The sequence below is a fragment of the Microtus oregoni genome, unplaced genomic scaffold (genome assembly GCF_018167655.1).
Source record: "Microtus oregoni isolate MIOR12 unplaced genomic scaffold, Mior012 000026F_ref0000081, whole genome shotgun sequence".
In the NCBI taxonomy this organism is placed as follows: domain Eukaryota; kingdom Metazoa; phylum Chordata; class Mammalia; order Rodentia; family Cricetidae; genus Microtus; species Microtus oregoni.
In genome coordinates, this window is record NW_024543085.1 from 24,731,739 (window position 1) to 24,857,086 (window position 125,348).

A 125,348-nucleotide genomic window follows, 5' to 3' on the forward strand; every position below is an offset into this window, starting at 1 on the left:
AAGGTGCCCATCCTGAGTGTCCCTATCCAGAGCGGCTGACAAGCGGCCTCTGGAAATGGGAAGAGAATGAGTGGGGAGCACCCTTGGGAGCATTTTTTTAATTTTTTAAAATGATATTTTATGTACACTGGTGTTTTGACTGCATGTGTGTCTATATGAGGGTATCAGACCCTCTGGAACTGGAGTTACAGACAATTGTGAGCTGCCATGTGGGTGCTGGGAATTGAACCTGGGTCCTCTGAGAGAGAAGCCAGTGCTCTTAACCACTGAGCCATCTCTCCAGCCCACTTTGGGAGCACTCTAAACAGCTATGATGGAACATGACAGAAGCAACTCCACCCTGCTTTGAGTCCCGGGTGTGCCTGCTCCTGTGTCATTGAGCCGGACCTCCAGGCTGCCTCTTAGATTTGACTTCTTTTAGATTAGAACAGGAGAGAATGATACTCTTCTGAATGAGGTGATGGACACCGAGTTAGCCGCTTAGCATGGAAATGGATAAGGCCACAGTCTCCCAAAGCCTGCCCTTAGTGACACACTTCCTCCAGCAAGGGTCTACACCCTGAAAGTTCCGTACCCCCCCCCCCGCTATCATCAGCTGTGAACCAAATGTTCAAATACATGACCTATGGGGGCCATTTCTTATTCAAACCACCGCCGCAGCAAACTAGAATATGGGGGCTAGAAAGATGACTCAGTGGTTAAGAGCATTGACTGCTCTTAAGAGGACCCAGGTTTGGTTCCCAGCATCCCCATGTGGCTTACAAGTAACTCCAGTTCCAAGGAGATCCATCACCTTCTTTTGGCCTCCACAGGCACCAGACATGCACACAGTGCTCATACATACACATAGATTGGGAAAGAAAAAAAAATGCCGGGCGGTGGTGGTGCACACCTTTAATCCCAGCACTTGGGAGGCAGAGGCAGGCGGATCTCTGAATTCACGGCCAGCCTGGTCGACAGAGTGTGTTCTGGGAAGACTGCAGTAGGTAGCCATTAATGCAGTCATCTGGTCAAAGGGCTAAGAGTAATTGACTATTGAGTGCTCAGCCATAAATGAAGCATCTATATCAATTCCGTGTGTGTGTGTGTGTGTGTGTGTGTGTGTGTGTGTGTGTTAAGCCAGGGCTGGAGAGATGGCTCAGTGTATAAGAGTACATACTGCTCTTCCAGAGGACCCAAGTTCAGTTCCAGCATCCACATAGAGTGGTTCACAACTGCTTTAACTCCATCTTCAGGAGATCCGGTTGTGTGTGCATGTGCACACAGACACATACACAAAGAATCCTAAATACAAATTAAAATAATAAAAAAATGCATTAAACAAAAAAACAAAACCCAAAGCCACAGCCACGCCTGACCATGGTATTTGTTGCAGTCCCTTGACTCCTACTTAAGTCAAAAGCATTAGGAGGAGACAAGACAGCCATGTTGGAAAGAATGACATTCCCATCTGCACAAGCAGGTTACCTCACATAGATGCTCATGTAGTGGTACATTATTTGTGTTTTAATAAATAACACTTGCCTGAAGATCTGAGGGCAAAGCAGCCATACTAGTCAACCATACAGGCCAAGGAGTTGTGGCACACACCTTTAATCCCAGGACTCGGGAGATAGAGGCAGACAGATCTCAGTGAGTTCAAGGCCACCTTGGGCTACGCGAGATTGATCTGTCTAAAAGAGAAACAGAGCTCACACAAAGGTGGGATCTTGGGATCCCGCACCTTTAATCCCAGCACTAAGGAGGTGAAGACAGGAGTGGTATGCCTGGGCAGAGAGAGGACTATAGAGAAGAGACAGGAACTCAGTGGAGCGTGGAGTCTGAGGAGTCGTGGAGACACGTTCTTGCCTTTTCGATCTGAAGATTTGGTAGAAGTAAAAGGTCTCTCTAGTGGTTGACTGCTTTGCCTTTCTGATCTTCAGCTTGAACCCCAATATCCATCTCTAGGTTTGTTCATGCTACATGCTCGCCCACAGGTAAGATCCTGCAGAGATTACTAGGAAAATCCATCTGAGGGTCCAGAATCTACCTGTGCAGGACCTGAGGACAGAGCCAGAGGTCACCTGGCAATTGCTCAGCCAGCATCCTGCAAGTCAGCCTCTGCTGTCTGCATATGGTTTCTGACTGCTATGGATTTCAAACAGCCTTGGCTCTCTTACTCCTAATGTAAGGTTAGGTAGTAGGCACCTCTTTGTCCTCTCTGATGTCCAGATACCTGCGAAGACAGTGCCCTCCCATGTCAGAGAGGTGGGGAGGAACCCAGACCCAGTTAAAATTGATGATCCAGTGAGGCTTAAGCCAGAAAAGTGTCACTGTTATAGACGCGACATACGCATTTACATAATTCGAAGTTCAAGAGAGTCTATGTAAGCATTGGCGTAAACCAATGCAAACCAACTATTTTTGTGATTATGAAAGATAAGAGTGCATCTCTGGGAGACATTGGTGAGATAAAATAAACAATGTCCTCAACACCAGACACAGAAATCTACCACTGGATCACTGACTCCCAAGATGAACTCACAACACGTAAGCCGGAAGCAATGGATGAGGCGGAATTCCAGAAGTCCATGGGACTCCTCTGGTCCAGGGAATGTCTTGTATCTGGAGCCTTGGGATTTATTTCTCCTGATCCTAATCCTTTTTCTTCTCTGCTTAGTATTTATAAAATTCAAATATTACCAAGAGAATATATGGTAGCATTTCATTCTACCCAGGCTCCAACTACTTGGTCACTCCTTCCAAGGACAACTAGGGTTAGCTTGTGCCTCAGGACACACGCGGAGGTCAGAGGACAACCTACGGGGGCTCCTTCCACCATCTGGGTCATCCGCCTTGGCAGCAGTCACCCTTACCCACTGGGCCATCTGCTGTGCTTCTCATGCAGAGGTGACAACGTTGACAGTGAACTTGACATGTTTTGTGACAATTCTGCTGAGTACTGACCCACAAAGCTCTCCAGATACATGAAATCCGGAAGGCCTGGCATGCTCTGGCAGACATGGGGGAGTCCCCAGTGATCTGCCAGACTGAAAGCCGTCCTTGCGCTTGGGAGAGAGTGAGGAAGCTCCAGAGGTTCAGCAGGGGTCTCTCTAGAAAATTCTACCTGTGTCTCCTTTGATGTAAAAGCACATGAGTAATGGTGGACCTGGATTCCTACAGCATGGATTCAGGGCACTGCCATTTGAGTCTGGCACTAAACTGTAGGCACATCCTGATGGATTCCATCAGGGAACTCCCTCCCTGCCCCCCTGCCCTCCATACCATGCAGGAAGCAACAGAAAGCATGAGGGATGGTTCGTGATGCCCAGACCGCAGAGATGAGAAACCTGGCATTCAGGACACAGAGTTGTGCTCCAGAGAGGCCACACAGAGAACAATCCTGTCCCAAATTTAGAACCTCCCCCACCCCAGAGCCCTGGCCAGGACCTAAGTGGAGTCTCAGCTCTGAAACATCTTCAGTGACCCCTGACACGCCCATCAGGGAGCGTGTGCGCTGAAGGCTTGGAATGACAGGCTGAGCCGACTTCTATTTATAAGTCAGCTGACAGCATAGGAACGGCGACAGGAAAAGCTTCTCTCGTTGGCGAAGAGATGAGTGCGCCCCACCCCCCATGGCGGGCCAACAGAGCAGTCATAGGGTACAGACACTCCTGAGTGGCAATAATAAAACTTTACAGCTCAGGGGCAAAGGAACGCTGGTCAGCCCATGCTTCAGAAGGGTCACTTCACAGGGCCCCCCTGCACATCTGTTTCCACTCGTGATTTCGTGTGTGTGTGCACATTCCTGAGACTTTCATTGGCTCATTTATTCCTCCCACAGCCTCTGTTGAGTGGCAACTACAGGCACAGTATGGAGAATTTGGTGAGGTCTGTCCTGTCACGGGCATAAGCAGAACAGGCCTACAGATCTGCTGAGAGCCACTGGTTCAAAGCCCAGGCACAGGGTTAAACTCGAAGACCCCTAAAACAAGTCTCTGCCCACTGGGAGCGCCCCACTCACAAGAAGCCCCTGCCAAAAGCAAGAAAGGACTCCATATGTGTTAGATGGGGAATAGGCCCAGCACAGACCACTGTGTCTGCTACACGGGTCTACTACACGGTCCTAGCACCTGAGCCATGACTTTGGCTCTCACCTCTTTGGGGAGTCTTCCCACCTGCCGGACCCCAACCTGCACCACCCATAGGCTGTGTGCGACTCACCCTTGTGTGAATGGAAACTCTTAAAAATGGACGATGCCTATGTTAAAGGTCCTGTGGGATTGGTCGACTGACTAGAATTTCATAATTGTGTGAGTTGCCAAAGCAGCTCGGTTGGAAGAACATTGGGCTGAAGAATTTAATAATGGTGGAGAGTTGGAATGTTGCCGATCTGGAGCTACATTATCTTGGCTATCTTTACCCGTATTAATAGCCATTCACTGCCCATCCCTGTGTCTGACTGAGAATCCGTGTGATTATCACATGAAACACTTCAGAATGACTTAACAGACCATCATCCTAAAAGAATATCATCAGACAGCAGCTGCAACCACAGCAGAGATTTCCCCCGCTTTGCTCTGATCCACCTACCTGGCATTCCCATCTGATCATTTGGAAGGGTCTCTAACTTACCATACTCTCGTGATGTAACTTTAAAACTTCTTGAACCTCCCACCGCTCTGGAAAATGGTATTTGAGGCAACCTGATTCTATGTCCTTGGGCCATGTCGCTCATATTTGCCTCTATCCTCCTCATTTTAGAGATGGGATCTCACTACGCAGCCTCAGATGGCCTGAAACTTGCTATGTAGTCCAGATGGGCATCAGCCTTCTGAGCCTTGGGTTAGAGGCTGTGCCGCTGCCTGGCCTCAGAAACTACCTCCGAACTCTCTGAGATGGGAGCTGTTTTGGAGTTGACACTTAGCAGCTTCCCTGGACCACGGAGCAGAGCTGGCTGGTGTGGGGAGGGCCGTGTAGGTGTGTGAGGATGGATCCCCGTCTCCAATCTTCCAGTCTGGGAAGCTGTGCATCCTGCATTGAAAGCCGCTTCAGACGCAAATGGCTACAGAAACTGGAAGCTAGGCAAGAGGAAGCGGTTCAACAACTGGAGACACTTAGTGAATGCAGGCGAGTGTCCTTAGCTAGCAGCAGGGAACATGGACCTCACCAGGCTGTCCCAAAGTCAACAGGTTGGTAAAGCACAGAGTACGTGCTTGGCCTAGCCGGCAGCAGCAGTAAGTGGCTACTCTTCTGGTGGGTCCTTCTGTAAGACTTTAAGACAATCTTGAAGCCATTTTTGACAATTCTGAATCCTCTCAGCCTCTGTGCCATAGTGCTTCCCCTCCTCCCCTGGGAACCAAGGACCTAACAGCTACACTCGCACGTACTCAGTTCCTGAACAATTACCCATATACGTATGCTTTGGTTCGGTCCCCTGGGAAACGGGGTCAAAATGACCTCTTACCTCATCTGATCTGGCAACAGCTCTCCAGTCAATTATTGGTAATAGCCCTTTCGAATAAGCCAATCAGAATAGTCAAAGAACAACCTCCCTTGCTTCTGTGGCCCCTTTAAAAGTTGACTGTACTAGCTATTCGAGGTCCCTCGGCTTCCCGAATGCTGGGGGACCCTGTCATGACAGAATTAATAAATTCCTCGTGCTTTTGCATCGGCTGTGGTGTGTGAGATGGTCTCTGGGGGCGACTCCTTCTCGGTTTTTGGACGCTAGGGTCCAACACTTCCCGTCTTGGGGTACCGCTATAGACGCTTGTGCTGCAGAGCTCTTTACACGCCCCTCACCTTGTCCTCACCTTGTAAGGTAGGCAGGGCAGGTGTCGGCGTTCCCAGCAGATGGAAGAAGACTAGGTAAGTCAGCCAATGTGGCCTAGGCAAGAGTGAGTGGGGTCCCGCTTCTGGGTTATCACCCAGGAGTTTAGCGATGTGGAGAAACTTTTTTTGACCAGGAGCTAAGAAAGAAAAACAGCTCTTAACTGACTGCAAGAACAGTCCTAGGGCTACCCAGAGGAGAGATACCTGCTGGGGCCTGGCCTTCTTTGCCTGCCAGGGCCTGGCCTTCTTCCACCTACGCATTCGGAAGAACGAGGTCTGTATGAAGCCCCAGGCAGGGGAGTGGCTGTGTGACTGAGGAAAGGGCCCAGGAGCAAGGCCTGCTGGAGCCTTGCCTGCCTGGGCTGGGAGCCAGCCTGAGAAGAGGAGCAGAGAAACTGCTGCTAGGAACCACAACTACTGCTACTAATGATGGTGATGTGGCAGAGAGGACACATCTGGCCAGGGATAACTACCAGTGGCTCGTTGGTCTAGGGGTATGATTCTCGCTTAGGGTGCGAGAGGTCCCGGGTTCAAATCCCGGACGAGCCCTGTTTATTCTTTTCTGTTCCCCCTTGGCCAGTTGCCACGTCCATGGCCTGCTCATGCCAGAGGTATGACTGAAGGATCTTGATGTGGTGGCAGCTGTCAGTCACTTCAGAGTCTTGGTCTGTATATACACCTTGTTATTCCAAGTGGTCAAACTGGACAAGCGTGGCTGTGGTTACCAGGCTTCCACTGGGAGACCTGGGTGAGAGGAGTCATCTACAGAGCACTAGGGCCTAACTGGAAACCTGGTTCTTAACCCTTGCAGTGTCTAGAAATGCCTCATGATCACACTGGAGCAAGGACGAGCTCTACAGCAATGTTTCAGTAAAGCAGGCATATGGGGGGATTTTACTAAAAGAAAGAAAGAGAGAGAGAGAGAGACAGAGACAGAGAGAAGAGGATGGAGAGGGTGAGCATGAGAGAGAAACCTATTGAAAAAAAAAAAACCACAGTGACACAGCAGGATTTGTGTAGGCTTTCCCAGTTTCTTCTACTTTTCCTGACCAAGAAGTACAAACTACATAGAAAACTCAGTCAGCTGTGTAACAGTCAGACTCAACCATGCCCAGGCACTGAGGGCTGCTCAAAACACTGCCACTCAGGGTGGGACTCACCTGGCCCTACACCTTGCAGGGAAGCTATTGGCAGTTGGTGGCTGCCAGGGAAGGAAAAATCAGTTTTGTTCTGGCATGGAGCCCCTCCCATGCTCTATGGGGTGGGGGCACACCCATGGACACACCAGCAACACTAATTCAACTCAGGGAGTTAAAAAATAGATAAAGAGGCCCGGCGGTGGTGGCGCACGCCTTTAATCCCAGCACTCGGGAGGCAGAGGCAGGCGGATCTCTGGGAGTTCGAGGCCAGCCTGGTCTACAAGAGCTAGTTCCGGGACAGGCACCAAAGCTACAGAGAAACCCTGTCTCGAAAAACCAATATAAGGGGCATGTTGGGGCAGAGGCTGTGGGGACAGGGAGGAGGTGTGGGGAGTAGATAGCATCAGGATACACTGACTACATGTATGAAATTGTCAAAAATAAATTTAAAACAAAGGAAAAGTTGTAATCAAAACACACCCTATCTACAGCTGTTCCTTAAGGCCTTCCATAAACTCTGTGCCCCAACCCTTTCTTGTGGATACACCAGGGAGAATTCCTCACCTCGTGTCTGTCCTGAAGGGGATCAGCAGCCTACTGTGCATGTGTTCCCCAGTCAATGCTTCGGACTCATACCCAGCCATGTAGAGCTGCTTCCTGTATGATCCCTTACTGGTCCATCTTCTATATGTTCAGTAAGAGTGCCCCAGTTGGGGCTGGAGAGATGGCTCAGTGGTTAAAAGCACTGACTGCTTCTTTCAGAGGACCCAGGTTCAATTCCCAGCACCCACATGGCAGCTCACAACTGTCTGTAACTCCAGTTCCAGGGGATCTGACACCTTCGTACCAATGCACATAAAATAAAGTTAAATAAATAATATATGTTTTAAAAAAAGTGGCTTGTCACCATCTTTGAAAATATTCCATGTTCCCCCTGGGGGTGGGGGGAACAGAAGAACATAGCTAACAAGAGCTGGGATAACACATGAAAACTTCTACACAGTAAGTACACTACAATCAAGACAAGAAAGCCAACTGTAATGAAAATAACAACGACTATAACGAGAGCGTTGGGGGAATAAAATAAATAAAACATTAAGAAATAAAAAACAGGGGCTGGAGAGATGAGATGATTCAGTGCTCAGAGGACCTGGGTTTGATTCCCAGCACCCACATGGCAGCTCACGGCTGTCTGTAACCCCAGTTCCAGGGGATCAAACACATAAAATAAATCTTAAGAAGGGCTGAGGATGTTGGATGCTTGCTTGCCTAGTGGTGTACATCTGGAATCTCAGCATCAGGAAGTGGAGACAAAAGAACCAAGCGTTCAAGGTCATGGAAGCTGGGGACAATGATGCACCACACAGATTAGACTCAGAGAACTAGTGAGCTAGAAGATAGAGCTAGTCAAAATCATTCAGAATTGCTGGGCGGTGGTGGCAGAGGCAGCGGAATCTCTGTGAGTGAGCTACAGAACAGTAAGGAGTACACAGAGAAACCTTGTCATAAGAAGCAGAAACAAACAACAACAAATCATTCAGAAATGTGAGCAAGCAGAAAAATATTATGACAAACTATGAAAGAATAGACGCAAGGGAGAGAATGATCCACAGGCTAAGAGGCTGTAGTATTTTAAAAAACTGAGAATTTCCCAGACTCAAAACCCAGACATAAATCCTCAGGCTGAAGAATCCTGAGCTCACTAGGGTGGTAAAATTATAAAGACAAAGAGAAAGGGAGATCTTCAAAAACGGTTAGAAAGGAAAAGTACCTAGCCGCTGTTGGTAGCTGTGTGTGTGTATGTGTGTGTGTGTGTGTGGTATGTGTGTAGTATATGTGCATATGTGTGTGGGATGGGGTGGGATGGGGTGTGTGGTATATGTGTATGGTATATGTATGTGTATAGTGTGTGTAGTGTGTGTATGGTATGGGGTGTGGGGGGCTGTGGTGTGTGGTATATGTGTGTGCATGGTGTGTGTGTGTATGTGTGTGGCGTGTGTGTATAGTGTGCTTATCTGTGTGGTGTGTGTATGTGTGTGTGTACATGTGTGTATGTGTGCGTGGTATGGGGGATGGGGGGTGGTGTATGTGCCATGAAAACCAGATGTAAGTTGTTGTCAGGTGTATTCTATTCCTCTGCATCTTATTTTTTAAGACAGGGTCTTTCCCTGAACCTGGAGCTTGTCATTTTGGCTAAACTGCTGGGCAGCAGGCCCCTAGGAGCCACATGGCTTCACCTCCCAGTGCTAGAGTTATGAGTGCATGCTGCCATGCCTGGATTTTGGAGTGGATCCAAACTCAGGTCTCATGCTTAAACAGTATTTTACCCAAAGAGTCATCTCTGAAGTTTAAGGTCAATCTGAACCACCTAGCAAGTTCCCAGCCAGTGTGGACTACAGAGTGAGACCTTGTTTCAAAACAAAACAAACAACAAAACAAAACAAAAAGTCCAAGAAAGAAAAATCCGTGTCCACCTAACTTCCATTGAGGGGTATAAAATCCAGGCGTTTCAAGAAAAAGACTGAGAATAATCGCCAAGCAATGACTTTCACTGACATGCTGTAAATACATTTCATAAAAAGGAAACAGAAGCACACAAGAAAGAGTGGAATGCAAGCAGAAGTGGTGAACAGAGGAATTTATAAATATATCAGCAAGGCTGGAGATCCATTAGTGGCTCGGTCGGCCAAGATGTAAAGGGAAAAGATTATAGGATCTAGCTGCAGGAAGCCCGGGTTCTATCCGCATTAACTGGGTGTGGTGGTGCACACCTGTAACCCCAGCCCTGGGGAGATGGAGATGGAGGATCAGAAGTTCAAGATCATTCTTAGGGCTCCAGCCCTAACATAAGACAAAAAAGAAACCAGAGGGTGACGATGACAGACTACAGAATGGGATGGTGGAGATGAGGCTTAGTGGGCTTAGAAACAGGTGGAAACCCAAAACACCAGACTGAAATTCTGGGACCAGGAAAGGAGAGCGTTGGTATGCGCTCAGGAAAGGAGAGCCTTGGTATGCACTCAGCCACTTCCGTTGGCCAGAAAAGCATGGTGACTTCAGACTTAGAGACCGAAGAACATGGCTGGGTGTGGTGGCGGCGGACATGCTACTTTTAACTTGGGAGGCAGAGGCAGACAGGTGTCTGTAAGTTTGAGGCTAGTTTGTTCTACATAGTGGGCTCTAAGCTAGCCCACAATGAGACCATCTCAGAAACAAAAACAAAACAAAATAATAATAATAATAATAATAATAATAATAATAAAAGGGGAGAGCGAGGGGGGGGGCTGGAGAGATGGCTCAGTGGTTTAAGAGCACTGGCTGCTCTTCCAGAGGTCCTGAGTTCAATTCCCAGCACCCACATGGTGGCTCACAACCATCTGTAATAAGATCTGGCACCCTTTTCTGCCTGCAGGCATAGCATATATGCAGACAGAACACTGTATACATAATAAATATTTAAAAAAAATAACAAAAGGGGAGAGCAGGGAACGAAGGAAGGGAAAGAACTGTAGAAAAATGTACCTGGAGACTAGCACGAATGACTTCGACACCAGCTGCGGCTGGGAAATAAAGATAAATACATCCACAAACTGTGGCCTTTAAATTGGCCCAAGGACTTTACAGAGTAATTTGGCAACAATTAGTAAAATTTTGAGACACCCATTCCATGACCCAGAAATTCCCTTCTAGGTGTCTGCCCTTGGGACGTAGTGACACGTGCCAGGAAGGCATATATAGAATTGCCAGTTGCAGCATTTGTTTTATTATGAAAAACTGGAAGCAGCCCAGACGCCCACTAGAGGACGGCCAGAGCTCTGTGGAGATGCTATGAGCACCTACAATTTTCAGGTTTGCACATGAAAGTGGATAATGTAATATTATTTAGACAGGTGTCCAAACCACACAAATTAAAATTATGTAATTTTTGCGAATATATGTGTACAACATTCTTTCTTTCGTTTTTCCGAGACAGGGTTTCTCTGTGTAACAGCCCTGGCAGTCCTGGAACTTGCTCTGTAGACCAGGCTGGCCTCACATTCACAGAGACCGCCTGCCTCTGCCTCCCAGGTGCTAGGATTAAAGGTGTGCGCCACCATACCTGGCTAAAGTACAACTTTCAAACCAAGGATGGTCAGGGTTGGGTTTTTCCAGGTCCCAGGCTTCTAATTCAGATAAGTGCTGACACAGATCTACAAAGTAGCAAGGAAACTTTATTTAAAACCAAAGCAAACAGTATGGACCAGAAAGAAATTCATGGGGTCAGTGGTCCACAGGGTGAGAGACTGTTCAGGGACCCCAACAATGACTTGAGGCTTCCCTTTATGGGGTTCAGCAATGGAGTTTTTACTAAAGTGCAGAATCACAGTAGCTCTCTGTTTTGATTAATATACATATATAATATATGTTTTGATCATATACGCATTTTTCATATATCCCTTTCCATAATGCATCTGGCTTTAATTATAGATGCACCCAATTATACATAGGTGTAAGATGACAAATACGGCATTATCCCTAAAAGTTTACTCAAGGACACAGCTTTCCCTTCCTGTGGGCACACACCCCAAACCCAGTGTAGGTAAGACTGCCTTCTGTTCTTTCTACTCAGATGCATCGGGAATATATCTGTCTTTTATTATTGTTGTTGTTGTTGTAAGACTAGCCTTTAACAGCTGAGACATCTCTCCAGCCCCATTGGGAATACATTTGAATAAAAAACTTGATAGTTGTTAGGGATGGAGAAACTTGAACTATTGTTTAAAGAGTGGTGTGTGTGTGCCCTGATGGGGTCCATGGCAGCTGGGGGCATTGCTAGGAGAGGGCTGTGTATGCATAGCACATGCAGGTGAAGATCTAGGTTGCTAAGCACTTTACAGCAGGGAGGGAGTGTGCATAACTAAACCCAGACAGGATCCCGAGATGCTACACCAGTCCCTGTGCTTACTTACCTCAGAATCAAATCTGGCAAGATATTAATTGTCCTGGAGATACGGCTTAGGGAATAAGAACGCTGGCTGTTCTTCCAAAAGACCTGGGTTCAATTCCCAGAGCCGACATGGCAGCTCACAACCATCTAGAACGCCACTCCCAGCAGTTCAGCGCCCTCTTCAGGCCTCCTTGGTCACTTCACACATGTGGTGCACAGATATAAATGCAGACAAAATGTTCACACACATTCAAATAAGTAAATTTTAAAGATATAGTTTAAAAAATAAAATTACTTCTGGGAGAAATAAAGTCAGTTTTCTTTAATGATGGGACCCCCTGGTAGGCCAACCACACTCCAGGGCAGGCCCTGCTCCCAAGGGTAAGAAGACAATAAAAAATGGATTTGATTAAAAAAATAAAAGAAGATAACTCAAAGCTGAGGGGATAGGTAGTGAGAGGTGAGGGTGGAGAGTGTGGACATGGGATGAGTGGCGGATGGTGAATAGAATCAAAATACACTGAACGAAATTTTCAAAGAATTAACTAAAATATAAAATTTTCAAAGAATTAACCAAAATATAAAGTTTGTAAAATTTAAAAGTGGCTAGGGATGTAGCTGGCAGTGGGGCACTTGCCTACCCTGCCCAAGCTCCAAGCTTCAGTCCCCAGAATCCCATGATAAGGAAAGTGATACGAGCAGTCCGCTGTGCACATGCTTGTTACATTAATCTTTGAACTTTACTTTTCTGCACGCTGCAAATGCTCATTCTAAAAATGTCTAATGGTTGCTCTGAGCATTTGGAAACAAGGGTAACGGGGGATAAATGGCAGCATCAGTCCTCAGAGCGGATGATCTCCTGGGATGGGTTTGGTGGTGAGGTTGAGTCCTAAACCCTGGGATTATGAGGTTTAATCCAGATAATCCCTCTAAGATAATCACCTGGCTACCTGGCCTTTCAGAAACACACCCCAGAACGACAGCCCCCCTCCCCAGACCTGCTAAGGTCTCTCCTTCTGACCCCTAACTTCACCTCATCTCAACTTCATATTGGTCCCAATAGTGTTTGCCTCCTACTAACAGACTGGTTCAGGTGCCCCTGAGTGTTGCCCCAGATCAACAGTGAGCGATGACCTGCACCCCAGGAACCAGGGAGAGATTAGTCCTAATGCTCAGGATTTAGGCTTCCCTGAGGAGATCTTGGACTCCTGGACGGCACAACTGACAACTTCTTTCTTTCCACTGGCCTACTGCCAACCACTACTATGTCCTGCTGCTGAGACAGAACCAAGAGGTGCACAGGGCAGAGTCACCACGTTTCCAGAATGCGTCTCCTTTAGGTCCCCCATGGCAGCCACTCTCCATCATCTCTAGCAATGACCTTGCCGCCCAAGTCTGGGGGGACGACCTGCAGGACAATAGGCTTGCCCACGGGTTCTTCTCCATGGCCGGATTACTATGGCAGTGGAGCTGGCGTGGGAACCTGTCCCCTGGGGAGATGGTGAAAACGAAACACCCTTCATTCCTCCATCACCAGACTGGGGTGGTTGGGACTCACTACTGACTTTTGGGCATTATTGTTAATAGGGAACATGAGTGTAAATTCTGTAATGAGTGATGAGGGCATTATTAATGTAGTTGGAAGAGTCATGTTTACTCCTTTGTTCCTGGGGCCAGGTTCTTTGCTGGAAGCTGAAGATACGAAAATGACTAAGGATGCTTCCCAACCTTGACGGCAGGAAATACTGCGATGCTGTCAGGAGGGGAGAGCAGAGCAGAGGTGTCTAACAAGGAAGGGCTGGGGTGTCCAGAGACTCTCAGCCTGGGACTGAAATTACTGATAAGCAGGGGATGTGCAGGCAGAGAAGCGCTTCGTTCCTGTGGAACAAGGAGGGCCTGGCCTCCTGGGGAGGTCAACACAGCCAGCCCACGTCCAAACTCTAGGAATGAGACTACAAGAGAAAGGACGGTTGCAGTGTAACCAGCTTAGAAATCACCCCACAAGTAGGACTCGGGAAGCCCGTTTCTGTGTACCCACTTCTGACCTGAACGAGACCATCTGACATGTCAGATCTGCCTCAAGATCAGTATCACCTCTTGAATGAATAGTTGAAAAATTGAAATAAGCCCCGTGGTTTCCCACACCTTCTGACAGAGGAAATATCAGCAGTGCCCACACGGAACAGGCCATAGGGGGCGTGACTAAAGGACAGGCGACAGGACAGGTCTTGGTGCACTGAGGCAACACGGGTGGACTACGGAGGGCTCCTTCTAAGTCGGTCCTTGGCTCTGGCTTGGGAAAATCGGGAAAAGCAGCGTTCATTGCCTTGCAGTTGGCACATTCAGGTCTCAACTTCCCTACCCTCCAGTCCTGCAGCAGCTCTGGGGCACGTGAGGCCACCGGGAGGGGTCGGGCTCAGTGAACTGCGGCTATGGGGACGCTGGCCCTACGTGGAGATCAAGGAAGTGCGCGCGTGTCTGCGCATTTGCAGAAAACAGCCCATTCTTGTTTATTCGGCCTCAATCACCAGGCAAGACCAGGCCCTGAAACCCAGCGCTGAGCAGTCCCTACGAGCGGCTGACCCAAGGTGGGTTCTGTCGCCAGAACCAACCCATCTTGTCACTCCTTGGGAGCATCCTTAAGTCCAGGTAGCTCACGTTCGCTGTGCAGGCGCAGCAGACCGGGAGCTGCCTCGAGTGAGCCTTGGGCACTTTGTTGACAGGCGCTGAGCCTCTTGTGCTGGTCCCTACTCGGTCCGGAGCTGGGGACGGACAGGGAGGGTTTCCGGGCGGCAGCAGGCTGGCACCCGCGTCAGGTGGCCAGGCCAGGCCCCGCCCCCTCGGCCCGCCCTCTCTCCTCCCTGCGCACCGGGCTCCCGGTCCCCGGCCCCGCGGCTGCGGCTTCTGCTCGGGAGGCGGCGGCGGCGGGAGCGGCCATGGAGGCAGGCGGCGGGGCCGGCGCGGGAGCCGCGGGCTGGAGCTGCCCCAGCGCAGGTCAGAGCCGCCCCTCCCTCAGCTCCCCACGCTCCTTCCCCCTCGCCTCTCCTTCCTCCTGACCCCCAGGTGCTCCGGGTACTGCTGAGTCGGCCCCCTCCACCCTGGCCTCCACCGGAGACCTCTCTCCATCTTTGGATCTGGGGCGTCCCCTCCCTAGCGGTCACTCCCCAAGCTCTCCCCACCTCATCTCTCCAGCCCGACAGTGCTTCCAGATCGTGAGGGGCGGCAGGAGCGGGGAGGGGGGCTTTAGCGCCTGCACCCTTACAATTCATAAAAGCTCTTGACCACGGTGAGGGTGGGATGGGCGAGGTCTAGTGAGGGAGGGAAGGGGAGAGGAGAGGCCTGGTTGGAGCCCCTTTCCTTCTGGTCCGGCCGCCCCTCCCTCCTCTGCCTTGCGCCACCGCATCCTCCCAAAGCCTTCTTTCTTAGTTCCCATCCTACCCCTCTTCTCCTTGTGCCCCAAGCTAAACACTCACCCTCTTTCTGTCTGGGCGAAGGAGAGGAGCCGGCAACATCCTGGAGCAGAGGTGCTGAGATTGGGCAGCGCCGGGCTGGGGTCCTCTCCTTAGGCGGAGCGTGAGAGGTGGCGGAGGGAGTAGATTCGCAGAGCCGGGCAGAGTGAGTCAGGTTTCTCCAGTGGGATTACAAATTCCGGGGTTCTCAGACAAGAACACACGTCCCTTTCTTTCCCCTTAGTCCCCAGCCTCTCTCGAATCCTACAGTGCCTACTTTCTCCCTGCTCACAGGACCCACAGTAACCACTTTAGGCGCTTATGAGGTATCTGAGGGTTGTGAGAGGAAGAAAGGCCAACGCTGGGGGTCCCTGGAACGCCGTGGGATGCAAGCTATGGAGGGTGAGTTTCCTGGGGAGGGGGGAAGAAAAGGCTTTCCATCACCCTATTCCCCAATCCCTTTCCATCCTCCTTCGGTCCCTGACCCCGGAGCTCTGAGCCAGGACATGGCCCTTCCCTCACTTCATCTCAGGCCCCTCCTTCCTGGTGGCAGAGCTCCAGGCCTCCCCCGGGCTCAGGCATTGATGGAAGTTTGAGCACATCCCTTTGGGCTCCAGTCACCCAGCTAACCAGGTTGTGTGTCCTGGGGGAGCTGCCAGACAGAAAGAGGTCCTGCTGAACCGAGCCTGGAAGCAGCTTTTCAGCAGGGGGCTTGTTCTCGCTGCCTGCTGACCTGGATCCCGAGCTGTCTCTCCTTTTTAAAAGCCAGGACATGGACGTGTGAACTGTCTGGTGCCACCACCGTCAACTTTGAAAGGAGCCTTGCAGCTTTAGTAAGAGGGTGCTTAGGAGAGAGCTAGGTGAAGCCAACTTCCAATACCACACCCATGGGACAGGGCAGGTAGGACCAACACATTACCCAGGATTTCCTGGGAAGTGTCCCCAGGCCCTTCTACAGTTCAATACAGGCCTCGCCTAGAGGCTTGATGGCACAAGGGGTCGCAGATGAACCCCATGCTGTTCATATTAGAAAAGGGAAACCAGAGATTCAGAATTTAGAAACAAGGCAGTCTCCACCAAGACAAGATTGCTGTTTATGAGAACTGCATTGCAGTAAAAGGACTGCTCACCAACCTGAAAATGGCACCAGTACCAATTCACGGTTTGTTTTGTTTTGTTTTGTTTGTTTTTGAGGCAGGATTTCTATGTGTAGTAACCCTACCTGTCCTGGGACTGGCTCAGTAGACCAGGCTGGTCTTGAACTCACAGAGTTCAAGCCTGCCTCTGCCTCCCAAGTGCTGGGCCCACTCCTGGCTCCAATTCAGTGACTGTTTTTTTTTTCTTTTGCTTTTGCTTTTTTGTTTTTGTTTTGTTTTGTTTTGTTTTTTTTGAGACAGGGTTTCTCTGTGGTTTTTTTTTTTTTTTTGGAGCCTGTCCTGGAACTAGCTCTTGTAGACCAGGTTGGTCTCGAACTCAGAGATCCGCCTGCCTCTGCCTCCCGAGTGCTGGGATTAAAGGCGTGCGCCACCACCGCCCGGCGCTTGTTTGTTTTTAAAAATAATTTAAAAATAATTTATTTTTACTTGCATTGGTGTTTTTCCTGCACATATCTCTGTGTGAGGGTGTTGGGTGCCCTGGAACTGGAGTTACAGATGGTTATGAGCTGCCATGCTGGGAATTGAACCCAGGTCCTCTGGAAGAGCAGTCAGTGCTCTTAACCACTGAGCCATTTCTCCAGCCCCTCCAACTCTGTTTTTAAAATATGTTAACAGTACTGGAGAGATGGCTTAGCAGTTATCCAGTGTTTGATTCCCAGCACCCACACGGCAGCTCATAACCATCCTATAAGTCAGCTCCAGGGGATCCAATACTCTCTTCTTTCCCCAAGGGTACCGCATGCACATGATGGACAGACATACAAGCAGGAAAACACACAGAGGCATTAGACAGACCGACCGACAGACAGACAGACAAATACATAAAATAGAGGTGTAACATGGCAGCTTTTATGCATTAATTCAGCTTCAGACCTTGAAAGCCAACTTGGGTCAGCAGGAAAGAGGTGGACCTTATGGTACCCATTAGGAAAAAAAATAAATGTAGAAAATTTCAAAACAGTATTTGATAATATGCATTTGGAAGGATTCCCACATTTACCCAGAAGACAACTCAAGAGTCTTTTCCTTCCAATATCTTCCTTCTTTACCTACAGGCCAAACCAGTGCTTTCCTATTATGAAAAGGCTAATATTTTGCAAACCACCCCGATATGGGTTGTTTTTCTTTGTGTCCCAGCCTTGTCCCATTTGGCCTAAATATGCAGCTGGTGTCTGAATGTCTAGATCCTTCCTTCACTCCTGTCCCCGCTACCCAGTGATCAGAGTAGAAAGAAGTGCCAGGTGTCCTCATGCAGGCTCCTTGTCGATCAGCCAGCGTGAGGGTGCCGTAAGGGCGGTAGGCATTCAATATTAGGAGCTTGGAAGCAGGAGAGGCTACTTCCAAACTGGACCCACCAGAGCCTCACCATGAGTTAAGTCCTGCTCGGGGGAACCTTGGAGGACACCAGGTGGCACTATTCTACTGTTCAGGTCCTGGGGTGGTGACATGATGCAGGACTATTGAGGGGAATGGGCACAGACTCACTGGTGAGACTGACCGTTGTCTCTCCTAGGGGAGGTGTTACTTCCAGCTCTGTATGAGGAGGAAGAGGAGGAAGAGGAGGAAGAAGAAGAGGAGGAGCTCGAAGAAGATCAAGTGAAGAAAGGAGGGAGTTTGGGGTCCCTGTCTGTGAGCAAGCACCGGGGCCTGAGCCTCACAGAGACTGAGCTGGAGGAGCTAAGGGCTCAGGTGCTCCAGCTGGTGGCAGAGCTGGAGGAGACCCGTGAGCTTGCTGGGCAGCATGAGGATGACTCCCTGGAGCTTCAGGGTGAGCACCTGTGATGGGCAGGAGGGCTGGGCCCAAAGGCTCTGTGTGTCCCCAGTTCCAAACCAGATGTCGCTCTCACTTCAGGGCTCCTGGAGGATGAGCGGCTCGCCAGTGCTCAGCAGGCGGAAGTATTCACCAAGCAGATCCAGCAGCTTCAAGGTAATGCCCCCCAAGGCTCGACAGCTACTGGCCACCCTGATCACAAGGTCACTGCCCTCCAAGGCTAGACAGACACTGGCCACCCTGATCACAAGGTCACTGCCCCCCAAGGCTAGACAGCCACTGGCCACCCTGATCACAAGGTCACTGCCCCCCAAGGCTAGACAGTCACTGGCCACCCTGATCACAAGGTCACTGCCCCCCAAGGCTAGACAGCCACTGGCCACCCTGATCACAAGGTCACTGCCCCCCAAGGCTAGACAGTCACTGGCCACCCTGATCACAAGGTCACTGCCCCCCAAGGCTAGACAGCCACTGGCAACCCTGATCACAAGGTCACTGTCCCCCAAGGCTAGACAGCCACTGGCCACCCTGATCACAAGGTCACTGCCCCCCACAACTAGGCAGACACCGACCACCCTAACCACACAAACCTCACTAGTACCTTTACCTCTCTCTTCTCTATTCTTTCTTTTCTCACCACTTTGTTCTCTTCTTGCCTTAATTTCCTGTCTTTGCATTTCTACATGGTGGTCCTGACCTCCTCTCTTTTCTCTTTTCTCTGCCTCCCTTTTCTCTTCCCAGCCTCCTCTTCCACCTCCCACATCCCTGTTCACCCATCTAGGGCTGGGGTGGATGACCAAGATTGAGTTCTAGGCTATATTTCTTTTTCTGGTTCCTCCAAGGGAGTCATGGGGAAAGCAGAGAGCCAATGGTGTATGATTGGGGGACACACCATGTGTCTTTGAAGGAAACAGATAAGAACCTGAGTTTGCGGCCCCCCAAATCCTATCTTCCAAAGCCTGTGTCCCTTTGTCTCAGAAAGCAGGAAGGCAGGCGTCCCACATTTCGCTGCACTACCAAATAAAGAGGGAGCTTTTGTTACTTCTCTGGGCTTCCGGAGGGTTTTGAGGATCTGCCCTAGAAAACAGCAGGGACTCTGTAGAGAGAGCTGAGATCAAGCCAAATAAAAAGTATAACCATAAGCAGAGGAGAAAGGTCTGGAAGCTGTCCTGGTGAGAGCAAGCGAGTGTGTAACCCGAGGAGCAGAAGAGAAGGGCACAAGATGTAAGCCAAGGGAGAGGCAGGAAAAATGACAGAGACACACGGCGCAGGGAGCGAGGGAGCGTGGGTGCTGGTTAAACATCGTCCGAGCTCCTGGGCTTAGCTTTATCATGTACAAATTTCATTACCTTGGGCAGGTCACTTTGATCCCTCTGAGTCTTGGTTTCTTTTTCTTTCTTTTTTTTTTTTTTGTTTTTTTTTTTTTTCAAGACAGGGTTTCTCTGTAGCTTTGGAGCCTGTCCTGGAACCAGCTCTTGTAGACCAGGCTGGCCTCGAACTCACAGAGATCCTCCTGCCTCTGCCTCCCAAGTGCTGGAATTAAAGGCGTGCGCCACCACCGCCCAGCCTCGATTTCTTGTCTATAAAATGGGGCACACTCCTTTGTCCGTCAACTATTTGTGGAGCTCCATTATATTTAAAGAAACCAATAAAGAACACAATTGATCAAATGCCTGAGTAGTAGATTCCACAGATGGGCAGGAGGGCACAGAACTGTAATCCCAGTATGTGGGAAGTAAAGGCAGGAGAATCAGGAAACTGATGCCAGCCTTGGCTTCATAGTGAGTTCAAGGCTATGTGGGCTTTATGAGATCCTGTCTCATTTTTTTTTAAAAAAAAAAGTAAATTGTAAGGAAAATGTAAAATGAGTTCAGTTGACAATAAAGGCAATACATGTATGAATGCAATATAATAGGTGATATGTGGATGGGGATGAGATGGGTTAGTTTTACATAGATGACTTCAAGAAGATGGCACTTGAGTAAAGGGAAGGGTCCAGTCATTCAAAATCTGATGGGAGGACCTGCTGGGCAGAAGGAACTGGGACGTGAAGGTCCAGAGATGAGAATGAGCTTCATGTGTTGGGGGATAGAACCGAGGTCACTGTGAAGAGCATCTGAAGGACCCTGGCAGGAGGAAGGCAAGAGGAGGCAGAAGTCTGGCTACAAAGGCCTTTTAGGTCAGCTGACAGGGCTAGCTTTCTGTGTGAGTGAAGTAGACACCACGGGAGGTATTTTCCAAGGCTTTAGTTTACTTTTGTCTTTTTCCTCCAGTGTTGGGGTGGAATCCAAGGTCTTTGTCAAGTGTTCTACCACTGAGCAACAGCCCTAACCCTCTGAAAGAGTCCTGTGGAATCCAGGAGAAGGAGAGGGAGTATGCTTGTTGCCTTGAATTAAGGCTGTCGAAATGGAGAGGGTTCAGAACATGTTTGAAGGTGGAGCCTTCATGACTAGCCGGAGAAAATGAGTACATGGTGATACTTAACTGACTTGGAAAAGCTTGGCAAGAAATGAGTTTGGGGACTAGGGAAACCATTTAAGAGTTTTATTTGCAGGATGAATTCGATGCCCAAATGAGTACATGAAGGAAGCATTTGAATGTGTGGATCCAGAACTGGGGGAGAAACAAGGCCTGAAAATGAGATTTGATCATTTTTAACATGCAGACAGCATTATAATCTATGGGAGCTGGGCATTCAGTTCCACCAAGAGATACCAGTGGGAGAGAAAGGGTCTGTTCTCTAACTAGAGGCCCAAGGTAGGAGGAGGAATGAACAAAAGAAATGGTGATAGAAGGAACACCTCAGTTCATCCTGCCCTGAAAGCCAAGAGCAGAAAATGCTTTAAGGAAGAGACGCTCCACTGTGTGAAAAGCTGCGAAGGCAAGTGAGGTGGCCGCTGGCCTTGGCAAGATGGAGAATCGGGAGGCAGCACAGATTGGATTGGAACTGGAGAGAAAACAGGAGGTCAAATGGAGAACTGAGTACAGGGCATGGCGATGACCATTTTAACGAGAAATGAGGGACAGTGAAGCGAGCTCAAGGGAGAAGGTTTTGTTTTAAGGTCAGGTTTTGTTTTTGATCTTGTTTATACGATGAAAGAAAAGGCCAGTTGAGCCAAGTATTAGACTTTGCTTAGATAAGAACCTTCCTTTCCTTCCAGTATGGAGAAGTCTGAAAATCTGAAAGACCACGAGGGGAAAGGAATTGTAGCTAGATTTATTTCAGCGATTCCCCAGGTGAGGGGCTGCGGGTCTCAAACCCAAGTCCCACCCCGCGGGAGGAATCTGAGACGGGTCCCTGCGCACGCGCGTTGCCCGTTTCCGCCAAGTGGGGGCGCTCGCGGCCTCAGAGGTACCTGGTGTTCAGAGGCCGTTCCGGCCGCCACTGCCCCCCGGGGCGGCACTGGCCGGGAGGAGGGAGGCCCCCCTGGGAGACCGCTTGTGGGGGGCCGGCGAGATGCAGTCCATAACCAGTAAGTGCGAGTCGCCTTCCCTGCCCCGCTAGCCGACTCCCGAATCCTCCGCCGCGCCCGCCCCGACGGCCCCAGCCCGCAGTCAACCGGCGCCAACTCTTTGGAACCTGGTCCCTGCCTTTCCAGCTCCTGACTGGGCTGTCCCATCTAGCTTCCAGGATAGGCCTGGCCCCTCGCCACCCATCCTACCCCAACTCCCATGATCTGAGAAGGCAGTTTACAGAGTGAGGTTTGAGGGCTTGCTAGGGAGATGGAGGTTAGTCGCGCCCCCGCCCCCCGAATGCCCAGCCCAGGTCCTGGGTCCTCATCATAGTGTCCAGCTGACCCCCCACCCCCGTGTCTCCCCCGCCACCTAGACTGAGCTGAGCGTCTGGATCTCACCCCGTAACTCCTTGTGCTGTGGAGTATATTTGTGTCGTGGGGTGCTCTGGCTATGAACTTTATGAAAGCAGGGGACATGCTGTTTTACTTCCTTTCAAATAGGAAGTCAGAGCCTGGGGATGTGGTTCAGTGCCTAGCATACATGAGGTGCTGGGTTCAATCCCTAGTAAAGGAATGTAGAACAAAACAAAATCCAGGAAGTTACGCAGCCTAGTGCATATGCTTGATGGAGGGGGTCCTGGAGACCTCTTCTCCCGGACCGGATGTGCCTACCTAACGTTGGTATCTGCCATCTATCCAAATAGGTCCTTTTTCCCTTCTCCGCTCTCCATACAGCTTGACACAGGCCTAGTGAGTTCGAGACCAGCCTGTGCCACAGAATTAGATAGTGTCTTTAAAAAACAAAAGAGGCTGGGCGGTGGTGGCGCATGCCTTTAATCCCAGCACTCAGGAGGCAAAGGTGGGCAGATCTCTGTAAGTGAGTTCGAGGCTCAAGCAATTCTCTTGCCACAGACTCTAGATTGCTGGGGCTGTGTACGACTATGCCCTTAAATTTGTCTTATAAAACTCCTAGGTTCTCTCTCTTTTTTTTTTTCGAGACAGGGTTTCTCTGTGGTTTTGGAGCCTGTCCTGGAACTAGCTCTTGTAGCCCAGGCTGGTCTCGAACTCACAGAGATCCTCCTGCCTCTGCCTCCCAAGTGCTGGGATTAAAGGCGTGCGCCACCACCGCCCGGCCTCCTAGGTTCTCTTAAACATGTAATTCTGTATACAGAGACAAAATTCAGTAAAAACCGAATGAATGAGCCCCTCCCTCGTGCATGAATACAGTAAATATTTATTGAGCTGCATTCTGCTAAGCACATTACCAGATATGGGAGCTGTAACGGTAAACCAAACAGGCATGTTCCCCGTTTTCATTGTTTGTAACCAAGTGTGGATAGAAGCAAACACAAGCAAGCATGCTGTAGAGTTCAAGGAGTCGTAAGAGCTCTGAGGATGTCTTTTGGAGGCGGTGGAGGAGAGGCTAGGAAAAGATGAAATCTGAATGTTTGGTTGAGTGAGCAGGGGATGGGACACAGAGGCCATATGAAGCCTCATTCTCTTTAATCCCTTAATCCTGACCCTGCTTTTGAATTCTTGCTGGAATCCATGCCTTTAACTTTCTAACCTTTGAGAGTCTCACTCATTCCCAAATGGGTACCTGCATCTAGAACTCTGAGATGCAAAACTAAATAGGGCGACTCATGTCTGTAATCCTATCACTTGGGAGGCTGAGGTCTAGTGAGTTTGAGACCAGGCTGTGCCACAGAATGAGAGAGTGTCTTAAAAAAACAAAAGAGGCTGGGTGGTGGTGGTGCCTCTAATCCCAGCACTCCAGAGGCAGAGGCAGGTGGATCTCTGTGAGTGAGTTCCAGGATAACGTGATCTAGAGCAAGTTCCAGGACAGGCTCCAAAGCTGCACAGAGAAACCCTGTCTCAAGAAGAAAGAAAAAGAAAGAAAGAAAGGAAAAGGAAGGAAGAAAAAGGAAACCTCAGATGTTCCACAGAGTTCTGACACATTTGTTTTGCAAGTTAAAATACATGTATAATCCATATGTAAAATGTAGAAACTTGTGAAAAATCAAGCAGTATCATGCACAGGTATGATATGGAGATTAAAATACCCGCCACGTTATTCTATTTCTCTGAATCAACTGTTATTTTTTAAATGTATTTAAATGTGTGGCATACTCGTGTTCGTGTGTATGCATGTGTCTGTGAATGCACATGTATGCATATGAGTTTGGAGCCTAGCAGTCAATGTCAACTGTCTTCCTTAGTCATTGTCCACCTTATTTTTTGAGACGGGTCTCTCACTGAGCCAAGAGCTGGCTGACTCAGCCCCAGTGATCTGCCTCCACCTTCCACTCCCACTCCCCAGTCCCAAGAGCTAGGGTAACTGACTCCTGCTGCCATGACTGGGTTTTTAACTCAGGCTCTTTTGTTTGCTTGGCGAGCATTTTACCGACCAAGCCATTTTCCCAGCTTTGAAGCAAATGCTCTTTATGGGCGTAGATCTTTCTGTGGGGCATAGACCGTTTCTCTGTATGTTTATGTCATAGTGTCTGGTTTGATTTTCCTTCTGGTTACTATAGCATGGACGCACTTTTGTATTTTTAGTTAGTAAAAAGGCTTGTTTTGACTTGCTGGTTTTGGAGATCTCAAAGGGGCACTGTTTGGCTTCTACTAAGGCCCTTTTGGTGACTAGCACCATTGATTCACAGTTGACGTTATCAGTCATCATGTAGGTTAGCATGTCACGTTTTATTATTTTATGATGAGCTTCTTTTTTAATTCAACCTTGAATCCTAAAATGTGTGTTGTCTCACATCCTGTGCTTTACAGGGAGTTTGGGGTAAGGGACAGCCTCCGGGGCTCTGAATTTCCTAAGCTCCCAGGATGGATAACTGAAATGCTCTGAACATTTTTTTTTCAGCTGTAGGTCTTTTAGAAAGACTTAGGACATTGATAAAAAATACTACCTACTAGGTATTTTGTTTTGTTTTGTTGGAATAGAATACCTAGCTCAGGCTGGACGAGATAGTTTCACGAGGTAGCTGAGAATTACCTTGGATTTCATACAGATGAATAGCATGCAAAGCCATGGGTTTTCTTGTGTTTCTGTACATGTATCACTGCACCGTGTTCTCATAGCACTTCATGTTTGTTGTTCACACTAGCCCACATTGATGCTGTGTGTAAGGCCTCAAAGTCTGCCTGTCTACTACACTTACTGCAAAGAGTCGCTGTCTAATCCCTTCGTCGGTATACTTTTATTCTATACCTTAAGATGCTCTACCTCTCTAGTGGGGGAAAGACTAGGTTGTCTGTAATTTCCAGACAGGAAGTAAGTCTATCTTGAACTCTGTGCTTCCATACCGTGCTTGACTCATTCACTTATCTTCTTGACCATCAACCTTTGTGTTTTGCAGGTGAGCTGCAACATCTGCGAGAGGAGATTTCCCTGTTAGAGCGTGAAAAAGACAGTGAACTTAAAGAAATAGAGCAGGAGTTGCATTTGGCTCAGGCGGAGATCCTGAATCTACGGCAAGCTGCAGCAGATTCTGCATCTGAGCATGAGAGTGACATCGCATCCTTGCAGGAAGATCTCTGCCGGTTGCAGAATGAACTCGATGATATGGAACGCATTCGAGGGGATTATGAGATGGAGATTGCCTCGCTCCGTGCAGAAATGGAATTGAAGACATCTGAACCATCTGATTTAAGTGTCTCAAACTTCTCTGGGATACAAGGTATGAGACCTTTTGCCCCATTCACAGAGTTAAACGGAGGAGAGGACATCATAGGTTGGAAGATGGTAGAAGAGAAGTGTGAGATTATGCATTAGAAACTTCTAGAAGGAAAAATCCCCCATGTTTACTTTGAGACTAGGGGAAAAAAAAATCACTCAGTCATTACATAACCAGTCCATGGTGGTATAAGAATTGGTGCCATAGAGATGTTCCTTGGAGATTCTTAACAGAGAGCTGTTAGGTCCTCATTGATTTGACTCTGGGAAAATACTCCCTGTAGGAAAAAGGGTCTGGGGTGGAAAGAAGGACCTGTCACCTCAGGAAACCCTTCCTGCTGCTGTGGCATCATGGCTCTTTGCCTGAACCTGTTTAGGCCTCTAGTCCTGAGACCTAGAATGCTAATTCGTAGGTTCATTTAGCCCTCCCCAAAGTAGAAACTTTGGGAGGCAACAAATCAGAACACAAGACAGCTGGAGAGGAAGAAAGGTTATTTCTAGTAATGCATGCGGTACTCAAAAGCTCCAAGCCCTGTTTTCAGAAAGTCTCCCAGCTAGTTGCTAGGATTCATGACATCAGAGGGTTAGCCTTTATTCTAGCCTGGATTTATGATCTGGGTATAATGGAGGCCCTATATTTGGCCAGGTCAAACAGAGACAGTCAACAAGGAAATCAAAGAATTACAAGTATTCCCAGCTGTATTAAGCTTTTCATGAGCGCCTTTGGATGGGAGAGGGAGGATGCAGCTAAAGTGGCCCTCACCTGAGTCAGGATCTCAGCTGATTAACTCTCTCCAAACCTCATTTCCATGTCTGGAATATGGAACCTAACGTAGTTAACAAAGTCTTACAGCAGAATGGGACACTAGGACAGAAGAGAAGCCTCAGGAAAGCACAGAGAAACCTAAATGATATGTGGAGTTAATCGTAAGGTGCTGCTGGTTCTTAATCATGACAAGTAGGCAATGGTTAAGATGCTTAATAGCTGAGTAACCTGGCTGAGAATTCTCCCAGAGAACTTTTTACTGTCTTCTTGTGCACTGTCTTCTTTTGTTTTGCAAGTCTGAAACTATTCTAAAATTAAAGATTTTCTTTAAGGGGAGTGGTCTTACGCAGGGCTATCTCAAGGATTAAATGAAGGTCAAAGTCATCAAGTTCAAAGCTTCGTGCACAGTTCTCAGTAAAGGTCTCCTTCCTTCTCATGGTAATCTTCAGTCTAAGATTAGTCTAAGAACATCCTATTTATTTATTTACTTACTTACTTACTTCAAGCTATTTGTTTATTTAATTAACTCAAGCTATTTATTTATTTGTTTATTGAGACAGAGTCTCTCTACATAGCCCTGGCTGTTCTGAAACTTGCTATGTAGACCAGACTGGCCTCAAACTCACAGAGATCTCTGCTTCTGCCTCCCAAATGCTGGGATTTAAGGTGTTTGCCACCATGCCTGGACCTGTCTAAGAACTTCTGATTGAAAAAAAGGAGAAACATTAGAAGTGATATTCAGGGATGTTGAATCTTCTGGTAGATAAAATATGTCTTATATTGTAATCAAGACCAGTTAGTGTATCGTAAATGCCAGTAGAATTAGTGTTCTAAGTGCTGTGATTCTTTTATGTGTCCCGGAGTGTGTGATGTGTATGTTAGGGTTGGGGAAGCCCTGGCCTCTGCATGCATGGTAGGAGCCAGAGGTTGGTGCTGTGTATCTGTTGGTGCTCACCTGATTTTTTTTGAGACAGAATTTGTCACTGAACCTGAAGCTTACACCTTGGCTAGACTGGCTCACTAGTGAGCCCTGGGATATCTCACTGGTCTCCATGCCTCAGTTCTGGGATTGTAGGTACAAGCCTCCATTCCAGGCTTTTTATGGGGATATTGGGAATCAGAACTCATGTTTATTCAAGCAAGCACTTTCCCCCTTCAGCCATCTCCCCAGCCCCAGTAATATTGTCCTTTTCTTTAAATATTTATTTACTTTTATTTATATGCATATATGTCTGTCACATGTTTGGGTAACCGCTAAGTCCAGAAGAGGGCATTGAAGCCTCTGGAGCTAGAGTTATAGGTGGTTATGAGCCAGGCTCATAATGTGGGTGCTGAAAACTGAATTCACTCTTATAGAAAAGCAGCAGCCCTCTTAAAGGCTGAACCTCGCATACAGCTCTGATGGTTCTTACTCATAAGGAGATATGACTTGGGTATTTCAGCTGGACCTCTTGTCTCTTCTTATGCTTGAAGAAAAGAATCATTTTCGATTGGGATGGGCATTTCTATTAACAGATGAAGGAAAATGGGTGCAGCTTGATGACAGCGTGCTTGCTAGCATGCATGGTGAGACCCTAGGCTTTATCCCGAGCACCCTTTGTCTTAGTCAGGGCTTATATTGCTGTGACGAAACACCATGACCACAAAGATGGGGAGGAAAAGGTTTATTCAGCTTACACTTCTACATTGCTGTTCACCACTGAAGGAGGTCAGGGCAGGAAACTAGAAACAGAATCTGATTCGGAGACCATGGAAGGGTGCTGCTTACTGACTTGCTTCCCCTGACTTGCTCAGCCTGCTTTCTTATAGAACTAGGACCACCAGCCCAGGGATGACACCACTCACTGTGGGCTGGGCCTTTTCCCTTGGATCACTAATTGAGAAATGCAGCTGGATCTCATGGAAGCATTTCCTAAACTGAGGCTCCTTCCTTTCTGATGACTCTAGCTTGTGTCAAGTTGACACACAAAACCAGCCAGTACACTGTTACTCCCCACCAAAAACAATCAAAAAACCTAAGAACAAGGAGTATTTGGACTGTATCCAGGCCAGTGTCTTCAGTGTGATGATAAAGGAACTAAAGGATACTCAGAATGAGTGGGTTGTCTCTGAAAGTCAGATCTAGAAGTTCACATCTCTCAGGGCTTGTGCTAAAAGCATCATGGGTGCTATGATTGTGCCTCAGTTGCTTGACAAGCATTAGTGAAACTATGTATGATCCCAGGTACCTCATTTAAAAAAAAAAAAGCAGGCTTGGTGTAATCCCAGCACTCAGGAGGTAGAGGCAGGAAGATCTGAAGTTTAAGGTTAGAGACGGGGGCTGGAGAGATGGCTCAGAGGTTAAGAGTACTGGCTGCTCTTCCAGAGGTCCTGAGTTCAATTCCCAGCAACCACATGGTGGCTCACAATCATCTGTACTGAGATCTGGCGCCCTGCTCTGTCGTGCGGGCATACATCAAGGCAGAATGTTGTATACATAATAAATAAATAAATATTTAAAAAAAAAAGGTTAGAGACTAGCCTATGCTACCTGAGGCCCCATGCTACCTGAGGCCCCATCTAAAAGAAAAAAAAAAAACCAAGATAATGGGTAAGTAATCGTAAATAGTTAACTAGAAACTTAAATACAATAAATTCAATGTACTTAAACCTTCAAGATCTCCCAAAAGCTCCGTAGAGTATCTTACTGGGAGCATTAGGATGAGTACATGGGGTCTGTCTTCTGTACTGTTGTTTCCATCCAGAAAAACTTGGAGTTGGTCATCCGTGCTCCCATCACTGAGGATCTTACCTCTCCCTGCTTCTCTTCTGCAGAAGAACTACACCAGCTTCGGGAGCGCTACCACTTCCTGAATGAGGAGTACCAGGCCTTGCAGGAGAGCAACAGCAGCCTCACTGGGCAGCTTGCTGAGCTGGAGAGCGATAGGTATAGCCAGGAGGTCCTCTGCTCCTGGAAAGCAGTCATTCCTATGTTATCCCAAGGGTATGGAGACCTCCCAAGAGCAGGCTCAGAATGCCACCAAACTATATCAGAACTATAGTTAAGTGAGCTATAAAAATGTAGTTTTCCTCTATTCTTGGCATTGGACTCCAAATAGCTCTGCTTTATATTGGATCAACCGAGATCCCTTTGGTGTCCACTCAGATGTGGTTCAGTCCTAACGGCATTGAGCAGTGGTTCTCAACCTTCCTAATGTTGCAATCCATATCACAGTTCCTCATGTTGTGGTGACCCTGACCATAAAAGTCATAACTGTAATTTTGCTACTGTTTTTAATTGCAGTGTAAATATATGATATTCAGAATATGTGATATGAGACCCCCAAAGAGATCATGGCCTGCAGGTTGGAAACTACTGGCATCGAGCCTTCAGGTTGTAGGTGACTTGACATCAGGCCCAGTCTTGAAACCAAGATCCTAGGATGTCCCAAACTCAAAATGCCTATGCAGTGAGGTGCTGGAGGTTCTGTGTAATCTTTTAAACACAATGTATTTGAGAAGTGAAGCACAGTAAAAGGCACTGTAGTAATTTTGGCCTAAAGAGGAAGCACTGGGCCTGAGCACACTTGACTGGTCATACCAGGCAGAGAGCTCTTCCCAACATAACCCTGGGTTCCGGATTACAGGACGCGAAGAGCCACAGAACGATGGTTGGACTCCCACATGCTAAGGAACGTGATGTCAGCAGAGTCTCAGACTTCAGAACTGGATTTCCCAGAGCCTGATCCTGAGATGCAGCTTTTGCGCCAGCAGCTGCTGGGAGCTGAGGAACAGATGCAGGGCATGCAGACCAAGGTAAGCTGCAGAGGGTGGAATGGCTGGCTGCTGCTACTCCCTCTCTCACCTTTCCCTGTAGTGAGAGCAGGGCTAGCAAAGGAGCCACGCAGTATGGCAGGGTTTGGTATCCTGGGCCCTTGCCTGACTTATAGAAATATAGTCATGTGTCATGTGATGGCATTTTAATCAAACAATGAACCAGACGTACGGTCATGGTCCCATGTGATTGTGAGTGCTGAGAAGTTCTTACCCGACTGATGTTGATGTGCAGCGCGTTACTGAAGAGCGTGTGTGATGCTGTGTAGGCAAGTCTACTCTGAGCTGCAGCAGTGGAGTTACACAGTGAAGACCTGGATGAGAGATGACTGCTCGGATTTTATGTTCTGCCTGTATGTTTTTATTTTTATTTTAAAAAAGCCCTTCTCCTTAAAAACAAAAACAAAGCCAGGCATGGTAGCACATGCCTTTAATTCCAGCACTAGGGAGGCAGAGGCAGGAGGATCTCTGCGAGTTCAAGGCCAGCCTGGTCTACAGAGTGAGTAGGACAGCCAGGGCTGTTACACAGAGAAACCCTGTCTCAAAAAAACAAACAAAAAACCCAAAGAAACAAAAATTCCAGGATGCCATGTTATGCTGATAGCGTCTTTAAATATCTCATATTTGTTGTTTCTATTAATGGCATCATTTTCTTTGTTCATATTCAATCTTGGGGTGTTAATTGGCACCCTCGGGATAGTAAATCTTGGTCACCACACACACACACACAGACACACACGTGCACACACACTGTACTATCTATGTTTGTATAACTGCCCTCTGTAATGATCACACAATGATTCAATGGCTTAATGACAACTTTCTGAGCATGAGTCTACCTTGTTATGTGACACCTGACTATATTCAAATCTAAGGAATGACCTATTTTCCCTGTCCTTAGTGTGCATGTGCCATCTACCACACACCAGCCCCACTTCCATTTCCCACCTAGTGTAAGGACTTGTGTTGTGAGTTGGAAGAGCTCCAGCATCATCGCCGGGTCAGTGAGGAGGAGCAGAAGCGGCTGCAGAGGGAGCTCAAGTGTGCCCAGAATGAGGTGCTTCGGTTTCAGACCTCCCACAGCGTCGCCCAGGTAAACACTTCTGGGGGAAGGGCAGCAAGGCTCAGAGTCACTGCCTCCAGGGAGGCTAGACATGAGGAGTGAGGCTGAAAACTCTGCTGACTCCTACCTATGGCCAGAGCCCATCATCACCCAAAGCCCCTGCAGAGAGAAGCCACATAGAATGGCGTGTAGAAAGGTGGGCGTTGTTGAGTGTCTTCATCACTGAGGACACCCAGCCATACATCCAGAGAGCTTCTCAAGAAGCTCAAGAAAAGCATCCTAGTGGCCTGGATAAAGTCCTCTGCTTCTTGAGAATAACTACTTTACCCACATCCTCCCTACTGCAGAATGAGGAACTGAAGAGCAGGCTCTGTGCCCTGCAGCAAAAGTATGATGCTAGCCAGGATGAGCACAATGAGCTTCTGAAGGTGCAGTTGCAGCTTCAGACTGAGCTCCGCCAGCTTAAAGTCATCAGATGCACACCTGTAGAGAGCCAAAGTGAGAAGGTAACAGCGCCAAAGGTGAAGGGACAGTGAGGGGTCAAGAGCACTGAACTGAGGCTTTGGGGGAAGGTAAATAATAGTAACTCCAAAACTGGGGAAATGGCTTTTGGTAGACTGTCTGCCTAGCATGCATGAGGTCCTAGGTTCAATCCCTAGCATTGAAACAAAGCAAAAGCAGACAACATTTTTTAAGCCTAGTGTGGTGGAGCACATCTATAATGACAGAACCGAGGAGGTAGAAGCAGAAAATTCAGGAGTTCGAGGCTAGACCCAGTTACATGAGATTGGGTTTACATTTATTTATAAACAAACACACAAGCCAAAAAGATAACTATCTCCTTCAAGTGCTGCATAGGTGGGAGGACAAGTGGCAGGTAAAAGAGGAGAGAGATTCTAAGGTGGTCGGTGGCTTAGTTAGGACAAGAGCAAACTCACAAAACCCAGCACCACTACCCAAAGCCCCCTGCATGCAGGAGTTAAGGTGCCAGCTCCAGAAGCTGCAGGCCCAGCACCAGAGCAGTGTGTGTGAGAAGGAAAAGCTGCTGGAAACGCAGCATCACCTGCAGGACAAGCTGAGGTGCCATGAGACAGAGCTGCATCATCTCCGAGGCGTGGTGGACTGCTTGCGAGAGAAAAATGATAAGGTAAAAGGAGGACTAGGCCAGGAGCACATACCAGACCAGATCTTCTGTGAGGGTGACAACAGAATGGGCCTGGTAGAAGTTCTGTGGAGGAATTGTTAGTGAGGTGGACTAGAGCCATGAGATACCCACAGCCTCCTTTTATTTTAAACCAGAAGATCAGGCTGCAGAAAGGAATCCCATTGCTTCTTTCCTGATGCAATCTCTCAAGCCTCTTAGGGATAGGTCTGTTTGGTTCTCACTGATTCTCTCTAGTTGGATGAAGTCAGGCTTGGGAATGTCAGGGGCGGACAGATCCAGAGTGAGGTGGTAGATGTTCATAGGATGATGGCTGACCTCCCCTACCCAGAATACAGGGATGCAAGCTCAGCTTCAGGAGATGAAGGGACTGTATCAGTCCAGCCAAGATGAGCTGGATCGGCGGAAGCACATGTATGACCAGCTGGAGCAGGAATTCCTGCTCTGCCAGCAGGAGCTATCAGAACTCAAGACCAGCCAGCCTGTTTGTGATGACGAGGAAAACTGTTCCAACAAGGTAATTGTCGTTCAGAGTGCTGAGTGCGTCTGGGAGCGTCTTTCTACCAGCTTGGGAGAAAGGAGGTTCAAAGACAAAGGGTTGAGGTTACCCAACTAAAGGCAGAAGACAAAGGCAGTCTTGAACTTGACTTGAGAAAGAGCCATAGCTTAGTAGATCAGTGCGTCTGATTTCAGTCAGTGTGAACATCCGTTTTCCTATAACCCCATGTATATAAACATTTCTGTATTGGTATTATAACTGTATTGATGTCCTGTCATTTATAGGGAGGAGCATGCACATAGACCCATATGTCTATGTAAACTAAAAAGAATAGGGCCAGAGTCTGAAGCAGGATGTAGGTGATGGTCTTAGGGGTCTGGTCTGCACCCAGAGTGCTGATTGTTAGAAGAACCATGCTCTTTTAGGATGTATGTAGTTGGTTTTGGAGTAAACTCTCAAATCATGAATTTTGCTTTCTTCCAATTAAACTTTTTTGTGGAGAGAAGGGTTGGCGCAGAGTCTCACTGTGTAGACTGGGTCACCCGTGAACTGGTGACTGTTCTCTTGCTTACTCTTCAGCTGCTCAGGTTCCAGGCATGAACCACCATACCTGACTTGTAACAGAACAATATTTTTGTCTCACTTTCTTTAAGAAATAAATTCTGGCCAGGTAGTGGTGATGCACTCCTTTAAACCCAGCAGTCGGGAGGCAGATCTCGGGAGGAGTCGGGTGGATCTCTGTGAGTTGGAGGCCAGTTTGGTCTACAGAGTGAGTTCCAGGACAGCCAGGGCTACACAGAGAAACCCTGTCTCGAACACCTCCCACCCCCTAAAAAAGGAAGTGGGAGATCTGGTAGTGTACAAATCATTGAGATTTTATGTGATTTTAAAATATCTGGTTTTGGGAATCATAGGATAATGTAGTCTTAACCGAATTTAGCAATAGTTCATATCTTCTCTAAGGGTTTTACAGCGTGATTAAGACTGGGGATGCAGCTCACCGACAGGTAGACATTCAGTTTCCAGTGGGGGTGGGGGTAAAGGTAAGGGAAGCAAAAGTAAGGGGAAAAATAGGTCAAAATTAAGTTCTTATTGATGAGGAAAATAAATTAAGTCTAAAAACAATCAGCAGAGTGGCTTGAGCTGGAATTCCCTATAGTGTGGGATGTGGAGATAGTGTCACAGGAAAGGGCCAGAGAACAGAGAAGGACACTGAGATCACTGCTTCTCAAATCACCTCTGAGGGCAGATGAAACTTGAGAGCACAGCAGACTGCTCCAGACTACACAGTGGGGTTTCCCCTTAGCACAGAGGTCTGGTCCGCTCAGGGTGATCAGTCCAAGGTGACTGACCAGGGAAGAGAGAGGACCTAGTACGTCACAGGGGGCTGGGAGCATACAAGTGCTCTGCCAGCCCCCAAAATATGCCTTACATGGTAACCCTGCCCTGCCCCCTCCCCACCATAGTGTGATGCACTGCTATCCAGACTGACAGAATTGCAGGACAAGTTCAAAGCCTGCCAGCAGGAGATGGGGCACCTGCAGATGGAGCAGTGTGAACTCCTGGAGGATCAGAGGAGGCTGCAGGAGGAGCAGGGCCAGCTGCAGGAAGAGTTGCACAGGCTCACATTCCCACAGCCCAAATGTGGCCTCTTGCAGAAGGTACTCATTGCCAGGGTGAGACCACTGATCAGGGGAGGCTGCTTGAAGAAGCGTCCAGGTGTAACTGCCCGTGGGAGGGACGTGAGCATTTTCCTTTCTTGGCCAAGCATTTCTTCCTTTCTCTTCATCCTCCCCACAGAGCTGATTTGGGTGTTTCTGCATAAGGGCTTTAAACCTTAAAATGTGTTTTATATTCTGAAATCTGCGCAACATTGTATATTTAGCTGTTTGGTCCATCTGGAGGATGCACCTGAGAATCACACTGTAGACTGGAAAATCTATCCACACATATGAATCTTTTTACTCAGTTAGCAGAGCTCCGTAGAAAGAACCCTTTTGCCCGGAAGACTGGGTGAATCAATAAGAGATGGAGCCCAACAGGAATGGGGCCTAGGTGGTGTGCTTCCCCTAGTCATCACTTTTCCTTCCTCACCCTACTCAGAGTCAGGAGCTGCTCTCAAAGTTACAAGACCTGTGTGAAATGCAGCTGCTCTACCAAAGCATGCAGGACGAACAGAGAAAACTGATAAAGAATCAAGAGAGTGTATTAAAGGAACAGTTAGAAGCACACAGAGAACTTCGAGGTTTCAAAGAGTCTAATTTCCAGGAAGTGTTGGCGAACCCTCAGGATGCCAAAGGGCCTAAATCCTCCAGTTGTGAGAATAAGGTAACTGCAGCAGAAGGAAGGGAGAAGGTTCTCGTGGGTACCGCTGTGTGGCGAGGGAGGAGTGGGGCTCAGGAAGAGTTGACTCAGGAAGGCCCAAGGGGATAGGAAGCAGGCTGAGCCTAAAGCCCCGCCCTTCACTAGTCAGGGTCCTCCGCAGGCTCCAGTAAGTTGTTGCTTTACTTGGATGCCCTGAGGATCTCTGGCAGAGGCACACACTCTGGTTTGATGTTTGGAATTATAGAATGATTCAGCTTGAAGAGCTGAAGTGTAATCAGCATCTAGAACAGAGTTAAGAAGCCCAGAAGTCTGTCTGACCACTGGATCCAGTCCCATCAACAAGGCATTTTCAAGATGCATGGGATCAATTCAGTGTTTGTTTTGGTTCCTTTGGACTGGTCCTAAATGTATTGCCTTTTTTGTATGACCTGGAAAGTCTACTCCATTTTCTGAGTGTTTAACACTTTGAGGCTCCACAAACAAATAGGGGCCCGGTCATCTCCAAGAAAGCAGTTGCAACAGACAGGTTCATGGTACTGACCATACTATCCAAGCCAGGTCACAGGGACTTAACAGAAAACCAGTGTTTCTCAAGCACTACCAGGTGGTCATACCTATGAGGAAAAATAGGTAGAAATCTCCATACAAGTCTGTTCTGAGTTGGGGAATAAATTTGATCTGACGTAGACAGAGCAGGTGGACAGTTTCAGTTGAGGCTGCATGAACGAGGAGAACCAGAAAGTAGCAGAAATTCAAACTGGGGACACAGGGACAGGGGCAGGGAGGTTGATCGTTCCAGGGGTGTCAGATATCCAGGCTGGAAAGCCTGGGTAACATAGAGACTGGAAAACCAGATATAAACTGTTCGCTTAATCAATTGTATCTAATGCTGAATATCACCTGGGCCTGGAATACATACCTCAAGGTCAGATATAGAATCTGGGCAGAAGGACTAGTGGGTAGCTAGACCTTGATTCCAAGCCTGCATCTTCCAAGGAAAGAATCCATATTCACACATTCCCAGCTGGGCTGATTTGACCATAAAGAGTAAGGGAGATAACTGAGCCTAAAGATCAGGCACGTGGGTCCACTTGATTTAAAAAGATGGTGTGGTAGGGAGCCGGGGTGTGCTTGAGACTCACCTATGCTGCCAGAGTACAAACCCAGCAGAAACAGGAGCCCTAAAATCACTGAGATGTGTGTGTCTGCGCTTCTCTCGGGTGGGCACTCACATCTGCTCTGGGAGAGAGGCAGCTAAAGACTGAAATGTCTCAGAGTAATGGTGATGTCTCCTGCTCCCCCACCTCCCCCTTAGTCCAAGGTGCTTATGGACCAGCTGCAGGCTCTGCAGGGGCTATACGACGGCAGTCAGAAGCAGCAGGAGCTACTGCAGCAGGAGCATGGGCGGCTCCTGGAAGAGCGGAGGAGGCTGCAGGCTGAGCTACAGCTCTGCATGGAAGAAATGCAGCTGCTCCAAACTCAGTCCCCCACCATAAAAATGAGTCTTGAGTCCTACAGGAAGAACTTAGGCAGCATGCCCCCCAGCAGTGAAAGCTTCCACAGGAGTTATGACAGCACCATCGAGGACAATGAATGCTATCAAAAGAGTTATGTGAGCTCTCAGGCCAGCAATGAATGCTTCCTCAAGAGCTATGACAGCAGTGCCAGTTGCAATGAGGCCTATCAGAAGAGCTACCTCTCCAGCAACACGAGTGTTAGTGTTACCTATAAGAAGAGTTATGGCAGTGCCGCTAGCTCCGAAACCCTTCATAAGAGTTACGTTAGCAATGGCACTGATGAGGACCCAGCTGAGCCCGAAGACATAGAGGTAACCATTGCTAGATGATTGGTCAGGTAGGGGAAGATGGGTTTCTGTCTTTGAGGGAAACATTACCAGGGGAGGAAGGGCATAAGGAGTAAAAGAGTAGCAGGGTCAGGGCTGGCCTGGAAGACTTCCTGAAGTATGTAAGGCTTCTGCTCATTGCTGTCCTGCTTCCCTCAGTCCTGACAGAGGTGGCCTGATTCGGACAGAGGCCCTAGGGTTAAGGACTTCGAACATAGTCAGGATGTTCTTTCTGGGAGGAAATACAGTCTTGCCTAGGCAGCTCCAGGGAAGGGCCTAGCAAAGTGCAAGGCAGAGATCAAATGCTTCTTGGGGTGCCATCATTGCTCCCCCACTCTCTGCAGCACTTTGAGGAAACAGTGGCCAAGGTGCTGACCAAGTTGCAGGCAGTGAAGGCCCTGTACCAGGTGAGCCAGGAGGACCACTGCCAGCTGCAGGAGCAGATGTGCAGGCTGCTGGTGAAACAGAGAGAGCTGAAGGACGAGCTGGAGATCTGTGAGAAGGAGTTGAAGGAGTGCATGGAGAGCCTTGAGAAGCCCACAGCTCCCCAGGGCGACAAGAATGAGGTACCAGTGCCAGTGGCAGAGTTCCCCCAGGAAGTCCCTAGAGACCAAGGCGGGGAGGGGAGTGCCGGGAAGCCAGATCCCAGGAGACCGGGCAGTCTGCTGCATCTGATGGACAGTGCTCAGTGCTCACTGCAGTTCCATACTGGCCAGCCAGTCTACTTTTCCTCCCTCTGCTGCTTCTGTTCTCTCTCTTACTTTGTACCCCAGAGCACTTGTATGGAGCTATATATTTTTTTTTACTTGCCAATATTCTTTGATTATTTTTAGCTCATTGTGTTTATTTATTTATTTATTTTTTATTTTTATTTTCCAACTAGGTTATATACATTCAAGGACAGGACTCTGACCCACCATGGTTCACTGTCCAGTGGGAGGGCCCTGCATGTGTGCCTGGGATAGATGGAACAGACCCAGAAAGTAATGGCCACGAGAGCCTAGTCTGATTGGTACTTACTGAACAGACCATATGTTGCCATCAGCTCAGGAAGGCAAAACCTGAGACTAGGGAACAGGGTTATAAGTATGTATTACTAGAAGGCAGGTGCAGGTGCCCAGGACACTGCCAGGTATATGCAATAATTCCCCAAGTAATTATCTACTAGAGAAATGAACTAGGTGATGTAGGAGTTCTTGGAAAAAGAATGAGATAATAATAAATGCCTGAGGCTCAGAAGTGGTGTCAGTCCTGTGGTTATTCCCCAGACAGGTCATGATCAAAAAACATAGTGATAATATTTATTGATTTAATATTAATTTTTGCCATCCTAGATGTAGACCTTCTAGTACCTTGACTTAGGGGAAGCTGTCTGTCTGTGAAACTGCTTAGATCATTGTCTAATTGAATTTCTTATTGTCCACTTCCTTGTGAGCTTTAGGAGGGAGAGTTGCAAGGCAATGATCCCTTAAGGGCCTGGGCTGACTGGGTGGGAATGCTATGGATAACTGGAATCCCACCACCAACAGATCAAAGAACTGCAGACTAAGCTGCGGGAGCTGCAGCTGCAATACCAGGCTAGCATGGATGAGCAGGGGCGGCTTCTGGCAGTGCAGGAACAGCTGGAGGGGCAGCTGCAGTGCTGTCAGGAAGAACTCCGCCAGCTCAAAGAGAGCAGGTCCTCTATTAGCTCCGAGGCCAGGGGGAAGAATGGCAATAAGAACATGAACAAGAATGCCAATGGCGTGAAAAACAAGAAGCTGAGCAAGGCATGCTCAGAGAGCTTGGACGGCAGCTTTGACAACAGAAAGGTGAGTTGCAGCCTTAGTAGCCAGAGAGGCAGGTGGATGGAGGAGACCCCGGGAAGAAACATCATCCCCACTAACAATTCCTGACAAGAAAGGTACTTTGAGGAAGGCTTTTGGTACCACTGATGTCTGCAGGAGTTCTGTCTGTATAATTCTACATTTGATCACTTCTCTGGGTGCTATGGGGAGAATGCACAACCGCTTTCACCTACCTAAGGCCATCACATGATCAAGAGAAAGACCAACTAGATAGAGAGAAAGGAATTTATTCAAGAGGACTGGGTGTGATAAACATTACCAGGAAGGGTAGGAAGCAACAGTTAAGGAGCAGAGCCCAAGAATTTTGAATTATCATTAATTGCTTAAAATGGCTTAATGGTCAAACAAGAAGTGCTGGCTTAACATACTAAATGTGACTGCTCTCCACAACACTCTCGGAAAGATTAGCTAGTGGTCCCAAATACAGTCCTGCACACCGGAAGTCTGACAGGGTACAAGTAGAGCTTTCTGTCTTGAGGGTAAGATTCTTTATGGGTAACAGCAGCCCCGCCCCGCCCCACCCTGCCTCCACCCCGCAGAGTCTGGAGGTGGTGCTGTACTACAAGGCCAGCCAGAGGAAACTAGATGAGATAGCCGTAGAGGAAAAAGAGATGGAAGAGGCAAAAAGGAAAGAAAAGCAAGACAAGAAAGACTTGTGTGAACTAGCTAATAAGCCACCAGACCATAGGGAAGAGCCTGCATTCGTAAAAGAGGAGGATGGGGACTACGAAGAGTACCACCGAGAAGGGGAGGATAAGGAAGACAATGAAGAGGAGGAGGAGTCTTCTGAGGCTGCTGAGGAAGGCAACCCTCTTACGCTTTCTGAGAGCAAAAAGGTAACCACAGCCAAGGCTGGATCGAGTGGGGATGAGCTGGGGCTCAGGTGCCCTGGTTTTCAGGACTGGCCCTGCCAGGGGTACACTTCTACAAGAGTGGAGGCCAGACTATGTGGTGGGCATGGGTATGAGAATGGGAAGGGGCTGGCGGAGGAAAATGACAGGTGTAGACAAGTTCCATTGCACAATGACTGCCTTTTCTTGGAACCAAGGTCACTTACACTATGTGTAGCTCTCAGTCACCTCCCTCTGTCAACAGTGTCCCCTCATTCCTCTCCCTGACACAGAGGACCTTGATGATGTAAGCCCTTCTTCATTTCTGCTAGCCTCAGCAAATCACTTCATCCTCTTTTTCCCATGATACCCTGTGAGAGCTAACCCTTGTTAGTGCTGTGGCTTGTAGGCCTGTATCACCCACTAGGTTCTGCATATCATAGAATGTGAGAGTTGGGCCTCTGGAGTGTACGGGTGATGCTCAAAATCAGTCTGCACAGCAGGGACACTGACCAGTCTGCTCCCAGTCACTGCTCTCAGCCTTTAGTTCCTGGGCCTTTGAGAGAGTGTGTGTGTGTGTGGGGGGGGGGGGGTTCGTTCTTGGAGTATATGCAGATAACAGAGGTAACAGCTGCTTAGAGAAGTGTTTCCATCTTTTAGCAGCTGACACATTTCCATTGGTATGTATCAGCCCAGTTTACAGTGCAGAAAAATGTCTCTTGTGCTAGGTTATCCCACTCACTTTATAGATATCTGGAACTTTCCAGCAGTTGGGTTTGCATTACTGGTTCACGATCCAGTATACAGTTCCCTGTTAACCGTGAGGTGAAGGACTTGTTACTTAGGATGGAAACAGGAGTAATTGTAGCCCTTCCCCAGGCCAATGTTTCTTTTGAACTTATATTCTACCACAGACTGGTTCAGAGCTCAGAGACTTGACCTCAAGGACCACTTTTCTAAATCGAAGCTTGACTTCTGTACTTCAAAGTCAAATGCATTGTTGATGTCTACATATGTAGATGCCCTTTTGTCTCAGTGGATCCTGAATGTTTTGCAGACAGCTCAACTGGCATTCATATTATTACATACAAATTCAGTTTCTCTCTAACCTCTATTGTTAGATTGATGTGGTACATTTTGTCTCCTAAAGCATTGGATTCCTAGGGGATTTTGGGAACCAGAGCTGTGCATACTTCTAAAACTGAAGGAAAGTAAAGCTGGTAGGTGGCTGGCCCTTCTTGGAGTTATCCAGCAAAAAGTATCTACCTGATTCCTGTAAGGAAGCCCACTGTCCTCTCTGAAGCTCCACTTGTCCAGAGTGTCTGACTCAAGAAGATGATTAGGTGCCGGTAATTTCTGCTTGACAAGACATGAGCTGTACATGACTAGAGAGGACACTGGTCCAGATACCTAATTTGGACCTGTCTGCTGCTTAACTCAGTTTTGCAACTGTTGGCAGGCTTCCTGTATGAGGAACTCCTCTGCTCTTCTCAAGGCTCTGGGAGCAGATAAGAAATGCCATTGCTCCAGCTTATGTGGTTTTTAACCTTTGATTCTTTTCTCTTTTCCCTTTGTTCTCTCATCTTCATTATCTGTCGGATCTGTGTGTTTGTGTCTTTTCATACAACCACGCGTCCCCCGGTCTCTCCTGTGCTTCTCATTTGACATGTTGCAGCCATCCCCTGCCCCGGATCCCCCCATATTCTCCTTGCCTCTTGTAGGCCTGGTGGTCATATCAGCTCTGCTCTGGTGCTGGTGGGCTGAGACAGCGTCCTAACCCAGGTACTGGTATGGCTTCCTCTTCCCCTCATCTTCTTACTCCTCCCATGACACAATAGGCGATGCTCAGGTCTGAGGTGTAGCCCTGGCTTTTTCTGACTTTGGTGCAAAACATACAAGCCTTCTTGAGCATGTCATGATGTACGTAATGCTCAGGTGGTTGGGATGCTTACCAGAGGCACAGTTTGAGTTTCTGTCCTCGGCACATCTCTGTTGCTATAGAAAAAAAGCTACCAAGCTACTTCTGATGAGCTGATGTTTGCCTGCAAGGCAGGCCTGAGCTTTGTCTTTGTTTAAACCCCAGAGACAAGCTTTTGCCAATGTTCCCACCCAGAAGAAATTACTCCCTGTGCTTATGGGTAAGAGGGGATCCAAAGAGCTGTGATCCTTCTGATCCTCTCAGGAACACTTGGATGACAGCACCCTCAGCTGGTCCTTCCACCGTGGTAGAAGTAGAACTGAATCCCTGCCGTAGTATGTATTCCCACCTTAAAAGGTCTCTAGCTTAGAATTTCTGCTTACCAGAAAAACAACAACAAAATCCCAGGAAATTATGTACAGTTGTGTTCATTCTTTTGGTGGATCAGATTCCATTATAAGTGGCTTCTCAAGCCAGGCTTCTGGAGAGGATGTGATGTTGGTGGAAAGTTCCTAATGAGTAGAGATGCAGATGTTCTCAGGAATCAAGACTGATGTGGTCTGGGCACCTCTCCATTGGCCTAGCTCATGTCATCTGGTCTGTTGACAGAATTTCCAGTTTAGGATGAAGATTGTTTGATGGTCTAAGGTAGGAACCTGTGGTTCCACCTGCGTCCTGGAACCTGTAAGTTCTATTCTGACTTCCTCGTCAGACTCTGCTACTTCTCTCTCTCCTTTTCCTCTTTAAATAAATACAGCTGGCTTAATGCAAAGTTCCAGAGTGACAGCTTTCGTTGGTGACAACCCTCACCATTTCCATATATATATATAACATTTATTTGGTGAGCTTCTGTGTGAAGGTCAGACAACAACTTTCAGAGTCTTGTGGTTTTTCTTCTGCCCTGTCTGAACCAGTGATGGAACTCTGGGACTTTACCTATTGAACCAGCTTGCCTCCCCTCCTGGTTTATTTTCCTCCCTCTTTAATCTTCTCGCAGTCCACTGCCTCCAGTCTTTCTCTTTTCTTTCTCTTAGGCTGTTCATTTACTTCCCATGACAGCCTTTAGCTCCTTTCGTGTGACGGGGACCTCTCCTTACACCTGTTCTTCCACGCATACTTCCAGAAGTCTCTGAAGTCCCTGTGGAATGAGACAAGGGATTCAGCCACAGCCTTTTGCCAGGCTCCACCATGCGCCATCAGAGTGCAGGGAAGGCACTGTGGTTAAGGGTTCTCTTGGGAGCCATTTGTGCCCTGAGCTCTGGCCAAATCCCCAGTGTACAGCTTCTGCCCAGATCTCGAGGCACCATTGGGTAGAAGTCAGTGACAAGTGACAGGAGCTTGACTGGGTCTACTTCCTCCTGTTAGCTTTGTTCCAGGGTTCCATGGTTTAGATTTCCATTTCTTCAAACTGAATAAAGAATGATTCTGCCCAGCCCTTCCCATAGTAAAGCGCCGTATTGCCTGTCAGAAAGATGGCTCGGAGGCAGGAGTGCTTGCCTAAGTTCTTCCCCTTGGTGGAAAAAGAGAACCTACTTCTACAAGTTGTCCTCTGACCTCCATGTGCGCAATCTGCCCCAAAAATAAATAATATTTTTAAAAGTTACAAAATAGATCAAATTCAGTTTTTAAGATCATAGGAATAACAAAAAGAGCATGCACTTACGTACTGTATGCTGCGTGCCAGGCTCATCTCTCGTCACAGTCCATATATGGACTAACTTAATCCCTACAGCAGCCCTCTGAGGAAGTGCTTACTGTGTCATTTTACAGATGATAAAACTAGTGTAGACAGGCGAATCCAACCAGGAATTGTGGATATGAATGTAAGCAATTGATATTAATATATACCTGCAATCCTATCCCCTCAGTTAGAGAGGCAGGAAGATAGGACTTTGGACCAGCCTGGGCTACATAGTAAGGACCCTGTCTCACAAAAACACAAAACCAAATTCTCTTTCTGTTTCTCAGCCCTCTCATTGCTCCCTCCCTTACTCTCCCCACCCCATTCTGCTTTGTGATTTTTTTTTTCAACGGGGTCTCTTGTAGCCCATACTGGCCTCAAATTATTTGTAGGGGAGAATGACCTTAAACTCGGATCCTCCTGCCACCCCCTCTGGATTACTGGGATTATATGTGTGCGCCACCACACTGAGTTTTAGGGGTGCTGGGGACCAAGTCCAGGTCTTCATACATGCTAGGCAAGTGTTCTGCCAACTGAGCTACACCCCCAGCCCTTACCCTCATCTCTTCTCACTCTGAGCACCTCTCGCTGGCTGGCCCCAGGTATACCACAGATTGTACTGGTGTCCTGTTCTGCTTAGGCAACCTTCACCCTCACTAGCTCTCCTGGTAACTGATATTAATTTATTTGTCTTGTTTCTAAAACTCTGTTGTATACTGTGCACACTAAGTATCCTCTCTGCATTCTGTGTTAACACTGATTGTTTAGAATTCAGAGGCCAAACTTTCCATTCTTCTCTATTAGCCACAGTTCATTACTGTAACCTAGGAATTTTTGTCGGGTTTGTTTGTTTACCTTGACCCCGTGTTCTCACAACAGTCCCCTTTCCTCCTAGCTTCATCCTCAGGGGTGTCAAGGCCACTGCCTTTGTGTTCAGCCACACTGCATGGACGGACCCAGGCTTAGGAACTTGTCTGGCCAAGCTCTCTTTATTCAGCAGTTTGGTCACTTAAGAATTGACCATGCAACACAGTGCACTGTTACCCTATTTGTCTGCCTGCCTGTTGTCCGCAAGGACTTCAAGGAGATCTTGTCAGACACTTTGCTTAAATCCAAATATGATTTCGTCAATCTGTCAGTTTGGTGACACTCCCAGAGGCCTGTGATTTCTAGAAGGCCCAGGAGCTCTTTGGGACTCCCAGCTCAACCCAGCGTTATCTGTATGCACACGAATATCAGGCCACCCACTAGATCCCTTAACAGTGGCTGCATCATCTCCAACAGCAGCAAAGATGGCTAACTCTCCCCCACAGCCGTCAGCTATCTAGCTCAGCTAGAGGTGGCATCTGGCGGACAGCATCTCATGTGGCCCAAACTAGTCTCAAACTGGCCGTGCAGCTAAGCGCTGGGATTATGTGTGCTACCACAGCTGGAGTAAACATTTTTTTCTAGATCGTCCAGTTGTCTTGAAAGGGCCTGACAGACCAGGCAATAGCATTTGTATATCCTCCTGGTTCTGCTCCAAGTTTCTTTTATGGATTTTTCTATGCATCGACTTCCAACATTAAGTTTTTTATTTCACATATTCTGTTCTTAGTAACTATTCCTACAAATTTGAGAGATTATCTTTGCTCTTAAATTTTAGCTTAAATTTTTCTTTAGATCAGTTATTCTCTAAACAAATATGTTGTTATCTTTAATGGGCTGTACTCCATTTTTTCTTCAAGCTATCTTTCTTTCCCCTTATGCCATAACTTCTGATCCAAAATCCAAATTTTATCCCTTAAGCGATACAGTAAAAAGAGAAGTAAAGATAGGAACATTTTCTCCTATTTTCATGTCCAAGAAGACTCCTGTTTCCTGAACATTTTCTTATGGTGCCATTTGCTACCCATGAATCCTCAGGGTTTACAGCAGTTGGAGTGTTTAGAGGCCTTAGCACCCTCTGACTGCATGCTGCCTAGTGACTGGATGTGGAGAGCTGGGATGACGACTGGACTGGCTCTTGACACTTGCCTCCCAGGACCAGCAGCAGGTTCCCTGAATTTCCTAGGAATAACACCATCTGACATAAAATCTCTGCTGCCAGTGAATTCCCTACTTACTTCATTCTACAGTGCATTTTGGTCACCTCCATGTCCCCGCCCCTCTTCCTCTTAACTCCGATCTCATGAGATGTGCCTGCCTTCTCCACAGGCGGGACTACCCCACTTCTCCCACATGCACATGGATTCTCATCCCACGGGGACAGATCAAGCACAGATTCAGGAGTGACCTAAGTGGTACAAACAGTATCACTACAAACCTAGTGGTGTCACAGTCTCCATGGTTGCCCAGGAAGTGAGAGAGGCTGAGCTATAATGTCCCTGAGGTGTGCCCTGGAGCAGGCAGTGATTTCTGGCTTAAGGACAGGTTCAGGAGGCTGGGAGCTCACTCTTTCTCTTTGGTCCCCACAGAACATGTTTGGGATGTGGAAGCCTGTGGTATTCTTGGCTATCGCAGCAGTGGCTCTGTATGTGTTACCCAACATGCGACCGCAAAGTACAGAATACTGCTACATGAAGTGATGGAGAGAGACCTGGGCCAGACCAGAGGGCAGACCCCCAGCGGCTACCACCCTCACCTTCGGGCAGAACACACTGTGCCAGAGCCCCCACCCACCCACGTGTCCCATCTCCTTTGCCTCAGCCACTCAGACTGGAAAGGCTTATGGGAGTTGCTGGCTCCCAACCTCCTGCCTTGTGTAAGAACCTGGGTTCCTTGTAATTAAACGTCAACCTAATTACATGAGACATTGTGTGGCTTTTTTTTTTCATTAAATGTTTCACATAGCACTGAAGAGAGCAATTACCTTTCAGCCAAGTATTCCCACCTAAGAGTCTGCCTTTTAAATACAATTTTTCAGAAATGAGGTTGGCTCTCTCTGCTACCAGCTGAATCACAGAGAGATTGAGTTGTACCTATTTGACCCTATCTCAAGGAACTCTTAAAAACACAGAGAACTGGAGTGAACTGGGTACCCTGTGTATGGGACGGGGACAATGAGCAAACAAAAGACTTCTTCGTTTCTGTGCCCTAAGATCTTCATGGGAGCCTTTGTGGTTTAGCCTTCTGACTTAAGGGACTCAATTTTGGAGATAGTTTAATTAGTCAAGAGCCTAACAAGGCAGCAAACAAGACACTCAGATGCTTGGACTTAAGAGAATCTCATGAAGCAATTATGTCTGGAAGACGGGAGAACCAAGGAACTCAGGTCCTAACAACAGTGAAAAGTTGTTACCACCCTAGGCTGGAGTAGGAAGAAGGGATTTAGCCTTCAGATCACAGGGCATGAACTCAAATCAGAACCCACAGAAGAACATTTGCCGACTTGTTCCCTGGCTCACTTTGCTAGCCTTCTTATGCAGCTCAGGACCCACTACCCAAGCATTGTGCCACCCAAAATGGGATGGACCCTCACACACCAATCATCAGTCAAGACAGTCCCCGACATACATGGTCATAGGCCACCCTGATTCTAGCAATCCTCCCTCAGTGGAGACTCACTCAGCTAACTTTAGGCTATGTCCAGTTGACAGCTGAAGCCAGCCAAGATCCCGAGCAAGTCTGATGTCCTGAGGTCAATTCTCTGAACCCACACTGGAATGAAAACCGATTGCTGAAAGTTGTCCTCTGACTTCCAGACGTGCACCGTGGCGTGCATTCTTTACTCAGCTGACACGCGAATGATACTCAGCTGGAGCCCTGAGAAGGGACCCTGACAGGAGTGCTGTACCAGACCTATGATGATGAGGGAAGTTTTGTACCCTTTCCTCCTCCCAGCAGCTTGTGTCTCAGTGGCATCTCATTGGCGAACCAGAGAGTAGGCATTCCAACGTGATGTAGTCTTTCAAGATCAGCCTCCCAGAGCTTAATGCTGGGGCAGCATTGAGAACGCATCTGACAGGAGAGCGCAGCATCGCTGCGACAATCTATGCAGCCCTCTACTTAGTTTCGCTCCTGTGAAGTCCTCCATTTAAGATTGGTTGTTCCATATGCAAGACCCCCAGCTGTTTCCTTAAACCACGTGAGCAGAATGGCTTTTATGACCTCGAAACCCCTCTTTCTGCCTCTGTTGGGTGACAAACTTTCTTTGGGGAGTCGCAACACACACATCTGCCCATAACCAATAGGGACCGCCTGGCAGACCCGAATACAGATGCCACCAAAGTCAAATTTGGTGAACCAACGAGTTTAACTGGGGTCACTCCCAGGAGTGTGGGTGAAGGGTTACTTACAGGAGCAGAAGTGACTCAAAGACGGCTGCATCACCAGAGCCTATACCAGCACAGGTGACAGTTCACAACGCTGGGAATCTGCAGCAGCACAGCACAGCCTGAGGGCTTGGAGTCTTCCCAGGTGTCTCGGTGGTCCACACCTCTTCCAGGTAGCTCAGCTTGTCTGTCTTCTTGGAAGCTCCACTCCGTTGAGAGTCTTCTTTGTGGCTTGTCTTTATTTTATTCTATATGTGGGCCACATATCCGCAACAGTAGATGGAAGCTCAGCGGCACGCAGGACCACCAGCAACATTTGCAGTTAGAAGATTCTGGGAGGCAGTCCATCCAGCCAAGAGACCTGAACCAAAAGCCTAGATAGTGACAGAATATGACCCACCTTTGCCCACAAACAATTGTTCCCTTTAGGGGACCTGACCCTTTCCCCATTTTAGACCCTTGCCCTAGGGCTGGAGAGATGGCTCAGCAATTAAGAGTACTTCCTTATCTTTCACAGGACCAGAGTTCAGTTTCCAGCACCCACACTGGGCAATTTACAACTGCCTGTAACTCCAATCCAGGGGACCCAATTCTTTCAGCTTCCACAGGCACTTACACACACACACACACACACACACACACACACACACACACACACACCTTTCCTCTCTTCATTTGGCTTGGACTTAAGTCTTCAGGTCTTGTTGACCCTGAGTTCCCAGCGCACACAAAACAGCTTTTTGTTAAATGTGAAACATTCACCGGACTTAGCTTAAAAAGACAGAGAGAAGCTGATTATTAAGTCTAGAGAAAGTGTGTCTTCAACACCACAATCAGGCAGGCACGGCAGTCTGGGTACAGTTAGACGGAGGAACCCGAGCTACTGCCCTCCACAGCATAGCTGCCTGCTTTCTACCCACTGCCTGCAGGCCAGGCCCCCTGCAGGCCAGTGCAGGGGACAGCTGCTGTGGGTCAGGGTAGGTCTAAAGAGCACCATTGGTTCCGGCAGGCTAAGTATTGGGATGGAGAGGAAAGGTGAGGACTCACGGCTGTAAGGAAGGGCTCTCCTCCTCAGAGGAATCCAGTGTCTTAGCAGCGGAAGAGATCTTTCAGTCCCCTAGTAAGTGCCAGGTACCATACGCATCATCATCCTGTGTTTTGTTTTGTTGTTTTGCTTCTTGTCTACACATTCTTTGAGGATACGATTAATCCCATTTTACAGAGGGGGAAGTAGAGGCTCAAAGGAGTTATATAACCCACTGAAGTTATGTAACCTGCAGAGCTAGAAGTGGAGAGACTGGGGTTCGGCCCTGTTTCTCTCTACCATCCTGCCTGACATCCAGACAAGGCCACAGTATCACTGACTGTCAGAGTCCCTACACTGGAGGCCTAGCGTCATCACAGGTGACCGCAGGAACGTCCCTGGTTCCAAAACGCAAAATCTTCAAACGTGGCACACTTGACTCACTGCAGGGGCTTCGACCCAAGTTATAAATGACCACTGTCGGTGACCGGTCAGCGGTGTCCCCTGATGGGAGAGGCAGGCCCAGGTGATGAGCCAGGCACTGAGATAGGTCAAAAGATAGTCAGGGGGCTATAAACAGCCCGTGGCCCGAGCCAGCACTTCTCAAACACACTCAGCTGATGAAACCACCTGTAAAGCCCCTCTTGGGACCTCTGCCTGGCTTGTGGGAAGAACATACTAGCTCTTCTCAGGGTGGGGGCCCCCTTTGGCAGGCCCCAGAACAGCATTGCGCACGGTCTGTTCTGCCTGCATGGCTGAGGCTGGGGACCTGGGCTCATGGGCTATATTGAGGGCTGAGTCACCAGCCTGCTCCTGGGTAGGCTGACTATGACAGGCTGCCGAGCCTGAGTCAGGCCCCGATTTATCCTGGAGAGCAAGAGGCTCAGGTTTCAGGCAGGAGGGTGATGGGAACCGTCCGTTGGCGCTGTGTATGCTGCTCTGCTACCACTCCCGCCCCGCCCCGCCCCGTCACCCCCGTGTGGGGCCTGCACGCGGATCCCCCTCCCCCCAGTGAGATAATACATGCAAGGGAAACCATCCTTCTATCCTTTGGAGGTCTTGCCTCCCTCTGAACAGTCCCACCCCAACAGAGTCCCTGGCCTGACTCGCAACCCCCACAACATTCCCCCACACATGAGACTGAGAGCCATGAGGAACTGTAAGGGGTCAGTTCTAGGTACTCCAGCTGACCCTTCTCCCGCTCCAGTAGCTCAGAGAGTACTCAATTTTTTTTCAGCTCTATATTTTGGTTTCTTCAACAAAGACAACACTACGGAGCCTGGTGCTCCTGGGTCCTTGGGTTGGCTGTCTGAAGTCTGCCTTTACACACACACACACACACACACACACACACACACACACACACAGAGAGAGAGAGAGAGAGAGAGAGAGAGAGAGAGAGAGAGATTTCCTTGTGAGACCCAGATGCTAGCCTCCAGAGCTAGGCATCACTCCATGGGAGAGCTCAGTCTTTCAAACAGACGGTGCTGATGCCTGCTGGGGTTTGGACTGTGGGACGGAGGTAGTTTGGGGAGAATGACAGTTTGGGAGACAAGGAGGGGGGTTGCCAACAGGAGAGTGGAATTCCTGAGCACCTCGTCACAGGCAGCCAACAGAACATGAGCTGCAAGGGCCCAAGCTATTTATACCTCTCCTGTCATTCTCAGGGCCCCAGAGGCACCCCTGCCACACTCACCATACACTGCAGGTTCCTTTCCTGTTTCTGGCCCATTTTCTACTCCTCCCTGCTCCCTGCCTGAGGACCAGGCCTTGTCATTAGATGAGAAGAAAAAGAAATGATTGATGGAAATGTCATCATAAGCACCACCTCCCTCTAAGCCCCTACACTGCTTTTTAAGTCCATAATGGGCATGGTTCTCACTCTGCCCTTGAGGAAACAGTCCCAAAGATGTTCACTATCCTCTTCCTTTTCACTATGACTGGGAGGAGAGGAGCAAGGTAAAAATGATTTACCTATCAGGTCAAAGAACCATCCCAAGCCTCAGCTACCACATGGATTGAGTTAGGGACTGTCTGCCTTCAATGCTAAACTTACTTCGATTTGAAGGACGGGAAAGCTAAGGACACACACCCTGGAAGAGGTCAGGACTTCTGACCGCTCCTTCATATATAGATGCATTTTGTAGCTCTTTCCCTTGTCTGTGACAGGCTGCTGTGCCTGCCTTCAGTTTCTCTGTTGTCAACATCCTCCATGCCTCTATATATGCTCAGCCCAATCCTGCCTAGGCTCCCTTCATGCCCACTTGCCCCTGGCGCTGCCCACTTGCCCCTGTCACATTTCCCTTGGTTCCTCTGCCAGGGCTCTTCCTGCGATTTGGCACACTCCTACTTTTCCTGGGAGGACCTGCCCGATGGCCCGTGTGGGCATACTGCCCAGGGGGCTCCCTGGTATGACCTGGGCAGTCTTTCCCTCCCCTCACCAACTTGGTTGAGTCAGACTGGGGTGGTGGGGTGGCACACGAAGTGACTCACTGGGTACCTTTTTCCTGAGCTCAGCTTCATTCTGAGCCAATAAGTCTAAATGGACTAGTGACTGGGGCCCTGAGTCAGGATCAGGAGCCTTGGTCTTTCTCCTGGGGCCCTGGGTTTGTGCTCCAAACAAGGGGTTTCTGTTTGCAAAGTAGCAAAATAAGGGAATCCCTTTGAACTCAGTCTCCTCCCGCCAAGTTGTCCTGGTCAGTGTCCCTGCTTCCTCTGGGGTTGTCTACACACACACACACACACACACACACACTTACTTCCTTTCTGAGTTCACAGGTGGACAATACACCAGGCTAGAAGCCAGGACTCCTAGGCTGTGTCAACAGCCTTGTCACCAACTCCAGAAAATTCTGTCAACACCAGATGAGTGTGTTAAGCCCTAACCACTGCCTCAGTTTCCCCATTCATTTCTTTAATTCAGTCTGGGTGTGGAAAGAGTGTACTTCACCCCTAAATGACTGAGACTAAATTTGGGGTGCAGCGTGTGAGTGGGGAAGCGCGGGGCAAGCGCCCCCACCCCATCCCGCTCCTGCGGGCTGCGTGGAGGAGGGGCGGGCGGAGGCGGGGCCGTGGGGCTCAGCGCGGCCCCCACCCGCGGGCCGGGCGGCATTCCTGGGAGGCCGGCGCTCTGACGTGGACCCCGGGGCCGCGAGCGCTGCGGGGGGAGGTCGGCAGCCCGGGGGCTTCTTAAACCCCCTGCCCGGGCCTGGCCCGCATTTCCAGAGCACCGCTCCGCCCCGGAGGGAGATAGAGCCCCAGCCGGACAGCCCAGCAGCTCAGCCCAGGAGGCCCGCGAGCCCCGCCAGCCAGAGCGCAAGAGAAGTTTCCGAGAGCGCAGTGTCCCGCTCCGACAGCGCCCCGACAGCACCCGCAGTCCTGAGTCCCCGGCCCGCTGCAGTGCCAGCATGATGAACAACAGCAACTACTCGGACGCCTCCGGTCTCGGCCTGGCCGACGAGGCGGACGAGATGCCGTCGACCGAGAAGGACCTAGCGGAGGACGCGCCATGGAAGAAGATCCAGCAAAACACCTTCACGCGGTGGTGCAACGAGCACCTGAAGTGTGTGGGAAAGCGCCTGAACGACCTGCAGCGCGACCTCAGCGACGGGCTGCGCCTCATCGCGCTGCTCGAAGTGCTCAGCCAGAAACGCATGTACCGCAAGTTCCACCCGCGCCCCAACTTCCGCCAGATGAAGCTGGAGAATGTGTCTGTGGCCCTGGAGTTCCTGGAGCGCGAACATATCAAGCTCGTGTCCATCGGTCAGTGCGGGCAACGGGGCACGGGTCACAGCGGGGGTTGGGACAGGGGACACAGGTGTGGGTCCCTGGAGCCGGGAGAGAACGGTTCCAGAGAGAGGACCCTGGTTGGGTTTCTCCCTCACTAGCACAGGCTGCAGCCCTGACACCCCTCTAGCGACAGCTGGCACCCCTGGGAAGTCCAACCTTTCCGAAGTTAACCGAACCTCTCAGTTTCAGCCTCCCTAGGCGCATTCCTACCAACCTGCTTAGTGTCCCCTTCTTTTCCTTCCATCGGGCAACCCTTGCGCATGCTTGAGAGTACAGGACTGGTGCCCATTGTGAATTCCTGGGGGCGTCTCCCCCCACCCCCGTGAAAGCAAATAGCTTGCTGTTCCCTTCGCTGCTAGGCAAAGCAGACTTAGGACAGTTCCCAACCGCCTCTGGGTCCTCAGTGCCCTGAGGCCGGGAGACTAGTGGCCCGAAGCTCCAGTGAGGCAGTTAGCAGGCATGTGCTCCCCATCTGGGATCTGGCCGGGCTAGGGCAAACAGAGCCCAGCCTCAGAAACCTAAAAAGGCGTTGAGCGAAGGGCCGGGAGCTTTAACTCCTGATAGCCCTGGTCTCTTCAGTCGCCTAGGAGGGGGGACTCCTGACGGTCCATGCCCTGTTCCAACCCACCCCCTAGCCTGGGATTGGCTGCAGCTAAGGGTCAAGCTGCCCTAGAGGGAGGGGAACGGAAGAGAGGAAGTCATTGAGTGTAACCAGATTTGGAAGGTGTGTCAGTTCGAGTGGGGGTGGGGAGACACGCTAGTCCTGCGAGTCCCGAAGCCCAGGGTGATGGGCTTTGGGTGGTAAAAGGCTGCCCCATCCCCTCACAGCCCTGCCCCGCCAGGACTAAGGTGTCCAGTTTGCACCTTGGGTGAACTCTTAGAGCTCTACTGGGATATACTGGAAGGACCCTCTGAGAGGATGCACCCTAGGCCCTAGAAGGGGAACTGTACATGGTGCCAGGTGTTGTCCGCCACTACAAGATACTCCCAGAGACGTCACTACTTAACTAGATGTCTGTCCACTCGCTAGTGGGCCTTAGGGCCACCTCCAGGCCTCCTGAATTAGCAGCTGAGATCAGTGTGGGGCCCTTTGCCCTGTCCAGGCTTCTGCCGGGGCCTTACCTCTTCTAGCCCCAGCACTACCCCCCACACACCCCACCCTCCTGCTCTGGCCTGGAAATAGCCCTGTCTCCGTGACACAGCAGATGTCTCTGAGCTTTCCAGAAGGACAAGCCTGAGGACAAGGGGTGGGGGAGGGGGCCCTGGTGTGTGTGGGGGGGAGCTAAGAATTAGGAGAGTGTTGGATGAGTGTGAAGGTGGTGGGGTGGGCTCAAGACAAGCCAGTCCTAGGGCTGCCACCCCCCACACACCCCCGTCACATCGGGACTTGAGAGACTGTACTGATTGTCCCAGGTGCCGTCTCAGGGGAAAGTCTGCAGCCTCTGTAAGACATTATAGGAAATGGCTCAGCCTCCCTTCCCTGCTGGCTGCGGGGGCGGTGGGCCCCTCTCCAGGCCTCATCCTTCCCCTGCGCACCTCTCCCCTCCCCCTCACCACGGCAGTGCCTGGTTCCAGCCCCCTTGGCTCTGCAGCGGAGGGGCCAGCCCAGAGTAGAGGGGGAAGAAACGAGCGCTAGTTTGGGGGCGGGAGGGAAACTCCAGGGTTCCCGCTGAGAGGAAGGGGAATTGTGCCCTGTTTGGGCCAAGTGGCTCACTCTGTGCCGATGAGATAAGCTGTCAGCAATTCAGCGGCTGAGCTGGAGTTGGGGCTGAGGCTGGAGGGAAGGGGTACAAACACCAGACAGCGATCCCTAGGAGATGGAAAGGGAATACCGCAAGGGGGAGGGGCTCACCCTACTTTTTCTGGCTCCCCATTCTATCTAGACTGGGAAGGGGTCTCCCGCCAGATACTATCTCAAGACAGAATGAACATCCGGGCACCTGAGGGTGGAGTTCTCACTAGAAGGGAAGTTGGGGCCTGAAAAGATTGCTGACAGCTAAGTTCACCTGGAAGAAGAGTTCTAGGCCTGGCTGGGTTTGAAGAGCTAGTTGCCCCTCTTACCCCCGGCACGGGGTGCAACCCCCACCACCCTCTCAGTCCCTCTAAACAAAGAGGCCTATGAGGCAGCTCTGTCCCGCAGCTGTTCTCCAGTTGCTATTCCTTCTCTGAGAGCCAATAGCTGAGGGAGGGGCTGGAAGGGACAGCAGCTGTCCCAGCCCCTCCCTTGGCCAGCCCTGTCTCCTCCCCTCTATTCTAGGCAAGGGATGGGGGTCACAAGCTAGCTGTCTGGCCCCTCCCACCCCTTGGGGTTATCCCTCCCCCCTCCCCCCCAGACAGGCAGCGACTTGGTGGTGGGATGCCCTGCAGGAAGGAGCCTGGCTTGAACTGTTCCACCACCCTCTCCCCTGCCTGGCCTCCTGAGAGGGTGGAAGGAGAGGAAGGTCATAGCTCTCAGGGTGGAACTCTGGGCCTGCTACCCCGCCCCCTCCTGCCCCAAGCTGGGGACCACTTGCTGTCTGGCCCAGGGCCAGTTGCTAGGGAGAAACCGCTCTTTCCAGCAAACATGAATGACCCCCCTCCAGCTCCACCCCCTCGCAACACTGCGGCTTCTAGGTCTCCCTCTCAGGGGTCTGGCTCCAGTTTGCAAATAAGCCTTCTGGGTCTGGGAGCCTGACTTGGGCTAGGGCAACTGTGAGAGCGGCTGGGGGTACCCGGGTGTCCCGTCTGTGTGAAAGTGTTGTGAGCCGGTGTTTGAGAGAGAGTGTTGGAGAGCACCGGGAGGCCGTGTGTCATGGAATCTGAGAGCTGCCAAACCATTGTGCTGCAACGAAGCCAGGGGAAAGGGGCGGGCTGCGGAGCTGCTGGGGAAGGAAGAATGAATCAGGGACTTAGGGGCCTGAGGGTGGGGGTAGGGCCAATAGATTCCTCTGCCCTGGGGGGCAGGTGGGAGAGGAAAGGAGGATGACGGAGGCTCCCCAGGCCCTTGTCCCCTAGCAAGCTCCCCAAAATCTGAGGAAAGGAGAACAGGAAATGATGTGTAAGGGGAGCCTCCTGTCTCTCCCTCTTGTCTCTCTGGAACCTCAGTAAACAAAACTGAGTCTTCTGTCCCTGCTTGCATCCTACAAGCAGGGCTCAGGGAAGCTGATTTCAGACAAGATGAATTCCAAAATCTATAGTCTACCAGTTGGGGTCCAAAGTATTCCCTGAGAGTTGAGGCCACGAGTGTGATATTTCCCCTACCTCCTGTGAAATACCATTAACCCTCAGCGTTAGGCAATGTAACTTCCAAGGTTTGGCTGAGCATATATTGTATCCCTTCTCTCCCCCAGACCTGCCTGTTACAGAAACCCTTTCAGCTTCCAGACTAGAATAGAGGCAGGCTTGATCTGGTCCTGCTCAACTTTAACTTAAGCTTTCAAAATAGTCATCCACTTTTACTGAGACCCTGAAAGTTTGAGCTCCACTATTGAAACAAAATCCCGGGAGATGGCTAGGTTGGTAAAGTACTTGGGATGCAAGTCTGAGGACCAGAGTTCAGATCCCCAACGCCCGTGTAAAAAGCTGGTACACCTGGAATCCCAACACGGGGAGGCGGAGAGAAAAGAATCCTTGGGGATGCCTGACCAGCCAGTCTGGCTAAACTGCTAAGCTTCAGGTTCCTACAGAGGTTCTATCTAAAAAATGAGATGGGGAATGATTGAAGAAGACACCTGACATCAATTTCTGTTATACACACACACACACACACACACACACTTGTGTGTATATATATGTGTGTGTGTACATACATACACATATATACACACATATACACACACTGTCATATATACACATATACACGCACATATACACATACATACCCTCACATATACACACTCACACACATACAAACATATACTCACACACATATACATACACATATATACACACACTCACATGTATACACACATATACACATACATATGCTCACATATACATACAAACAGAAAATGATAAAATTCAAGTTCTATAGTGAAGGAAGCTAGAACATAAAGAAAAAGGAGAAAAATGTCCCAATCGATCCCATTTATATAAAACTAGGAAGCAGACAGAAGGTGGGGACACGACAGGCAAGAGGGAGGATCACAGAAAATTATGTATGAGAAAATTTGAGGAGTGATGGTTATATTTATTATTGTTATTTTATGGCAACGGTTTTGTGGGAGCTTACCAGATTATATTCTCTAACATGTGCAGCCTGGGTGTCAATCATCAGTTAAAACACGGGGCCTAGGGATGTGGCTTAGCTGGTGGAGTGCTCCCCTGACATCCATGAGACCCTGAGCTGATCCTAGTGCTGTGTAGCCAGATGTGGTGCTTGTGCCTATGATGTCGGGTCTCAGAAGTAGAGGATGGAGGAGCAGGATTCAAGGCTATCCAGGCCAGGCTACATCAGATCCTGATTCGGGGCAAAGCCAGTTAGGGCACTGGCTTAGATAGGAGGGAGACTGGCCCAGTGCTGGGGATGGTATTGGGGTAGAGAAAGGGGTGCCAAAGAGGGGAGCAGCCTATTTCTGAAGATGAGACCAGAAAGAACTTGGCATCTGGTGAGGTTCTCAGGAGTGAATGAAGGAGAAGGTAGGCAGAGAAGATAGGTCCTGGAGGGAGGAGGACTCTAACCCTGCCGCTCAAACAGCTGCTCCGGGGCACTGTCGGAGATGGAGGGTACCACCACGGGATGCCTCTCTGAGCTGGCTTGTCCTCTTTGCTCTGCAGACAGCAAGGCCATCGTGGATGGGAATCTGAAGCTGATCCTGGGCCTGATCTGGACACTGATTCTTCACTACTCCATCTCCATGCCCATGTGGGAGGATGAAGATGATGAGGATGCCCGCAAACAAACACCCAAACAGCGGCTGCTTGGCTGGATTCAGAACAAGGTGCCCCAGCTGCCCATCACCAACTTTAATAGAGACTGGCAGGATGGCAAGGCTCTGGGTGCCCTGGTGGACAACTGTGCCCCTGGTGAGTAAGCAAACGCACACCGTGCAACGGTTAGTCCAGGAGCAGGGTGGGAGACGACCTGGAGAGGCTGAGGCTCGCTATTTGTCATGACATCCCCAAGGGATCGGGACCACCCGTGGGGTTTGCTCCTCTTCCAGCTGGGATCAAGGTTATCTGGTGACTGGGCTAGATTCGATAGGAGCAAGAAAAGGATTCTAACCAATCATTTTATAGGCAAGCCTAGAAGTCCAGACAGGACTAGTGATTTATCCAAAAGCACACTCCAGAAGTGACCTCAGAGCCAGGGCCTGTTTTGTCACATGAACACCATTCCGTTACTCCAGCAGGAAGAAAGGAAATAGGTGGGACTTACAGCAAGAAATCCCAAGCTGGATACAGAAAAGACTCTTTGTATGCCTCTTGAGATGGCTTTGAGAGAAGGGTGAGGCCCAGGATGGTGTCATTGTGTTGTCCAATGGCAGGTGACCCCGGCCTGCCCTTCTGGGCCGGCCTGGTGAGGTCCAAGCAGATCAGAGCCCTTAGAGAGCTGAGCTGTACAAACCAGAGCCCCACCTAACAACCAGCTCCTTCCTGTCATCTACCGTGGGGCAGTTGGCCTGAGGAGCTTCAGCCCCTCTGAGGGAATCCTCCCCCGCCCTGGGGTCAGCTGGGGAGCAGGGGTGGGAGGCGGGGGCAAGCAGCCTGGGAAGCATTCCCAGCTGCTGAGCCATTGCCCAAAGCTGGTGTGGCTGCCAGCAGTGAGCTCAGCTGTCCCAGCCAGTCACGGATTCCAGTTTGAGTGGCCCCTTCCTCGCTGGTGTTATCGGACTATCTATCTCTGTCTTGAACCAACCCGACCCCATAACCAGCCAGATCATCTATCTCTGTCTTGAACCAAGCTGCTCCCTGACCCCCGCACAACCAACCCTTCACAGGGTGGTCTGGGATTCCCTCAGCATTCTACCTGATGGAAGGCTGGGCTCTTGATGGCCATACAAAGTAATCTCTCTTCCAGCAGCTGCTTCAATGCCTCAGTTTCCCCAACAGGCAGTTGAAAAGAGAGAGATAACTATCTTATCTCTAAGATAGCCTTATTCTTAGTGTGGGACAGCTTAGAGAGATGGGACTTTTAAGCCCCTGTGAAAAGCTACATCATGGGACTATGGGGGACGGGGCTCTCACCTCCTGTCCATCCTTAGGCTGCTGGCATGGATGAAGTGGAAGGGTCCTTGGTTGGGGTTTGGTGCCCAGGGTCTCTGCTAGGTTGGGTTAAACAGGAGGCTGGCTGGCAGGGCTGGTGCCAGGCTGCATCATCGGGGGAGAGAAAGGATGCATTGTTGGTGCTAGCAAGGACTGGTGATGGCTTGCAATGTCAGAGGATAACAGGAACCTGGCTGGGGAAGGGCCTAGAGCTGGCGGAAAAGGATGTGAAGCCATGGACTCTGGGATTGTCGGCCAAACGAATGCTCTGTGCTAGCTCCGTGGTTTACTCTGTTAAATGTTCTTCCACCATCTCTCTAGGTCTCTGCCCGGACTGGGAAGCCTGGGACCCCAATCAGCCTGTGCAGAATGCGAGAGAGGCCATGCAGCAAGCAGATGACTGGCTCGGAGTGCCCCAGGTACACTGGCAGATGGGCGTAGTGGAGGATAGAATGGAGGGGTGATGGAGAGGAAAGGGCCGTAAGAATACCTGGCCAGGAAGCAGGTGGGACCGGGAGAGCCCTGTGCCATCATCATTTCTTATGGCAGGTGATTGCCCCTGAAGAAATCGTGGACCCCAACGTGGATGAGCATTCTGTCATGACCTACTTGTCCCAGTTTCCTAAGGCCAAGCTCAAACCTGGTGCCCCTGTTCGCTCTAAGCAGCTGAACCCCAAGAAAGCCATCGCCTACGGGCCGGGTATGTGTTGAGTCCTAAGAGCCGTCCCACGGCATCTGGGCAGGTGTAGGATCTTTGAGTGACCTGGGTTCTGCTTCTGACCACAGGCATCGAGCCCCAGGGCAACACTGTGCTGCAGCCAGCCCACTTCACCGTGCAGACAGTAGATGCTGGTATGGGCGAGGTGCTGGTCTACATTGAAGACCCTGAGGGGCACACCGAGGAGGTAGAGTGAAGCGCTGGGGATGAGAGGATTGGAACCAGGGGCTACTGGACTCCCTAGAGGGGTCCAGGGCCTGTGGCATCAGTAAGAGTGACACTCACGTGATTTCGGGTCTTTTTCCTTCCCAATAGGCCAAAGTGGTTCCCAACAATGACAAGGACCGCACGTACGCCGTCTCCTATGTGCCCAAGGTTGCTGGGCTACACAAGGTATCTCCCTGACGGCCCTCCTGCCCTCCTGGATGTCCACGCTGTTGCTTTCACTGTTGTCCCTCTTGGCCCACACCCCACCGCCACCATCAGTTTCTCACCCTGATTTTACCTCTCCACTCCCTCAGAACTGTGTCCCCTAAGCTAACCTTGCCCCCCCCCCTTGCCTCAGGTGACAGTGCTCTTTGCTGGCCAGAACATCGAACGTAGCCCCTTTGAGGTGAACGTGGGCATGGCTCTTGGAGATGCCAACAAGGTATCAGCCCGCGGCCCCGGCCTGGAACCTGTGGGTAACGTGGCCAACAAGCCCACCTATTTCGACATCTACACTGCAGGTAAGTGTTAACCACGGCGGGTTGCGTGGCAGCCTCCTGAGGAGGGAGGCTGATCAGATGTGTGTGTGTGCAGAGTGGGTTACCGACGGCCTGTCCTTCGCAGGGGCTGGCAGTGGCGACGTGGCCGTGGTGATCGTGGACCCACAAGGGCGGCGGGATACGGTAGAGGTGACGCTGGAGGACAAGGGCGACAACACATTCCGCTGCACGTACAGGCCTGTGATGGAGGGACCGCACACGGTGCACGTGGCCTTTGCTGGTGCCCCCATCACCCGAAGTCCTTTCCCTGTCCACGTGGCAGAAGGTGAGTGTGCTTCACCTCACTGAAGTCCCCCAAACTTCAGTTCTGAGAAACGCAGCACTTCCTCCACAGGGGTGGAGGGGGGGGGGTGACAGCTAGAGGCTTGAGGCAGACGGGAGCAGCTAGATGGGACTCAGAGGGAGCTGTCTTTCTCATCCCTCCACCCCAAGAAGGCTGGTTCGGTTAAGGGAAGGGTCGGAGATTAAAAGATTAAAAGATGAGAATATGGCAACACAGGAGGGTTGGGAGACGAGGGCGGGGCCGCCTTGGCAGAGCACACATCACAGGAAAGGCCCTCAGTTGATGAACCTGCCCCCAACCGGCTCTCTCCCTGTACTCAGCGCCCTTGCCGCCGCCCACCCCCTCTGTGCCCATCATCCACCAGGCCAAGAGAGTGACGCCACGTTAGTACTCGCCAGTGGAGGTGTGGCCAGGCATGGACATAGCCGACTGGCCTCACCTGTGCTTGTGGCATGCCCACACGGTGTGGATTGCTCCCATTCTGTGGCACTCTGAGACAGGCTGGAGTCCCATGCCAGTGCCTGTGTTCTCCGGCAGGTCTATTTTTCTTTTCCTGTTTGCTTGGTCGTTTCCATCGTAAGACTTGCGATCTGCCCCACTGTCTCTCAGCGTGCCCTGCCTGGCCCCAGCTGCTGAGCCACTGCCTGTGTTCTGTGGCGGGGTCTGGGTTCTGTGCCTCTAGCAGTGTTCTCGTCTCCGGCGGGTCGAGAGTATGTGTCGCTGTCAGTTTTGCGGTGGCCCGTGAGCTCCGTGCCATTTCCTGTATTGTAGCAGGCTGCTTTCCATCCGTTGCCCACGAGCGGCGGAAAGGCGCAGTGCTACATGGAAAACTAATTGTTCCATGGGGGTGCTGGATGTTTTGTGGCATGCCACCGTTTGTGAGGCCGCTATGGTGGTGCCGAGAAGGCCTGGGCTATAGGTAGAAGGCCTTAGGTGCGGGTAGAATCTTCCTTCTCTCTGAGCCCACTCAGTGCAGACTCTGCCATGTCTTTGTCTCAAGCGGCTCTGGGAAAAGGCCCTGACCTGGGCCTGCACCAGATCCCTGCCCAGCACCTAGCCTTGCTCCCAGCAGTCCCGGTTCTGTGGTGGACACAGAAAGCATGGGGCAGGGTTGCATGAGGCCGTGCCTAGTTCCTGGGAGGAGTCATGAGATCGTGTACAGTTGGTGACGAGAAGCTTGACCTTTGTCTGGGGCCCTTCACACTCAATCCTTCTGTGTCTTCCTCCCGCAGCCTGCAATCCCAATGCCTGCCGTGCCTCTGGGCGAGGCCTGCAGCCCAAAGGCGTGCGCGTGAAAGAGGTGGCTGACTTCAAGGTGTTCACCAAGGGTGCTGGCAGCGGGGAACTCAAGGTCACAGTCAAGGGGCCAAGTGAGTGCCAGGGCCCAGGGCTCGGGGACTGGACAGTAGTTCTGACAGTCAATGACAGCCAGGACACCCAACCCCATCCTGAGACTCCAGAGACATAGTGACCAGAGGCACTGTGGACTTTCCTCTCTGCCTGTTTCCCAGTCTGCAAATGGGAGCTAGTTTTCTCTACCATGTGTGCTAACCTGGGCTGCTGTGCTCAGGGCTGACACACGGTTCCACTATTAGTTTCAGCTCTGCCAACTGTTGGCATCTCCCTTAGATAGGCCTAGGTCCCAAGGACTCCTTGGAGGAACCGAAAACCTGGGACTCCCAGACTTTTGACCCATACTCCCTGGCCCCTATTTCCTCAGAGGGTACAGAGGAGCCCGTGAAAGTGCGGGAGGCAGGGGACGGCGTGTTCGAGTGCGAGTATTACCCTGTGGTACCTGGGAAGTATGTGGTGACCATCACGTGGGGTGGCTATGCCATTCCCCGCAGGTAAGCATAACACCCCATCCCTGTCGGGTCTTCCCGTGTGTGGCATTGGCCGCAAGGAAAGGGATCTGAAGAGGGGAAGAGGGTGGCTCTGATTGGGTGCTTCCTAGCGTTGATGCCAAGTCCTTCTTCTTCCTAGTCCTTTTGAGGTTCAGGTGAGCCCAGAGGCCGGAACCCAGAAAGTGCGGGCGTGGGGTCCTGGTTTGGAGACTGGCCAGGTGGGCAAGTCAGCTGACTTTGTGGTGGAAGCCATTGGCACGGAAGTGGGGACGCTGGGTAAGTGGCTGGGTGGTAGAAGAGGGGGGATATAAAGGATTGGTGCTGAGAGTGGGGGGTAGAGGGTGAAAATGTTGAAGGACATCAGGGAAAGTATAGACAGGGGACATAAAGATAACCGGTGTGGGGACAGAAGGAAACATGGGGGACCTGCCTTAGGGGCCTAGCTGCCGCTGTTTAATGCTCTCCAACCCTTCCCGCCTCTCCGCAGGCTTCTCCATCGAGGGGCCCTCACAAGCCAAGATAGAGTGTGACGACAAGGGTGATGGCTCCTGTGACGTGCGGTACTGGCCCACCGAGCCCGGGGAGTACGCTGTGCACGTCATCTGTGATGACGAGGACATCCGTGATTCACCCTTCATTGCCCATATCCAACCAGCCCCACCAGACTGCTTCCCGGACAAGGTGGGGTCCCGGCTCCCACACTCCGTCTGGACTGGGCTCCGGTGCACTGGTCCTCCCCCTGTCCCCAACCCCACCCTCCACTCTTGCCCCACACAGGTGAAAGCCTTTGGACCCGGCCTGGAGCCCACTGGCTGCATCGTGGACAAGCCGGCTGAATTCACCATTGATGCCCGCGCCGCTGGCAAGGGAGATCTGAAGCTCTATGCCCAGGTGGGACATTCGCTGACCCCACAGTGCCCCACTGCCCCATACAGGGACCTCCAGAAGGGAGGCTGTAACATCACAGAAAGGCGGGATTGAGTCTCACGTAGCCATAGTTCTATGGAAAAATAAAACCGTATTTTCTTACTGATGAAAATTCTAATAGCATATTATCCCAAATTCACTTTTGAATCGATAATTTGCAGTTGAAAGATGATTTCACCAAATACGACATTGGCTTCAAGTCAGTTTCACAAACTAGTGTCCACTGACCCCTGAAGGTCTTGAGGCTCCAAGGAGACAGCTGCTCTTTAAAAGGCTTGTTAATCAATTTTAGGAACATTGACTTAGCCCGGCCTCTCCCTGACTAACGTATAAGCTAAACATAAGCTGGGAAGCAGGCCACGTAGGTGGCCTCGTGCCAAGTCTTTTGGCTCCCAGGGTAGGTACTGGCCACCAAAGTATGTGGTAGTAGACTCAGGACCTGGTATCAGTGGCTGGGTCTTGGAGTGGGTGTGTAGATACTGAATGGGAACGGTGCAGAGAGTGCCTGATCCAGCAGAGGGCGCACCGAGAGACCGTGTGGCCGCTTCTGCCCTCGTGAACATTGCTTGCTGGTGCCCACAGGATGCAGACGGCTGCCCCATCGACATCAAGGTGATCCCCAATGGTGATGGCACCTTCCGCTGCTCCTACGTGCCTACCAAGCCCGTTAAGCATACCATCATCGTCTCCTGGGGCGGCGTCAACGTGCCCAAGAGCCCCTTCAGGGTATGTCTATCAGCTCTGCCCCTTGCACGCTGCCAGGAGTCCCAGAGGAGTGTGGGCCCCGTGTAGCAGATATTGCTGTCACGAACCCTGTGCACATTTTCCTGCCTCAAGGCCCTAACTCAAGGCTAAGACTGGTCCGGCTGAGGCTGGGGAGGGGAGCTGCCAGGAAAACTTAGCCCGAATATCAAGAAAAAAGGAGAACCCTGAGCATCAAACCCCTGTCCGCAGGTGAACGTGGGAGAGGGCAGCCATCCTGAGCGGGTAAAGGTATACGGCCCCGGAGTGGAGAAGACAGGCCTTAAGGCCAATGAACCCACCTATTTCACAGTGGACTGCAGTGAAGCCGGGCAAGGTACACAACTCCCTTGGGGATGTGTTCTGGGTGGGAAGGGCTGGGATCCGCTGGAACCAGTCACCTGGTGCAATTCCAGGAGACTCCAATGTGAGGCGCCCTTGAGTCTCACAGCCCCTACCCTTCCTCCCTCTCAGGCGATGTGAGCATTGGCATCAAGTGTGCACCTGGGGTGGTGGGGCCTGTGGAAGCTGACATCGACTTTGACATCATCAAGAATGACAATGACACCTTCACAGTCAAGTATACACCCCCGGGGGCTGGCCACTACACCATCATGGTGCTGTTTGCCAACCAGGTACGGCAGCCCTCAGCTGCTGGAGGCCATGGGCTTGCATGGTAAAGGCAGCTGGAAATGAGCTGTTCCCGGGGCAGAAGGCGCAGTTACCCAGAGGCTGTGGAGTCCTTTGTGTGTGTGTGTGTGTGTGTGTGTGCACTGTGCCCCAGACAGCACGGGAGGGAGGTGCCTTTAAAGGTTGTCTTTGCTCTCAGTGGATCCCTGAGCATCCTGGGCAGCAGCTAGCTCAATACTGTCCCCTGGGAAACCTGACCCAGACTTTTCCACATCCAGGAGATCCCTGTCAGTCCCTTCCACATCAAGGTGGACCCATCTCACGACGCCAGCAAGGTCAAGGCTGAGGGCCCCGGGCTGAGCCGCACAGGTAGATGCCTGGGCCAGGACGGGGCTGGTGTGAGTTGGGGTTGTGGTTAATTGAATTTCAGGCCCTCATTACCATCTTTGGGGTGGGGGCTTCCAGGTGTGGAAGTTGGAAAGCCGACTCACTTCACGGTGCTGACCAAGGGAGCTGGCAAGGCCAAGCTGGATGTGCACTTTGCTGGGGCAGCCAAAGGCGAGGCCGTGCGGGACTTTGAAATCATTGACAACCATGATTACTCATACACTGTCAAGTACACTGCTGTGCAGCAGGTATGTCTCGTCCCTCATGCTGTCCCCTGTGCTGCTGATGGGGTCTGAATGTGCGCTCCCCAACATCAGACCCTTTCAGTGAGCTGTGGAGTTCAAGGGGCTGTTACCAGGTTATATCTAAGCCACTCCGTCTTTCTCTTGTACCCAACAGGGCAACATGGCAGTAACAGTGACGTACGGTGGGGACCCTGTCCCCAAAAGTCCCTTTGTGGTAAATGTAGCTCCCCCATTGGATCTCAGCAAGGTCAAAGTACAAGGCCTTAATAGCAGTAAGTGAAGAGCCACCCTGGGATTGCAGGGTATTGGGTGAGTGTCTGGAGTCTCTGCTCACGTTGTCCCTTGCCCCATGCAGAGGTGGCTGTGGGACAGGAACAGGCCTTCTCAGTGAACACAAGAGGGGCTGGTGGTCAGGGTCAACTAGATGTGCGGATGACCTCACCCTCCCGACGACCTATCCCCTGCAAACTGGAGCCTGGGGGTGGAGCTGAAGCCCAGGCCGTGCGCTACATGCCTCCTGAAGAGGGACCTTACAAAGTGGACATCACCTACGATGGTCACCCAGTACCTGGCAGCCCCTTTACTGTGGAAGGTGTCCTGCCTCCTGACCCCTCCAAGGTAAATACATAGGGGCTGGTGGGATCCAGGAGTTGGGGGCCGGTAGAAAATATGGGTGAGTTAGTTATCGGCAGAGATCAGCAGGACATGCATGCCTGGAGCAGGCGCATCCAGGGCCAGGACCATCCTTTGTGTAGGACCGGTCTCAGAGCCTGGCCTTGGAATCAGACCCTGATCCACTGTGGCGTCGTCTCTGCCTCAGTGTCCCCTCCTGGAGTCGTGAAGACTCTGTGGTAGCTGCTACCGCCCGAGGTCACAGCTAGGTCACAGCTGCAGAGTCTGGGAGCGCGGCAGAAGCCGAGTTCAGGGGACTGACATGTGTGCTTCTCTTCCTAGGTCTGCGCTTATGGCCCTGGTCTCAAGGGCGGGCTTGTAGGCACTCCTGCCCCCTTCTCCATTGACACCAAAGGGGCTGGCACCGGAGGCCTGGGGCTGACTGTTGAGGGCCCCTGCGAAGCCAAGATCGAGTGCCAGGACAATGGCGATGGATCCTGTGCTGTCAGCTACCTGCCCACAGAGCCAGGCGAGTACACCATCAACATCCTGTTTGCTGAAGCCCACATCCCTGGCTCACCCTTCAAGGCCACCATTCAGCCTGTGTTCGACCCAAGCAAGGTGAGGGCCAGTGGGCCGGGCCTGGAGCGTGGCAAGGCCGGCGAGGCAGCCACCTTCACTGTGGACTGCTCGGAAGCGGGCGAGGCCGAGCTGACCATTGAGATCCTGTCCGATGCTGGCGTCAAAGCCGAGGTGCTGATCCACAACAACGCGGATGGCACCTACCACATCACCTACAGCCCTGCCTTCCCGGGCACCTACACCATCACCATCAAGTATGGCGGCCACCCCATACCCAAGTTCCCCACCCGTGTCCACGTGCAGCCTGCAGTTGATACCAGTGGCATCAAGGTCTCCGGGCCTGGTGTGGAGCCACATGGTAAGAGAGGAGCCGCCCACAGTGCCAAGTTGTGGGACTAGGTCAGGAAGGAGGGAGGAGAGCTGGGGGATGAACAAATGGAGGTTTCGGGGGCTCAGCACCCCAGAAAAGGAACGAGGGGGCTCGACAGGGCATGAAGATTATTAGTCTCTGCTCTTGTGACAAAATGGCATCTGCCCCTGGGCACTTTTCTGGTAAGATCTTTGAACTCGTCCATTGAAGGCATCTCAGACCCAATAAAGCCGAGACTACATAAAGCGGCACAGCGGGAAAGCTGTGTTGTGGTGGGCACCAAGAATCAGGGGGTAGTTATGTGAGTGGGCTGCTTGCAAGAGAGCCGGACTCAACTGGAATAAGCTGAGCAGAGGCAAGACGGACACAGTCCTCAGCCTGGCGTGGTACCAGCAAGGGCAAAGGATGGCGCTAAACCGTGAAGGGGGCAGAGGCAGAGGTGTGAGGAGGAGAGGCCTGAGCCTCACGGGGTGCAGAGAGGAGGCTAGGCTCTACCCGGAAGAAGAGCTGTGGAGTGTGGGATGAGGAAGGGGCAGCATGAAGGCTGAGTCTGCCTCCCCGGATCTAGGTGTCCTGCGGGAGGTGACCACTGAATTTACTGTGGATGCGAGGTCTCTAACAGCCACGGGTGGCAACCACGTGACGGCTCGTGTACTCAACCCCTCGGGGGCTAAGACAGATACCTATGTGACAGACAATGGGGATGGCACCTACCGAGTGCAGTACACCGCCTATGAAGAAGGTGAGGTGTTTGTAGGAGTGGGGCTGGATCATGGCATGTTGGGGATGGGGGCAAGGAAGAGGGTTCTGTGGCCCCTGGCTGACGCTGTGACCGGCTTCCAGGGGTGCATTTGGTGGAGGTGCTGTATGACGAAGTAGCCGTGCCCAAGAGCCCCTTCCGAGTGGGTGTGACCGAGGGCTGTGACCCCACCCGAGTGCGGGCCTTTGGGCCAGGCCTGGAGGGTGGCTTGGTCAACAAGGCCAACCGCTTCACTGTGGAAACCAGGTATCTTTCTCTTTGCCTCACTCTGACCCAAAGTCATGTCCATCTTGACCCCTGCCCATTTGTCCAGTCACTCACTTTATCCTGTTTCAGGGGTGACCAGGGATCGTTCTCCCTGCGTTCCCACAGCTCATGCCGTCCCTTTCTCCAGCACTGGGCCCCACAGCCTGCCCCCTTCGTTCCTCTCTGACCCCCAGACCCTTCCATAATTTCCTTGGCTCTAGCACAGCTGACAGAAGTGTTCTTTTATAGGGGTGCTGGCACAGGGGGCCTTGGCCTAGCCATTGAGGGCCCCTCAGAAGCTAAGATGTCCTGCAAGGACAACAAGGATGGCAGCTGCACAGTGGAGTACATCCCCTTCACCCCGGGAGACTATGATGTCAACATCACCTTTGGGGGACAGCCCATCCCAGGTGGGCAAAGAGAGGCTGGGGTCACAAGGGAAACTGGACAGACAGGGGGATGTGGAGATTTGCAGAGGGCAGAAGCAGGTGTGAGGCGCTGTGGATGTGATAGCCCTCCAGTTCATTCCCAGAGGCCCTCGCCTGCAGCCCCAGACCCTGCTCTTTGGTCCGCTCCCTAGATTTGGTGTCCTGTACGGACGCTTGGGTGTGTCGAGTCGTCTTCCGTTATTAGAGGAGCCGGTCTGCTGAAACCAGACACTGTTTTCTCCCGATAGAATTTTGCATAACCTCTTCATATTTCAGCCACAGTGTCAGAAACAGAAGTTGTTTTTTAAAATATTCCATTTTTTTACATTTTAATGATTTAGGAGGGTTTTCTTCCTGGGCTGAGCCCAAGTGAGGTTTTTCCCAGCCAGCCTCAGTCTGCAGTCAAATTTGCCTACTCTTGGTTTTTTTGTTTGTTTGTTTGTTTGTTTCTTAGCAAGTTCCAAACTGCTTTCCCGTGTTGGTTTGTTGTCCCTGTGGGCCTCTCAGTAGCAGGTCGCCTCCATCTTGGATTCTCAGCACAGGGAGACAGACTTTCCTGGGCAGTGGGTAGAGGCTAACACCACCTTCTCCTCCTCCTCCCAGGAAGCCCATTCCGAGTTCCTGTGAAGGATGTGGTGGACCCTGGGAAGGTGAAGTGCTCAGGACCCGGCCTAGGGACTGGCGTCAGGGCTCGAGTGCCTCAGACCTTCACAGTGGACTGCAGTCAAGCTGGCCGGGCTCCACTGCAGGTGGCTGTGCTGGGCCCCACAGGTACGGAACGTCTGGGGTAAGCGACAGAAGGGGAGTGAGGTTCCAGGAGGCCCTCTTGACCCCACCTCTCACCTTTGTCCAGGTGTGGCTGAGCCTGTAGAGGTGCGGGACAATGGCGACGGCACCCACACTGTCCACTACACGCCGGCCACTGATGGGCCCTATACGGTAGCTGTGAAGTATGCGGACCAAGAGGTGCCACGCAGGTGAGGACCAGCCTTGGGCAATCCACACTGAGCTCTAGAGAGCTTTTCCTGGGGCCACACCTTCAGGGTTAGGACTTGGACAGAGTCCCCGTTATTTGGCTGAACCTCCTTCCTGGGGCTACCCCATCCTGCTCCACTCCAGGGTTCTCTGCCCTGAAGATAATATCACCCCAGGAACTTTGATACCAAATCAACATCTAGGAAAAAAGCCACAGGAAGCCTAGGTACTCGCCTCTTTAGATAAATAACAGCATCCTCCTTTGGGGAAAAAACTGCTCAGACTATGCTAAAAGGGTCCTTCAGAGACTTCCTCCAAGGCTCATGTCCCTTGGGCCCAGGAACCAGCCCCTTCACGCCACCCTTGCAGAGTTGTTCCTCTTCCCTAAGCTCCAACTCCCTACCGACTGTCCATTCTTTGTTTTTCAAGCCCTTTCAAGATCAAAGTGCTTCCAGCCCACGATGCTAGCAAGGTGCGGGCCAGTGGCCCTGGCCTCAACGCCTCCGGCATCCCTGCCAGTCTACCGGTGGAGTTCACCATTGATGCTCGGGATGCTGGGGAGGGGCTGCTCACTGTCCAGATCCTGGTGAGTCTAGGCACAGCCCCCTTCCCAGCCGGTCTCTGTGGACATAGGCAGACGTGACCTCTCTTTCTCCCCTAGGACCCCGAGGGCAAACCTAAGAAGGCCAACATCCGAGACAATGGGGATGGCACATACACGGTGTCCTACCTGCCGGACATGAGTGGCCGATACACCATCACCATCAAGTATGGCGGGGATGAGATCCCTTACTCGCCCTTCCGCATTCATGCCCTGCCTACAGGGGATGCCAGCAAGTGCCTTGTTACAGGTGAGCACCAGCTCTGCATCCCTTCTCACCAGTCAGCCCCCATAAAGTGCATTTAGGCCCCCAGTCCAGTCCCTGGGGGATGCTGGCAAAGGGACTGTCTCCTTTGTTCCAGACCTGCCACACACCACACCACACACACACACACACACACATATACTAGCTCATCTTGAACCTTTATTGCCTAACGTTCTTATCTATTTCCAGTGTCCATTGGAGGCCATGGACTGGGTGAGTAACCTCTTTCTTTCTTTGCTAGGGGCTGGAGACTCTGGGAGCAACTGGAGAAGAGAGAGTTAGGCATGACCTCCACAGCCCCTGATCTGGTTTTCTCATTGTGGCAGGTGCCTGCCTGGGTCCCCGAATCCAGATCGGAGAGGAGACTGTGATCACAGTCGACGCCAAGGCAGCAGGCAAGGGAAAGGTTACCTGCACAGTATCCACACCAGATGGGGCAGAGCTCGACGTGGATGTAGTTGAGAACCACGATGGCACCTTCGATATCTACTACACAGCACCCGAGCCAGGCAAATACGTCATTACCATCCGCTTTGGGGGCGAACACATCCCCAACAGCCCCTTCCATGTGCTGGTAAGTTCATGGCCACAGTGGGCAGGAGGGCAGGGGTGGGGAGTGTAGAGTATGCCTCCTGGTCGCTGCAAGGGATCCTAGAAGCTGTCCTTGAGGAAATGAAAAACCTTGTCCCCGCGCCGATGAGTGGATGCTGGAGTCAGAGTGTTCTAGAATCGAGCCTTTGTAGTCCCTGCAGTCTCCCAAAGTGCAAGGATGCAGCCCAGCTCCTCCCCTGGCCTCAGGGATATCCTCCCTCTCTGGAGGGGATCACTGTGTTCTTCTCTGTCCCTGGCTCCTCTGTCTCCACAGAGGTGGTCCTGGGGGACAAGAGTGGGACACCTGAGGTACTCACCCATAACTTCAGTCCTGTGTCACTCTGAGGCAGTCCTGGGCTCTAGGTCCCACCACACTGTGTGCCCTGTGCATTGCTTCTCAGGCCTGTGACCCCCTGCCTCATGTGGAGGAGCCCGAGGAAGTGCTGCAGCTGCACCAGCCCTATGCCCCTCTTCGGCCTGGCACCTGCCCCACACACTGGGTACTAGAGCTTCCCATGACAGGCCTCACCATCCTTCTCTTCCCCACTTCCTTCACTTCTTCCTCCTATTCTTCTGCAGGCTTGGGCCGTGGTTGGGCCTCTTGGGGAACAGGCAGGCATTAGGATGGGCAGAGGGAGCCCAGAGCTGGGTACGGCACCCCTCCTTTTGCAGCTGACACACTTCTCCTGCCACTCGGGTTTCATTATTAACCTTCTTGTTCTTTCCTCGTTCTCTCTGGCTTCAGTCACACGGCAGGGCCACACCCCCAAGCCCTCCCTGCCAATGCTCTTTCTTCTCACCTGCTACAGGCCACAGAGGAGCCCGTGGTGCCTGTGGAGCCACTGGAGTCCATGCTGAGGCCCTTCAACCTGGTCATCCCCTTCACCGTGCAGAAAGGGGAGCTCACAGGTAATGGGCCCTGCACACACGAGGCTCTGATGAGAACTGAGTGTGCTCGTTAACCTTTTATCTAAGCTCAGGTGTAGCGATGAGCACTGGGGCCCAGAGAGAGAAAACAAATGAGTCTGGGTCCCACAGGTTGGACGGAGCTAGAACTCAGGTTCAAGCCCCCTGTCTTCCTGTTCAGCATCATCCTTCTGTTCCCAGAGAGGCTGCCTCCCAGTGTTTGGCCTCTGGTCAAAGCAGAGTCACACAAGAGCAGGCCCTGGGGCAGGCGGGGCTTCTGGTGGGAGAAGCCAGGGACCCTCATGTAAGTGTGTCTGCCCTGCAGGGGAGGTGCGGATGCCCTCTGGTAAGACAGCACGTCCCAACATCACCGACAACAAAGATGGTACCATCACAGTGAGATATGCGCCGACGGAGAAAGGCCTGCACCAGATGGGGATCAAATATGATGGCAACCACATCCCTGGTGAGTTGTGGGCAGGGTGAGGCTGTGGCAAGAGACGCTGACGCCATATTGGTCCTGCCTTCCTCCTTTAAAGAAGTATTTAAGCACCTGCCATGCACAGGCACCAAGGGGGGGTCCTGGTGGGTGATGGAATTTTAAGAGCCGGGTCCATATGGCAGGAACATGGGGCTCAGCACCCAAGGCTGTTGAAGACGCTGGGGGCCAGCATGGGTATGGGAAACCCCTGCCCTTGTGCTGATCCAACCTTATCTGTCACTTTACCAGGGAGCCCTCTGCAATTCTACGTGGACGCCATCAACAGCCGCCATGTCAGTGCCTACGGTCCAGGTCTGAGCCATGGCATGGTCAACAAGCCTGCCACCTTTACAATTGTCACCAAGGATGCTGGGGAAGGTGAGGAAAGCTGCCGAGAGAGGCGAGGGGACTTAGCGGGTGCGGGCACAAGGGCACCTCTGATCTCAGCCTGCTTTCTCCTACAGGGGGGCTGTCCCTGGCTGTGGAGGGCCCATCCAAGGCAGAGATCACCTGCAAGGACAACAAGGACGGCACATGCACCGTGTCCTACCTGCCCACAGCACCTGGAGACTACAGCATCATAGTGCGCTTTGACGACAAGCACATACCGGGGAGCCCCTTCACAGCCAAGATCACAGGTGAGGCGCACATCCGGGCATGCACAACCCGCCACGCACACACGTCGGTGACTCGGGATGTTTGGGCAGGGACTGCTGGCAAGGAGGAGAGCATCTTGAGATAAATGTAAAGATGCTGCTCTCCACAACAGATGAAAAACATCCCCCACCCATACTTTAAAAGACGTGGTCATCGATGTCAGTTCAAGGCCAGCCTGGTTTACACACAGTGAGCTCCAGGGCCGCCAAGACTACACAGAAAGACCCTGACTCAATCAATCAATCAATCAAGCAAGCAAGCAAGCAAGCAAGCAAGCAAGCCAGCCAGCCAGCCAGCCAGGCAGTGGTTGTGCATGCCTTTAATCCCAGCACTTGGGAGGCAGAGGCAGGAGGATCTCTGTGAGTTAGAGAGTTCCAGCATAGTCAGGACTGTTACACAGAGAAACCCTGTCTTGAAAAAAGAAATCATTTCACTTTCAAATTACCCTTGAAAACGTAGGGCATTGGCACGCCTGTGGTACCCTGAGAAAGCCCAGAGACAGCTTAGCACTGTGACAGAGACATACAGAGTCTAGTCGTCTAGTCCAGCGTTTTGTTCAGTCATACCACGTGACTCAGGATTAAATACATAAAGGTTCAAGCAGGGACTTAGCCCTTCTTGGACTGAGACCGGCACAGAGAAAAGGGATGCTGGGTCCTTCTGAGGTTGTTTGTTAAGGCAAATGCAGACCGGGGATGCTAGAATCTGTCTGGAGCCCACAGCCTGACCCATCCCAACTCCCTCACAGGTGACGACTCAATGAGGACATCACAGCTGAATGTGGGCACCTCCACGGATGTGTCCCTGAAGATCACTGAGAGTGACCTCAGCCAGCTGACGGCCAGCATCCGTGCCCCTTCAGGCAACGAGGAGCCGTGCCTGCTAAAACGCTTGCCCAACAGACACATTGGTGAGCACAGTGATTCGTGGGGGGGATGCTTGAGTGGGGGAGGCCTTAGGGATGTTCTGCTTAATGTCTCCCCTCCACAGGGATCTCCTTTACCCCCAAGGAGGTGGGCGAACATGTGGTGAGCGTACGCAAGAGTGGCAAGCACGTCACCAACAGCCCCTTTAAGATTTTGGTGGGGCCTTCAGAGATCGGAGATGCCAGCAAAGTTCGAGTCTGGGGCAAGGGCCTTTCCGAGGGGCAGACCTTCCAGGTGGCAGAGTTCATCGTGGATACTCGCAATGCAGGTACTTCTCACCCCGGTCCCCTCCTTGTTCTAGCTGGCATCCCACTGGTTCTTGTCCCTCTTTTCTGTCCAAGACCTCTCCCCTCTGGCCACAGCCTCTTCCCCTGGTCTTCTGGGGCCTGTTGGGATTCCGCCTAGAGCCCACTGGGGGAAAAGTTCCACAGCCAGTTCTGTCACAGTTAAGAGAAAGCTCAGCTGTCGTGAGCTTGTTGGTCCCCACTCCCTGGAATCTAACAGGACTGCAGTACAGAATTTTCCAGAAGGCCTCTACAGTGGACCTTGATGGCAAACCCTCGGCTTGCCTCTCTACCTCTCATGGTGCCTTTCTCCTCAGTGGCCACTGTACTCACGGGGCATCTGTCTAGGCGGAGTCTACAGTATGGGTCAGGAGAGCAATGTGAGTGTGATGTCATAGGCTCAGGGGAGACATTTCCTTACCCTTCCCGTAGGGTATGGAGGCCTAGGGCTGAGCATCGAAGGTCCTAGCAAGGTGGACATTAACTGTGAGGATATGGAAGATGGGACATGCAAAGTCACCTACTGCCCAACGGAACCCGGCACCTACATTATCAACATCAAGTTTGCTGACAAACACGTGCCTGGTAAGGCTCTGGGCTGCGGCTTGATGGGGACAGATCTGGTGACTAGGCAGGGGACCCATGACCCTGATTCTCCTCTTCTCCCTCACAGGAAGCCCCTTCACCGTGAAGGTAACCGGCGAGGGACGCATGAAGGAAAGTATCACCCGGCGCAGACAGGCGCCTTCCATTGCCACCATTGGCAGCACTTGCGATCTCAACCTCAAGATCCCAGGTAGACAGCCAAGGCGGAGGAAAGCCGGGGGTGGGGGGGGTGGGGGGGGGGTGGGGGGGGGAGCGGGGGGAGCGGGGGGGGGGGGCGCGGGGCTGGCCATGGGGTGCACTTGCTGCATGAACCTGCACTGGGGCCTCTGGCTTGCTTGCCTCCCTCCTCACCTCCTGGCTCCGGGCTTTCTCTAGGAAACTGGTTTCAGATGGTGTCCGCCCAGGAGCGCCTGACGCGGACTTTCACGCGCAGCAGCCACACGTACACCCGCACGGAGCGGACCGAGATCAGCAAGACGCGGGGTGGGGAGACCAAGCGTGAAGTCCGGGTGGAAGAGTCCACCCAGGTTGGCGGAGACCCCTTCCCTGCTGTTTTTGGCGATTTCCTAGGCCGGGAACGCCTAGGCTCCTTCGGGAGCATCACCCGGCAGCAGGAAGGTGAGCAGTGCACTGGGAACTGGGGTCCTCACAGGGAGACGGGGGCCTCCTGTTTTGTGAGATAGAATGGCCCCATCTCTGGCCACCTTGGCCTAGATGGCCAGGACAGGTCTGAGCAGAGAAGGGGGTTTGCTGAGGAGGGAGGGCACCATGGAAACCAGATACAGCCTCTCATTGGCCTGATATCACTCCAACCCTTCAGGTGAGGCCAGCTCTCAGGACATGACAGCCCAGGTGACCAGCCCGTCTGGAAAGACGGAAGCCGCAGAGATCGTTGAGGGCGAGGACAGCGCATACAGTGTGCGCTTTGTGCCCCAGGAGATGGGTCCCCACACAGTCGCCGTCAAGTACCGTGGCCAACACGTACCCGGAAGCCCTTTTCAGTTCACCGTGGGTCCACTAGGTGAAGGTGGTGCCCACAAGGTGCGGGCCGGAGGCACAGGGCTGGAGCGAGGTGTAGCTGGCGTGCCAGGTAAGGGGCAGAGGCCAGGGAGAGTTTAGGGACGGGGCAGCCAGTGTGAGAAGCAGCCGTTCTCAGGCGCCACCCTTCCCCTGTTGCCCCGAATACAGCCGAGTTTAGCATCTGGACCCGAGAAGCTGGTGCCGGGGGCCTGTCTATTGCTGTGGAAGGTCCCAGCAAGGCAGAGATTGCATTTGAAGACCGCAAAGATGGTTCTTGTGGCGTCTCCTACGTTGTCCAGGAGCCAGGTAGGCGTTCACAGTTGCGTGGGGAGTGGGCTGCCCCGGCTGCCCTCATCGATCCCGGGTTTCTGTTTGCTGACCAGACCAAAGGATGCCTGGGGCTGCAGGACTTTCTCCACCAGTTCCTATCCCCCTTCCACTCCAAGACCCTTCACCTTCTCAGAGCTGAGCCCCGATACAGTGAATTTGCCCTGGGATGAGACTGGGCTGGGAGTGGTTTGCCCCTTCCGCCCACATCCTGGAAACTGCTGACTAGTCTCCTTCCCCAGGTGACTATGAGGTCTCCATCAAGTTCAATGATGAGCACATCCCAGACAGCCCCTTTGTGGTGCCTGTGGCTTCTCTCTCAGACGATGCTCGCAGACTCACCGTCACCAGCCTCCAGGTCTGTGCCCGGGTGGGACCTGAGAGATGGAGGGTGGGGTGGGGTCGAGGAGGGCAGTGACCTTGGCAGATGAGCTGGCTGCAGCCCCTTCTCCCACCGTATACAGCATGGGTCAGGGCCCTCAGGGGAGCATGTCCGCACCCCAGTGAATGCTTCTCCTTTGGCTCTGTACCTTGTCTGTGCTTTTCACAAGCCCTGTCCTTCCTGAGAGCTGACATTTCTTGTCACTGCATTCCTTCCACTTTCCTCAGAACGTTTTTGCAGCTAATGAGTTCATGAGAATATGTACATAAAACCAATACAAAATAAGCCTAAGCTAGTTTGCAAAGGACTCCTGAGCGGGCACTTGTAGCCAGAGTCTGGGCGACTCTCCTGGCCACTGGGACCAGCTATACTTTTTCCTGCTGTGACATTTAGAAAGATCTCCTTTCCTTCTGCCATACGGGAATGTGTCCATGCAGGCTTTCAGCAAGCCACACAGGAAATGGATACTCTGTCACAGAGCTGCTGTGTCCGGACAGGGAGGAGGCTTTGCCCCACGCCCTTTTAGCTGCCCTGCAGTGCAATCCTATCAACCAACAGCGAACCCAAGCTCTAGCCCAAGCTCCATCCCCCTACCCCTGAGCCCTGCCTGTGTTCTCCCCACTTCTCCCCCTTGGTCACCTCCTTCAAGAAGTGTCCTTGGGGCAGTCTACACTCAGCCCACCATGTCCAGACTCTGTGTGCACTGTCAAACTCTGCTAACAGGCCTGCATTGTTCAGCGTCTGACCTCTCTTCCTCAGTGGAGACAGATACATCACTCCTCATCATATGTGGTACCCAGCAGGGTGCCCACCCCATTGCAGGTGGATGTAGAGAGAGGCAGACCAGCCTTTCCCTTCTCAGCCCATCCCTGCCATCTGGGCCGCAGGCAGGGGCCGTGCTGGAGTGATGGGAGCATTGGGCTGCAGATAAGACTGCCTTTGCTCCAGCTTCCTAGGACTCTGACTATGCTCTGTGGTCTTTGCAGGAGACGGGGCTTAAGGTGAACCAGCCGGCATCTTTCGCGGTGCAGCTCAATGGGGCCCGGGGCGTGATCGATGCTAGGGTACACACGCCCTCAGGAGCTGTGGAGGAGTGTTATGTTTCCGAGCTGGACAGTGGTGAGCTGGCCCTGCCCCTACCATCTCCTGCCAGTCCGGGATCTCCGGGGAAGGGTGGAGAAAGGTGGAGGCTCGCTCACCAAGCTTCTGCCCCACAGATAAGCACACCATCCGCTTCATTCCCCATGAGAATGGCGTCCACTCAATTGACGTCAAGTTCAATGGCGCCCACATCCCTGGAAGCCCCTTCAAGATCCGCGTTGGCGAGCAGAGCCAAGCTGGGGACCCGGGCTTGGTGTCAGCCTACGGACCCGGGCTTGAGGGAGGCACTACCGGTGAGTGTGTGGAGCTAGGTGGGGAGCAAGGTTAGATTCGGGGGTGTGGTCAGACACCCATTGGGAGGTCAGACACTTGTTGGTATGGACTTGCAGTGTTGCCCACGGACCCCAGGGCTCCATTCTGGGCTGCGCTCTTTCTAACCTTCATCCTCTGTTCTCCAGGTGTGTCCTCGGAGTTCATTGTGAACACCCAGAACGCAGGCTCAGGGGCCTTGTCTGTCACCATTGATGGCCCTTCCAAGGTGCAGCTGGACTGTCGGGAGTGCCCCGAGGGCCATGTAGTCACTTACACTCCCATGGCCCCTGGTAACTACCTCATTGCCATCAAGTATGGTGGCCCTCAGCACATTGTGGGCAGCCCCTTCAAAGCAAAGGTCACAGGTGAGTATCCTGGACAGAGAAGCTTCATACAGCCCAAGCCTGGCTGGCTGGCTCTAGTGGCCAGCCACATCCGATTGTAGTGTGCCCTCAGTTATGGTCAAGTAACCATGGTGGGGGAGGGCCTGACTAGGCAGCATTCCATCCTGTAGAGTTGGGCCTGGAGAGATGGCTCGGAGCCTAAGAGCACTGGCAGCTCTTCCAGAGGTCCTGAGTTCAATTCCCAGCAACCACACAGTGGCTCACAACCATCTGTAATGAGATCTGGCGCCCTCTTCTGGCATGGAGGTGTACATGCAGAAGGAATATTATGTACATAATGAGTAAATACATTTTTTTTTTAAAGAAAAACACAACTTTTTTTCAATGCTGGGGTTTAAACCAGAACCATGTCAGTACTAGACAAGTACTACTGAGCTAGACCTCTAATTTGCTCTGTTTTAAAGCCATACTCCTGTGAGCTAACCTGAGTCCCTGGAAGAAGCCTGGAGAAGGAGGGATGGAGCCAGAAGTGGCTCAGGTCCAGGAATAGCAGGGAGTGGAGTGGGCTGGGAGCGGCTTGTTTGGAGTAGGCTTCATCCTTCCAGAGCTGCAGCTGAGGGCAGGAGGGTTACCGAGGCCCATCCCAGAAGCATGTCAGTGTCCTAGAAAAGGACAGAAGTCCTTCTGACCAGGCCCTTGGCCACCTCCTCTGCCCTTCAGGTCCCCGGTTGTCTGGAGGCCACAGCCTTCACGAAACATCCACAGTCCTGGTGGAGACCGTGACGAAGTCCTCCTCAAGCCGGGGCGCCAGTTATAGTTCCATCCCCAAGTTCTCCTCAGATGCCAGCAAGGTGGTGACAAGGGGCCCTGGTCTGTCCCAGGCCTTTGTGGGTCAGAAGAACTCATTCACTGTGGACTGCAGCAAAGCAGGTAACTTCCAGTCAAGAGGCTGGTCTGGGGGCGCGGGGGGGGGGGGGGGGGGGGGGACAGGAAGCTGAGGGGGGGCTGCTGGTGGCCCTGGGGTGAGCCGCTCCTCTTTGCTTCCCCCTCCAGGCACCAACATGATGATGGTGGGCGTGCATGGGCCCAAGACCCCCTGTGAAGAGGTCTACGTGAAGCACGTGGGGAACCGCGTTTACAACGTCACCTACACTGTCAAGGAGAAAGGAGACTACATCCTCATTGTCAAATGGGGTGATGAAAGTGTCCCTGGAAGCCCCTTCAAGGTCAACGTGCCCTGAATCCCACAAGTGCCTCCCCCAGCCCAGGCCCCCCCACCTCCTGCCAAACTCACACCCACACCAAAGTGCCACAACCCTATGCACACTCTCAGAATCAGACACTAAAACACCTGCCTTGGGTGTGAAGTGAGTGGCGCAACCCTCCTCCCTACCGTGCCCGTGAGGGGTGGAGGGCCTTTATCTGTCTGGGATCAGTGTCCCTCCCATGTGGCGTGAGGGCAGACTGGAGTCAGGCTCAGGGGCAAGGGGTTAGACAGGGGTTGGGGGTCTGTGGAAGCCCCAGGATCATAGTGGGGCTGAAGCCAGTGGGCAAGCACTGAGTTGGGGTGTCTGTGTGGGAGAAGTCACCCTCACAAAGGGCCAGGCCTGAGGACTCTATCCCGCCCTCTGGTGGCCACAGCCCTAGAGTGCGGGACTTGGAAAAGAACAAAGAGAAGAAAATGGAGCCGGAACAAGCAGCCCGTGGCTTGTGGACTGGCCCCAAGTGATGTGCTCTGCCCACGCCAGGCTTCCTGGAAGACTGATTTCTCTTGTTTTATTATTATTTTTTATGGTTTCACAGCTCTGCCTTGTCGGGGGTCTTTTTTACACATTGTGGGGCCCAACTTCGTGGGAAACTTTTGCACATGTGGAAAACACCAAATAAAGTGTAGCCGTTGCGGAGGCTGAGCTGTTCTTTATGGGGGGTGTGCTTGTCCACTGCTGTCCCCTGACCCCGGATAGAGGGCCACACGGAGGCCAGACCCCAGGCTGAGGGCAGGGCCTGGGGAAATCAAGAAGTCTGGAATGTTCCCCGAGAGAGGACCTGGTGGAGAATTAGTCTCACACTAGGTTACTGGAAGGTTAGCAGATGGCAGATGACAGTGGACACTATTAAGGGTGACTGGAAGGTCGCTTACATTCAACCCAACCTGAAGGATGTTCTTCAAATTAGGTTCTTAGAACTGTGGCCATGCTGGGTGGTGGTGGTGCATACCTTTAATCCCAACATTTGGGAGGCAGAGGCAGGCTGATCTCTATGAATTTGAGGCCAGTCTGGCCTATAGAGCAAGTTCCAGGATAGGCTCCAAAGTTACAGATAAACCCTGTCTCCAAAAAACAAACAAACAAATAACAACAACAACAAAACCCAAAAAACAGAACTGTGACCACAAAGGCCAGGTGTGGTAGCCCACGCCTTTAATCCCAGCACTTGGGAGGCAAAGGCAGATCTCTCTGAGTTCGAGGCCAGCCTGGTCTACATAGTGAGTTCCAGGACAGCCAGAGATACATAGATTTCTGTCTATGTATAGATTTTCCTGTCTCAAAAAACAAAAACAAAGAAATGTGACCACCGGCTCAAGCAGTAACGCTTTTCACCCAACAGAAACCAAATGGACTCCTGAACCTCACTCCAGACCTGAGGTCAGACCTGAGGTCAGCTTTACCCTCACCTCAAGTCTTGACCTAGCTCAGGTCTCCTGGGCTCCATAGCAGCTTCTGAACTCATCTCTGGGCCCTGACCTGCCCTCCCTGTTCCATGCAGCTAGAGCAGGTCCCATAAAGGCCTCCTGTCCCTCTGGTTTAGACCAGGGCCACTGTGGCTCTAGTCCCATTCCAGGAGATGGTCTCCACACTCCCCTGAGTTCAAGCCATCTCTCCATTTGGTTGGGCAGTGGACCCAGTCCCTCTCTGTACTCGGCACCTCACCCTGCTCCGTGGTTTCCCGGATATCTGTGTTGCAGTTCTGGCCTCTGCCCGGAACACCTTCGCCTTCCCACACCTGCCTTTCTGGCCACCGGGAAGCTTTCTTTGGCCTCTTCTGAGTCACTACTGCCAATTTCCACGCTTCTGTGGGGCACACGGCTGTTTATGGTTACTACCCTGATGTGTGGACAGACTCCCATGGCCTCTACAACCAGTCTAAGCTCCTGACCCTGGGAGTTCTATACAGGCATGAATGGTACGCGAACAGGCTACAAAGCAGAGCAAAAGTTCACTTCACCAGATGGATCCCAAAACAATAGAGCCATCCCCATGCACGCCACAGTGATGCCACCAAGACCCAAGACAGTGTGACCCCAGCCCCCAAACCTGACTCCATTCAGTGACCGGTCTGCTTCCTCATTCTCTATTTAGGTTTCTTCTTTCCCTTTATGTCCCAAGAATGAGGCAGGACAGAAAGACTCTTGGGACTGGAAGGAAAAGGCACCTCCTCACTCCCAGAGTCTGGCTCAAGGCTGAGAGTCAAGAATTCCAGTACAATTCACATTCTGCGAAGACTGCCAACCTAGAGACAATACGCCTTTCCTGGAGAGATACTTCAAATAAAAATGCTAAAATGGCAATGAACCATGCTTAAGGCCATCTGCAAACAGGAAGCTTTCTGGGACTCTTACAAATAAGACTGTCCTGTCAGAATGGCTAAAATAAAAAACACCAATGATAGCCTTTGCTGGAGAGGTTGTGGAGAAAGGGGTACACTCATCCATTGCTGGTGGGAATGCAAACTTGTGCAGCCACTCTGGAAAGCAGTGTGGCGGTTTCTCAGGAAATTCGGGATCAACCTACCCCTGGACCCAGCAATACCACTCTTGGGAATATACCCAAGAGATGCCCTATCATACAACAAAAGTATATGCTCAATTATGTTCATAGCAGCATTGTTTGTAATAGCCAGAACCTGGAAACAACCTAGATGCCCTTCAATGGAAGAATGGATGAAGAAAGTATGGAATATATACATATTAGAGTACTACTCAGCAGTAAAAAACAAGGACTTCTTGAATTTTGCATGCAAATGGATGGAAATAGAAAACACTATCCTGAGTGAGGTAAGCCAGACCCAAAAAGAGGAACATGGGATGTACTCACTCATATTTGGTTTCTAGCCATAAATAAAGGACAATGAGCCTATCATTAGTGATCCTAGAGAAGCTAAATAAGAAGGAGAACCCAAAGAAAAACATATAGGCATCCTCCTGAATATTAACCTTCATCAGGCAATGAAAGGAGACAGAGACAGAGACCCACACTGGAGCACCGGACAGAAATCTCAAGGTCCAAATCAGGAGCAGAAGGAGAGATAGTACGAGCAAGAAACTCAGGACCTCGAGGGGTGCACCCACATACTAAGACAATGGGGATGTTCTATCGGGAACTCACCAAGGCCAGCTGGCCTGGGTCTGAAAAAGCCTGGGATAAAACCGGACTCGCTGAACATAGCGGACAATGAGGACTGCTGAGAACTCAAGAACAATGGCAGTGGGTTTTTGATCCTACTGCACGTACTGGCTTTGTGGGAGCCTAGGCAGTTTGGATGCTCACCTTACTAGACCTGGATGGAGGTGGGTGGTCCTTGGACTTCCCACAGGGCAGGGAACCCTGATTGCTCTTTGGGCTGATGAGGGAGGGGGACTTGATTGGGGGAGGGGGAGGGAAATGGGAGGCGGTGGCGGGGAAGAGACAGAAATCTTTAATAAATAAATAAAAAACAAATAAGACTAAACTGTTGCTGACAATGAAAACTTGACAACTTCCTCGGGCTTCTCTTGTGATTTAGGACCTTAGTTACCAGCTGTAAGCCTACCCAGGGCACATCGGGAACCACCCTGTGATCTCAGTTAAGCTCCTTAGTAACCCTTTGAAATGTGACTTCAGAAATCACCAAAATAGCGCACATGGCTATGGTTAAGACACGTCATTCTCTCTTGAGAAGCCCACACCCATGTCTGAATAGATCCTATCCTTCCCCTGGGAACCTCGCAGTGTAACCACCTCTATTAATCTCGCTAATAAATTCAAACTCTCCTTGGTACTGGCTCCTCCTGAAATTCTTTTCTGAAATAAAACAAACAAACAAAAAACAAACCAAAACAGAACAAAAAACCAGCTTTACCTAAGAGAGGTCTCAGAAAAAGCAACACACACAAAAAAAAAAAAAACCCTCTCAGACTGCTGCAGACGGCAGCATAGAACTATGTCCCCTGCCCTGTCACACTGGAAGTGACAGGAAGCATTTTCCTCTCCTGTCTCTGGTTCTGCCATCAAGCCCCCCCCCCCCCCCGGAATTTCTCTTTATTGCACCCCTGCTCTTCCCACTGAGATTTCTCACCTTTCCTGTGCCCCTGCAGGGAGCTCCTGGGAACAGAAATGGTGTTCTATAGTCATTCTTCCCTAGCTCCTATTCCTGGTCCCCTTTTGATAAACGGTGGCTAAATATTGGTGCGGTGAGGGCGTGGCACTCCAGCTCCTTAGGGCTCATTCAGCCACTAAAGGTAGGCTTGCTGTCTTGAGCACCCAGCCACCTGTGCTCACACAGGGCTTGTGCTGGGGGGCTGGGGCAAATGGTCCCATCGACACCCCCACACCCTCTCACCCCCTGCCTGTCCCTCCTTGCCCCAGAGTGAGCTGGGTTGCTGACCTCCCTGTGACTTGAGGCACTCACACATAGTGGGTCAGCTGCTCTCATCCAGTCATGGTGGGGCAGCAGGTGCTGAGCAGCTGAGGGCCTCTCCCCAGTCTTCTTCCAATCCTGTGACGGCCCTGAGGATTTCAGTGCCAAGTCTAAAAGGAAGCCTCAAAACAGCCGGATCGAGGGTGAAACTCGAGTGTGCCCCCACATCCCAGACCACATTGTTTCTATTTTACTTGGAGTTGTGACCAAATACCTGACAGGAAGCAACTGAAGGGATGATGGGTTAATCTTGGCTTGCAGCTTGAAGTTACAGTCTGGCAGGGTGAAGAAGACACACAAAAAGCTTTTGACTGGGGTAGTCAGAGCTCAAGGCTGCTCACACATGTGGGGAGGATCGGGATGCAGAGAACACGTCCGACCAACTCAGAGGACACTCAGATCACATTAGACACACCTGCTTTCTGGGCACCATCACTTCCGTTTGCCTCCCCTCCCCCTCCTGTAGTCCTGCCTCCATACACGGCACAGTCCCAGGATAGCTCTACTGTGCGAGTCTGGGAAACTTCCCGATTCTTTAATTTGGTTGGTTTGCTTTCTGAGATAGGATTTTGCTGTGTATCTCTGGCTGTCCAGAACTCTTGTCGACCAGGATGGCCTTGAACTCAAGAGACTCGCTTGTCTGCCTCCCAAGTGCTGAGACTAAGGTGCACTACCACCGTCCGGCCTGTTTGGTTTGTTTTTTGTTTGTTTGTTTGTTATGAGTTTTAAAAAATCAATTATTCACATTTATTTAGCTATTTAGTGTGCCTCTGTGTGTGTCTGTGTGTGCCAGAACACAATGCAGAGGTCAGAGGAAAACTCGCAGAACTTGCTCCTCTCCATCCACCATGTAGGGTCCAGGGATGGAAACTCGAGTCATCAACTGTGTGGCAAGTGCCCTTACTGAGCCATCTTGCTAGGCCCAACAGTCTTACTACCTAGTCCAGGCTGACCTTGAACTTGTGGCAGTCCTGCTTCAACCTCCTAAACGCTAAGGTCACTGCTATATAGTTCATATATATATAATGTAGCAAGGAACACAAGGCCTTGCCTCTACAGCACCAAAGTGCCACCAATTTGCCATTTCTTGTAATTAAAATATATATTGAGGGGGCTGGAGAGATGGCTCAGTGGTTAAGAGCATTGCCTGCTCTTCCAAAGGTCCTGAGTTCAATTCCCAGCAACCACATGGTGGCTCACAACCATCTGTAATGAGGTCTGGCGCCCTCTTCTGGCCTTCAGGCATACACGCAGGAAGAATATTGTATACATAATAAATAATTTAAATATATATATATATATATTGAGTAATTGTTAACCGCAGCATAGTTGATGTGCACGCGTACATGACACTGACTTAGACCTGAACCTTCCAGCTAGCAAGGATCTTTTCTTGGACAATTGTGGTAGTCCACGTCTGTAATCCCAGACTGCAGCAAGAATTGGAAAGTCTGATGCCTGACTGGGCAAAACCAACAAACAAAGGAGGGAGGAATTAGTGCTGAATTCCTATAATCCAGTATTCAGGAGGATGAGGCTGTAGGATCACTCACTGCAAGGTCAAAGGCAGCCTGGTCTGCATGCATTCTGAGTTCCAGGCAGCAAAGGCTACATATAGCAGGTTTCAAAAAACAAACTGCCAAATAAAATCAAAACAAAGGGGCAGGGGTGTGGCGGAGGCACGAGCCTTAAATCCTAGTACTTGGGAAGTAGGACCACCAAAAGTTTGAAGCCAGGTTAGGCTAAATAGTGAAACCTATCAAGAAAGGAGAGAGAGAGAGAGAGAGAGAGAGAGAGAGAGAGAGAGAGAGAGAGAAGAGAGAGAGAGAGAGAGAGAGAGAGAGAGACAGAGAGAGAGAGAGAGACAGAGAGAGAGAGAGAGACAGAGAGAGACAGAGAGAGAGAGATTAGGATATATCCTCAGCTATAGCCACTAATAACAACCCCTGTGCACAGTTACTACGTTGCCTTTTAAAAGGTGGGCACTGCCCATCTTCCAGGACTCTTGTCACCGAGGACCGACTAGTCTCTGCCTCCCTCTCTGTCCCTTCTCTCTCCTCTTCCAATAAACTTCCCATGTGAGCCCTGCTGCATGGTGTGGCTTCTTCGTGGCGTTTTAAAATTACAACAGAAGGGACGGAGGAAGGAGAAGGAAAAGAAAGAAACAAAAAATCAAACCATACACCGAACTGAGCAGAAGACCCTAAGGCCCGCAGGGTGCTCTATGACCTCACACCCATGCCCGGCAACTCCACCGCCCCGCGCGAGAGTCTCCGAAAGAACAAATGGAACAACATCAACAAAATTTTTTTAAACCAAACAAACTACACACAAACTCTGTGTGGAAAGTAGCAGTGGGATCAGGAATTTAAGGTCATTCTCTCCTACACTGCAAGTTCGAGACTATCCTGGACTATATGAGCACCTGTCTCAAAAAGCCAAAAACAAAATAACACACACACAAAAAGAGAGTATGCCCCCTGAAGTCTCGCCCTCTAATAACTCTAGGTTCAAACAAACGTATCTTCCAGAATAAAGGAATAAAAGAAGGCCCGAGAGGCCTCTGCCGCTCAGCCTTCTGGGAGACGTAGTTCCGGCCTCTATGGCGCAGGAGTACTGAGGCGCATTTCTGCTAATGCGCATGTCCGGGAGGCGGGGAACCGCGCATGACTGAAGGGCGGGGCCGCTGCGGGGGCGGAGCATCACAGGTGCCGGGTGAGCTCTCCGCTCTGCCGACGGAATGGCGGGCCGGGGTAAACTAATCGCGGTGATTGGAGACGAGGACACGGTGACGGGTTTCCTGCTGGGCGGCATAGGGGAGCTTAACAAGAACCGCCACCCTAATTTCCTGGTAGTGGAGAAGGATACTACCATCAATGAGATCGAAGACACTTTCAGGTACGGTAGCCTGTGAGGCCTAAATGAATGGGTCCTGCTTATAAGCGCTAGAATTAGCGGCCTGTTTTCCTGGGTGTCAAGCGGCGATAAGGATCGAGATGGTCCTGGAAGCCATCAGCCCCTCCGGAGCAGAGGCCTCCGCTGCCTAAGTTCCCTTTTGGGGCTTGGAGGGGCCCGGCGTACGGCAGGTCCCACGAGCTCCCCGTCACATGATTGTGTGTCAGGTTAGGAGAGTCGGGCTTGTTGTCCGGTCCTGCCGTAATTGGACGCCGGGAGCCTCCAGTCGGTGGGGACCCGCAGGTTCAGCGCCTCTTCCGGGTCCCTGACGCTCACCTGTAGCGTATTCTCTGGACCTTACGTTTCGAGTCGTACCCTAAACAAATCACATCCAGTGTGAGTCTGGACAGTGGGCTCGTGTGTGTGTGTGTGTGTGTGTGTGTGTGTGTACGTACGTGTACGCGCTTTATTTTTCTTAGAGGCTCACAATTGTCCTGTAAGGTAGTGGTTATTTCTGCTTACCGGTGAGGAAAAGGGCGGATAGGTTAAGGCACAGGCCCAAAGACACACCAGTCGTAAGAGACTCCACCTAGGTCAACTCTTTCTCATTTATTTGTTTGTTTAACTCAGGGTTTCTCTGTGTAGTCCTGGATCTTGCACTGTAGACCAGGCAGGCCTTGAATGCAGAGATCCGCCTGCCTCTGTCTCCTGGGTGCTGGGATTAAAGGCGTGCGCCACCACTGCCGGTCTCTACTTTTTTTTAATTACTGAGTCTCTGTGTGTGATGTGTGACCGTGGATGGAGATCAGAAGCCAACTTTGTGAAGTCAGTTTTCTCTTTCCACGGGCTAGTTCTGAGGCTAGAAGTCAAAGCAGTCAGCAGGCACCTTTCTCCACTGAGCCGTCTTGATCGTCCCCCTTTTGCCTTTCTTAGCTAGTGCCCACTCTGAGCTGCTCTCTGCAGCCTGCCGTGGGGTTTCCATTTGTCTTGAGCACATTGGGCAGAACATCTGGAAAGTATGACCTTCCATAAAGACCTTGTGCTTCAAGCCCTCACTATGTACCCTGGGTCAAAGATCATAGTTCCAAAAAGTGGGTGCAGGCCTTCCTTTTAAGCCAGGAAGTGTCCTGTTGACCAGAATCGAGGGTGCCAACTCTCTATTCTTTCCCTTACTCCTTTTCCAGGGCTACTGTGCCAAATCGCTGGAACAAACTGCCCTCACCTGTTTTCCCTAAATAGCCCAGTCCAGGGATACTGGCTGAGACTAGTTTCCACTGCCCGGGGTGTGGCAGGCTCACACCTGGGAGACTGTGAGGCTCAGCTTATCTCTAAGCGACGTGGCAAAGTGACCTCCAATGTCATTGGAGGACAGATTTTACTTCTAAGAATTCCCCGTGTTTCCAAAAAGAAGGGATCCTAAAAATGATCAAGTCAAGTCTATTCCATGCTTAGCACAAAGTGGGTAAATTATTGTTGTTGTTTTGTTTTTCAAGACAGGGTTTCTTTGTGTAGCCTTGACTGTCCTGGAACTCAGTCTGTAGACCAGGCTGGCCTCCAACTCACAGATCTGCTTGCCTCTGCCTCTTGAAGTGCTGGGATTGAAAGTGTGCTTCTACCACCTGGTTCGTTCTCTCTCTCTCTCTCTCTCTCTCTCTCTCTTTTTTTTCAGTAAATTATTTTTAATGAGTAGATGTGTGTGTGTGTGGGGGGTGATCACAGGATAGGAAAACCATAATGACGGTTTCTGTCTGGAAATTGTGATTCTGTCATTGCCTAGTCTCCTCTTTCTGTCTTTAGCTTATGGCAAATGTCATCCTGGCCCAGCACCCTGCCGTAGACCTTGAGGCCTTCGGTGGTCTCCTCAGCCCTATATCTTAAAATTTCTACCTTCTCTACCTTCATCAATACTAAGAGTCTTATGTTTCTAGAATCTTCTTATGCTGATACCAAGGGCCTCATACCTACTTCCCTCTCCTCCCCTTTCCTACCCATAGGCAGCATATAGAACACACTGATATGCAGCCTGGTCAGTATGGTTCTGAGCTTCTGAGTGCAATTGCTTCATCCAAGGAAAGCTATGGTTGAGACCCTTGTGCCCCCTGGTCACTGCCTTCTCTTCCTCTTCTTCCCCAACAGGCAGTTTCTAAACAGGGATGACATTGGCATCATTCTCATCAACCAGTACATCGCAGAGATGGTTCGGCATGCCCTTGACGCCCACCAGCGTTCCATCCCAGCTGTCCTGGAGATCCCATCCAAGGAGCATCCCTATGATGCAGCCAAAGACTCCATCCTGCGCAGGGCCAAGGGCATGTTCACGGCCGAAGACCTGCGCTAGGGCTCCTCAGCCGCCAGCCCCCTCTCACGACCAGGCCTCTCCCAGTTTGCCATCCTCTATTTAAGTTTCAAGCCTTGGTTTCCAGCCCCTCCCTTCCTCTTCGCTGAGTGGCTCCTAAGCTGTTGGGGTTCTGCTGTTCAGATCCAGGCTGATTAGGGAGAGAAAGCCCAACCATCTTCTCTCTCCACCCCTCCTCCCTGTGCTGTTACACAGTGTCATTGTTGATATTAAAAGAATATTCTCTCCAAATGGATGCTGGAATGGATACGTGAGGGGTGCAGTGTTGGGGTACATTAGATCGGAAATAGGCGAAAGCTACCAAAGAACCAGGTGATGAAGAAGCGTTGAGCAGGAGCCTAATTCAATCTAAAAAAAAATTCACAACAGTAGCAAAATTACAGTTATGAAGTAGCAATGAAAATAATTTTATGGTTGGGGATCACCACAAAATGAGGAACTGTGTTAAAGGGCCACAGCGTTAGGAAGGTTGAGAACAAAGCTTGGAGCCTTCAGGTTTGGGGATCAAGGTGTTTAGTTAGTGAGCCCTACCCTGGCTATCTCAGAAAGGGTGACCCGGGACATCTGCTGAGGGCAATGGCAGGTAGAACTCTGGCCCTGTGTGAGGTGAGGCTCGGTTGCCAGGTGACTGTCCCAGGGCAGCCCCCCACTGTCTGCCCGCTGTGCTCACTCAGCAATAGCCACCCCGATAGCGCTTTTCCCCTTGCCACCATGTCGAGGCAGCTCAACATGGACACCCTGCGGCAAAACTTCTGGAAGGAGGAATACCTCAGAGAGATGAAGTTGCGCTGTGAATGGCACCGCAAGTATGGGGCTCTGGTGAAGGCCAAACAGAAGGCTAAGGCCGCAGCTCGCCTGCCCCTCAAACTGCCCACCCTGATGCCTAAGGCCCCGGACTCACCACCACCTGTCTCCAAAGCAGCCCCTTCTAAGGCCCCCAGCCCTGTCCCAGAGGCTCCTTCACAGTCAGAAATGTACCCAGTACCACCCGACACCAAAGCCCTGCTCTATGAAGGCATCTCCCATGACTTGCAGGGACGCTACCAGTATCTCAACGCCCGAAAGCTGGACCTGCCAGAGACGCGTTACCTGTTCCCCATCACCACCAGCTTCACATATGGCTGGCAGCTGGGTGAGCCCCAACTTCCCATACATGAGTCACCTCACAGACATGGAACTTGTGCCTTATGCTGGAGAACTGGCATCCTAGGGGAAGGCCAGATTGTGTAAACAGGGCAAGGAGATAGATCTAAGGGACAAGCCCTGTGAAATGAAGGGATGGGGGGCAGGGGCATGTGCTTCAGATTGGATTGCTAGCAAAGGTCAGTCTTGAGGCTTTTAAGGTAAATGATGGGGGTAGGGCTTTGGATTTTCTCCTCATTTGAGGGGAAGCTAGTGGGGGGTTTAAGCCAGGGATACTGGATTTGGGAAATTGAAGCATCTAACAGATGAACTAGGCATTTGTTTTGTATAACCTTGGCAAAGGTAGGATTAGCAGAACTGAGATCAAGGATGTTTTGGACAAAACTCAGTGGAGCTCATTGATGGCTTCAGTGTGACAGGGACAGCAGTCAACGGCAATGCACAGATTTCACTGTAGTCGCTGATTAAGAGACATGGCTGGAGATGTGTGAAGATAGACCTGTGCTGGCCACCATAGGCTCCCTACGTCACTGAGGCGGCTCTGTGGGGAAGCATGGCCTTGAGGAGTTAGCTCAGAGGGAGTCACCAGAGTGTAAAGGTATTTAAAGCAAAGAATGGAAGGTGGACCAGAAGGTAGGGATGGCATTGGTGGGAAGGCAACCCACCTGAGCTCGCAGCTCCGCCCCAGGCTGAAGGTAGGTCATCAGCCGGGACAGAAATAGGAGGAGAAGCTTGGTGGGAAAGCACTAAGGCCACAGGTGTCACTGCTTTGATGAGGGCCCTTGAGTGCCCGTTTACTACCAGTCAGGAGTTTCCAGGAAGTGTGTCCTGCTGCCTGAGTTGCAGAAATTTTGGATGGTTGGAGAGCAACACAGTTCCCTCATATCCCCCCCCCGCCCCCGTACCTCACAAGTAAGGGGAGCAGCTTCCCAACAAATGTAAGAGGAGGCCCCAGAAGGGGATGGGGTAGAAGGAAGCTCCATGTCTCCACAGTCTGTCCCTGTGACAATCATAGCCAGAGGCACACTGACCTAGTGGCCCTGGCGGACCATCTTAGAACTGGGTTACCATGGCAGACAGCTGCAGGCCACACTGCCACCACTGCTGAGTTTTTCCTGTAGCCCTCACTCTTTGGAAGGCCTTTTCATTTATTCGCATGGAGTAGAGCCGTAGGCAGAGTCCTAGGGATATGTGGCAGGACTCCTGTACTCCAGAAACCCATTCGTAGAGTCTGATGTCTCTTCCCAGGCCCCCCAATAAAGCAGGAATTGGTCTCCTGCAAGATGTGCCGCATTGAGTCGTTCTTCCGTAAGAATGGAGCCTTTGCCTTACTGGACCCCCGGGACCTGGCCCTCTGACCTTGGGCCAGGCAGCAACAGAGGAGCAGAAAGAGGAAATAATAGGATTTTGGTAGAGCTGCATTGCTGTGTGTGTGTGTTTGTTCTCCCTGGCCTTGATGCTTCCGTCGGAACCTTTCTGAAACTGCTTCACACTTGGGGTTACCCTTTAGTTTTTCCTTTAGTTTATCTCATGGTGACCCAGCCAGGGCAGGAGCAAATGGGTGGTGTGCGCACTATTCTCCAGGACTAGGCTTCACAGTGCCAGGGGACAGTAGCTCCTGAAAGTTCTGGGTGTTCCTGAGAAGACAGGGACTTGTCAATCAGATGTTAGGGCAAAGTAGTGCCTGCCATTCCCTGCCTGCCCCTCACCTGGCCCCGAGTGCCCGCAGCCACTGAGTCCTTCCTCTGTGCACTTGTTCCAGCCGCTCTCGCAAGGTATGTCTCCATCCTGCCGCATCCTCCTAGGTGGCAAGAACTCTGAGCCGGCTGGTGCAGCCATCAGGGTACCGTCCAGCGCTCGCCCCTCTCCCGCTGGACTCCTTCAGAAGCCGCTGACTGCTGCCCTCCCCTCCAGGGGCAGAACCGTGGTGACCGTGACCGAGACACCTTTCCCCAGGTTCTTGCCTGTAGTGCCATCTGAGCCGCTCTGGGAGGGAGCCCCAGCGGGTGAACCCTGCTGTGATGGTTCCCAAGGATGCGGAGTCGTTCCAGGACCTGGGGAGGCGGCAATGAGCTGGGCTCTGTCTGCCTCGGCGACCCTCCCATCTCCACCGTCGGCAGGCCGGGCCCTGGGACGCACCCGCAGCCGCTGATGCTCGCGGTCCTGCCTCCTCCGCTCCCTGGCCGCGCCGTGCAGCTCCAGCAGCCGCTGCAGCGCCTCGTGCTCAGTACGGGCCGGTGCCTCCTCCGTGCTCCCGGGCTCAGACCATGCGGCCTTTGAGGATTTGGGGTTCCTAGGGCCTCTCTGCTCCCAGATTGAGCCAGGAAGCCTCATCTGGGGCTCCCGTTCCCCAAAGGCCGGTATCCCACCTCCTGGGTCTTGGAGCAGTGGCTGGGCTGGAGGCACCAGGGCACAGGGAGGAGTCCACTCCCCTTCCTGGGTCAGCTGGGTGCTACTACCCCGGGGTCCTGGTATCTCGGTTTCCACACACTGGGGGATCGGTTTTCCTGGGAACCTGCAGAAATCCCTGGAATGGCCCTGAGGGTCGCCCTCTTCCTGGCGCCATAATGTCGCTTTCCCCCAGACTTCTGAATTACTGTCTTCCCCAAACTGAGGGGTTTTGAATTCCTGGTCCTGCTGAGACTGCTTCCTTTCTCTTTGACTCTTAGGAGCCCCTTTGCCTAGTCCCGGAATTAACTCTCCTTTATACCCTGGCAGCGACTGCCCATGCTGACCCTGTGGTGTCTCCTCAGGATGGCCCTGAGGAGAGTCTGCCAGCAGTGGCTGCGGTTCTGCGCTCTCATAGCTCAGGCCAGTGTCAAGCCCCTTGGAGGGATCTTGAGATGCTGGCAAGCCCTGGGAAGCCACGTAAGCCGGCTCTGGGGCTTCCTGGCCCAGCTTTCCCTCCTGTGGGCTTCTGAGAGTCTGTCCACCAGAACTCTGAACGTTTGGCTCTGTTTGACTCTTTTCTTCCATCTTGTCTGGGTCCTAGGAAGAAAAAATATTCTGGGCCCAAAAAGTTTGTGCTCTTCCCCCAGTGCCTTGCATATCACACCACTGCCACCGCCACTACCCACCCACTCTTGCTGGTCCCCGAGTGTGCCACACCCATTTTATGTGGTGTAAAAGGTCTCAGCAATGGTCCCTCCTTCCTCGAGCTGTAGGAGGCAGCCCCACCTCACCCCAGCAACCTTCTCCCTGGCAGACTCCACCCCATGCTGCCCCCTGAGAGGGCCCTTGCCCGTGACCCTTTGACCTTGAGCTCTGAGTTTCCTGGCTCCTCAAAGTTACTGCTGTCCGTGGGATGTAAGCAACCTACGAGGGAAAGTCAGACATTGACTAATGTCTACTGCTGTCCGGGCTCTGACACCCATTCCTCCGGAATTAGAATGCAGATGCCTGGGGTGGGCCCTGTGCGCAGGCGTAGGCGAGGGAGGAGTCCCAGGAGTGGCGGTTCACAATCCACACACCTTCATTCCCACCGCCTGCCACACATGCACGGCCTACCACGTGTTTCCCGTGTCCACAAATGGCCAACCCCAACATCTGCCTCTTTTTAGCTCAAAGAGACCTGCACAGTTCCTCGTGTTCCATGAACACTACAAAAAGGGCCCATTTGCTGGGGTCCTCCTAGGACCCACTCTTTGTCCATGTTTGCTGGCTCAGGCCCACAGGGGACCCACCACCACCACCACACATACCCTGTGCCATACTTTCCCGGCTATGAAGGAAAATCTTACTCTTTGTTTTTGGCAATAAAATCAAAGGAAATTTACAATGAAATTTTAAACCAGAGCCTGGCTTAAAACTGCCAAGTCTTCATAATTAACAAAAGAAATTCAAAAAGAGGGACATGCTGTCACTGCTTCTTGCAGCTGCAGGAAAGAGAGCCTCTCTGCAGCCACGAAACTGAGGGTCTGCTTTTCATGGCTCCTAAACCCAGCTCCTTTGCGAGAAGACTGTTACATCTTTCTCTTGCAAGGAAAACAATATTCTCAGCAGTAACCACAGGGGTGTGTTTTCTATGCGGCTTCAAAGGCTCTTTGAACTCACAAGATTCTTGGCTTCAGAAAAATCATTGCCAAAAGTGGAGAAACAATCTCTTACTCTTTTCCTGCTGAGCTCCCATCCCTAGGTAATATAGTGTAGAAAGCACCCCGTCCCCAGGTAATATAGTGTAGGGAGCATTCCCTCCAGGTAATATAGTGTAGGGAATACCCCACCCCCAGGTAATATAGTGTAGGGAGCACCCCATCCCCAGGTAATATAATGTAGGGAGCACCCCATCCCCAGGTAATATAGTGTAGGGAGCACCCCATCCCCGGGTAATATACTGTAGGGAGCACTCCCTCCAGGTAATATAGTGTAGGGAGCACCCCATCCCCGGGTAATATAGTGTAGGGAGCACTCCCTCCAGGTAATATAGTGTAGGGAGCACCCCACCCCCAGGTAATATAGTATAGGGAGCACCCCACCCCCAGGTAATATAGTGTAGGGAGCACCCCATCCCCAGGTAATATAGTGTAAAGAGCACCCCGTCCCCAGGTAATATAATGTAGGGAGCACCCTATCCCCAGGTAATATAGTGTAATTTGTATCCCTGTCTTTCCAAGAGGTAACATTTTTGTCAAAACTCTGTCAATCAAAAAAAGAACCGTTAGCACTCGTCCGAGTGGTAAAACAATTGCATGCATATAGCTTTGAGAGATGCATTGCTTAGCACACAATTTGAGAATCAATCAACACAGCAGCCTGGGGAGGGGAGGCCAGGGCACCAAATCCTATCTGTGCACTTCATATCCTAATCTCTCACAAGGGTGTGATCTCAAAGACTAGACCAAGTCCTCCCGTGTCTCCTGTGTGGCACTGTGCTTGGCAAGGGGTAGCAAATGGATGGTTTAGGATTGCTGTTCTGTCCCTTCTTCAACTGCTGCCGCTCCCTGCCTTGGCCCCACTGGACACAGTGCCCAAGATAGCTGGTGCCAACTCAAAAACTGGCAATAAAACCTGCTTCCGTCGGGCTTGGTGGTGTACCCATAATCCTAGCACTTGTGAGGATGAGGCAGGAGGATTGTGAACTGAAGATCAGCCTGGATTATACACCAAGTTCCAAGTTAAGAGGACCCACGCAAAGCTGGGCAGTGGTGGTGCACACCCAGCACTTGGCAGATTGCTTAGTTCTAGGCCAGGTCCTGGTCTACAGAGTGAGTTCCAGGACAGTCAGAGCTACACAGGGAACCCTGTCTGGGCATGGAGGAGAACAACAAAACAAAACAAAAAGGTGGCCTATATAGCAAAGCCCTGTCTCAAAAAATAAAATAAAATAAACGAAAACCTTATTGGCGTCCCCAGCTAACTTGACACTCAGTGACAAGGTAAGTGATGAAGACCCGGGATGAGACTGTCCCTGCCTCCCAATCTAGTCTGGTTTACCAGCTCCAGGAGTGCCGGCTCCCTTGACTTCTGGACTGGTTCCTGTTGGTGTACCAAGTGCTGTCTCTTCAGGCATGATGGGGCCCTCCAGCCTTGGGTCAGCATCGCTTCTGGCTTCACCCAGTTCTGAGGCGGATGAAGGATCTGTGGCCTGCCTCCTGCAGGAGTTCAGCAGCTGCAGTGGGGAGCAGCCTGCCTGCTAGACACCCTCGGACTTTCAGGCTGCTAAGTAAGTCAAGTCGGAATTCAGGGAGCCCCCTCCCCAACTCCTGCACCCAGTGGCTCCTGGGAGCTGTGGTGTCCTGCCAGGGACTGAGCACAGGTCTAGAAGGAATTGGAGGAAGGAGGAGGGAAGGAGGATTGTCACAGGAAGTGGGTTCTCTGTCACTGTGAGGCAGTACTAAGAATGCAGAGTCCCTGGGAAGCAAGACTCACCCCTTGGGGAGCTGATGGCTCTCACTCGGGGCTTCCTCAGCCTGGAGTGGAGGGTATATCTTGGAACTCTGCAGAGATTAAGTAAGCCCACACTCACAGGGTGGCATTCCCTGAGTAGGAAGGAAGCTCCCAGCAGGCCCTCGTGTCTCCTGCCTCCTGGCATTCATGCCCTTTGTGATAGCTCTTCCTCAAGCCTGGCTGAATTCTTCCTGAGTGGTCACTACTAGCAAACCTTCTGTTCCCACAGAGGGTGCCTCAGCCCCGAGAAGCCACTAACCTGACCTCAGGGGCGCCATCCCTGTTCTCAGCTCTGTTTTGGATCAGCCCATGGCAAAGGCTTCTCAGCATCTCTGTCTCAGAGCCACACTGGGCACCAGTACCTCTGCCCTCTTAGACCTGCCAGGTGATGTCTTTCCCTCTGGGCAGACACATGGAAAGGCTTTGTGTATGGCCCACAGTTGATTTCACCAGCCAGTTGTTAACTGTGCAGTCTTCAAGTTAGGAGCATATGGTATTTGTTGGGTATGGTAGGAACCCTTTTGTCCCAGTGAATCCAGTGGTCCTCCCAATGGTCTTTGAGGAAAGATCTAGAAGGATCTATTATTACCCACATTTGTAGCTGAGCAACTGGAAGCTTAGAGTCCAAAGGAAACCACAAAGCAGAAATTTGAACCTAGGCCTGTAAATCGCAAAGCCCATGCATTGCCCACTTCCCCTCACCCTCTAGACCACCTGGGTGACACACGGTGCCCCTACTCACCACACTCGCCAGACGCATAGAGTCCCCATCTAGATTCCTGCCACAAGATTGGTTGCACTGGTTCCGTGCATGCTGAGTCTGGTCTCTCTGGCCATAGACCCCAGCCCAGGGGGGCCAGAAGAGGCCCAGCCCAACCCCAGTCAGCAGCTCCAAGTCCCAGAGAAGCTGCATGAGGATGGGAAGCCAGGAAATGAGGGGAGCCACTCCACCTTCTGCATCTGCTTCCCCCATGTGCGAGCCTCTACCTTCTCCTGGGCCTGTAGGCTCTGCTCCATCTCCAGCAGCGTCATGGGTAGCTCCAGCCCTGGGGCACCGTCCCAGCCCTCATGTACCTGGAGTGGGGATCATGGGTGTCAGGTCCCCGTCTACTTGTCCCTTGGAAGCAGCCATCAGCCTCCCGTACCTGCTCTGTTGCAGTTTGGAGCTGGCCTAGACCTGCAGGGCGCTGGAAGAGAAGTTGGTGAAGGGTCAAGGCTTGCTTGAGGCTACAGGGGAGTCCTGGACCCCCAGGGATGGTTGCCTGTGCCATGGGGAAGACAACAGGACAAATGTCCTGTTCCTCTTCCCTATCTGCATCTGCCACAAGGGCCTCAAGAGAGGTAGAGGACAAGGAACAAAAGCTCGGATCTCAATAATGCAGGGCCCTGACACCTGAGCCTCCCAGGGACACTAGGCTCACTCTCGGGTAGGTTTCCTGGACTAGAGGCGGAATACAGAGCATGACACAAGAGACCTCAGCACAGGTGCCTGTTTGCAGCCCTAGTGAATATTTACAGATGCATTGTTCTGGTTTTCTGTATGCTGCTGTGGTCAAATGGTGCAACAAGAAGCAACTTAGTGGGGCTGCAGAGATGACTCAGCAGCTAAGAGCACTTTGCAGAAGACCCAGGTCAGGTCCCCAGCATCTTCATGGCAGCTCACAATCACCTGTCAAACCAGTTCCCAAGGATCCTCCACCCTCTTCTGGTCTCTGTAGTCACCAGGCATACACGTCATGCCCTTCTAAGCACGAGGCAAATACAGACACATAAAAGAAAAATAAGGCAGCCGTCGCCGCGCCGCCGCCGCTCTCTAACGCCAGCGCCGCCTCTAGCTTGCCGAGCTCCAGCCGAAGGAGAAGGGGGTAGGTAAGTAAGGAGGTGTCCATACCATGGCTCGTACTAAGCAGACTGCCCGTAAATCCACCGGTGGTAAAGCACCCAGGAAACAACTGGCTACAAAAGCCGCTCGCAAGAGTGCGCCCTCTACTGGAGGGGTGAAGAAACCTCATCGTTACAGGCCTGGTACTGTGGCACTCCGTGAAATCAGACGCTATCAGAAATCCACTGAACTTCTGATCCGCAAACTCCCCTTGCAGCGTCTGGTGCGAGAAATTGCTCAGGACTTCAAAACAGATCTGCGCTTCCAGAGTGCGGCTATTGGTGCTTTGCAGGAGGCAAGTGAGGCCTATCTGGTTGGCCTTTTTGAAGATACCAACCTGTGTGCTATCCATGCCAAACGTGTAACAATTATGCCAAAAGATATCCAGCTAGCACGCCGCATATGCGGAGACCGTGCTTAAGAGTCCACTATGAGGGGGGAAACATTTCATTCTCAAAAAAAATTTTTTCCTCTTCTTCCTGTTATCAGTAGTTCTGAATGTTAGATATTTTTTCCATGGGGTCAAAAGGTACCTAAGTATATGACTGCGAGTGGAAAAATGGGGGACAGAAATTAGGTACTGGCAGTTTTTCCATTTTCATTTGTGTGTGAATTTTTAATATAAATGCAAGATGTAAAGCATTAATGCAAGCAAAATGTTTCAGTGAACACATTTCAACAGTTCAACTTCATAAAAATTATAAATAAACCTGTTAAAATTTTCTGGACAATGCCAGCATTTGGATTTTTTTAAAATAAGTAAATTTCTTATTGACGGCAACTAAATGGTGTTTGTAGCATTTTTATCATACAGTAGATTCCATCATTCACTATACTTTTCTGAGTTGTCCTACATGCAAGTACATGTTTTTAATGTTGTCTGTCTTCTGTGCTGTTCCTGTAAGTTTGCTATTAAAATACATTAAACTATAAAAAAAAGAAAAGAAAAAGAAATGCATCTTTAAAAAAACAATTTAGAGCCGGGCGGTGGTGGTGCACACCTTTAATCCCAGCACAAGGATTAAAGCAGCAGGCAGATCTCTGAGTTCGAGGCCAGCCTGGTCTACAAGAGCTAGTTCCAGGACAGGAACCAAAAGCTATGGAGAAACCCTGTCTCGAAAATCCAAAAAAAAAAAAAAAAAAAAAGAAAAGAAAAGAAAAGAAAAAAAAACAATTTAGGGGAGAGTGGTTATAGGTTACAGCCCATCACTGTGCCAGTCACATCACATCTATAGCCAAGAGCAGAGAAAAGAAAGACATGTGCTTAGCACTCAGCTAGCTTTCTCTACCTGCATATAGTCCAGGGCCCCCAACCAGGGAACAGTGCCATTCCCACAGCAATTAAAGCAATCGAGACAGTGCCCCACAGACATGCCCATAGGACAGCCTGATCAGGACAGTCCTTCATTGCCACGTCCTTCTCAGGTGCTTGTTGGTTGTGCTGAGGATTAGAATTAACCATCGTATGAATACATCCATACTTACAAATTTCCCACCTGTGTGATCTGGTCCCCAATAAGTATGCTATGTATGGATCATGGTGACAGCGGCAGCTCCTGACAGCCTAACATGTCAGGACCCACACGCCTCTGCGTGGGATTCCCTCTCGCAGCTCCATGCGTCCCTCACTTGGAGGGACACTACAGATGCACTCTGGGAAAGCACGATTCAGGGACAATCAGTAAGAGGCAAGCGTGAGCAGAGGGAGTCACCCCAGCAAGAGCACAGCCTCTGCCCACCGGCTAAACGTTCTTCCGGATCATCCCACCCGTGCCTCTTCCTTGCAAGGACACATGTGACGGGAAGAAAAAGGACCAAACACAGACAAAGGTCTACTCTACAGTTGGGATGTCAACTATCTCCCGGAAGACCTATATGTCAAAGGCTTGGCTCCCAGGCCGGCACTACTGGGTGATGCTGTGGTCTTTTAAGGGATGAAGTATTGTAGAAAATCCTTAGGTCATTGGCAGTTGAAGCCTATTTTGGGACCCCTGCCCTGTCTTGTCTCTCTTTGTTTCCTGGCTCGTGATGTAAGAAGTTTGCTCCAATGAATAATCCCTGCTGTTGCCACCTGCTCCCCTCACCAGAGGCCTAAAGCAACAGGGCAAGTCAGTCTTGGATGGGAGCCTCCAGAATTGTGAGACAAAACAAGCCTTTTTGTTGATGGAGCTGCAGGCTGCGTTCTTGCCGCCCGGCTCCCAGCCACCAGCTAGCTTTACCCGAAATAACAACACACAAATTGTATTCTTTTAAACACTGCTTGGCCCATTATATCTAGCCTCTTCTCGGCTAACTATCGCACCTGGACTAGCCCATTTCTAATAATGTGTGTAGCACCCCAAGGTGCGCTTACCGGGAAGATTCTAGCCTACGTCCATCCTGGGTTGGAGCTTCATCGCGTCTGCCCCAGAGAGCAGAGCTATCAAGTCTGAGCTCACTTCCTCTGCCTCCCAGCATTCTGTTCTGTTTACTCCACCCACCTAAAGGCTGGCCTATCAAATGGGCAAAGGCAGTTTCTTTATTAGCCAATGACCTTCCTCCATCACCTTTTCACTTATAAATTAAACGTGTTGGGCATTTTGTTACGGTAATGAAAAACGGATCTTGACCGCCTGTGTTGTCTGAGCAGCGTGGCTTTCTTGCAGCCTTGCCATCCCTGCCAGGGCAAACTTTTCTCTCTGGCCCCCAAATGGAAATGGCCTCTCTCTTCAAAAGGCTGCGCTGGGAAGGTGGGTGGGCTCTAATTCAACTTAGCACTCTGTTGCCTAAGAAAACAACAAAGATCCCGGCTGCTTCCTTTCCTGGGCCATTGAGCCCTCACTTTCACAGCTCATATGTGGCAAAGAGGACTCAAATTCTGGATTATTTCTATCTTAAAACCCATGTTCCCTCCCTACAGTGATGTTTTGGCAAGCTGTTTGTGCTGACTCCATGCCCACCTGATGCTGTGACTGTGAACACACACATAACGTGCATGTACGTGATCTGTTTCTAAGGGTTCTCATATGTGCACATGAAGCTGTGTGTACTTGTATTGTCTCTCTTCCTAGATGATGAGCCTCACGTCACCAGTTCTTAGTGTGACCAAGAAGATGAAGCACCTAGTACTGCCAAACCCAGAAGAAACAAGAGGACTTGGTTTGTGCCTCTTCTCAGCGGCTCTGCAGCCCCTGCAAGGCCCCACACGGATCCACAGAGGGTCTCACATAAGAGTCACAGGCAGTGGTGGCACACGCCTTTTAATCCCAGCACTCAAGAGGCAGAGGCAGACAAATCTCTGAGTTCCAAGGCCAGCCTGGTCTCCAGAATGAGTTCCAGGCCAGCCAGGGCTACACAAAGAAACCCTGTCTCAAAAACAACAAAACCAACAAAAAACAACAAAACAAAAACAATCAGTCGTGCCTACCACACAGACTAGGCACAGGGCAGGGACCAAGGCACTTGGGTCAACCTTTCCATTTCAGAGTTTCCCAGACAGCCGAGGAAGTCATGAGTGCCATGAAGAAACACACACTCAAGGAAGTCATAGGCAGGTGTAGAGTTTATTCTTGTGTTTTGGCACTATAGATGTCTGGAGTACAGGCCCAGGATCCCATTGCCTGAGCAGGGATCTGTCTCTCTACAACTGTGGCCTGGAGGTTGCTGCTTACCAACGGTGATGTCTGACCAGATAAGTCCTGGCTGAGGGTTCCCTTAACTCAGGGTGGGACAGGGGGCTGCTCCTGACTAGGACTGGGCAGCGTGTGAGCTGGTTAGTCGCCAGCGAGCAGGACTGGTGGGCAGGCCTCAGGTGGGATGCAGTGGCCTTCATGTTCCAGCAGGCCCGCAGGACACCGGCAGCCTGGAACACAGGGCCTCACGCAGTGGGCTGCCAGTTCCCCTAGGGGTATGTGCTGGTTGAAGCAGGTGCGGGGGCAGGGTGGTCCACACTCATCAAACACAAAGCCACGGTCCGTGGGGCAGCCCACCACTGTAGACAGGGGAAAGCCGTGTCACAGAGGTCCCCAGCATCTCTCTGGCTGTTAGGACATTGTGCTATGTCTCCCTGTACCCTTCCTGCCCAGACTTCAGTCTACTGGGCTACCCCTCCTTTCCGAACTGGGCCTTCATTTCACGCAAACTGGTATCACCCCCTTACCGCAGAGTGTAGGGCCCCTCCAGACAGGAGTCACCCCAGCCCGGCGACAGTGACTAGCATAGGCTTCCAGGGCATCACAGAGACAAGCATCAGCTGAGGCTCCGGGTCCACAAGCACATAGGTCATACACACAGGCAGCAAAGAAGGGTTCTGGGGGTACCACAGCATGGCAGTGACTGAACGGTGAGGTCTTCAGGAGCCCACACCGGGCATTGGCCTCACGCCTGGCACGGTAACCTACTGCCCGACATGGGTCCACCTCTCGGCCTGCAGAACAGGGCCGGCTAGGACCCAGGCCTTCAGGGACCTACATGGAGAGAGCAACCATGATATGAAAACATCCCTGGCAAAATCTCCCTTTGAATAGAACATGTCATGCTCCTGCAAACAAAGTCTTACCTACAACCTTAAATGGAACTCATTGGATTGGGGGGGGGGGGTCAAAAGGAAGGCCAGGGGGTGGTGGCACACGCCTTTAATCCCAGCACTCAGGAGGCAAAGGCATGTGGCTCTCTGTGAGTTCGAGGCCAGCCTGGTCTACAAAGTGAGTTCTAGGACAGGTTCCAAAGCTACACAGAGAAAACCTGTCTCGAAAAACCAAAATAAAAATAAAAAATAAAAAAGACAAGAAAGTAGAAGTGGGGGGGGGCTAGCTGGGAAAAGGAAGGGGATTAGTGGGAACAGGGGAGATCAAGAGAGGGCGATGGGGAAGGTAATCAAAATACAGTAAATACATGTATGAAAATGTCAAAATGAAACACATTATTATGTGTAATTAATATATGCTAATGAAAACAATCCTTTAAAGAGCCAAACATAGTGGGGCACACCTGTGACTCTAGAAGTCTGGGGGAGGGGATCCTGGGTGAGATAGAAAGGTCCAGGCCAACCTGGACAACATGGTAAGACTTTGTATCAAAAAAGAGAAAGCAAATGAATCAAAGCGCCCCCTTTGGGAACAGCGAAGGATGGGCTAGGATGGGGCGCAGTTGGAAAAGTGCTTGTCTGGTACAAAGCCTTCACTTTGATACTCTGCACCCCCCGGAAAAACCAGGATGGTGCTGCACTTTGGAGACAGAGGCAGGTGGGTTAGTCACCCGGTTCAAGGCTACACAGAGAGTTCAAGGACAGTCTAGGTTACAGGAGACCCTTTCTCAAAACGGAACAGAAGGAATCAAAAGTGCTCATCGCTCAGGTCTGTGATGCCCGTACAATGGAAGCTGGGAGAAGAGGATCACAGGTCTAACAACAAAACAATAAAGGAAAGCACTTGTCTCTCTTTTGAGATAAAATAAGACTAGAGTAGGTAGACGTTGACCTGTTTAAGGTCACACAGCCTGTGAGTGACGGAGAGACAGAGCAGGCTTTAGAGATTCAGGAGACAAGGCTTCCAACAAGCTATCCTACCTCTGCTATTAATTGAGACAGGCTCCAAGCCTCCAACTTCCATGAAAACCCCCAAATCTGTCTTGGGTCCTTTTTACAGCAAGGGCCAGTGCCCAGTTCTTCTAGTGCCCCGACTCCTTGCTCCCAAGTCACTCACCTTCCAGCTGTTCCCAAACACAGCCTCTGTGGCATGGAGCCTCCCATCTGGACCCTGCAGATCATCCTGGGCAAAGCCATTGAGGTTCCCACAGAGACCACAAGTCCGGCCCCGGTAGGAGCTGGGAACTCTCACCTCCACCTGGGACTGCCCATCCCACAGCACCTGCGTGAGAGGCCCGGGACTAGGGATGCAGAAGGAGAGAGACCCCAAGGAGCTCATGTGCTAGTCAGATAGTTCCCAGGCTGTGGGATGAACAGGTGCACACTGCACATCGAAGGGCCACTTCCCTAATCCTGGCCAAACACTGATGGTGGAGAGGCCTGCCCACTATTCCTGGGTACCGTTCAACTGGGTTTCTGGTGGAACAAAACCCACTTCCTGAGATTCACTGTCTTGTGGCCTTAAGGATGATACAATGTAATTAGAGTTTGGATCAAGGGCACACAAGCATGGGTTTGTCAGTTAGGACTCTGGCTGGAAGCAAGAGAGCAAGCCACCTTCCCCTATGGGAGTTGGGAGAGTCCACAGAGACCACCTTGTACACCTTCTTGGCCGCTTCCCTAACCCTATCAACTCCCCACTTTACAGACAGGCAAACTGAGGCCCAGAGAAGGCTGATGATGGCTCAGAGTCTCAGGATATGGAGCGCTGAGCCAAGACTGAAAACAGGCTCAGGACAGAGCCTTTTGAGGATATAGCTGTGCGCTCTCCCTTCTGGCTCCTCCTTCCACCTGGCAGGAGTAGGCACCTGTCTTTGTAGAATGTAGGAAGCATGGGATCCTGTTGCCCTCTAACCACACCTGAAGTCCAGGCTGGGCATGCAGGATCACAGTGTGACCTCGAAGTTCAATGTACAGCAGGGGCTCCTGAAGGAAGGGCAAGGTCACCGTGTGCTGGTCCACCTGGGAAAGAGAGGGAGAAGGGAGGGGCCGTGCTGGGCCAGGCAGGTGAACTGTGCTGGACTGACCTTCCCCAGGTCCTTGGCTCACCACGACTGTCCTGCCCTGCAGCAGCCTCACAGCCAGGGTCCCCAACAGCACCGCCACCTCTTGGGTCCAGGCCACACCCCTCCGGCCCCGGTCATCATTAGTCACGTGGACACTATGGGAAGGAAGGGCCTGGGTGCCAGAGGTCAGAGGCACCAGGTTTAGGCGGCAGGGAGTAGGGAGAAGGGTGCACACCTGAAGTCGTCGCCGTGGCAGTCCTTGGCCAGCACGTAACTGCAGCTGCCCTGGAAGTGCAGCAGGCGGCCATCGAAGGTGCGGTAATGGGGGTCCCCGAAGGCCATGCAGGAAGCCGGTCGGGGCAAACAGCGGGGACAGCAGCTGCCGGGGCTCAGGGCAGGAGCCTCATCCTGGCCTCAGACCCAAACATGGTCAGTCACAGGACACTCCCTTGTCAAGTCTCAGCTGTCTCTCCTAGTAGTCTGAGCATCCGCCCATCTTCTCTCTGACCCCTTGAACCCAGATTCACTGAGAGCGGGTCAGGCCACCCTCTGGTGGTCACTCCCGGAACAGCACCATCCTTGGCTCCACTAACAGCTCGTGAAGGCAAGACAAGGCCAAGCCCCCCTCACGGCTCTGGGATGGCAGTGCCCTGTGCACCCCGCTCCTACCACCTTGGACCAAAACACTTACCGAGCCACATGCGAGCTTACTGCAGCGTTGGCTCTGGCAGCGCACAGTGCCAGCCAAGCAGGAGCAGCTGGTGCAGGCATCCACGGCCCAGTGTTCCCCAGAGGCTACCTGGCGGCCCTGATGCGTGCAAGACTGGGTAGAGGCTGAGGGAAAATGAGACAAAGAGGGTCAGTGGCCTACTCAAACACTCCTGTGCCGGTGGAAGGACACGCATTTCTCCTTCTTAGACTGGGTGGCGGAGGATCTCCTTCCCCTCTGCCCTGTTGTACGCTCCTGCGGGGCAGACAGACGGGATCATCTGTGTCGCCCCTCCTCCGCCATCTCAGCCCTCACCTTGGCATCGCTCACCCCAGGTGCCAACCCTAGGCACCTCCAGCAGTCATGAGGACAGGGCAGCTCTTGGCACTCCTTGAGGTGCCACTCCACATGGCACTATTGTTGAGGGGCTTCCTGCGATTTCCGGGGGCCTTCTGAAGAGGGTCGTAGTTCCATCTGTCCCTCCTATCTGCCCCCAACAGTGCAGGTGGGAATGAAGCCCAGGTCTCAACTCCTTGCCCAGAACAATGAGGCCACCACTCACACAGCCCATATTTGCTGGCGGATGTTGGACCCTCTTCCCTTGGCACACCCACCTGTCCCCAGGTCCCTTGACAGGTGCGGGTAATGCAAGCGTTGCTGGAATTCTGCCAACCCTCCATCCCCCACACTCCTGCAGGGGAGAGCCCCTCCACTCAGTCTAAGGAGGAGGAATGCGCGTCCTTTCAGCAATACTCTCCCTTCTTGGAACTCAGCCCCATTCCGCAAGCACCCTGAGGGTGTTCATTTCCTCGGCAAGCCTGGTCAGCCTGGCGGGAATCAGACTGATTGGTTATGGAGTCCTGGAGATCCAAAATGCCAGGCCCTAGAACCCTTTACTGGGCCAACCCCCAACTGCAAAACACAATGCCCACAGTGGGCCTGGGGACCACGAGGCCCCTGAAAAACCCTCAGGCTTGAGAATGCAGGCTTCATTCCCTATTCTGCCTCCTGGATCTCCCCTCCACCCCGGTGGGTATCATCTCCATTCCCACAAAAGAACATAAGCTGCATTCCGCCTGCAGACCTCAGGGCACCCACGAATGCCTCCTCCATCCCCAGGCTCCTATCTGGCCACTCACCCTTACACACGGGGCAGCAGCCGTCAGCGGGTGTGTGGCGCTCCCACGGGTGACAGCTGAGCTCAGGACAGGTCCGGCGAGTACAGAGCCATGTCGAATCCTATTGTGGTCATGTAAATATGATAGAGAGAACACAGCAGGTCTTGTGGAGTAGGGTGTAGGCAGGAGATGACATTTAGGACAATTGTCAGAGTGAGCAAGAGCTCAGGGGTAGCTACGGAGAAGAGGAGAGCCATAGCTCACAGAGCAGGAGAAAGGGGGATCTGGGAGTCCCCACAGCAGGAGGACTCACCTGACACTGGCAGGTATAGCAGGGGTCTGGTGGCATCAGCTCAGTCCCCCGCAGGTCCTCTGTGCAGTTACTCAACGCCTCTGTGAAGGCAATAACCCAGTGTGGGGTGAAGGGGTCAGGAGACAGAATTGCCATTCAGTTCTCTTTGCTTTGTGGCTCCCAAAGAGCCAGCCGACAACGGCTACCCTACAGCGCCCCCTGCTGGGCAGGATGTTCTACATAGCGCACCTGGCCGCAGAGGCCAGTAGTCCCCGCCAGCTTCCACTTAGGCGTGGAATAGGCTTCACCCATTTAGGCCAAACAGTACACTTGAGTCGAGAGAGGGCTGAGGCAAAGCGGGGGAGAGCTAGCTGGCTCTTCTAGCATTTCTCCGGGGGCGCAGCCTAGTTTATCGGCCCCTTCGCCTAGGACTCACGGGCGCAGGTGGGGCAACAGTGCCGGGGCCCAGGGGGTAGACGCTGGCTTGGTGGGCAGCCCACCAGAACGGGGCACTGCCGCCGGCGACAGTGAAGGCTGGGAGGTCTCCCAGGCTGCAGCTACAAGAAGAATGAATGAGGAGAGATAAGTCCAAAGCCGTGGCAGCTGAACTGCCCCTGAGCACCAGGATTCTCAAGGGTGTCTGCTACACCCTCGTCTTCAGGTAGTGCGGGCATGTCACCTCGCTCTTAATCTAGAAATGATGCCCCTTGGGGCCTGAACCATCACGTGACCTCTAATCCTTCAGGCACTCTTCATCACCCTCCCCACTCCACTGCCTGTCTTCGTACCCATAAACCGTTTATCACTTTTGTTTCTGGATATAGGGTCTCATGAAACCCAGGTTGGCCTCAAACTGGATATGTAGCCAACCCCGGCTTTGAATTCCTGGCCCTCCTGCCTCTACCTCCCCAGTGCCAGGATTACCAACATATGCCACCACACCCTATGTATGTGGTACTTAGGACTGAACCCAGGGATTTGTGCACACCAGGCCAGCACTTTACCAACTGAACTACGTCGCAGCCCTCACCACTACTGCTAAGGTAGAGAGTAAACACTCCCCATGTGGGCTGTTCGCTGAACACCACCACCTCAAAGACCAGGTCCATCGACAGCTTCCCCATTCGGACCTTGTACTCTGCCTAAATCCAGACCTGGTCCCACTGACCAAGCTCAGCTTCTGTCCTGGGCCCAGGGACACACTCTGTCTGATCACCATGGTCCTGCTCCATCAATTAGCCAGTCCCAAACCTTGCCCTCTCCTACCTCACAGATGCAGACTTCACAGGGGTCTGTCGCAGGCTGGAAGCTCTCCCCAGGCTCGTACTTCCGACCCTCATGCTCACAGCCTTGGGGACAAGAAAAGAGGAGAACGAGGAACCTTCAGGCTGACAGCGATGTCAAGAGGGGGGCTCCTCCATGCTCCAGCTCCTGTCCCTTGCCCTGGGGCTGAGGAGTGTACAAGAACGAAGGCCACTGCTCCTGGAGCCCCCTCACACCCACCTCTGCCACCCAGTCCAGCACTAAAAGCAGGGAGGTGCTCACCACCTACCCAAGTCTCCCTCCCACACCAGGTTCCAAGTACCAGAACACCGAGGGCAGCAGTCACCGGCCTCCTGCTGGGGCTGGATGCAGGCACTGGCACACTGGACCTGGGCACAGGTGACGACGCCCTTGTGACACATGCAGATGGAGCAGGGGCTGTTGGCAGGCACCCAGCTACTACCTTCAGGATGCTCCTCCCCATGAGCGAGGCAGCCTGGGTCCCAGGCAGGCAGGTGTAAGCTTCGAGTCCAAGATCTGGCTATCTGCATCCCCTCCCATCCCACCTGTGGTCAGCAAGACATGGGGGCACCAGGACGGGGCTGTGGCATGGATATGGGTCAGGACAGAGCGCACGTCTGCGGTGGTGCGGGGAGTCATTTGCGTGTTTGATCACGTTTCAGGCAGCAGGAGCTATCAATGAAAGCCCATCGGGCAACACTGGTAGGAACACGGGATGAATCGCCCTATGCACCCGTGATATCTCTCCAAGCCTCAGTCTTCTCCTGTATCCCGTGGGGATTATGTCTGTCCTGTCTTGTTTACAAGGCAAGGGATGCTGAGGGGGTTCTGGGTTGGCTACACAGGGTGAGGTGAGAGGCAGCAGGCTGGGATTCCGGAGCCAGAGGCCAGAATGTGCAGCTTGACCTTGCGACCTGCAAGCTGAGTGGCCAGGAAACTTAGGTCACCTTTTTGTGTCTCTGTTTTTTATCCTCAAAACATGAGAGGAAGGGGACCAGGGAGACAACAAATCCACTTGCCACCAAGCTGGGCAACCTGAGCAGGGTCCCTGGGACCCATGTGGTAAAATGGGGGGAAAACACCCCCATGAGCTGTCCTCTGGTCTCCATGTGCAGGCTGTGATGGGCTCCCCAAACAAAATAAATGAACAAAAGTAATAAAAAGTAGGAATGAGGACAGCATATCCAGATAAGATAGTTGTGCTTTTAAAGTGAGGTGTGTGTGTGTGTATGTGTGTGTGTGAGAGAGAGTCGTTTACCTGTAATAAATGTTCTAATAAATGTTATTAATCATGATTATTATCACTACTGAAATAGGCAGGAATCTAGCCTGCCACTAAGGGTGTGTTGGTCCAGGAGAGGAAAGGCTAACTATGGATTAGAGGGACAGTCAAGAACAGAGGCACGGTGGGGGTGAAGGGAAGGTTATAGGATCAGGGGCTGAAGTGTGGGAACAAGGTCGGGTATACCTGCGCACTGAGGACAACAGCTCCCTGGCTCTGTGACCTGAAGCAAGCAAGGCAGAGGCGGGCACCGAAGCCTCGTACAGCTGACCTGGCCGGCCTGCAGGCAGGAGATGCAGGGTCAGGGGCATGCCATGCAGGCTTGGACCCAGAAGCATGGGCCGCCCTGGCTCAGCCTTGCTTCTACATACCCAACAGCGGCAGCGCTCGCAGCTGCCCTCGGGTCCCTCAAACTCCTCCCCATCTTGGTACTCCAGACCCTGAGAGAGGCAGCCTATGGGAGACACACATTCTGTGGGGAGTGGGTTCTACCTGGCAGAAGGAGAGGGGAGGAGGAGGGCACAGGTGCCAGGCACACAGAAAGATGGTGGCAAACTATGCTCACTGCGACAAACAGGGCAGAAGCAGGGGCCTGGAGAAGGCTGTGTGCAGAGAGCAGGAGGACACGGTTTCTTCTGGCAGTGCATAGAGCCTTCCTGGATGAGAGAGCACAGTGTTACTTGGACTTCCACGTCACCTTCCAATCAGACGGCACTACAATCTTGGCAGGTACCCTGCTGAGCTTATCAAATCTGAGCCCCTCTTCCCTGGCAGGCGAGACCTGACCCCACTTTTGTCTCACTGGATGTCACAAGCATGTTTATTGCTGCCTAGATGCAGACAATCCATCCCAGGCCAGGAAGGAAGATAAGGGATGAGAAGATGCCACACCCCAAAGAGTCCCTTCACCTGGCAGGTGCAGAGGGAGCAGGTGGGGTCAAGAGGATCAGGAAGGGTCTCTCCAAGGGCAGCAGTGATCCCATGGTACAGGCATCCTGGCAGAGTGGGGAATGGGACAGGTGGGCCACTGTCAACAGAGCCCTCTGCTGTCACATGCACACATGTACACACACAGAGAGAGAGAGAGAGAGAGAGAGCTTAGCTAGAGATAGTAAGGCAGAGAGGAGCAGGGGAGGGGAGGGGGGCAGGAGAAGCTATTATCAGGACTATCAGATTTTGCACAGAGATTTGCATGCATGAAGAGGCTGGGGGACAGTGGATGTGAAATGGAGACGAAAGGCCTAGGAGAATGTCCTGCCTCCTTGGGAGAGGACAGGGTGGCGCAGGCAGGCTGGATAGGTGACCAGCTGGGTTGGGTCAGAGGAGGTGGGCTAGAAAAGCTGCCCATCCTGGTTGGTGACTAGGGGCAATGGGAACCACTGGACCGCTTTCAAGAGGGTGACATTTTAAAAAGGCAACAAAACAATTTAAGAGTAGGAAAGTTCAGAACACAAAGGACCAGTTGGTGAGGCGACAGTGGGAACAGAGACGAGGGCAGATCATGCATGCTTATGGGGATTCTGGGAGTAAGAGAATCTCTGTGTGTCTATCTCAGGAGGTTCAACTGTATGCAAACCTCCTGCCCTCTGGTGCTTAGCCCCAGGGAACCCCAGCAGGAGGAAGGGGGTGAGGCGGGTGGCTCATACCCTGGCAGGTGGGACAGCAGTGCTCAGGTACAGTGAGCGGGTGGCTGCAGGCTGGAGGCTCACAGGGCCGGCGGGTGCAAGTCACAAAGCCTCCAAGACAGGTGCACAGGTTGCATGGTTCCCGGGGGTCCGGGAACTCCTGGCTGCTCAGATAGGATACCCCCAGATACTCACAGCCTATCAGAGATGGGAACCGAATAGGAAGGCAGAGAAGGGAGAGAGGAAAGCAGTCATTCCCTGAGCTTGACCGGGCAGGAGGCCAGAATCTCAAAGACCTGGCACCTGGGGACGTTGGGGTGAGGCTGGATCCAGGCTCTAGTAAAGGAACCTCGACCGACAGGGTGGGGTTTGGACTGGCCAAAGGGCAGGTTTTCTCCCCTGCACCCTGCAAGAAATACTAGTATCCATCTATAAGGAAAACACACTAGGCTCTGCGACAGGGTTAGATGCTCAGCAGGCCACTGCTAGAAGGCTCCAATTCTCCTAGACTACAGTTGGGGAAGCAGTGGTGTAGATCAAGTTAGCCCCATTCCAATCAATGCTGGTTGATTAAGGAGGGAGACCTGTACTGCTCTATGACATTTTGCTTGCATCCCTTAAAAAGGAAGGTAGTGGGGGTGACTCAGAAGTTAAGACCACTTGTTCTTGCAGGGGACCCACGTAGTTTGTGATCATCTGTAACTCTAGTTCCAGGGGGTCTGACACCCTCTTCTGATTTCTGAGGCCATTAGGCACACACATGTCACACAGGCATACATGCAGGCAAAACACTCATACACACAAACTAAATAAACCTAACAAACAAGCAACCAACAAGAAAAACCTAACGAGGTGAACGGGGTATAACAGCACATGCCTATAATCCCAGCATCTGCCAAGTGGATGATCAGGAGTTCAAGGGCGGCCTCATCTACACAAGAGAGGTGGCTCAGTGGCTAAGGATAGATTTGCAGCGTGCACAAGCACCTGAGTTCAACTCCCAGTACCCAAGAAAAAAAAGCCAAACAGGGCTGCCCACACACCTATAACCCCAGCTCAGAGGGGACAGATTATACACATATATGCTATTATGTATGTATGTATAGATAATAGATAGATAGATGATAAGGAGAAGATATCTAGATAGATAGATAGATAGATGATAGATAGATGATAGATAGATAGATAGATAGATAGAGAGGTAGAGAGGTAGGTAGATGATAGATAAACACATAGATTGATGATAGATGGATGGATAGGTGATAGATAGATGATAGATAGACAGACAGATAGATGTTTTTTGAAACAGCACATTGCTGAGGTTGGCCTTGAACTCCTGATCTTACTGTCTAGACCATCTCAGTCCTAGGATTACAGGCATGGGCCACCACATGCAGGCAGAATTTAACAGTATTGTGCTTTTGCGGGGCAGGGTATGAGACAGGGTTTCTCTGTGTAACAGTCCTGGCTGTCCTGGAACTTGCTTTGTAGATCAGGCTGGCTTTGAACTCACTGAGATCTACCTGCCTCCCCCTCCCAAGTGCTGGTAGGATTAACGGCGTGCGCCAGCACCATGCGGCAACAGTATTGTCCTTTAATTGTATTCATTTTCATGGTAATCTGTTCATGACAAGCCTAATTTTCTCATTTAATCCATCTAGGGGGTTGGTGAGATGGCTCAGTGGGTAAAGGCTCTTGCCAACGTGCCTGGTGACATGAGTTCAGTCCCTGGGAATGGGTGGAAAGAGAATTGACTCTCAACACTTGGCTGTCCTCTGACCTCCAGCTACATAAACTTAACCAGTATGTTCATTTGAAGAAAAGGACTGGGGCTGGAGAGATGGCTCAGAGGTTAAGAGCACTGTCTGTTCTTCCAGAGGTTCTGAGTTCAATTCCCAGCAACCACATGTTGGGTCACAACCATCTATGAGATCTGGTGCCCTCTTCTGGCCTGCAAGTGTACATGCAAGCAGAACACTGAATATGTAATAAATAAAGATTTAAAAAAAGGACTAAATAAATAAATAAAATTACATTTGGTAGAAGATGTTAAAATAGATTGGGTTTGCTGATTAGCGCCTGTATTCCCAACATTTGGGAGGCGGAGGAAGGAGGAGCAGGGCAAAGGTCATCCTCTGCATACAGCAAACTGGTGGCCACCATGGGATACATGAGACCCTGTCTAGAAGATTAAAGGGTGCTAAGATAATACAAGAGTGACAAGGAGGGAGAACGTCTCCGACAGGAGTTAAAGCTTAGGCACGACGGGATTTGGTAATTTGCCCAAATTCATGCTCTTAAATTGTTTCAAGCTCAGGAAAAAAATGCAGGCATTTGCACAGGATTTTGTTGTTTGTTTTTTCGAAATAAGGTTTCTCTGTGTAGCTGTGGCTGTCCTGAAAGTCTCTAGGTAGACCTTGAACTCAGAGATCCTCCTGCTCTGCCTTCGGGTGCTGGAACTAAAGTCGAGTGTCACCACCGCCCTTTCTTTTTTCTTACAGTAGAAATTGTTTTAACTCTTTTGATCTACTTTGGGGCAGTGAAGAGGAGGCTGGCTCTGCTCTCTCATCAGCACCCAATCCGATCCCCAGCAGGGTGTGTCCTGTTTTTCCCAAACCCCAACTCACTATCACAGGTGGGGCAGCAGTCTTCCCTGGCGGGGAAGGGACACTGTGCAGGGGCACAAGCCCGGGGCTCGCAGTTGACGCTGCCCTCCCAGCAGAGGCACACGTGGCACGCGATGCTAGGAGACGAGAAGCGCTCTCCACTGGCGAACTCCTTCCCCTGGTACAGGCAGCCTAAGAGGGAAGAGCACGGACTGGGGGAACGTGGTGGCTGGTGGCCAGACCCTTAGTCTAAGGACTAAGGGCCTTAGTCCTTAACATTATTATTAAAGTTCCCAGGTAGGAGAGACCGCCCGCCCGAGGAAGGAAGACCTCTGGGAAGGCATATTCTAAGAGCAGGGACACCAGGCTGGGAGACGGATAGTAATGACAAAACGGGATGGGGGGGTGCCATCCGGATCTCGAAGGGTACCACAGAGGAGGTACCATCGCAGGAGGGGCAGCAGGGGCCCCGGCGCGGGTGGGCGCAGGGTGCGGGCGGGCAGGGCAGTCGCTGGCAGGACACTGAGCCATCCAGGCAGAGGCAGCGGCTGCAGGGGTCTCCCGGTGGGAAGAAGTGCTCCTGGTTGCGGGCGGGAACCGCATCCCCTGACCGCGGGCAGCCAGCCGGGACATCTGCGAGAGAGTGTGTCACGTGGCACGAGGGGGCAGGAGGAATCTCGGGGAGGGGCTGCCTTGGGAGTGTTGCCTACCCACCGCGGCACTGGGGGCAGCACTCTCCCGGAGGCAGGACTGGCTCGGGACAGGACAGCGGCGGACAGCGACGCGCCAGGCACTGTACGTTGCCGCTCTGAGGATGGACAGAAAGATGAAGTCAAGTCGGATTAGTGCGAAGTGGTTCCGGACCCTTACACATACTCCCTTTGACTCCTGGTCACACACTCACCAGACAGTGACATAGGCGACACGGGTCAGTGGGGTGAGGGAAGTCCGCTCCGTTGGGGTACTCTTTCCCACCAAAGGCACAGCCTAAAGAGGGGGCAGCTATGGGCCGCTGTCCCTAGGGCTTAAGTTCCTGTTGGGGAGTTCTCCATGACATGTGCATCCATTCCCCAACCTCGCAACCTCACCTTTGCAGTCTGTCCTGCAGCAGGTGCTGGGCAGAGGGTGACCACAGGGGGCGCTGGGGCAGGCACGAGGCTGGCAGCGAGCTTGGCCTTCCTGACAATGGCACTCTTGGCAGGGGTCTCTTGGATGAGGGAAGCGTTCTCCATCTACAAACACCTGTGTCTCCAAGACGCAGTCTGGGCAGCAGACAGTGGAGAAAGGTGTTTCAGCAGAGGTTGACAGGGCTAGGTGCCACCTGCAGCCTCTTCAGCGCTCCCAGAACCCAGAGCCACCAATCAGGGAGAGGAGGATGGGGGCTATGGGTAGCAATGTATATCTCTCTCTCACTGGTGTGAAAAGTTTGAGTCCCTTTACTTGTAAATGGAGATGGCTGTGTGTCTCTGGGGGTGCTGAGTAGAGCTTACACAAGCTAGGACACATATCCATGCACACAGGGAGCATGCCCCATGCACGCACCCGCACTGCAGGAACCCGTGCTACATGGGTGCGTACCTGACTGCACCTGAGAGGATATTTAGGATCACGGAGAAGGGTGGTGTGGTAACACAGAAAGGTAGCAAGTCTTTATTCTCCTTTGACCCTTGCCCTTGTGAGTTCCAAAAACAGTTCTGAAAGTCCTTTCTTTGGAAGATATCTGTTGGTCCCATCCAGCTGTATGAAAATAAAGTCCGGATCCCCAGGCCAGTCCGACACAATAAACACATACCTGGACACTTGGGACAGCACTGGCCCGGTCCATTTTGAGGCTTGGCACAAGTTGTGGAAGGACAGTTGACCAATGAGCACCTCACAGTCCCGTCCTGGGAGCAGGGAAGGGACAATGGGAGAAGGCCCAGGAGGGACTCTGCGGGGCAGCTTTAAGCCCAGGAATGTACCTCACAGTGGCAGGCATGACAGGGGTTGTCCACATCTGTGAAGTTCTGCCCATTGGCGTACACGAGGCCATGGTAGGTGCAGCTCTCACAGCTGGGGCAGCAGGCACCTAAGTGGGGCAGGCTGGTCAGGGTGGGCTTGTCAAAGCCAAAGGAAAGATGAGATCTGGCGGGACACTCACCGGGTGGCTGGGTCGGATGTTGGCACGGTATTGGGGAGCAAAGCACAGCCCTGCACACAGGCACCCCATCTTGGCAGGAACAGTTGGTACAAGGCTGTCCATCTGGTTCCCACTGGATCCCCTCCGCGAACTCCTCACCACTGAGCACACAGGCTACAGCAAGGGAAAGGGGCCTGTCACCATGGCAACCTAAATAGCTTCATCTATCCTTGTTCTTCCCAGTCCATGGGGACCCTGGTTTGCAAACCCACCATAGCCTCCTTACTGGGGTAGAGTTCTCCCCAGAACATACACAGACACACCTGAGCAGAGCTGGGGGCCAGAGGCAGACCGAGTACAGGGGGCGACCGGGCAGTCCTGTTCCTCACAGGATACGTCACCAGCCTAAGAAGAAGGTCAAGTGAACGGCCCTTAAGGAGAGACACAGAACTGGGCACTGGGCAGAAGGTAGGCACACTCACCTGGCAGGAGCACCGAAGGCAGCGGCCGTTCTCTTGCAGGGTGAAGGTGTCCTCGCTCTGATAGTCATGTCCCTGGTACTGACAGCCTGGACAGGAGGACAGGGGTCTGGGGGACAGGACTAGTGGCTGAGCAGGAGGCATCATGCCATCTCAAGGCATATCATCCCACCTTGAGGAAGATCACCTAGGCAAGTCCTCCAGGAGGCCCTGCCTGCCTCCACCACACACACCACAGTGTGTGCCGCGAGAGTGAGGTGAGAGGGGGTAGGAGCGTGGGTGCGAGGAAGGCAAAGCTCACCATCATCCCGAGCCTGTCCCTAGTTGGTGCCTGCCCCTGGCACTCACCATCACACACAGGGCAGCACTGCCCAGGAATCCTGCCCGGATATCTGCAGGGTGCAGGCGGGCAGGGTAGAGGCTCACACTGGACACTCCCATTCTGCCAACAGGGCCCAGTCAGCAGGGAACAGGCCCTGAAGCCAGGCCCTCCCTACCAGGCAGACATACTCACAGCACAGCGGCAACTGGAGCAGGGGTCCTGGGAGCCCACAGGCTCCCCACTGCTGTGCTCCCGCCCATTTAGGAAACAGCCTGTAGGGAAACTGTGCTCAGATGCTCTTCAGGGCAAACTCACTGCCCCAGTCCCCCTAGTCCAGACCATCACAGGTAACTTATGCCGGGCCAGCCACTGGCACTGCTGGCCTCTCTAGGGTCTCTGTTCCACTCCCGACTCACCATCACACACTGGGCAGCAAGTGCCCGGAAGGGGCCTGGCGGGGTATGGACACAGGCTGGCACACTCCCGCTGGCGGCACTGAATCTGGCCCTCCTAGCAAGGGTAGGCAAAGGAGAGATCCCCGTCGCAGGGTTCAGCCAAGAAACAGAAATGGCATTAGAAGCCTAGCTATCCACTCATTAGAAGTCCCTATGGGATGAAATGCATCTCCCCCCAGATTCGTACATTGATGCCTCAGAATATGGTTGGTCTCTTTGGGAAACAGAGTTAGTGAAGATGTAGTCAATTAATGAGGTATTACTGGAGTAGGTTGTCCCCCAACCCACTATGACTTAGCATCCGTATATAAAGAGGAACTCAGACACAGAGGGAGAATGCCCAGATGAAGCCAGCACTGGATGCTGCGGCTGGCTCAGGAGTTAGAGTGCTCACTGCTATTGCAGAGGAAGCAGGCAGCCCCAAACACCTGGGATGGCAGCTCAAAGGTGCAGACAGTCTTCATGGGGGCTGCACTCACACACACAAACCCACACTCAGACACGTGTGTATTCTCATAGTTAAAAAAGAAAAACGAGGCCAGCTGTAGTGTGCACGCCTTTAACTCCAGCACCTGAGAGGCAGAGGCAGGTGGATCTCTGTGAGTTCAAGGCCAGTCTGGTCAATCTAGTGAGACTTTCAAAAAAAATTTTTTGACAAGTGAAAAATAAAACTAAAATCTTAAGAAAAAATACTTGGATGCTATAAGAGCCAAAGAATGGCAACAATGATGAGAAGCCAGGAAAGGCACAAATTCCCTTTCATAGCCATCGAAGTAATCAAACCTGCCACACCTTGGTCTTGGACCTCAGGTCTCCAGAAGCATGGAGTATATTTCTGTCGTTTGAAGTGACTTAGTGTGTAGCCCTCAGTTACTGAGGCCCTAGGAAGCTAGTACAGACGTACAACCTAACATGTCACTTAGCTACCTGTGACTCAGTCTGTTTTCTGGATGACAATACTCTGCCGCTCAGAGGCCTGTGGGTTAAAATGAAATGTGTGGGCGGGCCTCTACTTCAGGATGCCGGTACTTTCAACTGCGCCCTTTGCTGATTCCTAGGATGTCTTTTCCTACATCTCCCTCCTCACTCGCTCCCCAAGGCCTAGGTGAACAGCACCCTCACCCATGAAGTTCTAGATCCAAGCTTCCGAAGAACAAGATAACTCAAGCCACAGAACCCATGCAAACTTTTTTCAAGGTCAACTTTTGGAACTCAAAAGGAAACAGAAAAAATTAAAATTTCATATTGTAATCTACTTACCCATTACAACATATGAGCAACACAGAGTATTCGAGATATTTCACATTCCTTTTAATCCTACTGTCCCTCCCTTGTTTTTTTTTTGTGGGTTTTTTGTTTGTTTTGTGTGTGTGTGTGTGTTTGTTTTGAGGAAGGATAGTTGAGACAAGGTCTCACTATGTAACCTGTGCTGTCCACATATTCATGATCTTCCTGCTTCAGCCTCCTGAGAATTGAGATCACAGGCAGGTGAAACCACTTCCAGACAGGGTCTTACTACATAGCCCAGGCTAGCCTCAAATTTATAAATTTCCCGTCTCTGCCTCCTAAGAGCTGAGATGAAAGGCATCTGCCACCACATCTCGCCCAGAGCCATTCTGGCCCGGCACATGTTAAGAGTTTTGATGTCACAGGATTGGCTACTGCCTAGTTCAACTGTATTCCTCTCTCTCTGGTGCTCTGACCACCCAGTGTGTCCTGCCCTATTGGCTCTCCTCCCACCTACGAACTCCTTGAACTAAAATTACCAGCCTGCTAAACAGAGCAGGCAAGCCCACCAGGTCACATGCTCACAGGGCCCAAAATATAATCGTCTCTATCTCTGCCTCTTTTCAGTGCCCCCGGATGTGGCCGGTGGAATGAAATCAAGAATCTAGCAGGCCCGCTGGCAGGGCAGGGTGAGGGACAAGCCAAGGGCACCTCAGGACTCACCAGGCAGCGGCAGATGCGGCAGGGGTCTCCAGGAGTGGTCCACTCTTGGCCATGGTCCCTGTGAGAGTTACCTTCTGTGCAGCCCAGGGCTGGGGATGGAGAATGGCAATAATGGGAATCTTTCTGGGCCCCATCTTGCCTTCCTCTCCCCGCTCCTCTCATGCTCCCACCTCTGTCTGGACCAGTGGTTTTCAACCTTCCTAACGCTGCGGCCCTTCAATACAATCCTTGTGTTGTGATAACCCCAACCACAAAATTATTTTCATTTCTACTTGTTAACTGTAATTTTGCTACTGTTACGAATCATAATATAAATATTTTTTGAGATAGAGGCTTGCCAATAGGGTCACAACCCAGATGTTAAGAACCACTGGTCTAGACTCTCAGGGATTCTCAGTGCCCCAGACAGGATGAGGTCCTCATTGCTCTTCTGTTTGCTTGTCCATGCCTTCCCTAGACAGCACAGCATACTCTCAGTTAGTGAGGACTCCCCTGGAACACCCTCCCTTCCGTGGTCAGATGGACTAAGCAGATAATAGTCACTTATTATCCAATATCAGTAGATACATCACGTGCACCTTACAAACGGAAAACAAACGGAGAAACAACAGCTTAGAGTCGCGGAATCACTAAGAGACAATGGAAAAATGTGAACTCGGGTATTGACGATCCAGAGTATGATTGGCCTGGCATTGCTTGTCCACTGATCAAACATCGGTCTAGAAGGAAGGGCTCTGGAGTCGAGAAACAGTGAGACAGCCTGCTGGGGACTCTTATAAAGAAAGAGTCATGGAAACTAAAAAGATGGCTCAGCGTTTTGAGGGCACTGATTTCTCTTCCAGAGGACCTGAGTTCGATCCCCCGCACCCTCCACAGGCACTGCATACACATGGCGCACAGATGTACGCACACCATGCACGTTAAATAAATACGTAAATAAATGAAAGGTTCACCTTGGCAGACTGGGCAGCAGTGTCCAGGCCTCAGGACTGGCTCAGGGCAGGGGCTTGGCTGGCACTTCACAGGCACACAACGAACCAGGCTCCTCTACAATGGACAATGTCTGTAAAACCCCTGGGTATGACTTTCCGTAGGTTCAAGGTGGGGCGGTGTTTAGCAGGAATGGCACCAGGTTCAGACGGCATGGACAGGGCTAACAGTGACAGACACGGCAGGGTGGGACAGAGATGGCCCAAGCAAGCAGGCCTGGGCAGGGGCTGCAGTGACTCACCAGGCAAGAGCACTGGAGGCAGGGATTGGAACTGGACAAGAAGCTGGCCCCTTCCTCATGACGCTGTCCTTCATACTCGCAGCCTGGAAGGTTGGCGGCCAGGATGGCAAGGGTCACTAGAGAGTAGGGTAGGTGAACAGCACCCAAGAGAAGGCATGGCCCCAAGCATGCGTGGATCCACGCAGGCCGAGGGGATTCATGGGTAAGAACAGGGAGTCACCTGGACGGCAGACGGGGCAGCATTCCCCAGGTGGGGTGAGGGTCTCCAGGCAGTTGAGCTCAGAGCATGAGGGACCTCGGCATTGTACAGCTCCTGCCTGCAGAGCAGACATCAAGTCCTCCCCCGAACTCTCTCCACCGTCCATGCTGGGGTACCCTGCAGGCCTCAGAAGCCTAGCAGGCTTCAACCGAGATGCTCAGAGGAGAGGCCATGGCCTCGGGTAATGCAGAGCAGCGGGGCAGGGGGACATAAACATTGGTGGGGGTTATACCCTAACTCTTACCTGGCCAGTGGAAAGGACATTGGTCTTTGGATGTCACATTTCAACAGCCCTGTGGCCCCCAGAGCAGCCTTCAGAACTGGGCATGGATCCCCAAGTAGGAGACCCAGATGTTTGGGGCAACATCAAAAGATGGACCTCCTATTTTTATATTTCCTCCATCTTCCAGCAAGCGGCAGTCAAGGGTCTGACTCTGACAGTGTGCTGGCTTTATTTATAATGGGTGGAGGAGGATGTCCTGAAAGGTGAGCCCATTGCCCCCTCCTCCAAGCCTGTGCCACACGGGTCACAATCATCAAAGGCTCTTGTCATATGGAGTAGCAGTGGTCCCGAGACACCATGTACCCTGAAAGGTCTCTGTGTGTGTCCATGGCTTTGAATTATACAGTTTGGGGCATGAGGAGCAGGCTGCTGGGGCTCTAAAGCAGTGTCTTGTTTATGCTCATCAAATACTCTGCCACCAAGCTGCCACCAGAGTCCCTTTAAAGTCCACCAACTCCCAGGACTTCAGCCTTGGTCTCTATCCTAGGGCTGGCTGGAGTCCTTGTACCCCCCAACTGACCACCAACTGGGATGCCTCTCCTGGCAGAAGGATCAAAAGTTCAAGACTCGCCTGGGCTGTAGAATGAATCCAAGGCCAGCCTGAGCAGTAACTCAGCAAGACTATGAACTCAAAAGAACCAAGAGAGTGAGCAAAGACCATGGCAAAGGAGGTTTGTGAATATTGATTAGTGGGGGACTGCTTGCCTCACATGTAGAATACTCTTGGTTTCATTACCAGTCACACACACACACACACACACACACACACACACACACACACCTAATGTGGTGGCTCACTCTTGTAATCCCGGCATTCAGGCTGAGTCAGAAAGATTGCTTGGAGTTGAGCCCAGTTTGAGCTACCCAGTAAGTTTCAGGCTAAAGCCAAGTATGGTGGGGGTACATTTAGAATTTGGGAGGAGGAGACATAAGGATCAGGATCTCAAGGCCAGCCTCAGCAACATTAAACAGTTTAAAACAAAAACAACAAAAAACAAGAACAGAGAGTATGTCCCAAATACTGTATGGGGTATACTGTATATATTTAAATCATGTGCTTTTTGAAATTCAAGTTTTGCAAAGACGAATGAAAGAATAAACAAGGAACTTGGGAGGCAGAGGCAGGAGGACCCCTGTCACTTTGTGATCAGCCTGCTCCACACAGCGAGTTCCAGACCAGCCATGGCTACATGTGAGACTCTGTCTCAAAACAATAAAAATCCCACAGAGTCACTGCCTCCGTCCTCCCAGCTCTTCTCAAGCCTCTGCCATAGCTGCCTTTCTAGTTTCCCGTCTGACCTCTCTTATTACATGGGATCTAACTAGTCACTGTCCCCTGCCTGTTCTGTAGGAACAGCCCCTGCCTGCAGCCCACTGCCCTCTCTGGCCCTGTGTAGCAGCCTTCCAGCAGGTCTCCGCACCCCTTCCATACCATGGGTGATATTCCTAACACTCTTTGGCTCTGTAGACTCCAGTGGAATCCCACCGCCATAGAAGGAAATCCAAACCGCAGAACAGGCAATATCCTGGCTCTTCTGGCCTTCCTAGACTGTCTCCCATCATGTGTCTCTCCCAACCTCAGTACCTGAATACAGAGGGCTCTAAAGCCTTCCTCTTTCTAGTGCAATTCCACCAGGCACCTCTGGGGGCCCAACAAGTATGTGGAGCTTGAGCTCCAGAAAGTAGAACCAATGGGAATCCCAAGGATGAGAGTCCGGGCAGGAGAGGCAGACAGACGCCAGAACACAACCAGCACAGCGTGTCAGTGACAGGTGACTAGAGAGAGGCAGACAGGACACAGGGACAGGTCTGGGATATCTAGGTGGGTCTCAAGCACTCACCCGACAGTGGCAGGTGGTGCAGGCGTCTGGGGAGAAGGTCTCCCCATGACCATAAGACTGGCCATTGTGGCTGCAGCCTGAGGTGGAGACAGTAATGTCATTTAGGACCCTAGTGCCTTCTCCAGGCCCCCGAAGAGGTGCAGTGGGTGGACAGGGTGATACTGACCGCGGCAGTGGGGCAGGCTGGGCTGGGGACCACAGTGTGCGGTCCCGTCACGACACACACAGGTCGTGCAGGCATCGGGCTCCCAGCGAGCCCCTTCAGGACAGGTGCGCTGCAGCCCGCAGCACTGGGGGGCAGTGGAGCAGCAGTCACGAGACTCCAGTTGCAGCACCCTGGCTTGCAGGTCCTTGTTCTGGGGAAACAGAGTGGAGGGGCAGGCTCAGCTCAGCTCCCATCATAGACAATTCCTTAAGGATTGTAAAATGGAGAAACAACCCCAAAACGCAAAGTGCATCCTACCCCCATCCCTGCCAGCCTGCCTCCACAGTACCTGCTTCCTGAGGTCAGTCACCTCGGCTTCCAGCCGCTCCAGCCTCTCCTCCAGGGGGCACCATTGCTGTTGGTGGGCCCCAGCAGGGACAGAAGAGCGGGAGGGTGCCTGCTGCTGATAGTCCAGAATGTCCGCGAGGCTCGGGCGCTCTCTGGAGACCTCCCCACCTAAAGGGCGCAAGAAGCCAGCTTGGCCTGTGGGCAGTGGTTGGGAAGGTCTCCTGGGTTCTGTCCTCTAGAGCATGCATGCACCCCCACTGCGTCCCACATCCGTGGGAGGAGACACGGTGTGTGAAGGTGCTGGAGTGGAAGCAAGCAAGCAGGGAAGACCACGACAACAAAAACGCACGGAGACAGAAACCCTGAGAGCACCAGAGTAGCCTAGTTCAGTCTCCAGAAGGGACAGAGAGCAGCATCCAGACCAAGGCCTCCCTGACGCCTGCTCTGACTCTGCTGGGATCCTTAGGCATGGACCATCCATCCACTGTGGGCCAGAGATAGCTTGGAGACCTGACATGTTATGTTTGATCAAGGGTCCAGCACAGGCTGAATTGCAAGGGAGGGTGTTGGACATGTGCAAGAAGGGCTCTTTAAATATTTGGAGGTCTGGTGTGTGTGTGTATGTGCACACATGTGCGCACGTGTGTGCAGATGTGTGTGTGCACAGGTGAGTGTGTGCATGCATGCATGTGTGTGCACACGCACTTGCTCACGCATGCCCCCACTCATCTATACCTGTCAGTAAAGGAACTGCTTTGGGGAAAGGTACTCCTCACTCCACTGTTTGTGTGTACCAGAAGCACAGGAGGCCCCATATTGGATGAGGTGGGCTCTGGAAAGCAGAACCTAGCTCTGCCGTTCTGGCAAGGCCCCCAGTAGACGCGGCACAGTGAAGACAGCCTGTTCCTGGTTCCAGATAACGTATGTCCAGGAAGGAGGAATGTGCCTCTGAGCCTAGGCCTGGAGTGGGGCACAGCCACGTTCCCCTCAGTTCATCCCCCCCCCCCCCAAGCCAGGAAGGTAAATGCAAAGGCCGCTTCCCACAGACATCCAGAGAGTGGAAGGGGAGTGGAGGCTCCCCAGAAGAGGTAACAAAGGACACTGAAGGCGGCTGGCCTTTCTTTCCCACAGCGGCAACTCAATCAGGACCAGCTGGAGTAATGAAAGCCTTTTCCCCAGGGACACTAGACCTGTAAGGCAGAGGGGTATCACCTCCTTCTTTATTGCCCACCCCCCCCGGGGAGGGGGCATTCCAGTCCAATATCTACCCACGGCTCAGTTAATGCCACCCCAACGCACTCAGCTACCTAAGTCTGGGACTTAGCACCACCCTTCTGTACCCTTCTTAGTCCCCACCAGTTCCCCGGTTTCCCAGCTGTTCCATAACCACATGAAGGGTGTTTGTGGATGGGGGTCTCGGTATCTGAATCCCTCCACCCAAACATGACCTCCTTCAGCTCCGCTACCCCCGCAGACCCAGCACTCCAGCCTGCTCCTCTGGTTCAACTTAAGCAGGCACAGCAGAGGGGGGTCAAGGAAGCAGAGACCTGGGCGGGGGTTGTCCTCTGGTCCACAGGAATCCCCAGCTGAAAACAGGGCCAGTCACTTTTCTGGAAGATCTGCAGAAAATCCTCCTGGAAGTGGCACGAGCCTGGCTGCACCCCAGAAACTGAATTCGGGTTCCCCCTCAGCCTCCTCCTACCCTGTTCCTGCAGAGACCATCCATTCGTGCAAGCCCCAAAGGCTACAGTCTGACAGGACAAAGTCAGTTCCCATAGAGAGCATTCCCCCTCCCCCCTCCCCTTCTCTCAATAGAAATAATTAACTTCAGACACCCAGATACCAGGACAGTCTCTGCTTCATTGTTGCTCAGGACTCCTTGGCAGGGACGGCAGGAGGACCTGGCCCAGTCCAGGAACCCCTGCCTGGCCGCCCCTCCCCCACTCTGCTCGCCCACCGACGGGGAGTACGGAGAGAGCACTGAGGCCGGCCAGGGACAAGTTGCCGAGGCGGGGCTAGAGAAATGGTCTAGCCCTGTCTGACGGATTGCCGGGCCGAGCCAGAAGTGGGGGCACACCCTGGACGCCCCGACTCACCGCATGCGGCCAGCACCAGACTCCCGAGCTGCAGGAGCAGAGGTAGCAGCACCGCCCCGGCCCCCGCCATGCTCTCTCCTCCCGCCTCGCTGTGGGTCGGTGCTCGGCGGGCGCTGCGGGAGGCGGGGTGCGGAGACTCAAGCCACCGCCCACCCAGTCTTTGTTCAGGGAGGGCCCGGCAGCTCTCCGCCCCTTGGTGCCTGCTCCCCTACACCACCAAGGGCTGGCTTTTTACCCCCGGGGGCCCCTGCGGGTCCTGACCCATAACAGTCTTCCAAACTCCGAAGGAAACTGGGCGCAGAGTTGAGGGGTCAGGGCCAGCCATCTCCCTGCCCTTTGGGACTACTCATCCTTCAAGGGTTCTGAGTAACTTTTCTTCCTCTACCTCATGGGGCTTATAAGAACAGCAGGCTCAGCTGGGTTCAAAAGCATCAGCAAGGGGCTGGAGAGAAGGCACTGTGGTTAAGGGACCTTGCTACTCTTGTGTAGGATCCGGGTTTGGTTCCCAATACCCACATGAATGCCCACAGTCTGTAATTCTAATTCCAGAGAATCCAATTAGTAACTTCCCCAACACCAGGCAATACGCCCAGACAGGCAAAACACCTCATACATATAAAATAAATAAATAAATAAATATTACTCTATCCTAATCCCTATGTAGTCAATTCTGCATGCTTGTAAATAACCCTTAAATTTCCCCAGTGCCTCTGCTTTTTTAAAGC

The 125,348-nt window shown here is 51.8% G+C and overlaps 6 protein-coding genes and 1 non-coding gene across 16 annotated transcripts; 6 read left to right on the forward strand and 1 right to left on the reverse strand.

Annotated features, from left to right (window-relative positions):
* Positions 1-6,288: 6,288 nt before the first annotated feature.
* On the forward strand, positions 6,289-6,360 carry Trnap-agg. The gene has a single exon. It is a non-coding gene; the product is annotated as a tRNA-Pro (tRNA).
* Positions 6,361-14,716: 8,356 nt separating this feature from the next.
* On the forward strand, positions 14,717-45,930 carry Ccdc136 (coiled-coil domain containing 136). 9 transcript variants are annotated; one of them, XM_041675639.1, is made up of 19 exons: positions 14,717-14,871; positions 15,621-15,728; positions 17,997-18,251; positions 18,336-18,410; positions 25,081-25,401; positions 28,978-29,089; positions 29,790-29,958; positions 30,929-31,069; positions 31,387-31,545; positions 32,016-32,186; positions 32,533-32,718; positions 34,167-34,361; positions 34,804-35,028; positions 36,341-36,853; positions 37,213-37,434; positions 38,398-38,679; positions 39,255-39,551; positions 41,221-41,327; positions 45,601-45,930. In XM_041675639.1, exons 1-18 carry the CDS (start codon positions 14,814-14,816, stop codon positions 41,320-41,322), a joined length of 3,591 nt encoding a protein of 1,196 aa, XP_041531573.1. In that variant the 5' UTR covers positions 14,717-14,813; the 3' UTR covers positions 41,323-41,327; positions 45,601-45,930. The 9 variants fall into 9 exon arrangements, with proteins under 9 accessions (XP_041531573.1, XP_041531572.1, XP_041531571.1 ...); XM_041675638.1 differs by lacking the exon at positions 41,221-41,327; XM_041675637.1 differs by lacking the exons at positions 41,221-41,327; positions 45,601-45,930 and adding an exon at positions 40,696-40,830.
* A 5,645-nt stretch (positions 45,931-51,575) lies between these two features.
* Positions 51,576-79,615, forward strand: Flnc (filamin C). Of its 2 annotated transcripts, XM_041675470.1 has the most exons (48): positions 51,576-52,183; positions 56,966-57,214; positions 58,715-58,812; positions 58,943-59,093; positions 59,180-59,298; positions 59,427-59,504; positions 59,677-59,839; positions 59,943-60,143; positions 61,394-61,531; positions 61,882-62,008; positions 62,145-62,281; positions 62,493-62,686; positions 62,783-62,896; positions 63,515-63,658; positions 63,887-64,010; positions 64,148-64,308; positions 64,582-64,672; positions 64,769-64,938; positions 65,090-65,207; positions 65,291-65,553; positions 65,890-66,487; positions 67,068-67,241; positions 67,343-67,505; positions 67,755-67,915; positions 68,537-68,704; positions 68,787-68,910; positions 69,338-69,494; positions 69,570-69,759; positions 69,964-69,987; positions 70,101-70,348; positions 70,767-70,865; positions 71,175-71,274; positions 71,597-71,737; positions 72,002-72,130; positions 72,217-72,390; positions 73,158-73,319; positions 73,400-73,603; positions 74,052-74,204; positions 74,293-74,415; positions 74,601-74,843; positions 75,046-75,315; positions 75,414-75,551; positions 75,815-75,930; positions 76,941-77,073; positions 77,172-77,348; positions 77,514-77,732; positions 78,432-78,641; positions 78,765-79,615. In XM_041675470.1, exons 1-48 carry the CDS (start codon positions 51,829-51,831, stop codon positions 78,950-78,952), a joined length of 8,181 nt encoding a protein of 2,726 aa, XP_041531404.1. In that variant the 5' UTR covers positions 51,576-51,828; the 3' UTR covers positions 78,953-79,615. The 2 variants fall into 2 exon arrangements, with proteins under 2 accessions (XP_041531404.1, XP_041531405.1); XM_041675471.1 differs by lacking the exon at positions 70,767-70,865.
* A 6,449-nt stretch (positions 79,616-86,064) lies between these two features.
* Positions 86,065-88,873, forward strand: Atp6v1f (ATPase H+ transporting V1 subunit F). The gene is made up of 2 exons (XM_041675326.1): positions 86,065-86,285; positions 88,419-88,873. Exons 1-2 carry the CDS (start codon positions 86,128-86,130, stop codon positions 88,618-88,620), a joined length of 360 nt encoding a protein of 119 aa, XP_041531260.1. The 5' UTR covers positions 86,065-86,127; the 3' UTR covers positions 88,621-88,873.
* Positions 88,874-89,009: 136 nt separating this feature from the next.
* Positions 89,010-91,191, forward strand: Atp6v1fnb (ATP6V1F neighbor). The gene is made up of 2 exons (XM_041675327.1): positions 89,010-89,770; positions 91,030-91,191. Exons 1-2 carry the CDS (start codon positions 89,215-89,217, stop codon positions 91,137-91,139), a joined length of 666 nt encoding a protein of 221 aa, XP_041531261.1. The 5' UTR covers positions 89,010-89,214; the 3' UTR covers positions 91,140-91,191.
* A 6,267-nt stretch (positions 91,192-97,458) lies between these two features.
* LOC121463394 (histone H3.3A-like) lies at positions 97,459-98,019 on the forward strand. Its single transcript, XM_041675593.1, has one exon. It carries the CDS (start codon positions 97,560-97,562, stop codon positions 97,968-97,970), a length of 411 nt encoding a protein of 136 aa, XP_041531527.1. The 5' UTR covers positions 97,459-97,559; the 3' UTR covers positions 97,971-98,019.
* Positions 98,020-101,130: 3,111 nt separating this feature from the next.
* On the reverse strand, positions 101,131-124,693 carry LOC121463393 (kielin cysteine rich BMP regulator). Its single transcript, XM_041675592.1, has 38 exons — positions 124,624-124,693; positions 122,529-122,695; positions 122,201-122,390; positions 122,035-122,111; positions 119,872-119,968; positions 119,652-119,734; positions 119,374-119,467; positions 118,421-118,509; positions 116,432-116,525; positions 116,208-116,287; positions 116,042-116,135; positions 115,697-115,782; positions 115,538-115,619; positions 115,236-115,388; positions 115,057-115,163; positions 114,888-114,981; positions 114,184-114,357; positions 114,000-114,082; positions 113,810-113,903; positions 113,540-113,728; positions 113,117-113,287; positions 110,511-110,687; positions 109,774-109,859; positions 109,430-109,520; positions 109,236-109,318; positions 109,051-109,144; positions 107,884-108,057; positions 107,565-107,647; positions 106,735-106,855; positions 106,320-106,399; positions 106,028-106,127; positions 104,871-105,013; positions 104,415-104,587; positions 104,223-104,334; positions 104,034-104,135; positions 103,231-103,395; positions 101,688-101,994; positions 101,131-101,519 (listed from the first exon to the last, which is right to left on the reverse strand). Exons 1-38 carry the CDS (start codon positions 124,691-124,693, stop codon positions 101,302-101,304), a joined length of 4,677 nt encoding a protein of 1,558 aa, XP_041531526.1. The 3' UTR covers positions 101,131-101,301.
* Between the last annotated feature and the right edge of the window lie 655 nt (positions 124,694-125,348).

Excerpts from the sequence above, each read along its gene's own strand:
- LOC121463394 (XM_041675593.1), top strand. The coding sequence starts at position 97,560 with ATGGCTCGTACTAAGCAGACTGCCCGTAAATCCACCGGTGGTAAAGCA.
- Atp6v1fnb (XM_041675327.1), top strand. The coding sequence starts at position 89,215 with ATGGCAGGTAGAACTCTGGCCCTGTGTGAGGTGAGGCTCGGTTGCCAG. Across the intron at positions 89,771-91,029 it reads CACATATGGCTGGCAGCTGG|GCCCCCCAATAAAGCAGGAA; the intron begins GTGAGCCCCAAC and ends GTCTCTTCCCAG.
- Ccdc136 (XM_041675637.1), top strand. The coding sequence starts at position 14,814 with ATGGAGGCAGGCGGCGGGGCCGGCGCGGGAGCCGCGGGCTGGAGCTGC. Across the intron at positions 25,402-28,977 it reads AAACTTCTCTGGGATACAAG|AAGAACTACACCAGCTTCGG; the intron begins GTATGAGACCTT and ends TCTCTTCTGCAG. Across the intron at positions 38,680-39,254 it reads GCAGCTTTGACAACAGAAAG|AGTCTGGAGGTGGTGCTGTA; the intron begins GTGAGTTGCAGC and ends TCCACCCCGCAG.
- LOC121463393 (XM_041675592.1), bottom strand. The coding sequence starts at position 124,693 with ATGGCGGGGGCCGGGGCGGTGCTGCTACCTCTGCTCCTGCAGCTCGGG. Across the intron at positions 115,783-116,041 it reads GTGCTGCCCTGTGTGTGATG|GCTGTCAGTACCAGGGACAT; the intron begins GTGAGTGCCAGG and ends CCTCCTGTCCAG. Across the intron at positions 106,400-106,734 it reads CTGTTGCCCCACCTGCGCCC|AGGCGTTGAGTAACTGCACA; the intron begins GTGAGTCCTAGG and ends TTGCCTTCACAG.
- Flnc (XM_041675470.1), top strand. The coding sequence starts at position 51,829 with ATGATGAACAACAGCAACTACTCGGACGCCTCCGGTCTCGGCCTGGCC. Across the intron at positions 62,897-63,514 it reads ATCTGAAGCTCTATGCCCAG|GATGCAGACGGCTGCCCCAT; the intron begins GTGGGACATTCG and ends TGGTGCCCACAG. Across the intron at positions 68,705-68,786 it reads GGCTGTGCTGGGCCCCACAG|GTGTGGCTGAGCCTGTAGAG; the intron begins GTACGGAACGTC and ends ACCTTTGTCCAG.
- Atp6v1f (XM_041675326.1), top strand. The coding sequence starts at position 86,128 with ATGGCGGGCCGGGGTAAACTAATCGCGGTGATTGGAGACGAGGACACG. Across the intron at positions 86,286-88,418 it reads GAGATCGAAGACACTTTCAG|GCAGTTTCTAAACAGGGATG; the intron begins GTACGGTAGCCT and ends CTTCCCCAACAG.